Source organism: Bombina bombina, chromosome 7, assembly GCF_027579735.1.
Source record: "Bombina bombina isolate aBomBom1 chromosome 7, aBomBom1.pri, whole genome shotgun sequence".
NCBI classification, from domain to species: domain Eukaryota; kingdom Metazoa; phylum Chordata; class Amphibia; order Anura; family Bombinatoridae; genus Bombina; species Bombina bombina.
Window position 1 is genome coordinate 321,452,686 of NC_069505.1, and position 144,179 is coordinate 321,596,864.

Consider the following 144,179-nt stretch of genomic DNA (forward strand, 5'->3'; position numbering starts at 1 on the left):
ACATCAGCCAATCACAGACTAGTATAGGTATACCCTGGGAGCTTGTGCACATGCTTGTTCCCCAGAAAATGTGTATATAAAAATTTGATAATGGAATTAAATTGTACTGCATGTAAAAGTGTATTTTGATTTAAATGTCCCTTTAATTATGAAAAAGACTTCCAACAGAGGTGCAAAGAACAAATGGTATTTGAAGAATGCCTGGGATATGCATAAGCCTGTCTAAGCTTACACTACAAAAGGAAATATGGTAGACATGACGGCCTTTTGATTCTTATCTGCTGTCAAAATCTATGTTTTTATGTCACGGAAGAGGAAGTGACAGTGTCTGTTTGGGGGTGGAGAAGAGAGAAGTTAAGGTCAGAGGATGTGGCTGCTTCTTTAAACCTTGTATATATGTACTAATTGCATTATGTTTTTTTTTAATGTTGTATAAGTTATGTGCACATATTTTTTAATTAACCCTTTGGGGCCTATCTATCAAGCCTCGAAAGGAGCTTGACGGCCCGTGTTTCTGGCGAGTCTGAAGACTCGCCAGAAACAGCAGTTATGATGCAGCGGTCACAAAGACCGCTGCTCCATAACCTTGTCTGCCTGCTCTGAGCATCACCGGAATTCAACCTGATCGAGTACGATCGGGTTGACTGACACCCCCCTGCTGGCCGCGAGTCTGCAGGGGGCGGCGTTGCACCAGCAGCTCTTGTGAGCTGCTGGTGCAATAGTGAATACGGAGAGCGTATTGCTCTCCGTATTCAGCGAGGTCTGGGAGACCTGATACGCACTGTCGGATCAGGTCCGCCAGACTTTGTTAAATAGAGGCCATAGAGTGTTAAGCACTTTCCCACCTGGGTGCTAAGCTGATTAGAGTTTTTTTTTTTTTTTTATTTTTCAGATCCCCAAGACTTATACTGTTGGAAAGGTTAGGCAATTACCTTTCCAACGGTGGGTTTAGGGGGTCTGTAGCTGCTTAGATGCCTGAGATACAGACCTGTTGTGCCTGTCTGAGTAGCTTTGTATACAGTCATATGACAAAGGTTTTATAGTCTTCTGTCACCAGAAATAATCTGTCCAGTGTGCACTAAGTAGAATACATTTTCCATCAAACCAATCCATCACATTAACACATTTTTGAACAGTGACGTAATTTCTAAGGGCTAGATTACAAGTGGAGTGCTAATTTATTGCGCGGCCGCAAACTCGCCAGTTAAATAACCAACTGGTTATTGCTACCACGAGCTCGTGGTAGCAATTAGCGCTCAGAAAATTAACCAGAGATCAGATCTCTAGTTAGATTTCTAACTATCCCCCAATAGCCCCCAAAATAAAGTGCAGTTATAAGGGGTTAAAAGTGGATTTACATTGCGGTCATATTAACACCTAAATATATATGTATATAAGCATATACATATATATTTATATCTGCTGCCCATCGCTGCATGACTTACCTCCTTCGATGCGCTAGTTCTCATGCTATGTCTCACGACATGAGAACAAGGCTCCCATTGAAGCCTATGGAAGCGCACTCTCGTGAGTGCAATGCTTCCGTGCAATGCGAATGCGAGGTTGGGTTTGCATTGCACCTCACTTGTAATACCAGTGCATATTTGCGTGTGCTGGTATTACTCAGTACAGCGCATATATCGCTTTTGCAGAAGTGATATTTTGTGCTCAATTTCTAATCTTGCCCTAAATGTGATATATAAGATTCTTGCATAGCTACTATCAACTTTAAAAAGTGCTTATTAGTATATCCAGATAATACCATTTTAATTAATTAAACTTGTATAAATGTTTAATATTTTTATGGGTAAGCTAGGGGGGCACTGATGGGGAGTTTATGGAACCAATGAGGCAATGGCTGGAAAGAATTTGGTAACCACTACTTTATCAGAATCACAAAATCATCATTTTTTTAAAGGGAAACTAAACACCTTGTAATTACAAGACTTTTCTGTTGAGTTGCTGTAGAATAACATATCAGCCAAGTCTCAAACAACTTTAAAATTTACTTCTACTATGAATTTTGCTTAGTTCTCTTGATATCCTTTATTAAAGAGTAAATCTACATGAGCTCAGGAGCGTGCACGTGTCTTAAGCCATCTAGTAGCAGTGCAACATTATTTCTAACAATCGTATGCCTAGTTACAAACACTGCTGCCATAGACTGCTATAAACATGTACACACTCCTAAGTTCCAATCAGCCTACATAGGTTTAGTATTCAACAAAGGATACCAAGAGAACAAATCAAATTTGATAAAAGAAGTAAATTAGAAAGTTGTTTAAAATCATATGCTTTATCTGAATCATGAAAGTTTAATTTTGACTTTATTGTGAAAAAGTTAATTGTTTTTCAGTTGTTATCTGTTTACTTTAGTTGGGTAAATATATATAGCACGGCTAGCCTCAAAGTCAGCAGGGTGCATTTTCTGCTCTCAGAATTTGAAAGCCAAAACCATGATAAGGAAGCAAAATAAATCATTGAAGTAGATTGCAAAAGTTTTTTGTTTTTTTTTACTCACAACTAAATATTTTATATTAAAAGTGTTTAGTGTCTCTTTGTTAAAGGGCCATAATAGTAAAAAAAAACTATGTGCTCTGATTTGTTAGAGCATATCATTTTAAAAGGACATGGAACCTAACATTTTTTATTTCATGAGACAGATAGAGCATGCTTACTTCTATTATCAAATGGTCCTTGTTCTGTTTGTATCTTTTGTTGAAGAGCAGGATTTAAAGCTCAGGAGTGTGCACATATTTGGAGCACTATATGACAGCAGTTTTGCAAGAAAGTTATTCATTTTCAAGAGCAGGGGTGGAACTACCACAGGTGCAGTGGCACCAGGGCACAAGGGCTGGGGGCTTTAGCAACCAATCTATACATAGAATGTGTACAATACTAATGCATGAGAGTCTTTTATTAGTGCAGGTTGCAGATCTATTTATCTATCTATCTATCCATCTATCCACTCAAAATCATTATACAGAACAGCATGTTTATTATTAGTACTGCTTACTACTGAGTTACCTTTGGAGGCCCTAAATATTGTACCAGGGCCCTTTGTTAAGTAGGTCCAATGCAGCAAAAATCCAATGGTCACGGCACCCTGTCTTTGATAGATGCTGCTTAAATAAAAAATAAATGAAAGGATGAGAAACATCAGCAACATATCGGGATCTCACCCTTAGTCATGCTCATTAAGGGAGATTAAGGGACAGATCCCAAAACATTGCTGCTGTTTCTCATTTTGTCTTTGATATATGCTGCTTAAATAAAAAATAAATGAAAGGATGAGAAACATCAGCAACATATCGGGATCTCACCCTTAGTCATGCTCATTAAGGGAGATTAAGGGACAGATCCCAAAACATTGCTGCTGTTTCTCATTCTGTCTTTGATATATGCTGCTTAAATAAAAAATAAATGAAAGGATGAGAAACATCAGCAACGTATCGGGATCTAACCCTTAGTCATGCTCATTAAGGGAGATTAAGGGACAGATCCCAAAACATTGCTGCTGTTTCTCATTTTGTCTTTGATATATGCTGCTTAAATAAAAAATAAATGAAAGGATGAGAAACAGCAGCAACGTATCGGGATCTCACCCTTAGTCATGCTCATTAAGGGAGATTAAGGGACAGATCCCAAAACATTGCTGCTGTTTCTCATTCTGTCTTTGATATATGCTGCTTGGATAATTGCAAAATTTAACAGAGTTTTGTCACCAGTCGATTTTTTTCTATGGATTGTGGGAATAATGGCAGTTTTTCCTGCACTGGAGCTGGACTGCGAGTTTTTTTTACACAGTAGTGTAGGGTCGATAGTCTTTAAATGACATGCTCTAACAAATTAGGGTAATTAAGGTTAGTGAGCAAATCAAGGGAGCCAAGGAAAACACTGTTTATTTTAAAGAAAGATCTATTCAGTATTTTAGGATGTTCACATTGTGCCCTCTATGCCTAATGTCTTCTGTGTGTGTGTGTGTTTTTTTTTTGTAGTAGTAGGTTAAGGCTATCATAACAGTCTGTTATTCAAAGGGACAGAAAACCACACATTTTTCTCATGATTCATATAAAGAATAACATTTTAGACAACTTTCCAATTTATTTTAATTATCTAATTTGCTTCATTATCATTAAAGAAACAGCAATGCACATAAGTGAGGTGATAGCATGAGACATATATGTGCAGCCACCAATCAGAAGCTGCTGAGTTTACCTAGGTATGCTTTTCAACAAAGCATACCAAGAGGACAAAACTAATTAGATAATAGAAGTAAATTGGAAAGTTGTTCAAAATTGCATGCTCTCTATGAATCATGAAATAAATTTGTTTGGGTTGCATATCCCTTTAAGGATGGCCAAAGGGAATGCCTCACAGATCTACTTGTTTTGAGGTTTATGCAAGAAAATGTTATGAGACGATTTCTGCCTGGACCCATGAGTCATTTTTAATAATAGTCACTGGGAAAGACCAGATTCTAGATTCTTGAATATTAAAGAGGGTGGAAGTCTGCAATATGCTAATTAGGTTTGTCAGATGTGTTTACTGGAATCATAACCAGCCTGTACCTGTCAACATGTCACTCTCTAACTTTTCCGCTTTAATAAAAGTAAAACAACGGATATGTTCCCTAAATCGCATATACTTTTTGTAATGTGTATAGAGGTCTTCTAAGGCCCAAGTCTTATCAAACACGTGGAACCTACTAGAGATATACGCAGAGTAAAAATCGCCTAGATTACGATTTTTAATCCCTAATCTGCTGACCGGACATCGCCACCACTGTAATAAATATATTAACCCCTAAACCGCCGCACTCCCACATCGCAAACACTAGTTAAATTTTATTAACCCCTAATCTGCCGTCCCTAACATCGCCACCACCTACCTACATTTATTAACCCCTAATCTGCCAACCCCAACGTCGTCACCACTATATTAAATGTATTAACCCCTAAACCTAAGTCTAACCCTAAACCCCCCTAACTTAAGTATAATTTAAAATAATAAAAAAAAAATTACTACAATTAAATAAGTTATTCATATTTAAAACTAAATACTTACCTATAAAATAAACCCTAAGCTAGCTACAATATAACTAATAATTACATTGTAGCTATCTCAGGGTTTATTTTTATTTTACCGGCAATTTTGTATTTATTTTAACTAGGTACAATAGTTATTAAATAGTTATTAACTATTTAATAACTTCCTAGTTAAAATAAGTACAAATTTACCTGTAAAATAAACCCTAACCTAAGTTACAATTACACCTAACACTACACTATAATTAAATAAATTACCTAAATTAACTACAATTAATTAGAATTAAATTAAATAAACTAAAGTGCAAAAACAACCAAACATTACAGAAAATAATAAAATAATTACAAGAATTTTAAACTAATTACACCTAATCTAATCCCCCTAATAAAATAAAAAAGCCCCCCAAAATAATAAAAATCCCTACCCTATACTAAATTACATATAGCCCCCAACATTAAAACCCACCACCCACACACCCAACCCTACTCTAAAACCCACTCAACCCCCCCTTAATAAAACCTAACACTACCCCCTTGAAGATCACCCTACCTTGAGACGTCTTCACCCAACTGGGCAGAAGTGGTCCTCCAGACGGCCAGAAGTCTTCATCCGATCCGGGCAGAAGAGGACCTCCAGACAGGCAGAAGTCTTCATCCAGACGGCATCTTCTATCTTCATCCATACGGAGCGGAGCGGGTCCATCTTCAAGCCATCCGACGTGGAGCACTTAGGGTGTTAGGTGTAGACATGAATGTGTTTCCCCATAGGAATCAATGGGGCTGCGTTAGGAGCTGAACGCTGCTTTTTTGCATGTGTTAGGTTTTTTTTTCAGCCGGCTCTGCCCCATTGATTCCTATGGGGAAATCGTGCACAAGCACGTTTTACCAGCTCACCGCTACCGTAAGCAGCGCTGGTATTGAGGTGAGATGTGGAGCTAAATTCAGCTCTACGCTCACCTTTTTGCGGCTAACGCTGGGTTTAAAAAAAACGTAATACCAGTGTTACTTTAGGTGAGCGGTGAGGGAAAACTGTGCGTTAGCCACGCACACCATTACCGACAAAAACTCGTAATCTAGCCGAATGTGTTTAATCTGAAAGATTAGTTTCAGATTTTTTTCAGTATTTAGTTTGGTAAAATTTTGTTCACATGGGCATGCATTCGTTTTGGCTGAATATTGGATTTGGATTCATTATCATTATTTTCAAAGGGAACAGCAAATATATACAACTAATCTTACATTATAGAATATGAACAATTAAAATAACCTATTGTTTGATGCTTAAAGAACATACAACTGGCTGACTGAATTTGAGTTGATGACTAGCTCACAGAGGCACAGGAGTCACACAACTGCACATTTCAATTGCTCTAGTCAAAGTGATTGAAAATGGCTGAGCTTCCTCTAGTCACCCACTTCCCTGTTCTAGGTTAAGGCTTGATTGGACAAGCTTGTATGACTCAACACCAAACATTTAGTGCCTGCTGTACCTAACATCAATCAATAGTAATGCCATAGCAGTAATAGACAGGGGACGATCGGCACTTGAATGGTCAGACCCCCTGAATATCATTACAAACAAGCACCTGATTAGCCAAATGATATAGCTCCTTGTCCATTTTCTGCCCCTTCCTTCATAACAGATCGATTTGGTCAAGCATTCATTTGTTCTTTGTCTGTTTCGTCCAACAATGTATTTAGCTGTTCATGTATTGGACGACTTGTTGAAATGGTATTTGTCTAAAGCAGGATGCACATCTCTAGTGTTTAGGGTTGGATGGTACTCTAAGGTGGAGCCTAAGATAGGGTTTTGGCAAGGGGCCATTGTTTGACCCCACCTTTCCCAGTCATCTACTGGTTGTCTGGTATTTAAGTAGGCAACTGGCAACCTTAGGACACATACCTATAGACCAGTATGAAGTTAAACAGACATTAAACTCAAAACATTTTATTTACACACAAGAATGGTCAGTATTTAAACATATTAAAATAGTTTTTTGCATAAAAGAAGGATAAGGTATAAGAAATAGTGCTCATTGGTTCATAAAGACAACTCCCACAGCTGTGTGGGTGGACATCAACAAAACTTTACTTGAAAAACTTTCTGGTGAAATGCTTGTGCAATGCCACCCCCTGCTCAATGTCAGCCAAATCGTCCGCTAGCAGGGGCTGTCAATCATCCTGATTGTATTAGCTAGGGATGATTTCAATGACCACTGCTTCTTAAAGGGACACTAAACACATTTTTTTTCTTTCATGATTCAGATAGAGCCTGCATTTTTAAGCAACTTTCTAATTTACTCCTATTATCAAATTTTCTTCGTACTCTTGCTATTTTTTTTTTTTTTAAAGCAGGAATGTAAAGCTTAGGATCCGGCACATTTTTGGTTCAGAACCTGGGTTATGCTTGCTTATTTGTGGGAAAATGTAGCCACTAATAAGCAAGTGGTATCCAGGGTGCTGAACCTCAAATGGGTCGGCTTCTAAACTTTACATTCCTGCTTTTTAAATAAAGATAGCAAGAGAATGAAGAAAAAATGATAATAAGTGTAAAAAAAATGTGGGTTTAATCCCAGCCATATTTCTCTCAACTGACGCAGAGAAGGCTTTTGACAGACTAGACTGGACTTACCTCGACTTGACGCTCCGACGGTTTTACTTTCCCATCTCATTCATACAAAAGGTTTTAGCTCTCTACACCAACCCAACAGCCCAGGTAAGGGTAAATGGATCACTATCAGATTCCTTTGAGATTAGAAACGGGTCTAGACAGGGGTGCCCACTCTCCCCACTACTTTTTATCCTCTCCCTAGAGCCCCTCGCGATCAAGATCAGGATAAACTCTCAAATTCAAGGAATAGACATAGGAGGTAGATCTCACAAGCTAGCTATATTTGCAGATGACCTTTTATTGACGATAACTGATCCCCTAAAATCTATAATACATACCATGCAAGAGATAACCAAATTTGGGGAGGTATCTAATTTCTCGGTCAACATGTTAAAGTCTGAATTTCTCCCTGTTAATGTCTCGCAGCAGACTCTAGAGGCCATTAAGAATCAATGCCCCCTCAAAGTCCAATCAAAACACTTAAAATATCTGGGTATTTATTTGACTCCCGATGCGCAAAACACACGTAAACTTAATTATGGGGAATTGATCAACAAATTCCATTCCTTGACCTCCTCCTGGTTACTTAGGAATAGCTCTTGGTTGGGATGCATTCAAGCTGCTAAAATGGTTTTATTACCTAAAGCTCTATATGTTTTGCGGACTGTGCCCATCCAAAACATCTCCAAGGAAATATATATACTTCAAAAGATCATGAATGATTACATTTGGCGTCGAAGGCCACCGCAAATTAACAGGAGTACGCTTTATAAAGTCCCAGCTAAGAGAGGCTTAGGAGTCCCCCATCTTAGCTCGTACAAACTAGCTATTTCACTACAAAGGGTTATAGACTGGTGTGAATTTAAAGGAGATAACTCCAAGGGGTGGGTCCAGATAGAAAGCTCCATAGAAGGCGCTAAGAATCTAGGCAGTTGGTGCTGGAATATCTCGGCTCTCAAAAAACCGACCATCTCCCGGGCCCCAATAACTAATGGGACCTGGAAAGATTGGTTGCTCATTCAAAAAAATCTTGACAAAATACTCTCCACTCACAAATATATTACTAAACCATGAGTTCCCCCCCGGCCTTAGTGAAGAACCACAAACTTGTCCTTCATTCATATCCCTGATCCCAATTTCTACTGTTTTAGAGAATGGTAACCTTAAAACAAAGCAGCAGATAGATGCCCTAATACTTCCTTTTTTCTCTTCTTGGTTTAGATATCATCAAGTTAGGCATTTCATTATTTCGCACAGACGTAAACTGGACTTTTTACGACCACTCACCCAGTTTGAGCAGGCATGCTTACAAAGCACAAAACCTCAGAAGTCAATCTCAACTCAATATAAAATGGTTCTTCATAGCAAATTTCCAGGTCTTCCATCTTTCACAAAGAGTTGGGATCGGGAGATGAACACAAATACAACACTTAAAGGGGCAGGCTAGTCAAAATTAAACTTTCATGATTCAGATAGGGCATGTAATTTTAAACAACTTTCCAATTTACTTCTATTATCTAATGTGCTCAATTCGTTAGATATCCTTTGTTGAAGAAATAGCAATGCATATGTGTGAGCCAATCACACAAGGCCTCTATGTGCAGCAACCAAACAGCAGCTACTGAGCATATCTAGATATGCTTTTCAGCAAGTGATATCAAGAGAATGAAGCAAATGAGATAATAGAAGTAAATTAGAAAGTTGTTGAAAATTACATGCTCTTTGTAAATCGCGAAAGAAAACATTTGGGTTTCATGTCCATTTAAGGAGTGGAATGGCAGGTTTAAAAAATTAACGAAATCTGCACATTGTTCAGGTGCAAAAGAAACAAACATTAAAATATGCATGAGGTGGTATATGACCCCGTCTAAAATTAAGTACATATATAAAAAAAGCTCTAGCGCCTGTTGGAGATGTCATGACCAGGTAGGCCATATGAGACACATTTGGTGGGACTGTACACCTATTAAGAATTTTTGGGAGAGGGTTTTCATAGAAACCTACTTAGTTCTACACACTCAACTAACACCAAACCCAGAGGTCATTCTACTCCAAAATTCGCCCCAGATCCCAATGCAAGATTAGGAGGCACCTATTCCAAATTATGTTAAATGTGGCGAAACAAATGATACCCAGGTTCTGGAAATCCACAAGGATTCCATCCATCAGTGAGTGAGTGGAGAAGATTAGTGGACTCTGACTTAATGCTAGAGAGATTTTACTACCTTAAAGTTGGAGATTTGGATTTCTTTGAGGATATGCTGTTTCTATGGGAGTCATATAAGTTTAGTGATAATCAATAAGAGATGAGCACATCAGGGTCATCCCAAAATAAACTCTCAAATTCCTTCACAATACCAGACACACCTATTTAGCACTCTCCCCTTCCCTTCAGTGGTCCTAAGGAAATACACATTCTAACTTAGAGTACACATGGTTATTTTTAATTAAGTTAACATTGTTGTTACTGTTATTTGTTTGATATATATGTATTGTTTTTCTCCAGATAGAGATGTTTATGTGCCTTGTAATAGGCTACCCCAGCAATGGCTTAACTATATCAAAAGCTTGGGTTTAAGCAGCAATGTATTAACCAGGCAGTATAATATTTGAAGCATAGGCAATAAGGCCTGCATGAACTCTCCAAACTCGTCAAGGGGAAGGTATGCCTAGGACTCTTGCTCAAATGTGGTGAACTGTCTTACATGGACTGCCTCTTTTTGTAACAAGAGATCTGTCAATCTCTGTCTAACATGGTAACCATTAGTAGCTTTCAATGTATTGTATTATGCCTTTGCTTGATTCTCTCATAAGTTTTTGAAATAAATAAAAAACAATATATATATATATATATATATATATATATATATATATATATATATATATATATATAAAAAAAAATTGGCTTTAGTTTTCCTTTAACTTCCATCTGCTGCTTCATAAATGGAGCTCCAAAACTTTACTCTTAATTCTTCAATATATAAACAAGTCATATATATATATATATTTTTTAAAAAGGAACTATATCTTATTTTAATAGTATTCTTTGGTTTGAATAAATGATTATGTGTAGCATTTATTTATTGTGTAGTCTCTCTTTAAATAGCGATAATGACCAATCAGTCCTTTACCATCTGTTTGTATTACCATAATGTTTTATTGCAGAGTATAATTACTGTCATACTAACATATCTCTTGTTCTCCAATAATTGAGCACCTGAGGGATTTAAATAAGAAAGGATATGTGCAGAGTATATATTTTTTTTTCAAGTGACGTTGAATGACCTTTCTTATAAATATCACTAGAACTTGCAATAGGTTAATTGTTTTAGAACACATTGCTCTAGTGTTTCTTCCAAAGCAAATACAAACTTTCTCCCTCTTTATTTTCATTGCACATGTGCCAGCACACATTTCCCAGTACAATTTAATGTCATCTGAACAGAGTTGGAATACTCTGTTGCATACGTTCCAACATTTTAGTATCACGGAACAGGAGGCTGGGGGCTTAGTAAAGGAGACCAATGGGTAGAGCTGCAGAAATCTGGGATCAGGGTAAAATTGCTACTGTACTCAAATAAATTATATCATCCATATGAAATGGCGGAATTTAAACAAGAAATGTTTTTGCCTACAAAAAATGAAATATTTTTTACATTTGCATTGAAACTAGTGCAGCAGCTGTACCAACTAGGCAATGAGGAGGTACCTATCAGCCAGTTAGCATTGGTAGAACCTACATAACTGATATAGCATTAGTTTAAATCTAAACAGCTTTATTTTTTATATATATAATCAACAGTTTATTGCTGCTCTTTATATGGATGATAGAACAGAAATGTTGGCCTTTGTGTATAGAAAGCAGGAGACAAGATAATGAGATCTGCTGTTTCTGTAAGTTCAGCCTATTCGAATAGGCATATTCTTGAGCACAAAGCTCCCTCGCTAGAAAAGCTCACTCTAACATTTTATAATTGCTTGTACATTCAATTTTTGTACATATGCTGGACTTGGTGAGTTTCTGTTCAAGTTGTTTGTATTAGTCAATGATAAATTGATACTTGAGTATCAGATGTGCCAAAATAAATATACATTTTGTACAACATTTTATATTTGTATCATGTTTAATGTTGCTCTTTTATATGTAACAAAAAGTTTTGTATTTGAAGGAATAGTCTAGTCAAAGTTACACTTTCATGATTCAGAGCATGCAATTTTAAGCAACTTTCTAATTTACTCCTATTATCAATTTGTCTTCGTTCTCTTGGTATCCTTTTTGAATGTAAGCTTGCTTGGTGACTACATTCAGACACCAATCAGCAAGCGCTACCCAGATGCAGAACCAAAAATGGGTTGGATCTTAAGCTTACTTTCCAGCTTTTTTAAATAAAGATACCAAGAGAATGAATTAAAATTGATAATATGAGAAAATTAAAAAGTTGCTTAAAATTGCCTGTTCTATCTGAATCATTAAAGTTTAATTTTGACTAGTCTATTGCTTTAATCTTCCTTTTTATTTTGCATTTTGAATATTTTTAACATAGTAAACCATTCTCTGCATTGTATTGTAAAATTATATAGAACATTTGGTGCTAACAACTGGTCCAACAGATTCCACAATCTTTTTTTAAAAGTTGTACTTCACAGTCTCTGATATTAGAGTTTTAGAATTGTGCACCACATTATAGAAAGGATCATTGCCTATAATTATTCTTCGGAACTTGTTTACTATTACTAAGAAATGATTGTATACCAATCCAAATAAACCATAGCTATAAACGCCTATTCATTGCTTGGGTATTTCACCTATAAACAGTATCATTTAATTGTAGACATTTATAAATTTAATTTGCTTGTCACACCCTATATATCTCAAGGTGTGTTCGGTGTTTGGGGTTCGTCTTTTAAAAAAAAAAGCACACACAAATTTTAAAGGGTTAGAAAAGTTAAATTTGAAATCTACTGCAGACTATTTAAAATGTGCTTGAAAGCATTTTAAAAAATAATTTTGCTTCCAAAAATGCTTCCTTTAAATAATATAAGTGATTGCTAGTGACTGCTTAAACCAGGGGTGGCCAACTATTCGCTTTCCAGATGTTATGGACTACATCTCCCATGATGCTTTGCTAGCATTATGGCTGAAAGAGCATTATGGGAGATGTAGTACATAACATCTGGAGGGCTGATAATTGCCCACCCCTGGCTTAAACAAAGCTTAAAGTTTATTCATTCTACAAACTACAAATAGGATACATCTAATTGAAATCTTAGTAATTCACCAGGGGTAGAGCATCTTTCTTTAACACATTTCGATGTATAGCCATCATCAGAGACACAACATAATAGTGCTCTAAGGTCATTACCGTGCATCCTAGTACTAGGGATGGGCGAAAGTCTTGCAACATTTGAAATATGAAACAAATTTGAACACATTTGTTCATTTAGAATGTTTGTTTAACATTCTAACATTTATTTAATGTAATAGTAGTTCTAATGCTTTCTTTAAAGGGAGAGGAAACCCAAAAATTTTCTTTTGTGATTCAGACAGAGCATCCAATTTTAAACAACTTTCCAATTTACTTATAATATTTAATTTGCTTCCTTCTCTTGTTATGCTTTGCTGAAAGTTTGATCTAGGTAAGCAGCAAAGAAACTAGGTTGTAGCTGCTGATTGGTAGCTGCATATATATACTGATTGTCATTGGCTCACCCATGTGTTCAGTTAGAAACCAGTAGTGCATTGCTGCTCCTTCAACAAAGGATACAAAGTGAACAAAATAAATTAGATAATAGAAGTAAATTGTAAAGTTGTTTAAAATCACATGTTTTATCTGAATCATGAAAGAAAATATTTGGGTTTCATGTCCCTTTAAATGTAATATTCAATTCAAAATTTTCTAATAATTTGATTCGAATTATGCTATTTGAATTAATATATTTGTAATAGTATTTCTTATGCTCTCTTTAAATGTAATATTAGAATTATGCAATATTCAAAATCGAAAAATTCACATTGATATATTTGTATCTATTATGTATAAATTACTAAATTCCTTACCACATGAACTACTGAACCTCTGAACTGTAGTATTTGTAGTATTTGTTAAATTAAATGTTACATTTGAAATTTTGAATGTAGATATTCAATCTAATTATGAAAGTAACATTCGAAACTGGAAATAACATTCAATTACCAAATTTTAATGGATTTTCATTCTTATCAACATTCAATTGCCCAAAATGAATGTTCACAGGACTATTTATTCTACCAAAGAAATTACACTTTCAGCACACTCGCCCATCCCTACCTAGTACCAGAGGACCCCACATAATTACTGTACGCTCACACTTGAAGGTTAACCCCCCATATCCGTTATATAGTGGCGGGAAGGGGCTTATCTTAGTAGACCATTCCTTTAAAAATTACTACAGTGCCTGTGACCTGCTGCTGATATGGCAGAAATCTGCATGCATGTGCATTCTTCACTCACACATGCATCATGGTGCCCGGGGCACTACAAGTCATCACCAGTGCTCAAAGAATGTATTAACATTAGCTGACACGCATTTCGCTTACTGTCATACCCACAACAGGTCACTTTCACATACACATCACTGTAAACATTTAAAGGAGCATTTTTTTGCAAGCAAAAATGCATTGCAAAAAATGCTTCTAGCTAAATTTGAAATGCAAAGCAGTACACCTCAACAGTAACTTTTAAGTCCCTTTAATGTGATGTTTCTTGTCCTAGACCATCCTTATATAAGAATCTTGTAAGCCCAGCAATATAAAGTTAGTATTGTTATATTGTTATTATTAAGAGCAGCAGTTGACAAATTTGTTTAATTTTAAGAAACCAGCCATGCACTTTTTAGGAGCCAGAGGTGGCTATATATTTACATATATATATATATATATATATATATATATATATATATATATATATATATATATACATACATATACATATATATATATACATATACAGGTATACCTCACTTTACAGCGCTTCATTTTACAGCACTTCGCTAATACAGCGCTTTGTGGAGCTAAAGTTCAACCTCCAAGAATTTTGAAACAGTGCCGTAATTATTGTGAGATTGTAAAAAAAAGTGACTGGCACCATTTTGTTACGCTTAGTTCACTCTGTTTACATCATAAGAGTGCAATCTGTGTCTCTGTGTTGTAGTCTGGCAAATTGTACTACAGTAATTGTCACTATTTTACAGGTACAGTATTTATTGAATGCTAATTGAATACTGTGCTGTCCTAAACATAGCACTATTGCACCCCTAATATAAGTTAGTTCAAACATGTTTTCAAGTGTTTAAACACACTGGCAAGTGAAAAGAAAGCTAAACTGCCTTGTTTCACTTTAAGGCGGTTTTCACTTTACACCTGTATATATATATAAAATGGAATAAACAGATTTATTTTTGGAGCGAGGGGATTTAGAATCCGTATTCTAGGATCTATTTAAAATCTGGCACACAATGAATTGAAAGGCTGGCTTCTACAAACTAATGACTAAATATTATGCCGGTCATCACTATGATAAAGCCTCTATAAAAAAAAATCTAGCAATACTAGATTTACATAGTAGCAACCTGATTATACTCACACTGCCATACTGCTCAACAGGGAGTCTGACGTTTCAGGATTTTAAGGTGGAGTTGGGTGATCCAAGGATAGAGCTGAACATCCCAGGGTGGGGTTTGGTGATTATGAATGTAGCCCTGGATATAGTTTAAATACACCTTTAACATGGCAACCTTTTTTACTTTATGTCTCTTGGAGAAGCAATTTAGGAAAAAACTGACTGTGTGTATGTATTATACATACAGACACACACACACACAAACAGACACACACAGTCAGGTTTAGAATGTTGTGTACAGATCTCCTAAATTGGCTAATTATAGGCAGGTAAGCAGTGCATTATGGTTAATTATAGGCAGGTAAGCAGTGCATTATGGTTAATTATAGGCAGGTAAGCAGTACATTAATAAGGTATAGTTAATTAATGTGAGCTTGGAGCTGTCTAACCTCCTCTGATTCCTCACCCATTTCACACCAATATTTAACCAATGTGCATTAACACTCACTCTGTGGCTAACATGTTCCTGTCTACTGTGATTTCATTTCAGTATCTATATCATTGTTGCCAACAGTCCCTGATTTTTTTTGTTTTTATCGCAGAACTGTGTGGGTAGAGCAACTGAACAGTAGTTTGTCAATACTCTGGTAACCTGTTTGCTTGTTTTGCTGCAACGTGTCCCTGGAATTTTTTTTTTAAATGTTGGCAACTATGCTATATATGTAGTTTTTTATCATAAATATTGCTGAAGAAATATTCTTTTAAGTTTAAATATACCTATAAAATTATATATATATATATATATATATATATATATATATATTTTCATTAACAGGAAAGGTGTGCACTATGTGTGTCTTTATGGCACACATGAACTAGCACTGTCTAGCTGTGAAAAACTGTTACAAATGCACTGAAATAAAAGGCAGCTTTGCAAGGGTTTGGATATTAGCATATGGGCTTACCAGGGCTTAGCTTTCAAAAAATAATACCAGAGAGAACAAAGCAAATTTAGATGATAAAAGTAAATTGGAAAGTTGTTTCAAATTGCATGCTGTATCTGAACCATGACAGTTTAATTTTGACTAGACTATCCCTTTAAGACAAATTCATTTTAAGTCCTATATTTGCATAGTATGTTTTCACAAATAAGCAGTGCACATTAGGGACAGATATAAATGAGTCCCTGCACTGATCAAGCCGGATTCAGAATCCTACAGGATGTTGCAATCCAGTGACAGTGGGGGCGGTGGAAAAACCGCAATATTTTGAAGCAAATTATATGAAAAGTGGATAACATACACACACACACACATATATATATATATATTTATTTATACACTGTATATAAACATTGCAAGTTGTTTAATATTCCTTTAACTTATTTTTTCTATTGTTACACCCAGGTAGTAAATAGACATGTGCACACCGAAAACAATTGTTTTGTTTAGTTTTCATTAGTTAAATAAATATTTTTGTTTCGGCATATTCGTTAAGTTAAATAGTTTTTCAGATCCATTTGTTATTTTGGATTAATTCTTTATTCATATTCTATCTAAACCGCAGTCCCCCCACATCGCCAACACTAAATAAAGCTATTAACCTCTAAACCGCCGTCCCCCCACATCGCCAACACTAAATAAAGCTATTAACCTCTAAACCGCCGTCCCCTCACATCGCCAACACTAAATAAACATATTAACCTCTAAACCGCCATCCCTCACATCGCCAACACTAAATAAAGATATTAACCTCTAAACCGCTGCCCCCCCACATCACCAACACTAAATAAACCTATTAACCTCTAAAGCACCGCCCCCCCCACACTAAATAAACATATTAACCTCTAAACCACCCTCCCTCCACATCGCCAACGCTAAATAAAGCTATTAACCACTAAACCGCTGTCCTTCCACATCGCCAACACTAAATAAAGCTATTAACCACTAAACCGCCGTCCTTCCACATCGCCAACACTAAATAAAGCTATTAACCACAAAACCGCCGTCCCTCCACATCGCCAACACTAAATAAAGCTATTAACCTCTAAACCGCCATCCCCCCACATCGACAAAACTAAATAAAGCTATTAACCTCTAAACCACAATCCCCCCACATCCCCAACACTAAATAAACCTATTAACCTCTAAACCGCCATCCCTCCACATAGCCAACACTAAATAAATTTATTAACCTCTAAACCACTATCACCCCACATCGCAACTACAGTTTAGAGGTTAATACGTTTATTTAGTGTTGGTGATGTGGCGGGATGGTGGTTTAGAGGTTAATAGGTTTATTTTGTGTTGGCGATGGGGGGGAGGCGGTTTAGAGGTTAATAAGTTTATGTTGTGTTGGCGATGTAGGGGGGCTGCGGTTTAGGGGTTAATAGCTTTATTTAGTGTTGGCGATGTGGGAGGATGGCAGTTTAGTGGTTAATAGGTTAATTTAGTGTTGGCGATGTGGGGGGCGACGGTTTAGAGTTTAATTAGTTTATTCAGTGTTGGCGATGTGGGGGGACAACGGTTTAGAGGTTAATAGGTTTATTTAGTTTTGCCGATGTGGGGGGACGACGGTTTAGACAGAGTATAATCGTTTTATTTAGTGTTGGAGATGTGGGGGGGATGGCAGTTCAGAGGTTAATAGCTTTATTTAGTGTTGGCGATGTGGGGGACAGCGGTTTAGATTAGCATGAATAATGGTGATGAATATGAATAGAGAATGGATCCGAAATAACAAATGAATCCGAAAATTCAGTAACTAATTTATTAGTTTTCAGTATTTTTTTGGTATTTTCGTTATGTTGCCAATTCGGAAATTTGGATTGACCTGAATCTCCAAATCAGCCGAAATTAGTCTGAAACGAATTGCACATGTCTAGTATTAAAGTTTACACGTTCAATACATTCTAAGTATTGTGTTTAGTGTGCAGGTCTGGTTGTGTTTAGTTAAAAAAATGTTAGTATAGTTTATTTTTTCTTCACTCTATTTTTTTCTGTAATAAAGGGATAGTCAAGGTTATAAAAAAAAAACTCCTCTGCAACAGATTCCTGTGTGCAAGTATATACAATATCTCTTTAAATAGTATCCAAAACCAGTTTATCTATCTATCTATTTTTTACTCCCGAAATTTCTTTCCAGCCTGTTTTTATTTGTAATGAGCAGTGAGCGGATCAGCCAACCCAAGGTGACCACTTGCCCCAGTTGATTTTCTACAGTTTGCTAACAAAGCTGCTGAGAATGCGAGTTAGCTTTACTAAAGTTGTGACAGGACAGTGCACAGGATGAAATCAATTATTACGCACCTGCTTCTGTTAGGCTGTGACACACTGCAAGCGGAGCGGCACGCAGCGTGTAGATGCGGCTGTGCGCGCTCAGTGTGTCCTGCCTTTTTATCTTTGAGCAATCTGCTGCATCAGATCACATAGCTGAGCGCTCAGAGATTAAATATTTTAACTTCAGAAGCAATGCGACGCAGTGCGAAGTAGCTGTTTCGCCTCTCGCCGCATCGCTTGCAGTGTGTCACAGCCTTTAGGCTGAACAGCAGCCATTGGGGGGGAGGGGGCACCTACTAAGAGAAATTTCGGAGTAAAATTATTTATTAATACTGTGGGTTTGCTTTCTGTGTTCTGAAATGTATATGCTAGTCTTTATTTATTTAAAACAACTATTAGCTTTCTGATTACAGTACTGTGCTGTCTTTCTGATACTACTATGTATACTACAGTATTAACAATTATATAAAACTACCTTAAGGTTACATGTATAATCTGTATTATTACACATAAATATTGCATAAGTTACATTAGATATTATTGTTGTTTACACTTGGTCCCATCCCCTCTCATAGCTTTACAGATATACAAATATTCCGAAATCCAAACCTTTCCTGATCCCGAACAGTTTGGATAAAGCGTTATTGTCACAGAGCAATCTACTGAAGAGAAACTTTCTTTCTTTTTTTTTTTTTTTTTTACCTTGTCTGTCCCTTTAAATTATTGTTGTTATTAAAGGGACAGTCTATTTGGATTTTTTTTTTTTTAAAAAGATAGATGATCCCTTTATTACCCTTTTCCCAGTTTTTCATAATCAACACTGCTTTATTAATACAATTTTTACTTCTGTAATTACCTTGTAGCTAAGTCTCTGCAAACTGCTCCCTTATTTCAGTTCTTTTGACAGACACCACTAGTTCATGTGTGTCATATAGATAGCATTTTAGCCAATCCGTGCTGACTCATAAATAACTCTCCTATGGAGTTATTATGAGTCAGCACTGATTTGCTAAAATGCTATCTATATGACACACATGAACTAGCGGTATCTAACTGAAAAACTGTCAAAATGCACTGAGCTAAGAGGCAACCTTCAAACAGAAAACAGTTTTTGAGCAGATCTAGGTTTAGCTTTCAACTAAGAATACCAAGAGAACAAAGCAAATTTGATGATAAAAGTAAATATGAAACCTATTTTAAAATTGCATGCCCTATCTGAATATTGAAAGATTAATATTGAATAGACTTTCCCTTTAAATATACAATTCAGAATAATGTTAAAGTCTTGTTTATAAATCTAACTCCATCTTTTTTGTTTGCTTTTCAGAACATCAGGAAAAGTAAGTACTCCTTTACATTTTTATTATTTTTGGCTTTGATCATTACTATTTCCTTGTTGCATGTAATTAAGATTCATATTATTATGAGGCTGACTCATTAGGTGCAGAAACATACTTGTCACATTTTTATCTCCATCCTTTGATTACTTTAAGCAGAATACACCAGCCCTGTAGTAAGCAGTCAGCATTTCAGTAATTGGTCATATATGTCAATGATCAGCCCAAAACAGGGAAATAATTTATAGGGCCTTTACAATGCACAAATTTGAAGCTCTGGTTTAACATTACTAACTGCATGTCTATGTGTTTAACCACCACAAAGGTGTTAAACACATAGTTAAAGTAGAGCCAGAGAGTCACAGAGAACTGCTGGTTCATAATGGACACAGCTGGTAAGCCTATAAGCAGTGGGAATCCCACACCTGGGTCATACCATTAGTGAGTGGCCCTCCAAATAAAAACAGTTTAGGTAGTTGCATAGTTAAAGGGGCATGAAACCCAACATTTTTCTTTCATGATTTAGACAGAGAATACAATTTTAAACAGTTTACCAATATACTTCTATTATTTAATTGTCTTCATTCTCTTGGTATCCTTTGTTTAAAAGCATATCTAGAAAGGCTCAAGTAGCTCCCAGGAGTGCATTGCTGCTTCTTCAATAATAGATACCAAGAGAATGATGCAAAATTGATAACAGAAGTAAATTGGAAAGTTGTTTAAAAATGTATAATCTATCTGAATCATGAAAGAAAATTTTTGGGTTTCATGTCCCTTTAAGTTTTTCATAGCTGAAGAACCCCTAAAAGGGATAATGTGAAAGGGCTATTGCAGTATAAACACATACTCTAAGGGGCCCATTTATCAAGCTCCGGACGGAGCTTGAGGGCCCGTGTTTCTGGCGAGCCTGCAAGCTCCCCAGAAACAGCAGTTATGAAGCAGCGGTCTAAAGACCACTGCTCCATAACCTGTCTGCCTGCTCTGAGGAGGCGGACAGACATTGCCGCAATTCAACCCGATTAAGTATGATCGGGTTGATTGACACCTCCCTCCCTGATTGGCCGCAAATCTGCAGGGGGCGGCGTTGCACTAGCTGCTCACAAGAGCTGCTGATGCAATGCTGAATACGGAGGGCGTATTGCTCTCTGCATTCAGCGAAGTCTGGTGCGGATCAGGTCCGCCAGACCTTTGATAAATATCCCCCTAATACTCTAATTCCTTAGAGCATGTATCTTTAGCACTACTGACCCTGCAAATTAAACACATAGTTAAAGTATGACCCAACTTTGCATTTATTGCTGCTGTTTGGCTTATTGGCACGCAGTTCTCTTTTGCTCCCGAGAAAAAATGCTTACAAGCATCATGTGAAGTGAGGCTGATGTTAATTTATACAACATTTTTAAGATGGCAAAGTATAATATCCATAAACTTTAGTATTAGTGGTTTATTTACTTCAAAGGAGATTGTTCTTCCTCTCTGAAATCCTTTAACATTTTTCCTTTTCTTTTTTCAGCTTCCCCTTTGTTTACAAATCCCAAAAGACACAATTTACCTACAAACCTGAGCCTGCCCTCAGATGCCCTCTCACTCTCCACTGTTTACCTCTGTGACCCTATGAAGGAACGTCAGGAATGTGACCCTTGTGTCCGAATAAAGCTCTCATTTAATGTTAAAGGTAAGTAGATTCTTCAAGAAACATATTGCTAATATAAAAGCAGGATTTAAAGAGATTGCACATTTTGGGAAGTAGTTCTGTGACATGATTCTTTACCCCACTGATGCTTTTTTAATTGGTTTATCTAATAATTTAGTTACAAATCAATGATCCCTGGTTGTCTAGAGGGAATGCATGGCTGATCCACGTGTCCCTGGACTCTGATTAAAGGGACAGTAAAGTCATAATTAGACATTCATAATTCAGACAGAGCATACAATTTTATACAACTTTCCAATTTACTTCTATTATTTAATTTGCTTCCTTCTCTGGTTATCCTTTGCTGAAAGGTTTATCTAGGAAGGCTCAGCAGCAGCAAAGAACCTAGGTTCTAGCTGCTGATGGGTGACTGCATATTTATACCGATTGTCATTGGCTCCCCCATGTGTTCAGTTAGAAACCAGTAGTGCATTGCTGTGACTTCAACCAATGATACCAAGAGAATGAAGCAAATTTGATAATAGAAGAAAACTGGAAAGTTGTTTAAAATTAAAAGTGCTACCTAAATCATGAAAGAACATTTTTGGGTTTCATGTCCCTTTAAGAGCCTACTGATAATTTGTAGGCAGGGACTGTGGGAGGGAAAAGTCATTACAGAGGGGCAGAGTCACATGTGTTTAGTAGGCGTGTCTAGGCAGGGTCACATGTGTTTAGTGGGCGTGTCTAGGCAGGTTGAGGGTGTGGCTAGGTCAGTTCATTAGAACCAGGGCACATAGGGGCTGTAGGAGGGAAGTGGGCCATATCTCCTAAATTGTGACAATTGGGATGTATATCCTAGGATATTTATTTGTATGTGGTGCCATATTCCAATACATTTCAAAAAACATTTTGCATTTTGTGCATTCTCAGATGATTTGAGGTTCTATTTTCTAATCTGTTCTAATCTATCCAAAGGACATCTGTTTGAATAAATAAAATTACCTTTGTTTAGAGTTTATCTGTGTCCAGTATTCAACTGGAATGTCCAGTATTTCAGCAGGCTGTCGAGTAAAATATGTGCAAAAAACATAATTTATACTTACCTGATAAATGTATTTCTTTCATGGTGTTGAGAGTCCACGATCCATTTCTCCTGAGAATTACTCTTCTCTACCACTACGAGGAGGCAAAGATTCCCAAAGACCAAGAGCCCTATAAAACCCCTCCCACCTCAAACATACCTCAGTCTAACATATAACCAAGCAAAGGGAGGTAAGAAAAAAGGAATTAGAGCCATAAAAGGAGAAGGGAAATATATGTGCTAAGAAAAAAATTAACCCCCAAAAAACATAAAGGTGTGGTCTTGTGGACTCTCACCACCATGAAAAAAATGAATTTATCAGGTAAGCATAAATTATGTTTTTTTCATACAGGTGGTGAGAGTCCACAATCCATTACATCTGGGAACAAATACCCAAGCTGTGGAGTCCACGAGTAATAACATAAAGGGAGGGATTTAAAAACCTCTTTTTTCACTGAGAAATTAAATACATGACCCCAATAATTTTTGTTTTGGATGCACTTAAAATAAATCAAACAGGCAAAAATCAAACGGAGACAGTGAAAGAACCTTCCTACCAAAGGCTGCTTCAGAAGAAGCAAAAACATAAGATTGGTAGGATTTAGTAAAAGTATGCTTGATGATTGACATAAACTACTGCTGTGGCATTGTCTGTCTGGAAACAGAGATGAGACTCTCTTTACAACAGGGGCCAAGCTTGAAGAGCCTTGAAAATGTCATCATCTGAAGACATAACAGTATCCCTAGATTCAGGGCACATAGAACTTGTAGAAGGTAAAATCTAAACTGACCTTTTACACTTGTTTGAAGGCAGGAGAGCAGCCAGCACCTGAAACTGCAGCCTTGATAAAAAAAAAACTTTCAGTGTAGGTGAAACAATATTAGCATTCTCCTGAAATGAACAAACAGAAGGTGCGTTAATACCCAAAGAAACAGCATTAGGTTGGTCTGATTGCATTCATAATTCTAAACATAAGTTACATAAATGGAGAAGGGCACCTCAGCTTTTTTACAATAAGCACACCTAATAATGATAGAAAGATGTTCAGGGGACTCAGTTTCTTGGTTAGATTTAGGTACAAAATCAGACTGCTCCATTATAGCATATGACATGGCAAAGCAATAAATACTATAACCCCCTTAAAAACCTCTTGAGAAATAGAAATCACTTACCCCCTCCTAAGTAGCTTTTAAAATATACTCACGGGTACAATGCCGAACTGCAAAACAGGGCAGGAGACATTAACATTACAACCAAAGACAAATAACGCCCATCAGGAAGAAATAAATTGCTCGAAAAAAACAGCTAAAAGGAATTTAGTGTGCATAAAAAACCCCGATGTGCTCATAGCCAAGGACGAATGGGAGCTAACTTGACGTGCAAAAACCAACTGATGTGTGAAAGAACTAAAGGGAAGTGCGCTAACTGAACAAGCATTCACCCGTGTGCAACTGCAATGCATGTAAACCTAAAGGTGAAATTCAAACTAAGAAAGCCAAAAAGCTGACACTCGCAAAACAGCAACAGAATAGTATAAAGGATTCTGTCCCAGGGCCATATATATTAGCATATATAGTATATATACAAACTTAAAAAGTACTCATAACATAGTTATAAAGTGCCTAAAATGATTAATAAATTATACTTACCAAAAAACAAACCAGTACTGAAACTTATCAGAAGAGGTTTTAGGGTTAGGGGTATATTGTAAAACTATAAAGAGAGGTAAAAGATTAGTCCCTGCAACCGATTATGAAAGGTTTCAGAAAAACTTACCATGAGGTGAAAAAAGAATCACAAAACCATACCACATATACATCCCTCTGACAAGCACTGTACTCTGAGGGGAAACCAAGCCTCAATATAGACTAAAAAACCCTTTCTCTGAAGAATCAAATGCTCATCTTCATTCTTCAACCACCTCCAGCAGAGGCCAAGTAAAGATTGAGGTATATGTGATGTGGGAGGGGTTTTATAGGGCTCTAGGGGTTTGGGAATCTTTGCCTCATCCTAGTGGTAGGCAAGAGTAATTCCCAGGAGTAATGTACTGTGCATTCTCACCTCTTGTATGAAAGAAATACTGAAAACTTAAAGTGAAGGTCAACTTTGATAAATGAAAGCCCGTTTTTTGAAAACACTATTAAAAGCAGGGGAACTTTTATTCATCAAAGTTTACAAAGCAGTCGTTTTGTTTAAAAACTTACCTCTCACAGCCGGAACAGCTTCCCCGCCCGCAAAACCTCTCTTGATACGCCATCTATGAAGAATCTGGCTTCCTCCAATCATGGTATGGCCTCAGGCAATGTTTGCTCTGGGGGAAGCCGTTATTGGAGGAAGCCGGATTCGTCATTGCTGACGTATGAAGAGAGGATCTGCGTGCGGGGGAAGCTGCTCCGGCTGTGAAGAGGAGAGAGGTAATTTTTTTTTAAAAAAACGGCTGCTTTATCAAATTTGATGAATGAAAGTGCCCCTGTTTTTAATAGTATTTTTAAAAACTGGGCTTTCATTCATCGAAGTTGACCTTCACTTTAATGTCGATTTTAAAAAAAAAGAAAGCACTAAGTTGCAGCTAAATTTTAATTGACTCATACGCCACTATGCATTACAAGTAACCTGTGTATGTTTTACTTTTTGTGTTACTGTTAACCGTGGAAGGTAAATAAATCAATGCTGTCTTTTGTGTTACTGGTAACATGGGAGTTAAAGCACTGTTATGTGTGTGTTACTTGAATCTATTTGTAAACATCTCTGGTCTGTGTTTTTACTGCCAACCATGGTGGTGTAAAAGCATTCCTCTATGTGTGCTACAGTCAGTCAAGGAGGTGAAATCACTGCTGACTGTGTGTTACTAGCAGACAAAAATGTAAAATTATTGGTGTCCTAGGTAATAAACTCATTGCTCAGTTATGGAAAATATATATGACAGCTCAAGTACGGAGCATAAGGTAGATATTTGGGGTAGGAATATTGTGTTACGGGACCTACTACCAGTCCAGTCACCTACCAGTTATCCAGCATTGAGGTAGAGAAAAACTGGCAACCCTACGTGTTTTGTATATGATTTCTAAAGAAAAAGCTGGCAAACACATAAGATGTTACTATAAGATACAACCTGTAACAATATGTAATCCAATAAAATGCAATATCAAAGTGCTAAATATAGCCTATACTTTAAATGTCCCAGATATAATAGCATATTTTGAGGAGGAGCAGATATAAAGTAAAGTTACTTGTGTAAAGTGCAGGATTTTGTTAAGTAAGTACTGTTTAAATAAAAAGAGAGAAGCGCTCAAGCTGGGAACGAACAATAGCATAATAGCTTGTTCTATGGCTAGTTACCACCCTAAAAGCAGCCTCTTTTTGCTCAATATGTGCCTTTCACAGAGAAGAACTTTCCTGTAGCATATCAGTCTGATCCTGACTTAACAGTGCAATCCACCCCGAAATACCAGGCAATCCCTCTCTGAACAAGAGAAACAGCAAAACCCCAGACGTACGTTTCGGCCTATTGTGGTCCTCGTCAGTGAGGTGCAGCCATATCCCTCTAGGCACACTGAGCAACAGGTCCACGTCTGAATTCCCGCATCACACTGAGGGAGACTTCCCCAAGTGTCATAATTTGCATAAATAAAAAGAGAGAAGCGCTCAACCTGGGAACGAACAATAGCATAATAGCTTGTTCTATGGCTAGTTACCACCCTAGAAGCAGCCTCTTTTTGCTCAATATGTGCCTTTCACAGAGAAGAACTTTCCTGTAGCATATCAGTCTGATCCTGACTTAACAGTGCAGTCCAGCCCCGAAATACCAGGCAATCCCTCTCTGAACAAGAGAAACAGCAAAACCCCAGACGTACGTTTCGGCCTATTGTGGGCCTCGTCAGTGAGGTGCAGCCATATCCCTCTAGGCACACTGAACAACAGGTCCACGTCGGAATTCCCGCATCACACTGAGGGAGACTTCCCCAAGTGTCATAATTTGCATAAATAAAAAGAGAGAAGCGCTCAACCTGGGAACGAACAATAGCATAATAGCTTGTTCTATGGCTAGTTACCACCCTAGAAGCAGCCTCTTTTTGCTCAATATGTGCCTTTCACAGAGAAGAACTTTCCTGTAGCATATCAGTCTGATCCTGACTTCACAGTACAGTCCAGCCCCAAAATACCAGGCAATCCCTCTCTGAACAAGAGAAACAGCAAAACCCCAGACGTACGTTTCGGCCTATTGTGGGCCTCGTCAGTGGGGTGCAGCCATATCCCTCTAGGCCCACTGAGCAACGGGTCCACGTCTGAATTCCCTCATCACACTTAGGGAGACTTCCCCAAGTGTCATAATTTGCATAAATAAAAAGAGAGAAGCGCTCAAGCTGGGAACGAACAATAGCATAATAGCTTGTTCTATGGCTAGTTACCACCCTAAAAGCAGCCTCTTTTTGCTCAATATGTGCCTTTCACAGAGAAGAACTTTCCTGTAGCATATCAGTCTGATCCTGACTTAACAGTGCAGTCCAGCCCCGAAATACCAGGCAATCCCTCTCTGAACAAGAGAAACAGCAAAACCCCAGAAGTACGTTTCGGCCTATTGTGGGCCTCGTCAGTGAGGTGCAGCCATATCCCTCTAGGCACACTGAGCAACGGGTCCACGTCTGAATTCCCGCATCACACTTAGGGAGACTTCCCCAAGTGTCATAATTTGCATAAATAAAAAGAGAGAAGCGCTCAACCTGGGAACGAACAATAGCATAATAGCTTGTTCTATGGCTAGTTACCACCCTAGAAGCAGCCTCTTTTTGCTCAATATGTGCCTTTCACAGAGAAGAACTTTCCTGTAGCATATCAGTCTGATCCTGACTTAACAGTGCAGTCCAGCCCCGAAATACCAGGCAATCCCTCTCTGAACAAGAGAAACAGCAAAACCCCAGACGTACGTTTTGGCCTATTGTGGGCCTCGTCAGTGAGGTGCAGCCATATCCCTCTAGGCCCACTGAGCAACGGGTCCACGTCTGAATTCCCGCATCACACTTAGGGAGACTTCACCAAGTGTCATAATTTGCATAAATAAAAAGAGAGAAGCGCTCAAGCTGGGAACGAACAATAGCATAATAGCTTGTTCTATGGCTAGTTACCACCCTAGAAGCAGCCTCTTTTTGCTCAATATGTGTCTTTCACAGATAAGAACTTTCCTGTAGCATATCAGTCTGATCCTGACTTAACAGTGCAGTCCAGCCCCGAAATACCAGGCAATCCCTCTCTGAACAAGAGAAACAGCAAAACCCCAGACGTACGTTTCGGCCTATTGTGGGCCTCGTCAGTGAGGTGCAGCCATATCCCTCTAGGCACACTGAGCAACGGGTCCACGTCTGAATTCCCGCATCACACTTAGGGAAACTTCCCCAAGTGTCATAATTTGCATAAATAAAAAGAGAGAAGCGCTCAACCTGGGAACGAACAATAGCATAATAGCTTGTTCTATGGCTAGTTACCACCCTAGAAGCAGCCTCTTTTTGCTCAATATGTGCCTTTCACAGAGAAGAACTTTCCTGTAGCATATTAGTCTGATCCTGACTTAACAGTCCTGTTTAGCATTCACATAGCATCAGGGCGAACCTTAGCATTTGCGGGACCCTGGGCAAGACTGATGTGCCAACATTCAGTGATACCTATATAACAAATAACACAAAATAATAGACCTCCTAATACCATAAACACTTTTTATAAACTGAATCAAAACCTATACATTGCACTATCTCATATTTTTACTGCTGAAATTGCGGGGCCCCCCAAAGAGCGGGGCCATGGATGGGTTTCCCTCTTCCCCTACCCAAAGGGCAGGCCTCCATAACGTATATGTCCTTTCCAACCCAACCGTTGTGTCATACTGCACTCCCTATGTGTTGGAGGTATGAGTTTCACAAAGTGTAGATGGTGTCTGGTCTGATTTTCTTGTTAAGTTATCTTGCGTTTCACTCAGCATGTTTAAGTGGGAGTGACCTACTTGTACACAATGTGCTAACGGTCAAGATTGGTGTGTGACAAAAACATGCTGTTATACAGCCTTCCGTAGCTCCCAAACAATAATAGCAGCAATTAAACGGATTGCAACGGCATGAAACGCGTAGGATAATTTTTGGTTGCTAAGTTCTACTGCTTTATTTTTTCCCCCGTTGGAATTTATGCTAGTTCATAAGGACTATGATTTTTTGATACTTCAACAAGTGTATGTGCTGTAAGAATCAGTTTAGTTGTTACAGTCTGTAATAGGCATTTCAAATAGAGTTTCTCAAGGATTTTACAATCATTTATTCAGCATTGACATTTGGGTATCTAATATGTTTGAACTTAACCAATAATCCATGATGTCATACTTACTGAATTAATATTTTTTAAAGGTCCAAACATTTAACTAGAATAATAAATTAATATTCTGATTATCATATTTACATTATATTTAATTGTTTAAAAGTTTGATTTGAACTATATTTGAACTTTTTATTAGCATGTGTATAAACATATAGTGAGACATAAGCTACTCAAAACAGGCAAAGATGTGTGGTCATGGCTGTAGGAAGAATGTTTTGTCATGGATTGAAATACCATTGTTGGCAAAACATTTTTGTGATGGATTGAAATGTCACTGTTGGCAAAAAATGGCTTGTGATGGGCTGAAATACCACTGATGAACTGCTTTAATGGAAAGTATTGGTTGAGTTTAAATGGTGCAAAATCACAAGATAACTAGGTGTATGTATGAGTCTCTAATGGATTGGAATGGCTTTTACTTTGAAAACCTTATAAGCAATGCACAAGTCTAATAGATTACAACAGATCCCTGTGTTAGTACAGAAGTAAGTGATTTATCTAACAGCTATAATGCCCCTCATCAATGATATTAAATCATCATCTCTCCTGGAGGCGTTCTAGGTTAGGATAGGGAGGTTATGGGGGACTTTTGGGCAGGGACCCAATGTGTTTAGTGGGTAGAGCCATGAGGAGGGTGGGTCATGGGTGTGTAACAGACAGGCATGTCATGGAGGGGGCTGGGCAGAATCAGTGTGTTGTGGGCAGAGCCAGGGCAGTCCCTAGAAACAGGTATGTTTGCTACATGCATAACTAGATCATACAGTCAAACTACACCACTCATCTCATCTCCCTAAGAAAATTACAAATATTCTCTACATTAATGAGAATACACAGAACACCATAGCACAGGTTAAATAAAGGTTTAGATTTTCAAACAAAAATTAGATTAGATGGACTGATGGACCAAACAATGTATATATGATGCAAATCTATTTTCTCCTGAGGAGCCAATTAGGGGTAGATTACAAGTGGCGTTATTAACACTCCAGCCCACACGCTAACCATGCTCGACTTTGGTTTTTAGTGCAAGTTGGATACTGCACACATTACAATTTTAAAGTAAAACGTTTTCTCTCGTGCACTAACCTGACGTGCAAAAAGCCGAAGTTAGAATATTGTGACAGTGTTAAAGTATTCCCCATAGAAGTCAATAAGATATATATATATATATATATATATATATATATATATATATATATATATATATATATATATATATATATATATAAAAGTAAAATGTATATCTATACATAGAAAGAGAGAGAGATAAAGATAGAGATAGATATATAGATCGGAATATCTATTTATAAATACATAAAAGATATTCCCCTATGTGCAGAACATTGGAATGTGAAATATTTACAGTAAATACATAGTTAAACACTTTATTAAATATGAATATTGCATAAATATGATTTTTCAGCTAATTGACTGCAAAGGGCTCAAATGCACATATATTTATGTCTATATATATATATAAATATATATATATATATATATATATATATATATATATATATATATATGTGTGTGTGTATGTCTGTAAATACATTTTTATATATATATATATATATATATATATATATATATTTATATATATATATATATATATATATATATATACATACACACATACATGTACATATTGAGACATGTGTATGTATGTATCTATATGTTAACCCTTTAATACCTGAGACCTCATATCTTTGAGCCCTTATAACTTTTTAATTCAATATTTTTTTAAAATCATTTTTTATAAGATTGTGTTATTATGAGTGTAACTGTATGTTTAAATGTATTTTGATGTGTTTTGTGCAACTTTTTCTTCGAGCGTAAGTCGTAACAGTTAACCATAGCTCTGAGGTCGCTCTATCCTGATGCGCGTTAAAATCAATTGCACTCGAGCGAATGAGTGTGGAGAACACTGCAAATTATATGTTTGTATAAAACAGAGGGAGGCACATATTGTAAGTGATATACATAAGGTTCCCTAGAGATATTTGCAGACCTTTGTTTCTTAATTTTTTTTTTTTTAATCTGTTTGGCATTCTCAAAATATAGATGAAACGTATAGAATGCTTGGCCAAAGTATAGTGTTGGTGAATTTATTTTGTTGTAATATTATAATATTTGCCCAGGTTATTTTGAGCCTCTTGGAACAAATTCAACAACACTCAGAAGAGAGCAGCAGTTATGAATAACCAATTTCTTAATTTCTATGTTACTTGGCCTTGCACCTTCCTTTTTGGCAGCTAAATAATATACCAAATGACGTCTTTTAGCTGGCATACTTAGGTAATACATTTAAGGAACTGCAGATAAAGTTTATCGCTGGAAATATTATTTGACAACTGGAAGGACACACATACATACACGCATACACACACACACATATATATATATATATATATATATATATATATTGTATATATATATATATATATATATATATATCACACACACATACACACTTCCATCCATGCAGGGCTCAAAATTTCAAGTCCTATGCTAGAAGCCAGGTTAGTCCAGGTAAGATCAGGATGATTGCAGTCCGCCACCTCAGAGGTGGCGGAGAAGTTAAGGAGCAGCGGTTTTATGACCGCTGCTTTTTAACTTCTGTTTTCGGCGAGACGGAAACTTCAGGGGTAGATTGCAGCATCAGCTGCTTAATAAATCTACCCCTTAGTCTGAACTTTAAATGAGTAGTAGATTTTTTTCGGACAAATTTCAAATGATGTCCATTTCCACTCCTCCTGTATCATGTGACAGCCATCAGCCAATCCCAAATGCATAGACGTATATTCTGTGAATTTCTGCAAATGTTCCGTAAGATGGGGATTTAAAAATATAAAAAGACTGTGCACGTTTTGTTAATGGAAGTAAATTGGAAAGTTGATTAAAATTGCTACTCTATCTGAATCATGAAAGTTTAATTTTGACTTGAGTGTCTCTTTAAAGATGGCATTTTAAAAAGTTTTACTATCTTTTGTTTTTCTAAAAACATAATTTATGCTTACCTGATAAATTAATTTTGTTCTTGGTGGTGAGAGTCCACAATCCATTACTCCTGGGAATTACTCTTCCTTACCACTAGGAGGAGGCAAAATTTCCCAAACCCCAAGAGCTGTATAAAACCCCTCCCACCTGACATGAATCTCAGTCTAATGTATAGCCGAGCAAAATGAGGTAAGTAAAAGGAATAAGAGTCATAAAAGAAGCAGGGAAATAGATGTGCTAAAGAAAATATGAAACCCAAAAACAAAGGGTGGGGTCTCTTGGACTCTCACCATCATGAAATAAATTAATTTATCAGGTACACATACATTATGTTTTCTTTCATTCTGGTGGTGAGAGTCCACAATCGATTACTCCTGGGACCTAATACCCAAGCTGTGGAGTCCACGAGTAATAACAAAAGGAGGGATTTTCATTGAGAAAATAAATACACAACCCCCACAAAAACCCAACAAGGGCAAAATATATATTTTTAAATGCACTTAAAAAATAATTCAATCAGGCAAGAAAAAAATTAAACTGAGACAACTGCCTGAAGGGCCTTCCTACCAAAATCTGCCTCAGAAGAAGCAAAAAACATCAAAATGGTAGCATTTAGTAAAAGTATGCAAAGAAGACCAAGTAGCTGCTTTGCAAATTTGATCAGCTGAAGCCTCATTCTTGAAAGCCCAAGAAGTGGCGACTGACCTTGTAGAATAAGCAGTAATCCATTGTGATGGAGGCTGACCTGCCTCTAAAGTAAGCCTTGAGATAGCTAAAAGGTATACAACCTTCCAAGAGAGCAGTTTATTATCCACCTTATGCATACGTTCAAAAGGAGGAGCATGCAACAGGCTTAACACTAGGTTAAGATTCCATGGAGGAGAAATTGGCTTAATCACAGGCATACTACAAGCAATCTTCCTATGAAATAAAACTGAAAGAGCATAAATCTATCCCGTTCGAGAACTGGCAGATAGGCCCTTATCCAGACCATCTTGTAACGGCAAAATCCTTGAAATTCTAAAAGAATGCCAGGAAAAAACTTTGATGTATACACCAAGAAATAAAGTCCTTCCAGATCTTATGATTGATCTTTGTAGTTATAGGCTTAAGAAACTGGTAATGTTCCCTGTGTATTGGGACATGAAGGTAAGCATCCTTTAAATCTATTATGGACATAAACTGACCTTCCTGAACTAAAGGCAAAATAGTTTCCATTTTGAAAGAAGGAATTCTTACAAACTTGTTCAGCTTTCCACATTGAGGACTAGTCTGAAAGTACCTTCCTTTTTTGGAATAATAAAGAGATTTGAATAAAATCCTATGCCCTGTTCCTGTAAAGGAACTGGTACAATCACTCCCATAGTTTTCAGATCTGAAATGGACAGGAAAAAAGCTAGCGCCTTTAATGGATTCTTTGGAACATTGGACTGAAAAAAACTTCCTCTTGGAGGTCTTGTTCTGAAATCTATCCGTTAACCCTGGGAAACTATATTCAGAACACAGATATCTAGAACAGACTGAAACCAAGCCTCCTGAAAAAGGCATAACCTGCCCCAGAAGCTCTAGATCGGGGGCGCACATTCATGCAGATTTAGTAGTAGGGATAGAATTCTTAGCCTGCTTTGACTTGTTCCAGTTAGCACTAGGCCTCCAGACTGGGCAAGCGGTACCTTGCTTCTGAGCAGAGAAGTCAACTTTTTGTTCCATATTCAGACAAAAGGAACAAAAATTATTGGAAGCTTTAGATTTCCCCTTAGACTTCTTGTCTTGAGGAAGAAAAGCCTGTTTAACTCCAGTAACAGTAGATATTAAAGAATCTAAATCAGAACCATACATTCTATTTCACTGAAAGGAAAGAGAAAATAGTCTGGATTTTGACACATCTCAGCAGACCAGGATTTAAGCCATAAGGCTCCCCTAGCAAGGACTGCCAAAAACATAATTTTAACATTTATCTTCGTAATATCAAACACTGCATCACAAATAAAGGAATTGGCATTTTTGAGTAAACCTAAAATCTTTTCACAAGCAGAGTTATCAGAACTATATTCTGAAAGAGAAGACAACCAATAAGTTAAAGTAGCAGCGATATCAGTAATATAAATTGCTGGCAAGAGCAAATACCCTGGTTGTAAAAAGACTCTTCTAAGATAAGATTCTAATTTTCTATCCAAAGGGTCTTTAAAACAAGTACTGTCTTTCAAAGGGATATTAGTATGCTTAGTTAGAGTGGAAATAGCCCCATCAACTTTAGCAACAGTTTCCCATAATTCAACATTAGCAGCAGGAAAGTTAACTGTTTAAACCTTGCAGAAGGATTAAATGAATAACCTGGCTTAGGCCATCCCCTAGAAATCATGTCAGAGACAGCATTAGGGATAGAAAAAAATTATAAGCAGAGGTTATGGAATGGTTTCTGAGGGGAAACCAGGCCTTAATATAGACTGAGAACCCCTCTCACTGAAGAATAAAATCTTAATTCTTCTACCACCTCCAGCGGAGGCAAAGTAAAGACTGAGGTAAATGTGAGGTGGGAGGGGTTTTATACAGCTCTTGGTGTTTGGAAATCGTTGCCTCTTCCTAGTGGTAAGAAAGAGTAATTCCAAGGAGTAATGGATCATGGACACCACCTTTATGAAAGAAATAGATATTTTTGTACTGACAAAAAAAAATATTTTCTGTTCTTGAAGTTCTCTGTTCTCTTGCAGTGTGTTGGTGCTTACCAATAAAGCAGTGTGAGTTATTTTCAGCCAATGACCAATCATTCCTTAAGGCCCAGTTATACAGCTTTAATTTAAAGAGATATAATAATAAAAAATAAAATTTAATGATTCAGATAGAGCATACAATTAAACAAAACAAGTTAAATGTATTTCAATTATTATCACATTTACTTTGTTCTCTCTGTGTCCTTTGTTGCGAAGCATACCTAGACAGGCTCATGAGTGTGCACATGTCTTGAGCACTATATGTCAGCAGTGTTTGTTTAATACTGCTGCAAATACTGTGCTATATGTTGTTCAACAAAGGATACCAAGAAAATAAAGTAAATAACATTTAATTTATTGGTCAGCCAGTTGAAATACTTGACTGGTTAAATAAGGGACACCTGGCAACTGTTTACCAGTGCCCTTGTGCCAAATATCTCTCTGGCATCACAGATACGGAAACTCACCTCCTGGAGCAATAACAAAACTAACTCTCACTTAATGGGATAAGAATAACACAAAACCCTATTTTTAATTCTGTTAAAGGAACAGTGAACTTTTTAGATTGTTATACTTTATGTGTAATAAAACAAGTTTTCTATATATTTTCATGAAATTTAGCTCTGAAAATTGTGGTTTTTGCAATTCTCAGAACTTGAAATGCACCCTGCTGATTTATCTAGGTTAACTGTGCTACATATATTTCCCTAATTGGTTTTAACTGATCACACACATTGCATTTGTTACAGCTGCTTAGTTAAGATATTGAAAAATAATTGCAGTTTGTTAATGTTAATTTATAAAAAAAACATTTAGACTTGGCCTGTATATTGTTCTATAGCAACACAACAGAAATGTCTTGTAATTACAAAGGTATATACTATCCCTTTAAATCAGTGGCGTCTCCAGAAATCACAATGAAATGGGGGGGGGTCACTTTCAGGAAGACCACTGGGGCTGTGATATGATGGCGGGATTAGGCGTGTCATGGTCAATTCAGGAAGTGTCATTAGCAGGCCTGGGCAGAGTGGTTGTGGGAAAAAGAGCGATAACTAGGGTTGCCACTGCCAGGTGTTCAGTATTCAACCGAACAGTACAGTATTTTAGCAGTTCAATCTATAAAAACACAGAATGGAGTACATTTCCGATTTAAACATATTTATTAACAAAATAAACATATTGCACTTACTTAGTTTCAGTAGTTAAAAGCATCACAATTGCCAAATAGTCCCCACACACGACTACAGCTGTTCTCACGCAAGCCACAGTTAGGCTGGTGTCTATGCTCCTATATGCATCCAATATCCCTGTGCAGCTGGTCGTTCTGTTCTTGCTTGGAGCAGAAAACTTCCTTCAGGAAGTACGGTGAGGGTCTAATACGGTGAGGGTATATACCCAATTCATATGCAAAACCTTCTTGCATTAGCAGCTGTCAAGCATCAGGTTGAGAGATGTTATGGGTTGAAAGATTCATCTCATCTGCTGGAAAACCAACACCAGTATTTTAGCAGGCTGTCCAGTAAAATCATCACAAAAATACTGAACACTTAAAGATCCACATTTTTTTAAAGTGGCTTTATGTTAGCCTCCTATGCCTGAACACATTACAAATTTGGAGCAGAAAGAAATGAGGGGCAATCAATGGGGTTAAATAACTTCTGGAAGCCAATGGGTAAAATGACTGCTAAGTTTTAAAAGTATACATGGTGGGTTCAAGAGTTGGAGCTAAGGTAGAGCTTTTGGAAAAGGCATTGTGCAATCCCATCTTCCCATCTACAATCATGCCCCGTCACCAATAGATCATCCAATATTTTTGTGGAGAACAGCAGGCAACCCTAATGCCTACCATTTTAGGGGGGCACATGAAGGCACCAGGCATTATGCCCTCTGGCGACGCAACTGATTTAAATTGCAGGCATAAAGATCTTCAATTCAGAAAGATTTTTACCTCCCGGGACTTCAAACGAAAATCACACTAATGCCACCTCATTAAATATCTCCCTCATTGCATATTTTGTAACATTTTTATAGCCAAATTTCATTTTGTTGAGAAACAATTTCCCAGAAATAGCAGGTGTCAGAAGAGCCAATGACATTCTGCACATTCTGTGATCTGGCCTAACTTCAGGCATATTTATGTAGCACCCAAATACATATACAGGATTCCTTAAATGTTTATCATCTCTTGGCTTCAGGTCACGAGAGTCCAGAGTCCAAAGCTGTGTTTTCATTTCAGTTGATCAAACAAAACTAATCTGATTGGATTATCACACAAGACCCATCTTCTTATAACCAGATTAACTGGTTTGTAAGATTATAGCTGCAGAGTTGTCAGTAATATTGTAACGTATATTCTATTTTTTTTTGTCTTTGCAACAAAATTAAACTTTATTGTTCAACACTAAATTCATGTCAGCTGCAGACTTCAGTGACCGATACTTCTTCACCCTAAAAGAAATAACACAAAAAATGGTCGCAATGCAATGGTTTAATTTTTGTTTAACATGTTTGGTCCAAGTGCTTAAGGGACAAAATTAAATAAATATAAATGGATGTAAAATCTAAATATTTCTGTCATGAATTTGAAAGAGCAACAAATGTATTAAATATTTAATATTAAATATTGCTTGAAAAAAGTAAAATTATAGGTGCGTAAAATAATATTTAAAGTAACAGGAAATGATTGTGCAAAAGGATGAATTACTCTGGATCAGTGGTGCATTGTGGGGGTTGAACACATAGTTATGTTCAAACAATAGTGCAATAAGAAAATACCCTTCTGCAATAGAGCATTTTTACCTCTGGTAACCTTACTCACATTCCTCTTGCATCTAAATCCACTACCCCTTTTCACTTGTGCGAGAACTCTCGCAATGTTTGCAACAAGCTTACTTCTATACATGACCTCTTTATCTCCCATTCCCTCAACCTTCTGGCTCTAACAGAACCCTGGTTCTCTCTACTAGACACAGCATCCACTGCTGCTCTGTCACATGGGGGTCTCCACTTCAGCCACACTCCTAGGTCTGGTAATAGACAAGGAGGTTGTGTAGGTATTTTACTTTCTTCTCGCTGCACCTTTCATCCCATCTCTTCCTTCATCATGTGGGTTTCCTCATTTGAAACCCACATGATTTGCTTGTTCTCTCCCATCTCTATATGAGTTGCAGTCATATACCGACCCCCTGGCTCCTAAACTCAATTTCTAGATCACTTGGCTGCCTGGCTACCTTATTACCTTTCCTCAGACACCCCTTCCCTCATTCTTGGCGACTTCAACATCCCTCTTGACAATCCGCCGCAATAGTGCAATATCAGTAATGTTAATACTTCACGCACAAAATCAATTGTACTTACTAGAAGCAGGGCGCTTGAGAAGTGCCACAAGAGCACTCTGGACTATTAATAGCTGTCCAGATAGCTATCCTCTCGATGTACTCTGTCTCAATGCAACATATGGAGCATATGGAAGCCCAATATCAGGATGATGTGATACGCAAATGGCAGTGCGTTCCCAACAGAATGCTCGTGTGCCATCCAGCTTTTGGAAGAAGTTTTGCAGCCAAACATCACCCTTCACTTTGGGACATATTTACTTGTCATCACACAAGCTTTTTTCTTGGGACATACTCAGGACTTTATCACCTTCGCATATAGGGATCACGTATGTCATTATACATACACTTATATATAACCTTTGTATTTATTTGATTTTGTCTTTATTTAGACATTTATGTTATTTGTTTTCATTAGCTATATAGTCCTATTATATTAGTTATTAGTTATATATATAACACAGTCCTAAAGCACAGGCACTCAATGGTCTTGAATAAAAAATCCAGTTTATTAAAGGGACAGTCTAGGCTAAAATAAACTTTCATGATTCAGACAGAGAATGTAATTTTAAACAATTTTCCAATTTACTTTTATCACCAATTTTGCTTTGTTCTCTTGGTATTCTTAGTTGAAAGCTTAACCTAGGAGGTTCATATGCTAATTTCTTAGACCTTGAAGCCCACCTCTTTCAGGTTGCATTTTAACAGTTTTTCACCACTAGAGGGTGTTAGTTCACATATTTCATATAGATAACACTGTGCTCGTGCACGTGAAGTTATCTGGGAGCAGGCACTGATTGGCTAGACTGCAAGTCTGTCAAAAGAACTGAAAAAAGGGGCAGTTTGCAGAGGCTTGGATACAAGATAATCACAGAGGTTAAAAGTATATTATTATAACTGTGTTGGTTATGCAAAACTGGGAAATGGGTAATAAAGGGATTATCTATCTTTTAAAACAATAAAAATTCTGGTGTAGACTGTCCCTTTAAGTCAAAGTTAAAATGACATAACGTTTCAGCACATTGCTGTGCCTTTGTCAAATGTCAACATACAACAATCTAACAAGCAAACCTAAAAACAAATAATTATTTGATCGCATTTGGCGGTGAAATGGTGGCATGAAATATACCAAAATGGGCCTAGATCAATACTTTGGGTTGTCTACTTAAAAAAAAATATAGTTTTGATAGGTAAATATAAAAAATGGCTCTATTTCTGTCTATGTACAGTATGTATACATATGTGATTATGTGTTTATATGAGTATATATGTCTGTAAATACATATAAAATGTGCCCCCTCATAAGCCAACATATATATGTGCTGGTGGGAACAGTCCCAGATCTTTAAAGACTTGAACAAATTCAGGTCTACGATTTTAATATAATGTACAGACGGTACACTGACGATCTGATTTTCATCTGGGGAGGAACAGAGAATGAATTGGGAAGTTTTGTACAGTATATTAATAACAATGAACGTTGTCTAAGATTCACATCTGAATCACATCAAGAGGAAATACCTTATTTGGACATTTTATTGAGATCTAATATTGAGAAGAATATAGTGGAAAGTACATTATATAGGAAACCCATCTCCAGAAATGCTTTATTGCATGCTACAAGCAAACATTCTCAACACGTTTCTAAGGCAATTGCCAAGGGGCAATTTATTAGAATCAAGAGAAATTGTTCTTTAGAGCAGGATTTTAAAGCAAAATTAGTGAGAATGGAGAAGCATTTAAAACAAACGGGTTGTTGAAAAATTTAATAAAAACAGCAAAAGATGGAAAGACAAGCACTAAAAAATGATATTGATAAATCTAAAACAGATCAGAGACATAGATCTGGCAACTTTTGTAACTACTTACACTGCAGAATACCATCACATCTGTGATATAACTAAAGGGACAGTCTACTCCAAAATTTGTACTGTTAAAAAGATAGATAATCCCTTTATTACCCATTCCCCAGTTTTGCATAACCAACACTGTTATAGTAATACACTTTTTACTGTGATGATTACCTTGTTTCTAAGCCCCTGCAGACTGCACCCTTATTTTAGATCTTTTGACAGCCAATCAGATCTGACTCATAAATAACTCCACAGGAGTAAGCACAATGTTATCTATTCGACATACATGAATTAGTAGTGACTAACTGTCAAAAACTGTCAAAAGGTAAGATAAGAGGCAGCTCAAATGCTTAGACATTAGCATAGCCTGCCTAGGTTTTGCTTTCCACAAAGAATACCAAGAGAGCAAAGCAAATTTGATGATAAAAGTAAATTGGAAAGTTGTTTAAAACTGCATGCACTATTAGAATCATGAAAGGGAATGACAATAGGAAATAGAGTTTCACCTACAGTCTTTAAAGGGGCATGAAAACTAAAATTTTTCTTTCATGATTCAGATAGAGAATATAATTTTAAACAATTTTCTAAGGTACTTCTATTATATAATTTGCTTCCTTCTCTTGTTATCCTTTGCTGAAAGGTTTATCTTGGCAAGCTCAGGAGCAGCAGAGAACCTAGGCTCTAGCTGTTGATTGGTTGCTGAATATATATATTGATTGTGATTGGCTCACCCATGAGTTCAGTTAGAAACCATTAGTACATTGCTGCTTCTTCAACAAATGATACCAACAAAATGAAACAAATTAGATAGAATAGAAGTAAATTAGAAAGTTGTTTAAAATTCATGAGAGAAAAAATGTGGGTTTCATGTCCCTTTAAGAAGGAGAGAACCACAGGTTCATGGTTACCTAGTAATGGAACGCATAAATGTTCTTTCAGAGATCGCAAAGCCTGCAAATATGTGAAAACTGGTTAAAAAACAAATCCTGTCTAAACTGTAGAACAAAATTTGTAGTGTACTTAATTTCAAACAGTGCCACCTACAGTATGTAGGTTAAACTACAAGAGACGCTAGAATTCAAATCAGAGAACACCTCTCCAACATTACAGCAAATAAACAAAAATAAAGATAAAGATAAAAATAATAGTGCCCCTTTTACTAAACATTTTATTCTACATCATGATAAAAGAGTTGATACATTCACATGGAATGTAATTGAAAAAACTTCTGGAGACCAAAGAGGTGGTGAAGTAAAAAAGATATTTTGGATGTTCAAGTTAAAAACTAGGATACTAAATGGTCTGAACTCTAGGGGCCCGATCCGATAAAAATCGTCGCCCGCAAAAGCCGGCGACGCCAATATTTGCGCTGGTTTGGTATCCTATATACGGCGTAACTTAGAAGTTATGCGCGTATATTTCTGCCGTCGCCCGTAGTTTTTTGGGCCATAGGCAGGTATACCAAACCAGCGCAGTTTGGTATCCAATATACAGCGTAAGGACTTACGTGGCGAAAATGGAGAAATCTTACTCCATTTTCACCTCGCCACAAAAAGCAGCCGTAAGAAGCCTTACGCTGACTATTGGAGACCCGTAACTCCCTAAACTACCTTCTAAATAAACCTAACACCTAACGCATGCGCAATGTCTATCTAGCTGTCAACCGCGATCTGCTAAATAAAACCTAACACCTAACGCATGCGCAATGTCTATCTACCTGTCAACCGCGATCCCCCGCCGCAATCCCTAATAAATAGGCTGACCATATATGTCAGGGCTGTTTTCAGGGCTGTTTAAAGAAATGATTTGTATAAGAACCCTGACATATGTATTTTTCATATGTGTTCCTTCTTAAAGCGGCAATATGGTCAGCCTACTAATAAAGTTATTAACCCCTAAACCGCCGCTCCCGGACCCCGCCGCCATCTACATAAACTAACCCTCTACTGTGAGCCCCTAAAACCGCCACCATCTAACTGATCTATCCCCTAATGTGAACCCCTTACACCGCCGCCATCTACCTTATCTATCCCCTAATCTGACCCCTTACACCGCCGCCACCTATATAAAAATGATTAACCCCTAATCTAATCCCCCTATACCGCCGCCAGCTATATTAATATTATTAACCCCTAATCTAATCCCCCTAAAGTAATAAACTCTATTACCAGCCCTTAAAAGGGCCTTTTGCGGGGCTTTGCCCCAAAGTAAACAGCTCTTTTGCCCTATAACCTGCCCTCCCTACACCGCCGCCACCTATATTAATAGTATTAACCCCTAATGTAAGCCCCTTACACCGCCGCCATCTATATTAAAATTATTAACCCCTAATTTAATCTACCTACCCCGCCGCCAGCTATATTATCTATATTAACCCTAAGTATATTATAGTTAATATAGTTATTACATTATATATATTAACTATATTAACCCTAATAATATTAGGGTTAATATAGTTAATATAGTTACTATAGTATTTATATTAACTATATTAACTCTATCTAACCCTAACACCCCTAACTAAATTCTTATTAAATAAATCTAATTCATATTATAAACTAAAATATTCCTATTTAAATCTAAATACTTACCTATAAAATAAACCCTAAGATAGCTACAATATAATTAATAATTACATTTTAGCTATGTTAGGGTTTATATTTATTTTACAGGTAAATTGTTAATTATTTTAACTAGGTATAATAGCTATTAAATAGTTATTAACTATTTAATAGCTTCCAAGTTAAAATAATTACCCAATTACCTGTAAAATAAATCCTAACCTAAGTTACAAATACACCTACACTATCAATAAATTAAATAAACTACAAATATCTAAACTAAAATACAATTAAATACACTAAACTAAATTACAAAAACAAACAAACACTAAATTACAAAAAATAAAAAAAAAGATTACAAGATTTTTAAGCTAATTACACCTATTCTAAGCCCCCTAATAAAATAATAAACCCCCAAAATAAAAAAATGCCCTACCCTATTCTAAATTAAACAAGTTCAAAGCTCTTTTACCTTACCAGCCCTTAAAAGGGCCTTTTGCGGGGCATGCCCCAAAGAAAACTGCTCTTTTGCCTGAAAAAAAAAACACAATACCACCCCCCAACATTACAACCCACCACCCATATACCCCTAATCTAAACCCACCCAAACCCCCCTTAAATAAACCTAACACTACCCCCCTGAAGATCTCCCTACCTTGTCTTGCCAGCCGGGTCGAACTCCTCATCCGATCCGGGCGATGTCTATCCAAGCGGCAAAGAAGAATTCTTCATCCCGGCGATGTCTTTCTCCAAGCGGCAAAGAAGAAGTCTTCATCCCGGCGATGTCTTTCTCCAAGCGGCAAAGAAGAAGTCTTCATCCCGGCGATGTCTTTCTCCAAGCGGCAGCAAAGTCTTCTTCCATCCGGCAGCATCTTCCATCAAGCGGCATCTTCTTGGTTCAGCCAATCGAATTGAACTTGAATCTGATTGGCTGATTCAATCAGCCAATCAGATTTTTCTACCTTAATTCCGATTGGCTGATAGAATCCTATCAGCCAATCGGAATTCGATGGACGCCATCTTGGATGACGTCATTTAAAGGTACCTCATTCGTCTTTCAGTCGTCGGCCGGGATGGATGCTCCGCGTCGGCGGAGCGAAGAAAGAAGATTGAAGATACCGCTTGATGGAAGATGCTGCCGGATGGAAGAAGACTTTGCTGCCGCTTGGAGAAAGACATCACCGGGAAGAAGACTTCTTCTTTGCCGCTTGGAGAAAGACATCGTCGGGATGAAGAATTCTTCTTTTATTTTTTGTAATTTAGTGTTTGTTTTTTTTTGTAATTTAGTTTAGTTTATTTAATTGTATTTTTAGATAGATATTTGTAGTTTATTTAATTTATTGATAGTGTAGGTGTATTTGTAACTTAGGTTAGGATTTATTTTACAGGTAATTGGGTAATTATTTTAACTAGGTAGCTATTAAATAGTTAATAACTATTTAATAGCTATTATACCTAGTTAAAATAATTAATTTACCTGTAAAATAAATATAAACCCTAACATAGCTACAATGTAATTATTAATTATATTGTAGCTATCTTAGGCCTAGATTTGGAGTTTGGCGTTAGCCGTGAAAACCAGCGTTAGAGGCTCCTAACGCTGGTTTTAGGCTAACTCCGGTATTTGGAGTCACTCAAAATAGGGTCTAACGCTCACTTTTCAGCCGCGACTTTTCCATACCGCAGATCCCCTTACGTCAATTGCGTATCCTATCTTTTCAATGGGATCTTTCTAACTCCGGTATTTAGAGTCGTTTCTGGAGTGAGCGTTAGACATCTAACGACAAAACTCCAGCCACAGGAAAAAAGTCAGTAGTTAAGAGCTTTTTGGGCTAACGCCGGTTCATAAAGCTCTTAACTACTGTACTCTAAAGTACACTAACACCCATAAACTACCTATGTACCCCTAAACTGAGGCCCCCCCACATCGCCGCCACTCGATTAAATTTTTTTAACCCCTAATCTGCCGACCGCCACCTACGTTATACTTATGTACCCCTAATCTGCTGCCCCTAACACCGCCGACCCCTGTATTATATTTATTAACCCCTAATCTGCCCCCCACAACGTCGCCGCCAACTACCTACAATAATTAACCCCTAATCTGCCGACCCCAAAGCGCCGCCACCTACATTATAGCTATGTACCCCTAATCTGCTGCCCCTAACACCGCCGACCCCTATATTATATTTATTAACCCCTAATCTGCCCCCCACAACGTCGCCTCCACCTGCCTACACTTATTAACCCCTAATCTGCCGAGCGGACCGCACCGCTACTATTATAAAGTTATTAACCCCTAATCCGCCTCACTAACCCTATAATAAATATATTAACCCCTAATCTGCCCTCCCTAACATCGCCAACACCTAACTTCAATTATTAACCCCTAATCTGCCGACCGGAGCTCACCGCTATTCTAATAAATGTATTAACCCCTAAAGCTAAGTCTAACCCTAACACTAACACCCCCCTAAATTAAATATAATTTTAATCTAACGAAATTAATTAACTCTTATTAAATAACTTATTCCTATTTAAAGCTAAATACTTACCTGTAAAATAAACCCTAATATAGCTACAATATAACGAATAATTACATTGTAGCTATTTTAGGATTAATATTTATTTTACAGGCAACTTTGTAATTATTTTAACCAGGTACAATAGCTATTTAATAGTTAAGAACTATTTAATAGCTAAAATAGTTAAAATAATTACAAATTTACCTGTAAAATAAATCCTAACCTAAGTTACAATTAAACCTAACACTATACTATCATTAAATTAATTAAATAAAATACCTACAATTACCTACAATTAAACCTAACACTACAATATCAATAAATAAATTAAATACAATTCCTACAAATAAGTACAATGAAATAAACTATCTAAAGTACAAAAAATAAAAAAGAACTGTTACAAAAAATAAAAAAATATTTACAAACATAAGAAAAATATTACAACAATTTTAAACTAATTACACCTACTCTAAGCCCCCTAATAAAATAACAAAGACCCCCAAAATAACAAAATGCCCTACCCTATTCTAAATGATCGGAACAGCCAATAGAATGCAAGCTCAATCTGATTGGCTGATCGAATCAGCCAATCGGATTGAACTTGATTCTGATTGGCTGATTCCATCAGCCAATCAGAATATTCCTACCTTAATTCCGATTGGCTGATAGAATCCTATCAGCCAATCGGAATTCGAGGGACGCCATCTTGGATGACGTCCCTTAAAGGAACCGTCATTCGGCTAGTAGGCGTCGGGAGAAGAGGATGTTCCGCGTCGGAGGTCTGCAAGATGGATCCGGAAGAAAGAAGATTGAAGATGCCGTTGATAGAAGACTTCATCCGGATCATGGACCTCTTCAGCTCCCGCTTGGATGAAGACTTCATCCGGATCATGGACCTCTTCAGCCCCCCGCTTGGGCTTGGATCAGGACATCGGAGGAGCTCTTCAGGACGGATCGGTGAACCTGGTAGGGTGAAGACAAGGTAGGAAGATCTTCAGAGGCTTAGTGTTAGGTTTATTTAAGGGGGGTTTGGGTTAGATTAGGGGTATGTGGGTGGTGGGTTGTAATGTTGTGGGGGGGTATTGTATGTTTTTTTTTACAGGCAAAAGAGCTGAACTTCTTGGGGCATGCCCCGCAAAGGGCCCTGTTCAGGGCCGGTAAGGTAAAAGAGCTTTGAAATGTAGTAATTTAGAATAGGGTAGGGCATTTTGTTATTTTGGGGGTCTTTGTTATTTTATTAGGGGGCTTAGAGTAGGTGTAATTAGTTTAAAATTGTTGTAATATTTTTCTTATGTTTGTAAATATTTTTTTATTTTTTGTAACTTAGTTCTTTTTTATTTTTTGTACTTTAGATAGTTTATTTCATTGTAGTTATTTGTAGGAATTGTATTTATTGATAGTGTAGTGTTAGGTTTAATTGTAGGTAATTGTAGGTATTTTATTTAATTAATTTAATGATAGTATAGTGTTAGGTTTAATTGTAACTTAGGTTACGATCTATTTTACAGGTAATTTTGTTATTATTTTAACTAGGTAACTATTAAATAGTTATTAACTATTTAATAGCTATTGTACCTGGTTAAAATAATTACAAAGTTGCCTGTAAAATAAATATTAATCCTAAAATAGCTACAATGTAATTATAATTTATATTGTAGCTATATTAGGATTTATTTTACAGGTAAGTATTTATCTTTAAATAGGAATAATTTATTTAATAAGAGTTAATTAATTTCGTTAGATTAAAATTATATTTAATGTAGGGGGGTGTTAGTGTTAGGGTTAGACTTAGCTTTAGGGGTTAATACATTTATTATAGTAGCGGTGAGCTCCGGTCGGCAGATTAGGGGTTAATGTTTGAAGTTAGGTGTCGGCGATGTTAGGGAGGGCAGATTAGGGGTTAATACTATTTATTATAGGGTTAGTGATGCGGATTAGGGGTTAATAACTTTATTATAGTAGCGCTCAGGTCCGCTCGGCAGATTAGGGGTTAATAAGTGTAAGCAGGTGGAGGCGACGTTGAGGGGGGCAGATTAGGGGTTAATAAATATAATATAGGGGTCGGCGGTGTTAGGGGCAGCAGATTAGGGGTACATAAGGATAATGTAAGTAGCGGCGGTTTACGGAGCGGCAGATTAGGGGTTAAAAATAATATGCAGGGGTCAGCGATAGCGGGGGAGGCAGATTAGGGGTTAATAAGTGTAAGGCTAGGGGTGTTTAGACTCGGGGTACATGTTAGGGTGTTAGGTGCAGACGTAGGAAGTGTTTCCCCATAGCAAACAATGGGGCTGCGTTAGGAGCTGAACGCGGCTTATTTGCAGGTGTTAGGTTTTTTTTTCAGCTCAAACAGCCCCATTGTTTTCTATGGGGGAATCGTGCATGAGCACGTTTTTGAGGCTGGCCGCTTGTGTAAGCAACTCTGGTATCGAGAGTTGAAGCTGCGTTAAAAATGCTCTACGCTCCTTTTTTGGAGCCTAACGCAGCCTTTTTGTGGACTCTCAATACCAGAGTTATTTTTATGGTGCGGCCAGAAAAAAGCCGGCGTTAGCTACGCGGGTCCTTACCGACAAAACTCCAAATCTAGGCCTTAGGGTTTATTTTATAGGTAAGTATTTAGATTTAAATAGGAATATTTTAATTAATAATATTAATATTAGATTTATTTTAATAAGAGTTTAGTTAGGGATGTTAGAGTTAGATAGGGTTATTATACTTAATATATATATAATATAATAACGATATTAACTATATTAACCCTAATATAATTAGGGTTAATATAGTTAATATATCTGGCGGCGGTGTAGGGGGATTAGATTAGGGGTTAATGTATTTAATATAGCTGGCGGCGGTGTAGGGGGATTAGATTAGGGGTTAATACATTTATTATAGCTGGCGGCGGTGTAGGGGGATTAGATTAGGGGTTAATGTATTTAATATAGCTGGCGGCGGTGTAGGGGGATTAGATTAGGGGTTAATACATTTATTATAGCTGGCGGCGGTGTAGGGGGATTTAGATTAGATGCAAAAGAGCTGATTACTTTGTGACAAAGCCCCGCCAAAAGCCCTTTTAAGGGCTGGTAAAAGAGCAGTTTTCTTTGGGGCATGCCCTGCAAAAATCCCTTTTAAGGGCTGGCAAAAGCGCTGTTTACTTTGGGGTAATGCCACGCAAAAAGCCCTTTTCAGGGCTATTTGTAGGGTTAGACTTAGGTTTAGTGGTAGGGATAGTTTAGTATTTTAGGGGTTAAATAATTTAATATACATGGCGGCGGGGTAGGGGGATTAGATTAGGGGTTAATAATTTTAAAATAGATGGCGGCGGGGTAGGGGCTCACTTTAGGGGGTAGGTAAGATAGATGGCGGCGGGGTAGACCAGTCTAACGCGTTTCACCTTTCTATGCCGTAGACTGATATACTTCCCTTCACAGGTTTATATACACATAGTTTGCAATCAACATAAATTAACCCTTCAGAAGCTAATCTAAGTCTACATTTTAGACCCTCACTAAATACGGATGTCACTACTCACTTTTTTTATTAAAGGACCACTCAATGCAGTAGAATTGCATAATCAAAAAGTACATAATAAAAAGAGAATGATTTAGCACCTACTCTGAATTTTAAATAAGTATATTTTTTTTCTGACAAATCTATTTTTCTCCCATTTTCCAGTCCCCGTATCATGCGACAGACATTAGCCAATCACAGACTAATATACGTATACCATGTGAGCTTGTGCACATGGTCAGTAGGATCTTGTTCCCCCAGAAAGTGTGTATATAACAAGATTGTGCAACTTTTGATAACTGAAATAAATTGGAAAGTGTCTTAAAACTGCCTGCTCTTTCTGAATCATAACATTTAATTTGACTTGAGTGTCCCTTTAATCTTCTTATAATTATATAAATTGGAAACATGTTTGTAACAAAATATGAACCCCAATAACTGATATTTTGGTTTATTTTGATTCATTCTAAATATACTAATGTGTCTTAAAGTTCCAATGGACACATTTGAAATAATTAAAGATCTCCAACTCGTTCTGAGAAAAATTGCACTAAAAAGACTCTACAGAGATAAACCAGACCCCAATGATAAAGAAATTTGGCCAGAGGAAAGCGAAACCTTGAAAACTCTAGAATAACTGTTCAAAGAAAATTAACCTCCTAAAGAGACACATTGGAGAGATAGAATTAAAAACAAATCCAAATTCATGCAAAAGATAAATAATTGCTAATATTGTGTCCATAATACTGAGGTACCTTTAATTAATTTTGAGTTAAGGTTAATTTATAGAAGTATTTCATCCATTCATGGGATAATAGACAATATCTATTGAATAGTAATTAATCTAAATATCTCCATTACCTGCTTAATATTTCAAAGTTGTGTTGATCAATTGATAGATATAACTGGTCATAGGTGATATTCAGTTACTACATACATATAATCAATGTGTATATAGAGATTAACTGATCAGAATTTAGGAATATTTTATATTGAGATTAAATATTAATTTTTAATAATAATATTGTTGTCAAATTTATAGATATCGCAATAGTGTTTATTTTGGGGTACACTACAGAGATTTAACATCTTACTGGAGTGTATTGACCAAATCCTTCTATTTTAATTGTAGATATCTCTGACAATAGTTTTATACTGCTATTAATTATTAATAGCAGTATAAAACTATATTAATATTAATAATTAATAATATGTAACACGTTGGTGGCAATTGCTGCTGATAAATACACCAATGTTACTGGAGGACATTCCTGAGACATATCAACAGACTATTGATCAGTATTACCTATAAATGCACGCAATATTTTCTAGACACACTCTGTCAAGTGACTCTTGAGTGCTATACGTGTATTCTGTAGCACGGGGTTCTTCACCCTCTAATTTTTTTAAAATTTTAATTAAATACACAGCACCAATTTTCTCAATGTCGCAATCTTCAGTACATAGAAAAAAGTTATAAATTAGAGTTATAAAGAGTCTCTACACACCACAGTTAGTGACATTGGTTCTCTCTTTTTTGCAATGTGTTCTTTATAAGACTTAAAAATACCTAGTTACTTATATTTCTAGCCTGTGCTTTGCTAAATCGGTCTGATAAAAGACACTGTTTATTTATATATAATTAGTACTGTGTTAACCAATTAAAGGGACACTATACATCACTATCTATTTCTCATGATCACCTTAATTGTATTGGTTAAGAAAAATATTTAAGAAAGGGGTTTGCAAAGAAAATATTTACTACATTTCCATTTTCCTATTTTGTTTTCATTTTAAGTTAGCTTTTTATTCTAACTTAACTGACCTATTTTCTTTTATTGTAGCACTAGACTTAGAACAAATGTACACACAGTGATTAATTAGATCATACCTAGGGGCGCGATCCGATATACGGCGTAGTTTGCGGCGCAAGCGAGGGAACCCGCGTCGCCCGCAGTTTCAGCTCGCAACTCGAGCTATCCAATATGCGGCGCCATCAGTTGCTAAAGTGGCGTAAGTCTGACAAAGTAGCGATGTCCAGAAATCTGCGTAAGTACAAATTTCTGGCGTCGCCAGTGACTTGCGCCACGTTAGAAACTGCCGGCACCTACAAAACCTTACTAAAGTATGAAATCACCCGCACTGTCTAACCCTTTATCCGCTATCCCCCCTCACTAGCCTAACAATAAAAAAAGTTATTAACCCCTAAACCGCCGCTCCCGTACCCCGCCGCCAGCTATGTTAAATCTATAACCCCCTAATGTGAGCCCCTACCCCGCCGCCATCTACCTTACCTACCCCCTTCTAAGGTAGCTGGGGGGGGCATTGTGTGACCCCACAGACCATTGTTCCCTGTAACCTACAGATTGTCCATTATTTTTATTGAGAACAGCTGGTAAACTAAAGATAAGATGGGTGTTTGATACCCAGGGTTAACCAACCCTGCACCAATCAACAGTTCGGCACAGAAAGGGTTAACATTTTTCACCTTAACCCTTTTATCATAGTCTAACCACTCCAGGCAAGCCTGTGACTTAGTTCACTGGGTGCAAGGGTTAACAAACACTATCCAGTCTGTTCTAGATCTAGAAAAAAAATGCCCAAAACTCCCCTTTAATGCCATGAACACTAAACTCTCTCTATGCCGCCATCACCTTATTATTAATAAATTGGAAATCCTAAGGAACAAAACAGACTACAGATTAGAAAACCCAAAACACAATTTGGTAAAAATCAATCTGAAAACACAATACTTGTTATTGTCAGTCTCTCTGGGAACGTGATTCAAATATTAGACAAGGCAAAACTTAAAGGAACACTGAACCCAAACTCTTTTCTTTCATGATTCAAAAAGAGCATGTAATTTTAAGTAACTTTCTAATTTACTCCTAATTATCACATTTTCTTCATTCTCTTGGTATCTTTATTTAAAAAGTAAGAATGTAAGTTAAGAAGCCGGCCCATTTATGGTTCACAACCTGGGTTGTGCTTGTCGATTGGTGGCTAAATGCACCCACCAATAAACAAGTGCTGTCCAGGGTCTGAACCAAAAATTAGCTGGCTCCTTAGCTTAGATGCCTTATTTTTCAAATAAAGATAGCAAGAGAACAAAGAAAAAAAAAAAAGAGAGAAAGAGAGAGAAAGAGAGAGAAAGAGAGAGAAAGAGAGAGAAAGAGAGAGAAAGAGAGAGAAAGAAAGAGAGAGAAAGAGAGAGAAAGAAAGAGAGAGAAAGAGAGAGAAAGAGAGAGAAAGAGAGAGAAAGAGAGAGAAAGAGAGAGAAAGAGAAAGAGAGAGAAAGAGAGAGAAAGAGAGAGAAAGAGAGAGAAAGAGAGAGAGAGAGAAAGAGAGAAAGAGAGAGAAAGAGAGAGAAAGAGAGAAAGAGAGAAAGAGAGAGAAAGAGAGAAAGAGAGAAAGAGAGAGAAAGAGAGAAAGAGAGAGAAAGAGAGAGAGAGAGAGAAAGAGAGAGAAAGAGAGAAAGAGAGAAAGAGAGAAAGAGAGAGAGAGAGAGAAAGAGAGAGAAAGAGAGAAAGAGAGAAAGAGAGAAAGAGAGAAAGAGAGAGAAAGAGAGAAAGAGAGAAAGAGAGAGAAAGAGAGAGAAAGAGAGAGAAAGAGAGAAAGAGAGAAAGAGAGAAAGAGAGAGAAAGAGAGAGAAAGAGAGAAAGAGAGAGAAAGAGAGAAAGAGAGAGAAAGAGAGAGAAAGAGAGAAAGAGAGAGAAAGAGAGAGAAAGAGAGAAAGAAAGAGAAAGAGAGAAAGAGAGAAAGAGAGAGAAAGAGAGAAAGAGAGAAAGAGAGAGAGAGAGAGAGAGAGAGAGAGAGAGAGTTAAAAAAACAATTGCACACAGCAAAATGTTTTAAAATAAAATTGAGAAACCTATAACTTTACCAGAACAGCCTCTGCTCCAGGGAGATGGAATGAAGAATGGTCAAATACGCTGTTGCAGACAGGTCAAGTTTCTAACCAGGCCCCTATCAGAGTGGTCAAGGAAAGTAACCACTTATGACAGGTCATAAAAACTCTGAGACCCTGGCTGAAAATTATAGAACAACTCATAACTTTCTGCTATGTATATCCAGTACATATACCCAGATAATCAATCCCCCTGTGACACAATAAGGATTATTTTGACACTAAACATGACATGTTCGTCATATTTTGTCAACCAGGGTCATATATGAGATTACAACATGATACTGTCACTTCTGATTGACCTAAGGTCTGTGCCTTGATGGAGACACTGTTTTCTGTCACTCGGTCATTGCAATCTTTGACTCGCTGTAGTACAAAGACTTAATTAACACCCTGTATCCTGTTGAACCTGGTGCAGATTGTAAAAATCACTGGTTCCATAAGTTTGACTTTTTAGATGGTTCTGGTACAGGGTTGTAAATAGCAGAGAAGGAAAAGCAAAGAAAGGAAGACCCCCCCCCTCCCCCAATATACTACAATCATGAGGTCTTCATGACAGGGTGTATCCCTGGATTACAAAACAATGCAAATTTTGAGAACAAAATGAGTTTTACAAGCTTTTAAAATGTTTCTTTTGTGTGTAGATTTTCTGTAATACAAAGATTAATTTCTGATGGATAAATACAAATTGACATTAATGTCTCTTTTATGTTTCTCTTTGCACAAAGTTTTTTCTATCCTTGTATTAGGAAGCTAAGTAGCAAAAATAATAATCTACTGCCACCTAGTGTTCATTATTGAAAAAAGTGTCAAAAAATATTTAGATGGTATATATAGCTATGTTTGGTCTATTTTAGAAAATAAGATCACATTTAAAAAAAAACTGAGTTAAAATGCAAGTATTTCTTTTATCTTTTTCATTGCAGATTTTCCCAAGTTAAAAGGTTTTTCTGTGTCAAGTTTGGAGGAAAGCATCAACAAATATAAGTCATTTTACATATCAAGGAGAGGAAAAGGGATTCCAGGGACAAGTGTAAGTTGTTTCCGGGCTTGCCAAAATTCTGATTATACTTTTTTATATTATGCACCTCTTAGCATTTGAACTACTTCATATTTTAAAATGATTTAAAAGAATAAGATAGAAATGGGTTTAAAATAGAACAACCTCAAAGAATGGTACAGTTGCCCACTTACATTTATTAATTAATATTTTACTTAAAGGGATTTGAAACCCAAATATTTTCTTTCATGATTTACATAGAACATACAATTTTAAACAACTTTCCAGTTTACTTCTATTATCAAATTTGCTTCATTCTCTTGGTATCATTTGTTGAAGGAGCAGCAATGCACTACTGGTTTCTAACTGAACACATGGAGTGAGCCAATGACAATAGGTGTATATATGCAGCCACCAATCAGCAGCTAGAACCTAGGTTATTTGCTGCTCCTCTGCTTACCTAGATAAACCTTTCAGCAAAGGATAACAAGAGAAGGAAGCAAATTAAATAATATAAATAAATTGAAAAGTTGTTTAAAATTGTATGCTCTATCTGAATCGTGAAATAATTATTTTGCCCTGCATGTCCCTTTAAAATGACATCTTGGCATAAATAAACATAAATTCTGAAATAACGCCTAGATGATAACTCATATACCTCAAAATACCGGTGTGCTTATACTAGCAATAAGTTCTAAACACTCCCATCAATGGAGCTAGGCATATTGTGCCTTTTAAAACCTTCTTACTACACAGTCCAAGCCTTAAAAAGTCTGAAATATGTTCACCAAATACGTATATATTCCAATTGTTATATTGCCAAATGCCCTAACTAGAGGTCAGTATCCAAAATGCAACTCCAAAGGGTGTTAGTCTCACACATAGAAGACTCTGCCTTGTACATTATATCACCTTACAAGCACAGTGGGAGTGATTATACATAGTTTAAAGAGAATTACAGGTAGGATCTGAAGACTCCCCAGGCCACCCAAGTGGGAGTGGTGAAACGCATTAACCAGGCTTTTCAGGGTTAGCGTGTAGCTGATCACTTACCCCTGTAATTCTCCTTTTTAACGTGAGTATAATCACTCCCACTGTGCTTGTGGGGCGATATAGGGAACAAAGCAGAGTCTTCTGTGTGTGAGACAAACACCCTTCAGAGATGCTCTTTGGATACTGACCTAGGGGCCGAATTATCAAGGTCCAAATGGCTCCTAATCCCCCTGTTTCCGCGCAAGCCTTCAGGCTCGCCGGAAACAGCAGTTAAGAAGCAGCAGTCTCAAGACCGCTGCTCCTTAACTGGTCTGCCGCCTCTGAGCAGCGGACAACAATCAACCCTATCAGATACGATCGGGTTGATTGACACCCCCTGCTAGCGGAATCTGCAAGGGGTGGCATTGCACAAGCAGTTCACAAGCGATGTCTGTCGGACATGATCTGCTGAGCGGTTCATGTCGGACAGACATTTAATAAATCGCCCCCCTAGAGTCAAGGCATTTGGCAATATAACAGTTCTAATACATATATGTATTTGGTGAACATATTACTGAACTTTTAAAACTGGAACTTTGTACCAAGGAAGTTTACAAAGGTGCAATTTATCTAGCACCATACATGGGACTGTTTAAAACTTATTGCTAGTTCATACACACTGATATTTTCATGCAGATAGGTTATCCTATGTAGGTTGAGTATTTATGTCTTTGTATGCCAAGGTGTCATTCTGAGCTCAATATAAATTACTAAATATCGGCTAGATTACGAGTTTTGCGTTATGGAGAAAAAGCAGCGTTATCAGGTTAAAATGCTGCTTTTTCACTACCGCTGCTAAAGTCTTGCAGGTTTAGGGGCACCGCACACTTTTTTGGCCATAACGCAAATCAACTTACACAAATTGCGTAAAGTTTTTTTTCAATGGGACTTCCATAGCGCCGATATTACAAGCATTTCCTGGGAGGCCAAAAAGTGAGCGGTGCACCCTATACCGCCAAGATCCATAACGCATTCTAAAATCAGTAGTTATGAGTTTTACACTACAAAGCTGTAGCATAAAACTCTTAACTAAAGTGCTAAAAAGTACACTAACACCCATAAGCTACCTATTAACCCCTAAACCGAGGGCCTCCCGCATCATAAACACTAAAATAAAATTATTAACCCCTAATCTGCCACTCCCGACATCGCCGCCACTATAATAAACATATTAACCCCTAAACCGCCGTACCCCCGCATCGCAAACACTAGTTAAATATTATTAACCCCTAATCTGCCATCCCTAACATCGCAGCCACCTACCTACATTTATTAACCACTAATCTGCTGCCCCCAATGTCGCCGCCACTATACTAAATTTATTAACCCCTAAACCTAAATCTAACCCTAACACCCACTAACTTAAATAGAATTAAAATAAATCTAAAGAAAACCTACTATTAATAACTAAATTATTCCTATTTAAAACTAAATACTTACCTGTAAAATAAACCCTAAGCTAGCTACAATATAACTAATAGTTACATTGTAGCTAGCTTAGGTTTTATTTTTATTTCACAGGCAAGTTTGTATTTATTTTAACTAGGTAGAATAGTTACTAAATAGTTATTAACTATTTACTAACTACCTAGCTAAAATAAATACAAATTTACCTGTAAAATAAAACCTAACCTGCCTTACACTAACACTTAACCTTACCCTACAATTAAATACAATTACCTAAATTAAATACAATTACCTAAATTACAAAAACAAACAAACACTAAATTACACAAAATAAAAAACAAATTACAAGATATTTAAACTAATTACACCTAATCTAATAGCCCTATCAAAATAAAAAAAGCCCCCCCCCAAATAAAAAAACACACTAGCCTAAACTAAACTACCAATAGCCCTTACAAGGGCCTTTTGCGGGGCATTGCCCCAAAGAAATCAGCTCTTTTACCTGTAAAAAAAAAATACAAACAACCCCCAACAGTAAAACCCACAACTCAGACAACCCCCCCCCCAATAAAGCCCTAACTAAAGAAACCTAAGCTCCCCATTACCCTGAAAAGGGCATTTGGATGGGCATTTAACTCTTTTGCAACCCAAACCCTAAGCTAAAAATAAAACCCACCGAATAAACCCTTAAAAAACCTAACACTATCCCCCGAAGATCCACTTACAGTTTTGAAGACCCGACATCCATCCTCAACGAAGCCGGGAGAAGTCCTCAATGAATCGGCAAGAAGTCCTCAACAAAGCTGGGAGAAGTCTTCATCCAAGCCGGCAGAAGTGGTCCTCCAGACGGGCAGAAGTCTTCATCCAGACGGCATCTTCTATCTTCATCCATCTTCAAGCGGGTCCATCTTCAAGACATCCGGCACGGAGCATCCTCTTCTTCTGATGACTCATGACGAATGAAGGTTCCTTTAAGTGACGTCATCCAAGATGGCGTCCCTTGAATTCTGATTGGCTGATAGAATTCTATCAGCCAATCTGAATTAAAGGTGAAAAAATCCTATTGGCTGATGCAATCAGCCAATAGGATTGAGCTTCAATCTTATTGGCTGATCCAATTAGTCAATAGGATTGAGCTTGCATTCTATTGGCTGATCCAATCAGCCAATAGGATTGAGCTTGCATTCTATTGGCTGTTCCAATCAGCCAATAGAATGCAAGCTAAATCAGCCAATAGAATGCAAGCTCAATCCTATTGGCTGATTGGATCAGCCAATAGGATTGAAGCTCAATCCTACTGGCTGATTGCATCAGCCAATAGGATTTTTTCACCTTTAATTCCGATTGGCTGATAGAATTCTATCAGCCAATCAGAATTCAAGGGACGCCATCTAGGATAACGTCACTTAAAGGAACCTTCATTCGTCAGGACTGGAGTCGTCGGAAGAAGAGGATGCTCCGCGCCGGATGTCTTGAAGATGGACCCGCTCCGCACCGGATGGTTGAAGATAGAAGATGCCGTCTGGATGAAGACTTCTGCCTGTCTGGAGGACCACTTCTGCCGGCTTGGATGAAGACTTCTCCTGGCTTTGTTAAGGACTTCTTGCAGCTTCATTGAGGACTTCTCCCGGCTTCGTTGAGGATGGATGTCCGGTCTTCAAAACTGTAAGTGGATCTTCGGGGGTTAGTGTTAGGTTTTTTTAAGGGTTTATTGGGTGGGTTTTATTTTTAGCTTAGGGTTTGGGCTGCAAAAGAGCTAAATGCCCTTTTAAGGGCAATGCCTATCCAAATGCCTTTTTCAGGGCAATGGGTAGCTTAGGTTTTTTTAGTTAGGGTTTTATTTGGGGGGGTTGGTTGGGTGGGTGGTGGGTTGTACTGTTGGGGGTTGTTTGCATTTTTTTTACAGCTAAAAGAGCTGATTTCTTTGGGGCAATGCCCTGCAAAAGGCCCTTTTTAAGGGCTATTGGTAGTTTAGATTAGGTTTTTTTTATTTGGGGGGGGGGGCTTTTTTATTTTGATATGGCTATTAGATTAGGTGTAATTAGTTTAAATATCTTGTAATTTGTTTTTTATTTTGTGTAATTTAGTGTTTGTTTGTTTTTGTAATTTAGGTAATTGTATTTAATTTAGGTAATTGTATTTAATTGTAGGGTAAGGTTAGGTATTAGTGTAAGACAGGTTAGGTTTTATTTTAGAGGTATTTGTATTTAATTTAGGTAGGTAGTTAGTAAATAGTTAATAACTATTTAGTAACTATTCTACCTAGTTAAAATAAATACAAACTTGCCTGTGAAATAAAAATAAAACCTAAGCTAGATACAATGTAACTATTAGTTATATTTTGTCTAACTTAGGGTTTATTTTACAGGTAAGTATTTAGTTTTTAATAGGAATTATTTAGTTATTAATAGTAGGTTTTCTTTAGATTTATTTTAATTATATTTAAGTTAGTGGCTGTTAGGGTTAGACTTAGGTTTAGGGGTTAATACATTTAGTATAGTGGTGGCGACGTTGGGGGCGGCAGATTAGTGGTTAATAAATGTAGGTAGGTGGTGGCGATGTTAGGGGTGGCAGATTAGGGGTTAATAATATTTAACTAGTGTTTGTGAGGCGGGAGTGCGGTGGTTTAGGGGTTAATATGTTTATTATAGGGGCGGCGATGTCCGGAGCGGCAGATTAGGGGTTAATAAGTATAATGTAGGTGTCTGCGATGTCGGGGGCGGCAGATTAGGGGTTAATAAATGTAAGATTAGGGGTGTTTAGACTTGGGGTTCATGTTAGGGTGTTAGGTGTAAACATACATTTTCTTTCCCCATAGGAATCAATGGGGCTGCGTCACAGAGCTTTACGCTGCTTTTTTGCAGGTGTTAGACTTTTTCTCAGCCGGCTCTCCCCATTGATGTCTATAGGGAAATCGTGCACGAGCACGTAAAAACAGCTCACCGCTGCTTTCAGCAGCGCTGGTATTGGAGTGCGGTATGGAGCACAATTTTGCTCTATGCTCACTTCTTGTCTTTTAACGCCGGGTTTATAAAAACCTGTAATACCAGCGCTGTAAGGAAGTGAGCGGTGACAATAACGTGCAAGTTAGCATCGCACCCCTCATAACGCAAAACTCGTAATCTAGCCGTAAGTGTGCAACTGTACCATTATTTCATATGGTTATATTTTAAACCCATTTCCTTTTTAATTTTTTTGAACTTTTTATTTAAATGGTTGTTGGCACCTGAAAACATTAGGATTTACTGTTTTTATTTATATCCACAATATCCCCACTAGAACTAGATTTTTGTACTTTTTAAATTAGTTCCACTTACTCAGGCAGTGAGTGTACAATTTGTCATATTGACTTTTATAATAAAGTTAATCTCCTATCCTTTGTTGAAATTTGTCTCCTTTCATAAGAGTATACCTAGGTAGGCTCAGAAGCGTGCATTTGTTTTTAACAAAATATATCAAGAGAAATGGGTAAATGTAATAATATAAGTAAATATGATTTTCTTTTTCAATTGTACACTCTGCCTGAATGATGAATTGTGAGTTCCACATAACTTTAAATCACTATCCTTCCACAAGGGACATAGATCCTATTTCTGGCTAGGTGGCATGAGTAAGGGCTCATTGCCTATATATTTTATGGTCACTGTATAACTAACAGCTTTTTACAGGTCTCCTATTTAACCTACAATAAATATAACCCTTCCTTTCTTATATCTGCCAGAGAGGAGACATTTCTCTAACTTTCTAAACTTGGAATAAGGAATGCAAGAAATGATCAATTAAAGGGACAGCCTACACTAGAATTTTTATTGTTTTAAAAGATAGATAATCCCTTTATTACCCATTCCCCAGTTTTGTATAACCAACACAGTTATATTAATATACTTTTTACCTCTGTGACTACCTTGTATCTAAGCATCTTATAAGAGACTCTTGATCACATGACATTTTATTTATTATCTACTGACTTGATTTTTAGCCAATTAGTGCTGTGTTGTGATAAATCTTAAGTAACTCTCTGAACATGAGCGCAATGTTATCTATATGGCTCACATGAATTAGCACTCCCCTGTTGTGAAAAGCAAATTATAAAGCATGTGATAAGAGGCAGCCTTCAAGGGCTTAGAAATTAGCATATGAGCCTAACTAGGTTTCGCTATCAACTAAGAATAACAAGAGAACAAAGCACATTTGATGATAAAAGTAAATTGGAAAGTTGTTTAAAATGACATGCCCTATCTGAATACTAAAAGTTTAATTTTGACTAGACTGTCCCTTTTAGGGTTATACTTATGGCAGATAGGTGGCTTATGGTTTGCCCTTGGGTGTATGCACCTTGAGTTTCCTGTTCTCTTTCTTTAGATCTGCATAGCTGGTCACTGAAACAAACCATCATTTATTTATTTAAAGTGTAATCAGTTGAATTGCTTGTGTATTTGTGATATCCATTAATTTACATTGTTTTCCTTTCCAGTGGGAATTCCAGTACGACTGCTTACTTGTTACACCTGGACAAAATGTCAATGTTACAGTTAGAACAGATCCTGAGTTCATGGAGATTAGCAAAACTCACTTTGTTCTAGACCCCAATACAAGTAAGATAAATACTATTTTATTGATATTGTATACAGGCCTAATAAGTGGCTACCTTGCGCTGCACACTCATTTTAGCTTGTTATCTATAAGTACACCTAAATTCTTTTCCTCCTCTGTTTTGTTAAGTCTCGTTCCATTTAAATAATCAGTAGCCTGCGTATTTTTAATTCCAAAATGTAGGACCTTAAATTTGCGAATATTAAAGGGACAGTAACCTCAAAAAATGTTTCATCACTAATGCAAAGAGCTAAATATGACGAATAGGAAATTAACATACTTCGGTTATTTTTTATAAAAAAGCGCAAACGAAATATGTATCAGATATATTCCTTGGAACCCTGCAACAAGCACTGTGAAGGGACGTTGGGTATTGAGGAGGTGATCTTGACCCTTAAAGGGACAGTAAACCTTAAAAATAATGTTATATAATTCTGCACATAGTGCAGAATTATATAACATTATTTAAGTGCTATAGTTCTAAACGGCTTTTTTCTCTTCAAATAAGTAAAAATTACGGCGCTTTTACAGACCCGCTCTCTGCTGAGCGGGTCTGTAATATTCAGTCAGCGCATCGGGCCAGCTGTATAGTCACAGCCCGGCCCGATCGCGCCATAAGACTACGTGCAGCTCGCTCCTGTCACAGGAGCGAGCTGCACTTAGTGCTATGGCGCGGTCGGGCCGGGCTGTGACTATACAGCTGGCCCGATGCGCTGACTGAATATTACAGAGCCGCTCAGCAAAGAGCGGGTCTGTAAAAGCACCGTAATTTTTACTTATTTGAAGAGAAAAAAGCCGTTTAGAACTATAGCACTTAAATAATGTTATATAATTCTGCACTATGTGCAGAATTATATAACATTATTTTTAAGGTTTACTGTCCCTTTAAGTTGAGGTTTACTAGACACCATTGTACCCTATTTGTATCCACTTATGTGCCTCTGTCTTTAAATTGTATGTATTTATTCTAAGCTCTAAATCATGTGAGTAACATCTTGAAAAAGTTTTTAAATAACAATATCCCTTTTGAGGTGAAGCTGTGGACTAAGAAAGAGAGACTGCAATTGGTTTAATGTTATTGGACACTGTAACCTCCTTTTTAACCTTTATTATTTTGTTCTTTATGTCACAATATTATACTGGTATATTTGATTGATTTGTGATTTAAATGGTTACCCAGTTATTATTACATAGAGATGAAATGTCAGATCTTTTGGAACTTCCCCTCTCTCTATATTTCTTTTAATGATTATTTAAAGGGATACTAAACACAAATTTGTTCTTTCATGATTCAGATAGAGCATGCATTTTTAAGCAACTTATTTACTCCTATTATCAATTTTTATTCGTTCTCTTGCTATCTTTATTTGAAAATGCAAGAATGTAAGCACAGTAGCCAGCCCATTTTTGGTTCAGCACCTGGGTAGAGCTTGCTGATTGGTTTGCTACATTTAGTCACCAATCAGCAAGCTCTACCCAAGTACTGAAACAAAAATGGGCTGGCTCTTAAGCTTACATTACTTCTTTTTTAAATAAAGATAGCATGAGAATGAAGAAAAACTGATAATAGGAGTAAATTAGAAAGTTGCTTTAAAGTGACAGTCAAGCCCAAAAAAAAAAACTTTCAGGATTCAAATAAGGCATGCAATTTTAAACAACTTTCCTATTTACTTTTATCACCAAATTTGCTTTGTTCTCTTGATATTCTTAGTTAGAAGTTAAACCTAGATGTTCATATGTTAATTTATTAGACCTTGAAGGCCGCCTCTAATCTAAATGCATTTTGACAGTTTTTCACCACTAGAGGGCTTTAGTTCATGTGTTTCATATAGATAACATTGAGCTCATACACGTGAATTTACCGAGGAGTGAGCACTGATTGGCTAAAATGCAAGTCTGTCAAAAGAGCTGGGGCAGTCTGCAGAGGTGTAGATACTAGGTAAAAGGTGTATTATTATAACAGTGTTGGTTATGCAAAACTGGGGAATGGGTAATTAAGGGATTATCTATTTTTTTTAAAAACAAAAATTCTGGTGTTGACTGTCCCTTTAAATGGCATGCTCTATCTGAATCATTAAAGAAAAATGTGGGTTTTTGTATCCCTTTAATATTATCTGGAACTTTTAAATGTTAAAATAATTCTCAGAGTGCAGCTGTACTACTTTTGTATGGAGATTCTGTCCAATCTGGTCATTATGACTATTTTAATGTTTTTTTTTTTTGTTTGTTTCCTATCCAGAACCCGAGTTTAATTTTGAACATTTTCCAGAGAAACAAGAGATCACAGTGTCTTTATCTCAGGGACCAGATGCCACTGCTCGCTTGTGTTACAAAGATTTTCTTTGTAACCCGTTGTCTTACGAAATTCAGAAAGAGGTAAGGGGCACTTTTCTTGAATAGTCTCTGAACCTTATCTGAGCTTCCCATTTCTTTTTTAATTAAATCATTTTAAAATTTTGAACATTTAAATGTACACCATCACCCAAGGACACACATGTGCTACAGCATAAAAAAGTACCATTTATAAACGTCGCATATATTTGCAGGGCTGCCACTAGAACTTTTGGGACCCCTTACTTTACTATTGATCAGGGTCCCCCCTTGACATGTGCAATTTTTGACCAAGTGACTAAAACGTATATGCACTTTATTATTAAGTGTAGTCAAACTTGGAAATGTTGTAAAGGTAGTAACACACAAACACAGAAACACACAGACACTCATACACTGAAACACACACTCACACATAAGGATTCACATATAGACACTCTAGCAGACACGCAAAGAAACACACAAACAATCAATCAATCTCAGGCATAGACACTCACACAGACACTCAGCACTCGTTTAAATTGACCTTACAAGTAATGAGGTAGATTACAGTTTTGTCATAAAAGGAGATTTACAAGACAAAATATGGAATTCTGATTATCTTTTTGTCAAGGAAGATGCCAACTAAATGATGACAACAGCATGCAGTGGCTGAAAGGAAGGGCCCTGAACTGCCTAAACAATAATTTAAAGGTTAAGTGGTGGATTGGTGACATCCAGAAAGGTCTCATTAGTCTCAAAGTCTGTAAAAGATGTGAATAATCAGTAGTAAGGTCAAAATGTCCTAAAAAGGAACAGACAATGGACACGCACACACACACAAACTCAAACACAAACGTACACATACACCCAAGGAAACACCCACAGAGACTGCATCAGAAAACACACAAAGACACACACACTCACAGACACCCACAGAAAACACACAAAGACATACATACTCACAGACACCCACATAAAACACACAAACACATACATACACACACACCCTCACAGAGACATCCACATAAAATGCACAAAGACAGACACACAAACCCTCACAGAGAGATCCACATAAAAAAAAATACATACACACTCAAAGAGACACCAACAAAAGCACAAAGACATAAACACAGTCACCTACAGAAACACTCACAGGTGGTAACATTTCTGCACATTGCCATCCACTAAATCAACAGTAAATCAAATTAAGAGATCACTTTTTAAAGAATCATATTTGTAAATGTGCAAACAAAAATACTTTTGTGAATTCAAAATTGTACATTAATGATCTGTCAGAATAGGTAGATGAAGAAGTACTTTTGAAAGGTTGACATATGTTTGGGGGTTTTACCCTCCCCCATTTTCCCCAACCAAGAGCACCACTTCAAATCTGGTGTACAAATATTCCATCTGTCAGCTGTACTTATGGATTTTTAAAATGCTGTACTCTATATGGTCTTGGTGGAATCATAAGCTGTGGCACTAGGTCTCATACCATTAAATCTGGTTAAATGCAGGATTTAGGCTTGTTTGTATGAATTTCAAAATTAAGTCAGCTCTAGTGTAAACTAAACAGTGTTACGTTAACCTGTCTCATTTCAAACACTGAGCAATCTTAGCCTGAAAGTATAACATTTTATGCAGATGAAAAAATCTTAGATAAAATGCCTCCTGGCATCTGGAAAGTCCTTGCATAAAGGGGCAGTAAACCGGAATGTAATCAACGTATATATATATATATATATATATATAAATAAATAAAATCATATCTGCCAAAAGGGCACCTACATTTGTGTATTGAGGATGAATTTATATAGCATTGTCAAATAATCATAAATACACTGCTGCATATTGCTAAAAAAATCTGTTTTTATGGACCCCTGGCCCCACCACACAACTACCACACTGAAGTTACAATCTGAAATTGCACAAATAAATAAAAAACATTTACTAAGTAAGTCCTACCTACTCTGCAAATGAAAGTGATCTGCCGCCTGACATTCCCGGAATTCAACCCGATCTGATTGGCCGCGAGTGTGGAGGGGGCGGTGTTGCACCAGCAGCTCTTGTGAGCTGCTGGTGCAATGCTGAATACGGAGAGCGTATTGCTCTCCGCATTCAGCGAGGTATGTCTGACCTGATCCGCACTGTCGGATCAGGTCCGCCAGACTTTGGTAAATAGAGGCCATCGGGTGAGCTAATCACAAGAGGAATATTTGTGTAGCAACCAATCACCACGTTGCTCCTAGTAGTGTATTGCTGCTCATTAGCCTACCTAGGTATGCTTTCTAACAAAGGATACCAAGAGAATAAAGTCAATTTGATAAAAGTAAATTTAAAAAATCTCTTAAAATCACATGCTCGGTCTGAGTAATAAAAGTTTAATTAGGGGGGGGCGGAGCCAACAGCCAGGATGATCAGACGTGTGTACCCTGAGCTCCTAGGCCATATCAAATTAAAGTTACTATCTATAGAAACGGAATGAGCTAAACTTATATGTAGACTTGTGTTAGCTGATCTACAAGGGAAAGACACTATGCATGAGTCAATCTGAGGTGTTAACTCTGTGCTTTGCGCCCATATTGTGGAGAGCTGGTATACTGTGAGTGTTGAGATGCTTGGGCCTACCTCTGCTATCATTTGCCTGCAGATCTAAGCCTGAATTTGTCTTTAATATGGAAAAGACTCCGGAACTGCTCTATATTTTACTACAAGATCTGGATCAACAGATTGTAAACCGCTTTGCTGATCTTTCAGACACACTCAGTTCGGCAATGAGAGGCGAGATCAGAAACGCCCCTGGAGGCACATGGAAAGATTTCCTGCTGACAGATCCCTCAACAACATGTCGCCAATTATCACTATGTAGTACTGGAGATGAAGACATACCTTATCCATCGCAAGGCCAATACAGTGTGCTGCAAGTGGATAATACAACGGCTACCGTGAGTACTGCAGAAACTCCGGAACGGCCATTACAGAAAGAAGTGCTGTCGCAGCCATTAGACCATACGTCGCATCGCCTACACCATGAGCAGAGACTTGCTACTACTATTAAGCAGAAAAAGCCACCTCCAACATGTCACAGCATTCCTGAGAGACCGGAGGCTAAATTGGCAGAAGCGGTGACCCTGCATTTCAGCTTTCAGCCTTTATATTCCACTACAGAGGAACTTACTGCAGACCCAGCTGGAATTGGGTGAGATACCATTAGCAGCGCTGGGAGTACAGGATTGTATGAGAGAGTTTTGGCTGATTCATAGTTAAATGACTGTTTCCTATGGGATATACGATGCAGATCTATCAGCAATAACTTTTGGTTCTCATCATAGCCTGCTCCTATATTTACACAATCCTTGGTTCCCTGTAAGAGACTTGCATATCACAGATGTTACTTTTAGTAGACTTTAATAGTCACCTTGTACTATACACTTAATTTCAGCCCAAAGTTATCCTATTGTTATGTCTATGCATCAGATACTGTCATTTTGCAATGCTCAAATATGTTTTAAGGTTTTTCTCTGTCAAAGTCCATAGGTTCAGTTCAATGTGTTTATATTTTTTTATGTTAGGTCCTTTTGTCTATATATTATTTGTATCTTACTAGAAGTATTCCCCTATAGTGCACCTTATCCCCTGTTACTTATGGTATTGATGTGTCGCCGGCGGCCGAGGTGACACGCTTACTCTCCTTTAGTATACCTCGAGGTGGCGCGTAGACAAGCTTCTGGGACCTAGCACTATTTTATTTAACCGACTAAATGTATGTTAACACTTTATGATTAAGATTATTTATAGATAATCCTTGCAGCCACGGTTAAATTAGGTGGACAAATTCATACTTGTCCCCTTCTATATTCAGACTTTGATGTCATGAAGAGAGACGTTGACACTAGATCTCTTATCCTACCTTATCTTATATATTGATAATTTTAGCTAGACTCTTAACTTTAGTTGTAGGTGTCACGCCTCCACTTGAGTATTGCATCATACAGGTATGTTATTGTAACTGACAGCTAAAGCTCTGGAAGGGGCCCATTTCTAGATTACCTTCAACACTCTCTACTTGAGATCACCTATATACCCCTATTACAAAGGTCATAGGATATAATTGATTGTATGATATATATATAAAATATCTATATCTGTTGTCATTTTAGAGAAATATTGGTAATTGTCCTGCACAGTATATACCTGTACTACCTCCCCCCCCCCCCTCCAGGTTAATAAGAGCTCCTGAGGGGTAATATTATTTTATCTCACATATTCACCCAGTCTGGTGTATTCTTCAGCGGTATTAATCCGCTCTATAATAGTTTAGAAGGTTTCTGGTTATCAATGACAGGTCCTCTCCGACCACTCATTAAGCAATTAATATGTGTAAGCTAAATCTTATAACCCTCTCATATCATTAACGTAATATTTTATTATTCATTACTTACAACTTGATCTTAGATATCATGTTATCAGGCAAATTAAATTACTGAAGAGGATTCTTCACCTATCTAACTAAATAATACTTAAAAAAAAAAAGGCACATCCCATAGCAAAAGAGTATGTTATAGCCTAACAGGTTTTTATAAAGTATCATCCTATTAGGTAGCTATTTATGTTTTGGAGGTGCCAGGGTTGAGTTATTTTACAAATTAGCATAGAAAAATTAAAAATAGGTATCATTACCCAGCAGAAATTCTAGACATATATGCATTAAGATTGTTTTGCTGGGTTTCAACATTGAGTGCGGATATTTCTATATGTGTATGATATGCCATCCATGATGACATTTGTATTTGATAAAAGTGTTTTACTTATAAGTCGTTTATGTACAGGCTTTGGCATATCGAACATGTTATGTGTATCATTATATTATCAATATTGTTTGCTAAATACCTAAATAAAAAACTTTGATTTAAAAAAAAAAAAAAGTTTAATTAGACTTTCATGTCACTTAAATGACAGAGGGCAAACCTAGTCAAGACTGATGATTATTGTTACTTTGTGATCATGTTCAGACTGTTTTTACTATGTTTTTCAGATTACTACGTCTCAGAATGTCACCCTTAAATATGAATACTTTCTACCGTGTTTGTGTATTGAGGTAGTTATAAAAATTTTTTACTTTATGTGATTGAGAAAACAGTGCTTGGCATATTGATTGTAGTGTAATATCCCCAAGACTATAATATCAAAATTAAAGGGATATAATAGTGCAAAAATGACATACTCTAAATTAGAAAATTGTTTAAAATTGGATGTTCTATCCAAATCATGAAAGAAGATGTTATGGTTTCCTGTCCCTTTAACTGAGAAAGGTGCAGTTCAAGGATCTAATCATTAGCTCAGTGATCTTCCATCTATTGTCTGTTTTTATTTTTTCTTCCAATAAGCCTATTTTACTTTCATTAAATGTGTAAATATGTGTTGCAACAACTACTAAAGTAATGTCTATTTATTTTAAATTGCTTTTTAAGATTTCTTTGGATACATAGTGTAAGCATACAGCGTTTTGTTATATTATGCTAGTCCATTTTGCATTTATATATACCATTATACAATATATATTTAAACTGTAAATTTTGGATTTATAAATTATTGTTGATCTTGTATTTTGGAACACAAATAGGTAACCTTCTTTAATATTTAAAGAGACATACACCCCCCAAATGTCTCTTTAATTATTCAGATAGAGCATACATTTTTAAATAACTTTCCAATATACTTTTTATAATCAATGTTGATCCAGTGTCTTGGTAACCTTTGTACTAGAAGGACCAATACACTACTGGGTTCTAGCTGAACACATTGGTAAGCCAATGACAAGAGTCATATATTTGCAGTCACCAATCAGCACAGCTAGCTCCATGCACCTGAACCTAAATAGGTATGCTATTCAACAAAGGATGTAAAGAGAACTAATCAAATTAGAAAACAAAATTTAAATGGAAAGTTGTTTCTAATTACATCCTCTATCTGAATCATGAAGAAATGTTTTGGGTTTTCTGTCCCTTTAATTGGAAGAGAAGGGTGTGTAGCCATCCTAGACAAAGTGCTAATCAGGGGTAATATGCATAGGATTGCTCCTGCTGTTTACCCCTTATGCTGTTATTAAATGTATTTAATAAAAGTGAAGTTTAAATCAGACTTTCATATCTCCTATATTGCTGGATCCATTGTTCTTTAGTTTTTTTTTTCCAATTTGTTTCTATATTTAAATATTACAATATTATAAATCAATGCAAATACTATGACTGTAGTTTATTTACCCAGACTGAGGTCTATAAGTGTATTTTGTTTTTCTTCTTCTGTTAGGTTTTTTACTCTTATAGAGACAGCAGACGGAATAGTGTATGCCCCTTTGAAAAAAACCCAGAGGCCAGTAAGTAACAGATCTCTCTTTAACACAATGTTTTCTCCTTCTCCATCATGTCTCCAGACCTGGTCTGCTCAGTTTCTCGCCAGCAGATTCCCTGGTTAGGGCAAATGCTTTGGTTTCTAGGAACAGTGCCAGCTCCACCCACAAAATGTTCCGACTCCATCTGACTCCTCCCACAACACATCTAACCCCACCCACTCGGGAACTGCCCACAGAACCCCAAAGGGCCACAGCCACAAGTCACCTCACCTTCCTGTCCTATAAAGCCTCTGGGAAAAGTTGAAAGATATGGCAATGACATGCTTTTTTTAATTAATCAAAAACTGATCCTCTAAACACTGACTATAATTGTAAAAGTAAAGCATCAATTGGAAACGGTTCTAATGCATTATATCATTTTCTTATTGCACTATGTCTTGTCTGTATATATCTTCTAGAATTCAGCATTCACAGCAATGTTCACAATCACTATGCAAATTAATTAAAGACAACATTCATGGGATCCTCCATCCCATTCTTCAGAACCATATTATATATAATATTATGGAATAATCATTCTACACTACAGATGTAAAATTTATAGTTAGTGGAAAATAATAGCTCATATTGTATGTTTTATCATTCTTCTTTAGATGGGTTAGACTTGTGGGAAATTGAAGACCTAAGCTTTCCCTTTGAAAATGAGATGGCAATGCAGTTTGATTATCCATGCTCCAAGATGCTCTCTGTATTTCTCTGTGAGAAGCGCAAAGACACCTGCATTACAATACCAGATGCCAAAGTCAGCGTGGACGACTTATTGGTAATGACAGTCTTGTATAATTTAAAAGCCATATATTTGCTGTAGAGGTGATTCTATATACTAATCATCAGGGCACAATATATAGCCTCTGGATGTTAAAATTGTCTCTTACTTCGTCTTTTTTATGGGGGAAATAATATGTTTACAGTTTAAAGTGATGGAGGGATTCTTTTAATAATATGTTTTATGTTTAAATTGGATGAAATTATGCATTTCTATAGGTTTACCAAATATATGGTTCAAATAGGCATTGATTTAGATACAGTTGTAAGGTTTTTTTGAAAGTGCTTTTCCAGATATGGGTTAAATTCCATGGAATCCTCTAAAAGGTAGCTGGTACACAAAAAAAAGCAATACAATTTTTCTGTCTAGCAACTCCATTTTAGTGACCATGTCATAAATAATCTTTATATACATTTCTATTTTTAACATTTAGCAGACCAGTAACTTTTTTTTTCTCCATTAAAAAGAGCCTCCACTTAAATATATAATCCACTGTAGGTATTCTTCCCCCCTGTATAAAACTTCCCATGTGAACACCCCATTGAGAACCTCCTTAGCAGGTATATTCTTGCTAATTCTAATTGGCTGATAAGTACAGAGGCTCATGATCAGCCAAATAAACCATAGCAGGAAGTACCTATCAGCCAGTGAGAATAGGGCAGATGTGCTGCCCCTCCCAAATCTGCTGCTCTAGGCACCGGCCTTGTTGGCCTAGGCCATAATACGCCCCTGCTATAAGCTAATTAAACTTAGCAGGAAGTACCTATCAGCCAGTGAGTCATAGCAGGAAATACCTATAACTAATGAACCTTAGCAGGAAGTACCCATCAGCCAGTGAGCCATAACAGGAAGTACCTATAAGCTAATGAACCTTAGAAGGAAGAACCTATCAGCCAGTAAGCCATAGCAGGAAGTACCTATAAGCTAATGAACCTTAACAGGAAGTACCTATCAGCCAGTGAGCCATAGCAGGAAGTACCTATAAGCTAATGAACTTTAGCAGGAAGTACCTATCAGCCAGTGAGCCATAGCAGGAAGTACCTATAAGCTAATGAACCTTAGCAGGAAGTACCTATCAGCCAGTGAGCCATAGCAGGAAATACCTATAAGCTAATGAACATTAGCAGGAAGTACCTATCAGCCAGTGAGCCATATCAGGAAGTACATATCAGCCAATGAGCCTTAGCAGGAAGTACCTATAAGCTAATGAGCCATAGCAGGCAGTACCTATCAGCCAATGAGCCTTAGCAGGAAGTACACTGCTAAACTTTATTAATTCTCTGTTAAAGTTAAACACTTTTACCTCACATTTTTCAGGCATAAAATAAATAAAAATGTCCATGTTGAAATTCTGCTCTTTCATATGATTGGTGGTGATAGCGGGGGGGGGGGGGGGGGGTTGGGGGCGGAGGGGCCGTATTCCTTTATACTTGTTTTACAGATTTAGTATATATGAAATCTGAATGGAGTCTTATTTCTTTCCTTAGAGAATTCAGAGTGTGGACATCAATCCACATTTGTGTCTTAAGGTAAGATTATGGTTATACATAATTTATATTTGGGGGCGGGGTTATATGTGATCTGTTCCTTTTACTCACGTACCCCCTTAGATGTCAGACACCATTTCAAGTGTTTTATTTAGCACAACATTGCAGCTGTCTCTGGCAGCCATAAGGTTAATAAAGTAAATAACTGGGCTCTAACGAAGTCACTATTCTAGAAGAACCCACTAATTGTTGCAACACAGGTTTATGCTCCCGTATTGATAGCTCTGTTGCACTTTCCATCTTTCCCTTCCGTATAAATGCCCAGTTTCTCAAAATAAATTTCCTGACCCCAATCACATTTATACACTAGTCCCAATCCACATTATGCAAGATCACATCTATACCTATTAGTGACTCTGCCGCTAGTTGTTGTGACTCCGCTCTTGGGCCGTACTGATCTCATGCTCAGTCACCTAGTCCCAGAGAGGACATGTTGGGAGTTATGTTGTAATGTATTTTGTACGTAGATGGAAACTACACTGCTTTCAGTTATTTCATGTTGTTTTTGCAGGTCACTCTCAAGAACAAAACTCGTATCAAGTGTCCTGGAAGAAGCGGTAAGACCTTAGCAAATTATTCCCTATATATCACATCTACTTCAGCAGTCATGGTCTAAAATTGAAAGTATAAACCATAATTTGTAATATTAAAATAACTATCTACTATATTCACTAAAGCTGGAGGCATTTCACCAGTTCTTGTTACACTAGGCAGCCATTAAACAAACATCACTCATCTACAACCCTTTATTGAGTGACCTCACAAAAAGGGACATTCTGTTTGAAATTAAGATGTACATCAGCACATTTCTGTTTTTTATTAGATTCTTTTTTACAATAGAGCTCATTAAGCAAAAACACCTAGTGAAAGCTTTTACAGTTTTAGATATAGCTTATACTATGCACCCAGACTGTATATGGAACGCGTGGACATGGGTTTAGTCTGTTTAGCATGATGGCAATGACACATTTTGTCCATGATGATTAGCCAAAGAATTTCTAAGGAAAAATCCATTTTAAACTTGAATGTTCCTTAAAGTAACAGCATTGGTGAGACTAGAGAGGCTGTTCCAGCCTTAGTGAATCTAAGGGACTAATAAGACTGCTATTAAGATGCACAGCATTGTTTCTAAGGCCCCAACTTCGCTCTGGGTAGCAAAACATGGCCAATTTCATCTCAACAGTCCTACACTGCCTAGCAAGGCCAAAAAGCTAATTATGTAACCTTGGGTTTTGTTTAAAATGCTGCATTGGTAAAACATTTATAAATTTGCCGCACTTTGATAAAAACATAGGTTACAGAATTTGCTTTTCAACCTCTCTAGCACAGTTTTTACTCAAAAGCAAGGCGTTTTTAATGTCACTTTATGGTTATTGTTAAACAAGCTTGCAAACTCAGAGGTGTATATTGTCTATTTACATACGTTTTTTAGTATTCCACAATAAGTCAAGTTTGTATTTTTTTTTTCATGCCACTTTTAATTTGTTTTTGTTGTTTATTTGTTTTCCCAGACTGGAATGTCACTATGGACGTACAGCATTCTAAAACCGAACTCAACATTGTCTCTGAAGTCCTCGGTTCATTCAGTGCAGTAATGTGCCGGCTAAACCTGGAAACTGGCAAATGTGACCCCCAAACCCAGGAATACACAGTTAAAAGAGTAAGTTTGAGACAGGAGTATTTAAAATATAAATATAGCATAAATGTAACTAGTAGATGTTATGTATTTCTTAGGCACTCTCTGAAGCCTTAGACGTTATGCTTATTTCACGTAAGCCTTCTACTCTTAGTAAAACATATCAGAACCAGGAGAAGTTTCTGATTAAAGACATAATTAACACCTTGTAATTACAAGCTATGTCTGTTGTGTTGCTATAGAATAACATATCAGCCAACTCTTAACATTTTTAAAACAAACATAATTTTTATTGCAATTAGTTTTAAATAGCCAAACTTAACCTAAAATTGGATTTATTTGGAAGGAGCTAATCTGGGCTTTAATCTGCAGACAACAAGGCTAGTCATAAAGTTACTATAAATTGAATGGTTTTGCATTTCCTATCTGATAAAGCCAAATATTGACATATATGTAGCAGAGTTAGCCTTGATAAGTCAGCTGCTGCATTTCAAGTTCTGAAAATTAGAAATTGCTCAATTTGCATAGCTAAATTACAGGAAAAGGGGGCAAAATAAATAATGAAAATAAATTACAAAGTTGGTTTCATTATACATAACTAAACATTTTAAATAAAAAAATCTCATGGTGCTTACTGTCCCTTTAAGAATCCTTGCATATACAGCCCTACTTGGCACAGGTTTTGCCAGCAGTGCTAACCTCCAAGCCTGTTTTTGACTTAATCCCATGGGAATGGCTACTATTTGTCAAGCACCTGTTTGTAACACACTTTTTTCACCTGATACGTTAAGGAGACATTAAAATCAAAATTAAACTTTTGTGGTTTAGACAGAGCATGCAACTTTATGAGACTTCTCAATGTACTTCTATTATCAAATCCATCTTGTAACTCTTGATACCTTTGTTGAAAAACATAACTAGGCAAACTCATCAGCAATACACTACTAGGAGCTAGCTGGTGATTGGTGGCTAAACCCACAGCCTCTTATCATTGGCTCATCACATGTTCAGCTATTTCCCAACAGTGCACTGCTGCTCTGGAACCTTTTTTATGGGTTAAACACATAGTTAAAAGAAGAGCATTTTCTTTTTTGCACTTTTATGTCCCAATAGCATTATTATATTTTTTATTAACCTACATTAAAAAAGGGTATATGAAAATCTAATATCTGTACTTACTGATACAGAAAGTAAAAACTAGCTGCCATTTAATTAACAGTTTAGATTTGAAGTATATGTGCAGGGACTGGCTTGCACGAAAAGTGACACATTTTGCATATTACAAAATCAGATGTATAAAAAAAAGTAATATACAATGTATATGGTATACTTTATTGAAAGCTAAACCTAGGTAGGCTCATATGCTAATTTCTAAGCCCTTGAAGGCCACCTCTTATCTCAGTGCATTTTGATAGTTTGTCACAGCTAGGCAGTGCTAATTCATGTGTTCCATATATAACTGTGCTCACTCCTATGGAGTTATTTATGAGTCAGCACTGATTGGCTGAAATGCATGTCTGTCAAAAGAATTGAAATGAGGGGCAGTCTACAGAGGCTTAGATATAAGGTATTTACAGAGCTAAAAAGTATATTAATAGAACTGTGTTATTTATGCACAACTGGGGAATGGGTAATAAAGAAAAAAAAAATGAAATTCTGGAGTAGACTGTCCCTTTAAGAATTGTTGGATTTATCTAGGAAAGCCTATATTTTTTTTTGCTTAAATAGTGTGTCGCTTTATAGAACTGAGACATTGGGGTAGATTTATCATAGTGTGAGTGGACATGATATAATGTAACGTATCATATCCGCTGCACATCAATAAATGCTGACAGCATACGCTGTCAGCACTTATCATTGCACCAGCAGTTCTTGTGAATAGCTGGTGCAATGCCGCCCCCTGCAGATTCGCGGTAAATCAGCCGCTTGCAGGGGGTGTCAATCAACCCGATCGTATTCGATCAGGTTGATTTCTGTCCGCGGCCTCAGAGCAGGTGGACCTGTTATAGAGTAGCGGTCTTTAGACCGCTGCATCATAGCTTCTGTTTCCGGCAAGTCGGAAGAGCTTGATAAATCGGCCCCATTATGTATAAACAGATATAAATATTTAGCATATTCAAATATTTGCTGTATTTTTCTTGTAGCAACATCATAACAGTTCAAACGAGGTGCATCTCTCTTTACCCACTTCCTCAAAAGGCATCTGCGTGCAGGTAAGTGTGTCCTGTTTGCCAAATAGCTGAATATTATCTTACGTTGTGTGCTTTTGTTCCACCTACATTATCTGAGAACAAAACAGGATTTTAAGATATAAACAAAGAAGCAATGAATCTTCAGCATCTTTAAACTCAGAATTTTCTAATAATTTTTATATGGATGCAAAAATAACAGTATATCACTAGTAATACATATTTTATTGGACTCTATTTTAAAAGGCAAGTTTAGAAACAAAACAAAACGTTTTTTAACTTTTAATGATTGGCAGAGGGACATAGTAAAGACATTGGGGCCGATTTACCAAATGGCGGACGGACATTATTCGCTTTAGCAAAATATGTCCGCCCGATATCGCAGAATGCCGACAGCATACGCTGTCGGCATTTAACATTGCACAAGCAGTTCTGGTGAACTGCGTGTACAATGCCTCCCCCTGCAGATTTGCGGCCAATCAGCTGCTAGCAGGGGGTGTCAATCAACCCGATCGTATCTGATCAGGTTGATTGCTGTCTGCCGCCTCAAAGGTGGTGGACGAGTTAAGGAGCAGCGGTCTTAAGCTGCTTCTTAACTGCTGATTCCGGCTAGCCTGAAGGCTCGCGCAGAAACAGGGTCATCAGGGGACATTCCGCCCTTGATAAATCGGCACCATTGTTCCAGAACATTCATAAATATAAACTTTATAAGGAAATAAGTGATACATACTTTATGTGCCCACCTCCTTAAGACATGGCAAGTAACGTCCAATCTACATTCATTCATTTATTGGCAAAAAACTAATTATAATAGCGTCTCTTCTGACTTTTGTTTTAAAAGACATTATGGATAAAAACATAAAAAGAAAAAAAACTCACAAACATACAAAAAACAAACACTATGCGACACATAAATGCCAATATAAAGTACAAGTCATCACAGATAGTGTAAAAGACTGCTTATAAGGCAGTGTGTCTAGTCTGTTCCTTATCCAGTCCACCCCCAAGTGTCCCAAATGAGCCACTGCCACCAAAGGTTGGTCTCGAGCATGTATATTGTATTTAAAAATGGTGAAAGCAATTGCCATTTTGTGGGAATATCTGAAAAATCTTAAATCCCAATTTTTATTACTGTGGGATCTATCTGTAGACTGTGTGCAGACCAAATATTGCTATACTAAAATTTTTGAAAGATTAATAGTAGGAGTCAAGTTATCTGCCCAACTATTAAAATTCCATTCTAGCCAACAATATCACTATAGTATCACATTTACAGTCTTCTTTATTTCGAAGTATTTGATCAAAAATGAGTATGGAGTTGGATAAAATAATGTGAATACTGGGAAAAAAAGTGATATTTCTTTATTAATAAGGTGTTGAACCACCTTTTGCTTTTAATACAGATTCCAACCTTCTTGGAATAGATTCATAAAACTTTTGAATATTCTTCAGTGGAATATTGTACTATTCAGAATATCTCATAATTGCTTCAAGGATGTAGGAGAAGACAATCTGTTTCTTACCATATGAAGCAACCGATCGCTTAGAATGTCCAAGTACTTGCTGGCAGTAACTCAACCATTTAGCGTAATGATGGGGACAGCTGAATACCAAGATATGGCACCTAAATTATCACAGATCCACCCCAATCTTTGACAGATGGAAGCAAACAGTCTGAGTGGTACACTTGCTTAGGGGTTCTCCATACATAAAACCGACCTGCTGTTGAGAATATTGAAAATGTTGATTAATTGGACCATATTACTTATTTCCAGTCTTCAGCTGTCCAGGTTTTTTGATCATGGCACAATCTTTTTCACATTTTAGCTCCGTTGTCTGTGATTAAAGGTTTCACAGTGACAGCTATTCCATGGATGTTGGCTTTGTGAAGGGCTCTGCAGACTGTTTTTCAATAAACAGAGTCTTCAAGGTGGATATGGAGTTCTGCTGTCATTTTTGCTGCAGTCGTTCTGTGTTGCTTGGACACAGTATCAAAGACAATCCTCTATATAATTAAAGCCAGTATAAAAAGCATGTGTCTACTCACTTGTTACTTGTGTTGCAAAACATCAGTGATTGCAAACAGTGTATAGGAGCAATATAGAAGGGATCCAAAGTATAGACCGCTAAATAAGAGTACTTTTTATAAGCCTAGTATTGAGGTTTTTCCCTACCTTCCTCTAGTCATGGGTGCTGCCATATTGAAATCTAGCTTTCACTGCATTCCAGTGCTGATGAGTTTGCACAAATACGGCAACTCTTAATTAGATACCTGCAGTGAAACCTAGGTTCCAAAATTGTGCCACCCATAATGAGGAGGTGCATGAAATGTATTTAATGTTTAGGGTGCCTTGTTTTTGTTATTAAGGGCTAATGTTGCTCTTTGACCTTTTCTTCCTTTTTTAAAAAATTTAAAAGGATATGTAACTTCCATGTCTCCTTAAACCCTTTAGATCTGTCCATATAACAACATTGTACCCCCTTACAGCGTGTACTTTTTAGCAATCACAAATATATTTAATATTGTTTTATATGTAATATTGTTATATATGTAATATTGTTATATATTTAATATTGTTATATATGTAATATTGTTATATATTTAATATTGTTATATATGTAATATTGTTATATATGTAATATTGTTATATTTTATTCTTAAATTTGTACATATTGTTTATATTTATTGAACTCTAGTTAGTAATACTAGTTATGTTTGTTTTTTGCTGCAGGTTTGGCGTACTGATGTCCAGTTTTCATACAAGCGTATACTCTGTCCCGACTGTAAGTGAACCTTTTCTTTTGCCGCTTTCTACGCCAAAAGTTTCTGGCTTGCTGGAAACGAAAGTTAAGAAGCAGCAGTCATAAGACCGCTGCTCCATAACTTGTCCCCCACATTTTAGGTGGCGGAGTGAAATCATCAAGATTTGATCCGATCAGGATGATTGACACCCCCTGCTAATGAACGATTGGCCGCGAATGTGCAGGGGGCTGCATTGCACAAGCATTTCACAAGAAATGCATGTGCAATGTTAAATGCCAACATTGTATGCTGTCGGCTTTTAGTGATATCGGGGGGAACATGATTAATTTCAGCGAATCATGTCCGCCCAGCTTTTAATAAATTGAACCCTTTGGTGCCTATTTACTAAGGTGCGAGCGGACATGATCCGACATAGCAGACATGATCCGATATAGCGGATTATGTCCGATGCATATCGATAAATGCCGACAGCATACGCTCTCAGCATTTATCGTTGCACCAGCAATTCTTGTGAACTTCTGGTGCAATGCCGCCCCCTGTAGATTTGCGGCCAATCGGCTGCTAGCAGGGGGTGTCACCATGTCAATCAACCCAATCAGATTTGATCAGGTTGATTTCTGTCCGCCACCTCAGAGCAGGTGGACTTCTTCTGTTTCCGGCGAGCTTGATAAATATGCCCCTTTGTATAAATCAGTTTTCTTACATTTGATGGAACTTAACAGAACATGTTTAACAAAGTATAGTAGTTTTTTGTTTTTTTTTGCAAACCTAAAAAGTCCACATTTTACAAGATATTCAGTTTAGTTGTGTATTTTGGCTATGTACACCAATTATTTCGGTGATGCCCAAGAAAATAAAGTAAATTGGAACTTTTTTTGTGTGCTTATGGCAGTTGTTATGCCAGTTATAGCACTAGTCATGCAACCAGAGCAGACACAGGCTAATATTACGTGCCTCACTCCAGAAGACATTCAGCTATAGCACGGTCTTGCCTTTAAAAATCACAGCTGGCATACAGGGTACATCAGCCGTCAATAAGGGGTTAAATAATTGTATAAAACTATTTTTTAAGGGACAGTAAAGTCAAAATTAAACTTTCATGCTTTAGATAGAAGTATATAATTTGCTTTGTTCTCTTCATTTCCTTTGTTGAAAAGTATAACTAGGTAGTTTTCCGGAGAAGCAATGCGCCACTGGGTTCTAGCTGCTGATTGGTGGCTGCACATAAATGCCTTGTGTCACTGATTCAATCAAAAACTCTTCAGCTAGTTCTCAGTAGTGCATTGCTGTTCCTACAACAAAGGATAACAAGAGAATGAAGCAAATTAGATCACAGAAATAAATTAAATGTTTTATTTTAAAAGTTTTGGGTTAATGTCCCTTTATAGTCAGTCTTAACACAAGAATTTTTTTTAGTGCATTAAAAATAAATGTATAAAAGAATTATCAATAATTAACTGCTTTTATTTAAAAAAATGTTCTTTAGCATACCTTTTTACAGTGCTTATGCACATGTTTAATTATCGTGCCAGCTACCCCCTTTGGCTGTACTACCCATCTATCCTGAAAAAAAAAAAGCCTCAGAATAGAAGTTGGCCAGTACTTTAAGTAAACACATGAGGGAGTGCAAATAATTTCAGCCAATCATTGATAACATTAGTAAAACTCACTGTAAACAAAAATAGCTGATGATAATTCAATTCTTGTTGGTCTTTGCAGATTCCCACAAACACCTGGGTTTGTTTTTCCTTGCCTCTATCTTGGCGGTTTTCACACTTGTCCTGGTTATGTATCTAATCTATGGAAGAATTGTGAAGTGGATTACAGGTGAGAAACGCTTCCTTAGTATGTTCCGTACCAGTATCAAAGCTTCCAGTGCCAAGCTGGTGAAATAGGGGTGCACTGGGGATTCCAAGCATATAATTAGCACCAGGAGTTCTGTGTATTCCTATCTAAACTCACATAGCACAAATAGGCGAATAATTCACTGTTGTATGCTAAGCTGGAGGGGCGGGGGGTATTTACCAATCCTGGTATGTTATGGGCCATATTAACTGGGTTAGTAACTACTGGTGCAATCTGTATGAATTATGTCCAGGAATAAGAGTCCTTTATTAAAGGGACACAAAAACCATTTCCTTTCATACTTTAGATAGGGCGTATTATCTTTAATACAATGTTAACCACTTTTGAACATTAGATGGCAGCACTTTTTACATAAACTATAACACAACTGCTGCACACCCTTGTGTGTGCTCTTTAACAAAGGGTACCAAGAGAATGAAGTAAATATGTTAAGTAGAAATAAACTAGTAAGTTTCAGTTTATTTTGTTTAATGTATACAATATTTTTGACTCATAAAAGAACATTTTGATGTCCCTTTCGGTTTGTTATCTTTGACTCAGAAACCACATCAAATACATCAGTGTATATAGTCATGTGATCTTGTGTAGGCAGGAGCTGTCTTTAGGCAAATTAGGTAGCAATGTACCATTGAAGGGATGAATAATGTAGGTTGTATAAATGTATAATGTATGGTGCTTTATTGTACAGGGGTGCATTGTACAGGTGGATATTGTATGGATTTATATTATCAGAGTGAAAAGATGTCTAGATATAGGTTTGCCACCAGATCCTAATGTGTTGCAGTTTCTCAAGAATAAATTTGGCTCTAAAAATAACTCAATAACCCAATAACATTCTGAGGTATCCGAACCCTCCAAATCCAGATATCTAATAGATAATGTCTTAATGTAATACAGTATATGTCCATGTACTCCACAAATACATATATTAGTGCTATCAGTATTTATTGCTTTTGACTTGAACATTATCTTTAGCTAATGTAACCTTTGCTAATACTGCTTTCTCCACAGCCCCTATCTGGAGGCGGACCGTACTACTGGTGTATTCCCCAGACTGTGCAGAGTACAAACATGTTATCTGCACCTTTGCTTCCTTCCTTCAACGTTTTCTGGGTTGTGATGTTATCTTGGACCTCTGGGATATGAACACAGTTAGCAAGACAGGAGTCCTCCCTTGGTTTTCCAGAAACAGGGATATGGTGGCACAAAGGAAAGGGAAGGTAATTATCGTATGGACTAAGACAAGCACATTGATGTATAAACAATGGAAAGAAGGTCAGCTGAACACTCTGGCATGGGGAGACCCAGTAAACCTATTTGGTGCTGCTATGTCTTGCTTAATGAATGACCTTGAGTTGGAAAAGAATGGAAATCTTGAAGACTACACCATGGTCTTTTTTGAAGGCCTTTGTGATAAGCAGGATATCCCCAGTAAACTGAGGAAAATCACCAGATACCACTTGTTTAAAGAACTTGGCCGACTGGTTGTTAAATTACAGGAAACTAATGGTTTGTCTACTTCCTGCCTGATAAAGTCAGGGGCTAAGTATCTTATGAGAAATCTAATAAGCTCAGAGAAGAGCAGAAGTCTGAAGGATGTTGTAAATTTGTATAGGAAAAAAGTCACTTGTGGAGAAATTGCTGGTGCATGGACTAAGGACTATCAAAGTGTAAAATGTTGTTCAAAAGCTCCTGAGAATTAATATATATAGTACTTTAAAACTCAAGTTCTGTTTTTTTGTTGTTAAATTTACAATTTAATAACAAGTTTACCACTTATCTGATCCTACTTTTGTCCTCTGATTGAAATTCTGCCATGTAATTCATTAGAGCATTTAATTTTTGCATCATCGGCCCTCTTTTACTATGTGTTTAACCCCAGCAAATATGTTAAACACACAAGTAAAATCCCACTAGGGAGCCACAAACTCTTCAACTTATGAACAAGAAGCTACTGGTGACTGGCGGATAATGCAGTGGCTGCTCCTGGTTGGCAAACCAGCAGGTACCTGCTTGGAAGATGCAATGTTTGCTGCTCCAGAAAAATATTTAACTATGCATTTAACCTCCCATAAACTTGTTAAACACATAGGTAATCTAGGGTTACTAAGGCAAACATGACATGCTGTAATGAATTATAATGTCAATTTTGCTCTAGAATTTGCTCTAGAATTTGGAATAGAACTGGTGATCATTATTAAATGGGGCAAACAATGGCAACAGAATAAGAAACTTTAAAGGGATGTTAAACTCAAAATAATTCTATCATGCACATGAAAAAGTACTGTTTAAATCCTTAATGACACAGATGTACATGTGCTTAAGGGGATTTGGCCCTGTAATAGCTCAGGTCTTGCTATAAAAGCAGTTGAGTTTTTGTAAAGCTCTATTGGTGGCAGTGAGTGTGGGCAGTAGGTTAATAGACCCAGAAATTCCCCAGTAAATCTGGATTTTTTAATATGTTTTATGAATTCCAGTCCCAGCAAATGAAGAACTTGATGCATTAAACTAAGCAAAGTCTCAGTATATAAATGGGGACAATTCCACTTCCAAATTGTGCAACACTATTAAAATGCCTCGTTTCCTCACTCCTTGCCTCCTACCCACCCTGGTGTTGTATATCACATCTTATGGCTTCCCCCTACCTAACACTTGACTACACACTGCTAAATGTCAGTATAACAGGAGAACACAGATAAAGAAGACTATAGAAAAAAAATACCTACAGACTACAGACTACTAAAGACAACAGTGTAAAATCATAAGCCACAGCGCCCTCTGTGTTGGGAGTACTGCACTGCACACAATATTATTAAACTAAATACATACTAAATAGAACAAGGGACATACTTAAAGGGACATTTCAGCACTTTTCTATCAACTATCTAATGTGCAGATTATTTAAAAACATTTAACTTTGCAATATATACTATTTTACTTAAATGCTTCATTTTCTATATATAGCGTTTTTAAAATTATAATTTTTCCTCTGCCCCTTGTTTTTTATCCATACCATAGCAAATGCACTAAGTCGTATTAATATACGACCATGGATGCGCTTCATGAACGAGTTCTGGTAACGTGCATCATGTGCGCATGTGCGGTGCATTTGTGACGTTGCACACTACCACTTCACTCCGTAATGCTGACAATTCTCAGCTGCATTGTTACCAGCAAACAACCTTAGTAAGTATTGTTTTTTAAGCACTTCAGTTAGAGAATTTTCTCAATACAGATTTGTTTATTAGTATAACTATAGTTAGGTAAATATTTCTACCTAAATTAATAATTAACGTCAAAATGTTATATTTTTTTCTGTCACATCTTTTTTTTAAATTAAACGCTATACTTTACAAACATTAATGAGCCCCAAGCTATATATAATACAGTATATAGACAATATTTTTAAAAATATACACATATGCATCTGCCTACCACCTCCTGGTATATAACTTGTGAGGTGAAAACAATAGCTAATGTGCATGAATATGCGCACACTCTGGTTATTAGTGACTAATTTACATACTGAAAATTATTGGACAGCCTCAGCAGCCTACAAAAGACTGACAATAAGGTTTTTCCTGAGGCATTTTGTGTGAAAGGCATTTTGTGTGAATGTAAACAATATTTTATGTTTCACTAATTTGTTTTTTATATATCTGATGTGTGACTTCTATGCATAATTAAATAAAAACATTTAAGTTGGAATGTCCCTTTAAAAGGCAGGGACAGGAAGCCAAAAAACGTGACTGTCCCGGGAAAAACTGGACAATGGGTAACTATACAGGATGGCCTGGGGTATCACAGCCCTCATTTGAGGGTTTCACATATAATTAAAGGTGGAAACAGCCCAAATCACTCTTAAAAAAATAAATATATATATTCACCTCCCATATACAGTACATGCCCCTCCATAGTTATGACCCATGACCCCTATAGCTTTCACCTGCTGCTGATTAACCTGAACATTTAATGTCTGACAAATAGATTTAGTGTTCTCTACTCAGCAGGTATAGGGTAGATAGCAGAAGAAAAAGCAAAAAAAAAAAAAGTTAGAAAATAGATAAATACCATAAATTTGCAATGCAACAGTATACTTAAATGGACAGTGTACCCTATTTTCTTCTCCCTTTTGATTCATTTTATGTGCTGGTGTGTATTACATTGTGTACAAATATCTCCTTTTACTTTATTTCAGCATTTGAAATAGCTAATTTCCATCTTAATGGGGGGAGAGTCCACTGCTTCATTCATTACTTGTGGGAATTAAGAACCTGGCCACCAAGAGGAGGCAAAGACACCCTAAAATACCCTTAAATACCTCCCCCACTCCCCTCATCCCCCAGTCATTCTTTGCCTTTCGTCACAGAAAGTTGGAAGAGAAGTGTCGGAAGATTCTGAGTAGTCTCTTATGGAGGTAGCTCAGTTGGTAAATGCCATGACTACAAAAAAGCCTGTTTAAATGATCCAAGGTAACAGGTTCAAATCCCGGCAGGTCCAACTCAGTCCTTCATCTTTCCGAGGTTGATAAAATGAGTACCATTAAATTGGGTAATAATAATTACTATTCAGCTGCCGATTTGGTTAATTCGAAAAAGCGCTTTGAGTCCCACTGGGAGAAAGGCACTATATAAATACTAGTTGTTGTTGTTGCTATCCATCTCAGGGTTCCTCGACTCTGCTGGATGTCTCAGATAGATTATTCACTGAGGAGGATAACTCTGAGTTATCGGAGGATGTTGCTTCTGGGTCAGAATCATCTCCTTCTAAGCCTCCATCCGTGGGTGAACCAGATTTTAAATTTAAAATGGAGCATTTGCATTTTCTGCTGAAAGAGGTGCTTGCTACGTTGGAGGTTCCAGAACCGAAACTATCGGAGGAACCTTCGATCCCTAAACTTGTAAGGTTTACGAGGACAGGGTAGTGCCCCAGGCCTTCCCAGTTCCCGTCCAGATGGCTAACATTATTAAGAATGAATGGGAGAAACTTGGTTCATCCTTTTCCCCCTCTACTTCTTTTAAAAAGCTATTCCCCATTCCGGAAGCACAGCTTGAACTGTGGGGAACCATTCCTAAGGTGGATGGTGCTATCTCCACGCTCGCTAAGAGAACAACTATTCCGCTAGAGGATAGCTCCTCTTTCAAGGAAACCATGGATAAAAAGATGGAGTCCATGTTGCAGAAGATGTTCCAACTCATGGGGTTTGTTTTTCAACCAGCGACGGTCGTAGCTGCAGTGGCTGGTGTGGCTACCTACTGGTGTGACGCTCTATCAGCAATGTTTGAGGTGGAGACTCCCCTCAATGAGATTCTAGAATGAATTAAGGCCTTAAGGGTAGCATATTCATTCATTTGTGATGCTAACATGCAGATTATTTGCCTGAATGTTAAGATATCAGGTTTTTCTGTTGTAGCCCGCAGGGCTCTGTGGCTAAAGTCGTGGTCTGCTGACATGACTTCCAAGTCTCGATTGCTTTCCCTCCCGTTCAAGGGAAAAGTTTTGTTTAGCCCGGAACTGGATTCCATCATAGCTACGTTTACGGGTGGCAAGGATGCCTTCTTGTTCAGGATAAGAAGGCTAAATCTAAGGGATCTACTTTTTGTCCCTTTTGTTTGGACAAGTCTCAGCGCCAGCAGCCTGCCGCAAAGTCTGAGCAGTCCAAGGGATCTTGGAAGCAAGCTAACTCTTGGAACAAGTCCAAGCAGAACAAGAAGCTTGCAAAGTCAAAGTCGGCATGAAGGGGTCTCCTCTTTTTGTGGAGGCCTGTAGAAGAGACATTATAGACCCTTGGGTTCTGGGGTCATAGCTCAGGGCTACAGGATAAGTTTCAAGTCATATCCGCCCAGAGGCAGGTTCCTCCTGTCAAACATATCTTCAAGGCCAGAAAAGAGAGACGCCTTCCTAGGGTGTGTGAGGGATCTCTCGTCTCTCGGGGTAATCATCTCAGTCCCTGCGGCAGAAAGAGGTCTGGGGTATTATTCAAACCTTTTTGTGGTCCTAAAGAAGAATGGCACATTTTGTCCAATTCTGGACCTAAAGGCCCTAATTAAGTTTTTGTCAGTTCCATCATTCAAAATGGAGACGATAAGGTCAATTTCGCCCCTGGTTCAAGAGGGGCAATTCATGACAACTATAGACCTGAAGGATCCTTACCTTCATGTCCATAGAGATCACTTCAGGTTTCTAAGATTTGCCTTACTGGACCAGCACTTCCAGTTTGTGGCCCTTTTCGTTTGGTTTGGCGATTGCCCCAAGAGTCTTTACAAAGGTTCTGGGAGCTCTACTCGCGGTAGCGTAAGCCAGAGGGATTGCGGTGGCTCCTTATCTGGACGATATCCTGGTCCAGGCTCTGTCCTACAGTCTTGCGGAGGATCACTCAAGAGCTCTTCTCCTTCTCCTTCAGTCCCACGGGTGGAAGATAAATGAAGGAAAGAGTTCATTGGTCCCCAGTAACAGGGTGGAATTCCTGGGTACGATAATAAATTCTTCAGTCATGAAGATATTCTTGACAGATCAGAGACATTGCATACTTGTGTCCAACTGTCTAACTCTTCAGACATCCTCCAGGACATCTGTGGCCAGGTGTATAGATGTCATTCAATTCACCAGGTTCCATCTCAGACCTCTTCAGCTGTGCATGTTGAGACAATGGAATGCCGATCATTCAGATCTGGCCCAACAGATATCTCTGGACAGACCAGTGAGGGAGTCCCTATCTTGGTGGACCAGACTGGGGCAGCTTTCACAGGGTACATCCTTCTTGAGACCATCCTGGGAAATTGTGACCTTCGATGCAAGTCTATCAGAACAGGATGGGGAGCTGTTTGGGGTACCAGTAAGGCACAGATCAGATGGACTCGAGAGGAGTTGAGTCTACCTATAAATATTCTGGAACTTCAAGCGATATTTACTGCACTGAGGGCTTGGCCCCTCCTGGGGTCGTCCCAATTCATCAGATTCCAGTCGGACAACATTACCTTGATGGCTTACATAAACCATCGGGGGGAACAAGAAGTTCCCTAGCCATGAGGGAAGTATCTCTGATTCTGGAATGGGCAGACACAATTGTTCACTCTCAGTAATCCACATTCTGGGTGTGGACAACTGGGAAACAAATTTTCTGAGCAGACAGACATTTCATCCATGGGAATGGTCTTTCCATCCCAAGGTGTTCGCAGAGATCTGCAACAGATGGGGGACACCGGAGATAGATCTCATGGCGTCCAGATTCAATTGCAAGCTACCCAGATATGGGTCGGAATCCAGGTATCCCCAGGCGGAACTGATAGATGCCTTGGCGATGCCCTGGGACTTCAACCTAATTTACATATTTCCACCGTTGCCACTTTTACCTTGTGTGGTAGCCCGCATCAAGCAGGAGCAAGCTTTGGCTATTCTGATTACTCCGTCATGGCCGTGGAGGATGTGGTTTGCAGTTCTGGTGGGGATGTCATCTCCGTCCGTTGAGGTTACCTTGTCGCAGGGATCTGTTGGTTCAAGGTCCTTTTCAACTTTAAAATCTCGATTCTCTGAGGCTGACTGCGTGGAGATTGAACGTCTAGTCTTAGCCAAGAGAGGATTTTTGGAAAGAGTTATTGACACTCTAGTTCAGGCCAGGAATCCGGTCACTCGACGCATCTACCACAGGGTGTGCAGGACCTACTTGTCCTGGTGTGAGGATTGAGGATACCCCTGGCACAAGGTCAGGGTATCCAGGATTTTGGCCTTTCTCCAGGACGGTCTGGATAAGGGTCTTGCTGCCAGTTACCTAAGGGGACAGGTTTCGGCTTTATCTGTACTGTTGCATAAAAGGCTTGCAGAGCTTCCTGACATTCAGTCATTTGTTCAGGCTCTGGTTAGGATCAGGTCTGTCTTTAGGAATTCGGCTCCTCCTTGGAGCTTAAACTTGGTTCTTAAAGTTTTACCGAGGGCTATGTTTGAGCCTATGCATGCGCTTGACATTAAGATTCTTTCATGGAAAGTCCTATTCCTACTGGCTATTGCATCGGCATGCAGAGTCTCTGAGTTGGCGGCCTTGCAATGTGAGCCTCCCTACTTCATTTTTCACGATGATAAGGCTGTTCTTTGCACTGAATTGGGATTCCTACCCAAGGTGGTGTCAAGTCGTAACATCAATCAGGAAATAGTAGTTCCTTCTCTGCGTCCTAACCCTTCTTCTTCAAAGGAAAGGTTACTTCATAATCTGGATGTGGTTTTGGGCTTTGAAGTTTTATCTTCAGGCCACGAAGTAGTTCAGACAGACTTCATCCTTATTTGTTGTGTATTCAGGGAAACGCATGGGACAAAGGGCCTCTGCTACTTTCTCTATCCTTTTGGTTGAGGAGTATGATCCTTCTGGCATATGAGACAGCAGGACACAAACCTCCTCAGAGGATTACGACTCACTCAACTAGAGCTGTGGCCTGTTCTTGGGCCTTTAAGAATGAGGCCTCTATGAAGCAGATTTGTAAGGCGGCCACTTGGTCTTCCTTACATACTTTTGCAAATTTTTATAAATTTGACGTTTTTGCTTCGGCGGAAGCAGCTTTTGGGAAAAAGGTTCTGCAGGCTGTGGTGCCCTCAGTTTAGGGTCCGCCTCTTTTTGCCCTCACGGTTTTTTCATTCAGTGTCCTCTAGAGCTTGAGTATTTGTTCCCACAAGTAATTAATGGAGCAGTGGACTCTCCAATTAAGATGGAAAACATAAATTAGGCTTGCCTGATGATTTAATTTCCATCTGTGGGATGAGAGTCCACTGCCCCCGCCCGTTTCTCTGGTGAGCGGACCTAAATTTAATTTTATTCTTCTGGCACCATTTATATATGATATTTCTCCTACTGTTCCTTGTTCCCTTGGCAGAATGAATGGGGGATGAGGGGAGTGCGGGAGGTATTTAAGCCTTTAGCTGGGGTGTCTTTGCCTCCTCCTGCTGGCCAGGTTCTTAATTCCAACAAGTAATGGATAAAGCAGTGGACTCTCCTCCCACAGATGGAAATGAAATTATCCGGTAAGCATAATTTGTTTTTGTCTGTGGTATCCCTACCTATACTAAAAGTTTCTATATTTAAGTATAGGCTGAAGAAAAGCTGTGTAGACAGCCAACAGAATAAATTACACACTCAGTAGAAGAGATAAGCAATACAATGTTAATTTTCAATTGTTCTCTCTAAGTATTGGGCTTTTGTTTACAGAGATAATATAAAAAAGCATGGGTGTGAACAGAAAGTGATAAAATAAGGAAATCTGATTTCCATGCAAGCTCAACCCTTTTGATGGGTTGTGGTTTCAAAGTACAAAAACAACCATTTCAAATACAAAAATAAACATACATGAGCAATTTATCATACATTTTATACTCTGCCACTGGTATAAAAAGTCATTGGAAACATATTAAGATAAAAACAATGTTATAGTACAATGATCATTTAAATAGGGACAATTACTCCGCTTGGTAGTGAAAAAACACCTCAGGGGGAAATAAGAAAAAAAAGGACTAATATAGCAAAGATGTGTGACCCCCCCTAGTGTCCACTCGCTCAATTAAATAAAAGACTGACAATCAGTATTGGGGTGAAAAGGCCGCATCCCAACTTTATTAAAACTTTATAAATATAATAAATAGCAAATTAACCATAACCAGAGTGCTTGCCCACATAACACATGGGTTGACATTGACAAGCTCAGCCAACACACCCCACAGTTGTGCCACTCTCCCCTGCTACCCAACAGGATGTACCACTATCCACTCATTGACCTAAAATAGGTAAACATCTGCAACCCACTCAATGCAAAAACCAACAACATAAACATTGGAGAGGGATTGATCAAACACAAACTGCTGCCCACTTTCTGCCTAACCCCTTACTTAAAGGGATATTCCAGCCAAAATTGGAAACTCAATTTGTTAATTGATGAGGATACAAGTCCCACTGATGATCTGAGCAGCTGTATTATTTTAAATGTGGGTGCAGTGCGAATATCTAGCTATGCTTCACATGCACGTGCAGAGAAAAATGTTAACACTAAAACAGTGATAACTTTTACTAGAAGCATTTTTGCCAATACATTTATATTGCAAATATGTTTCTATTCAAAGATGTAATAAATCTATGTGCATTTAAATTTTGACTGGAATGTCCCTTTAACAGCTCTCTCACTGCACCCACCTCACCTACAGTTGACCCTACCCTTTTGCGGGCCACAGGGGGAGGGGGGTCCTTCCATGCTCTCATGCAGGTAGCATTAGTAGCAAAAAAGTTTTAAATAAAATATATCGCTCAAAACTGAAATTTCTGGTGATCTACTGATAGTAACCCTTGTGTTCCTCTTAAAACAACTTATGTGAAATAAGGAAAGCTGTTATCTCTTTGAATTACTTGTATGCTGTCTGTTTTGTGTCAACAAGAAGAATCATAACTATGTATATGCTAATTTATGTAATTAAAAACTAAATTCTAGAACATTCATCCAAGGGTGTCCCAAAGTACAAAGTTTTGAGAGTCAGAGCCATAGACAAGCTGAAATAAATTGCTTTTTCATAAAACTCACCCAAGCAGTTCCAGAGTTAAAGGGATAGTAAACCCCAAACAATCTTCTATGATTCAAATAGAACATACAATTTTAAACAACTTTCCAATTTACTTCTATTATCAAATTTGCTTCATTCTTTTGTTATCCATTGCTGAAGGAACAGCATTACACTACTGACAGGAAGCTGAACACATCTAATTAGCCAATCACAAGAGACAAATGTGTGCAGGCACCAATCAGCAGCAGCTCCCACTGATGTATGATATGTGTGTATTTTTTTTCAACAAGGGAAAACAAGAGAACTAAGCACATTTGAAAACAGAAGTATCTTAAAATTACATGCTCTATATGAATCAAGCAAGTTTATTTTTGACTTTCTTATCCCTTTAAATGTATTCCACCTTTTTATATATGAAGTAAGTCATTTGGATTTTACAAATGTATAAAATTAAAATATAATATATGTGTGTGTGTATCACTTTAAATATATGCTTATAAATATGCCTGTGTATATGTATATATATTGTAAATGTTCTAACCTCCTTTTAAAGAAAATATAAAAAATAATATTTTCTACCTTATATAAGGATCATTCAGAATCTTCATGGAAATTATTTATCTATTCAAGACAAGTTTTCTATTTTACCTCATTTCATGACATTTTCTGTAAAAAAATCAACTGACATGAATTCCAATCTTTTTGAAAAATACACAGAGCTGTGTTTAAATACGTTTGGTTTGTCTAAGTAGTTTTTTTTTTTTTTTTTTTTTTTTACAGCCAAGTAGATTTATTTTTTTATTTTATAAAAAAAAAAGAAAAAGTGTTGTCTTTAAGGTGTGGACTGAGCATGCACAAAACTTTAACAAAAAAGTTGGTGACAGCCAAGATATACCACTTGAAACAGTCAAAGACAAAACTTTATTAAGTCCAATGTGTAAGAGTTGGAATGTGCAAAAAATTAATAATAAAAACTGCAAAAAGTAAAGAGTCTGACGGACTGGAATAGTGTGTCAAATTTTCTTCCTGCAAATTGTTTGCGTGGCACAGACGTGGACATGAATTTAAAAAAAAAAAAAAACACTGTATGACTTGGTAGGTTTATATTATATTCCTTTAGGAAAAAACAGGACAGTCTAGTCAAAAGCACAATTTATGCTTACCTGATAAATGTCTTTCTTTCATAGTGCTTTTTAAATAAAGATAGGAAGAGAACGTAGAACAATTGATAATAGGAGTGAAATAGAAAGTCACTTAAAATTGCATGGTCTATCTGAATCATGAAAGAAAAAAAAATGGGTTTAGTTTCCTTTTACCTGCAAAGATCTTAAATGCACGTCTATACAGTATGTGTGTATAGGGTTGCCAGCTGTCCTTCAAAAAAATACTGGGCAGCCTGCAGATAACAGGGTGACAATGAAGAGTAGTATGTCTTGTGGCAGAAAAAAAGCACACACATTTATTTGATATTTATTTTTATTATATATACATACATATATAACTATATATATATAAATAACTATACAGGTGGCCCTCGGTTTACGACGGTTCAATTTGTGCCGTTTCAGAATAACAACCTTTTTTTTCAGTCATGTGACTGCTATTGAAAAGCATTGAGAAGCAGTGCATTGATTAAAATAGCCAGTGGGTGGAGCTGTCTGCTTGTGTTGCAGCAATGATATGCAAGCAGGCTGAAATTAATCAGTTTATCTAGACCTGAGCTATCGAGCAGCTTTCAAATGAACAAGATCTTCCTGTCTATAAAACAGTCCAGATTGGAATGCATAGAAAGAACTGTTTGCAAAAAAATGCAAGTAAAGTCTGTGTTGTGTGATTTTTTATTAGGTTTATAAAGCTATTTTAGCAAATGTTTTTGTTCATTTAACTTAGTTTAATGATATGTTCTGTTTGTGTGATTATTTAATTAGGTTTATAATGCTGTTTAGCATTTAAAGTCTTCATTTCAAAGCTTTAAAAATAATGTATTAGGTGTTACTTAATACAATTTTGAGAGGGGCCTGGAACCTAACTCCCTCACTTCCCATTGACTTATGTTATAAACTGGGTTTCAATTTACAACGGTTTCGATTTACAACCATTGCTTCTGGAACCTAACCCTTCAATTGGCAAAGTAGCCATCTTTGTTACATTATACTGCCCTCTAGTGGCCATAATGATTACCATATTACAGATTACAAATTTTTGATATACCTGTTAGATTACAATTTATATTAAAAATAATGATACAACATATTAAGCAAGAGATGACATCTTATTATATAATATAAAAATATTAAAATAACAATATAGAAAAACATAAATTATGCTTACCTGATAATTTTATTTTCTTCTGATGGAAAGAGTCCACAGCTGCATTCATTATTGTTGGGAAATAAGAACCTGGCCACCAAAAGGAGGCAAAGACACCCCAGCCAAAGGCTTAAATACTCCTCCCACTCCCCTCATCCCCCAGTCATTCAACCGAGGAACAAGGACCAGTAGAAGAAATATCAGGGTGAAAGGTGCCAGAAGATAACAGAATGATGCCCCACAAAAAAAATACGGGTGGGGAGCTGTGGACTCTTTCCATCAGAAGAAAATTATCAGGTAACCATAATTTACGTTTTTCTTCTTAAATAGAAAGAGTCCACAGCTCCATTCATTACTTTTGGGAAAACAATACCCAAGCTATAGAGGACACTGAATGCCAAGACAGGAGGGTACAATAGGCGGCCCATACTGAGGGCACCAGGCCTGAACTTCTACCCAACAAAAACTCTGCTTCGCCTGAAGCCGAGAAACTTTGAAAAGGAAAGGCCCCAAGGACACTGACCCGCAGATAGTCCAGAAGCCTAGCTAGAGACCGCAAAATCGGATTCAACTGAGCCAACAGTCCTCCAGGAGACACCGTCGCCCAATATTCGGTCCCACACCACTCACCCCTCACTTATGAAGGGAACACCAGCCTAAACTCCCAGAGAGATAGGGCAAGGAAGAACTGAAGGGAAACCAAAAGGTGACCACAGAATCCATAAGGAAGGGCACGCTATAGGCAATTGAAGCCGCCAGACCTACACACAGGTCTCTAAAAGGGGAACACATAACCTCAATCGAGGCCCCCCGAAAGGAGAGGATACATCCAGAGCCCGAAGGAGGTGTAAACCTGGACCCTCTGCCTGTAAGCCTAGGGAGCTAGCAACTACGCCCACCTAGTTCCTGAAAATGACAACGTCTATCCGAACCCACGCCCAGCCGGACCAGCCCAGCATCAGCGGATCCAAAACAAGGATAATGGAAGAACCCCAAACCCACTCACGAACTAGCGTAAGAATGGCCACAGCCATCCTCACAGAGTGCAGGTACAACTCTACCCCTAGAACAGACGACAAGGCCGTAGACCCAAAGGATCAAGCAAAAGGCCCAACAAAGTGTCGACACTAAGCCAGCAAAACTACAGATGGAACGTAACACCCCAGAGAGACATCCCTCTCTGATAAGTTACACCGTTCCAACCTCCTGATCCAGGAGAAGCCCCAAAAAAGGGACCACATCACCATTAAAGAGAGAATAAACCCCTTAAGAAAAGGAAGGAGCCAGAAGGCAACACCTGTCTTTGAGGCACAAAGCTACAGGCGAAGGAGAAACCCCCAACACAGATGCCCTTGGAAAGGACTCCCCTAAAAAGCAGCTCGCCAGCACACATCCCCTGTGTGATAGATGCAGCAGAGACACTGCAAATCCATTCACCTGCAGAGCAGTGAATCCAAGCAAGCTGACCCAGGGAAGTCAACTCCAAGGCGCATCAAACCTAATAAGCAACAGACACTCAGAAAACCTGGCCAACCATAACCAGGTCAAGTAGACCGAGTAAGAGACATAGCTCAAGTTCCCAGAAACTGAGGAACCCCAAACCAGCCCCTAGGCTTAAGACTCCGGTAACAACCCACAACTGGGTCCACAAGGGAAAACGGGAGTGAAGCCTCAACAACCAGAAGCCTCAGGGAGAAAACAGGTCCGTGTACCCAATTGTTCGATCAAACATATCCGAGAACTTAACACCCCATCTGATAAAAAAACAGACAAAAGGGATATTAATGCAATATCCAGAGCACTCCGGATAATGAGAAGAACTTGCAAGTCCTGACCGAAGGAAGGAACCACCCCTTGCTAAAGTACTACGCTCCAAGGAGCAAGGCGATAAAAGTAAAAAAAACTACTCTAGAACAACAAGCAAGGAAAACCTTGAGGTCAAAACACCTCGAGCAGGGTTAGTCTCCACATCACCTCCCTAGCAACAGAGGGATACAGGGAAAAAAGGGCACGAAGCCCCAGCTCCAGGGAACCCCGAGCAAAGCCCAATGTCCCCACAGGGATCAACTATCTCCCTCCAGCCCTCCACTACGTGGGGGAGGAAACTCTATTGTCCGATAATACCAGACGTAAGAGAGAGTGACACAGCGGAAACTTCCGCTAACCCAGGCATCCAGATGAAGGCTATAAGAACTGAAACAATCCTTCCCACCTTACGGCCTACAGGCTTCTTGATGCGTAGTTGAAACATGTAAAACAAATGATAACATGGGCACTCGGCACCTCAAACAGCGCCACGTGTCTGAACAGCCACAAGACAGAACCAAACCCAACAGGACCAGCCTGCACCTAGGGTCCTAACCGGTAGGCTGCATAAATCCTCCCTCAGAGTGGAAGAAGGGAAGACAGGCATTTTAACATAGGACTAACCTGTCCAAAACAACTTCCGAAGAAGTAACAAAGAGTATCGATCCTAGAGATTTCCCGAAGGAAACAATAAACAAAACAAAAAACATCTAATCGGATAAAATAAAATATAAGGCAACCCGGAGGTTAACGCCCAAGAAGAAACAGGCCTACCCGCAGGACCAGCCAAATGGAGCCCAGATCTTCCATAATTTGGGAATGATCTCCATAAATGAACAATCAGGAGATTACATCATCCCCACATGTCTAATGAGGTGCACCATTCGAATTAGCAGACTGAAAATTCCTGTATCCAATAAGTATAGGGTAATTTAATAACTGAAAAACATGTCTGAGCAATACGTGAAGGCACGCAATTCTGTAACGAAAGGCGCAACACTCAGGGACAGTTACACCCGCAGGGAACTGTTGAGGCCCTCCCCAAGGCGGGAGACCCGGGACAATAGGGCACGAGCACAATCGCAAATAAACGTCTGGACTCTGCAGACGAATAATCGCCAAAAAGTAATGGAAGCGAAAATGTGCTGCAACCTCTGAGGGGAACACGCCACCCTGCATGGAGGAATAATCATAAACTGAGTTACCTGCATGTGTAGAAGTATGTAGTAGTAGGGAACTCACCTCTCGGAGTACGGGACCCCCAGAGGCAGAGGGCTCAGCTGTCCCTTGATTCCCCGAGTCCGAGGAACAAGGCGCTCTCAAATGGCATACAGAACAGAACTGCTTGACATGTGTCAACGAGGCCAATTCGGATTCTTCACCGGACGCAGAATCTGAAATTAAAATTGTCTCAGTATCAGAATCCTCTATAACTAAATCTGAAATTTGAACAGTCTCAGCATCAGAATCCTCCATAAATGGATAAAGGATATGCAAATATGGACTAAAATAGTAAAACAAAAACGGCACCTGACACCCACAATGGCTGGGGCACTCACCACCTCCTATGACCAGGCCCATGCGGAATAGAATTTTTCCTCTGCCACACAGTCGGGAATGCAGAAATGGAAGATGGAACGTAACCACGCCCGCCCACAAGGTAAACCGTACATTCCAAAAAAGTGCACTCAACCATAAGGTCGCGTCACTTCCAAAGGCCTCAATGTTCCAAACAACGAGCCCAGTAAACACCACACATAAGCAGGTTGAATCACGTAACAAACATGATTATAAACCCCCCTGTTCAATAACCCCCCTCAGGAGATATTAACCCTTGATTTCAAGATACTAAAGGAGACTCACTGAGACCCTTATGTTAAGTTAGACCCGCAAGGTGGTATCCCCTCGGGAAAACATTTGTATTACAGTACATTCATGAAGACAGTAAAATGAAATGATCTTACCGGAATCTATGCCGTGGAACAGGAACACGGGCCTTCAAGTGTGTCGGATAGTAGCATCGCCTCTGCCATGAAGAAAGCAGGCACCGGAGCGAAGTTCGACAACGCTGATTGCTTGCGGAGCTATTAACATGAGTCGGGATGGTTTCGCAAAAAGACTCTCCTGTCCCATGCCGAAGAGTACTACCCTCCATAAGAGACAAAATAAATTCTGACACTTCTCTGCCAACCTCCTGGGACGAAAGGGAAAGAATGACTGGGGGATGAAGGGAGTTGGAGGAGTATTTAAGCCTTTGGCTGGGGTGTCTTTGCCTCCTCCTGGTGGTCAAGTTCTTATTTCCCAAAAGTAATGAATGCAGCTGTGGACGCTTTCCATTTAAGAAGAAAAAGAACATTTAAAGAAATAAATGTAAATCATAATCTTTATTTAAACCTGCTGGATGTAGAGTCCCTAATGTTTGAATCCACCAAACTTCTCTCTTTTTTAACATCAGCTCCCTGTCTCCACCTCTCCTTAGTTTTAGTATATGATCAATGATCTGAAAGCACAATTGACTAACCGTATGCCCTGCGGTGGTAAAGTGTGTTGAAACTGGAAGGGTCATATCTTTATTTCTAATACTTGATTTATGTGCACTGATCCTGTCCTTGAGGGGGTGTATAGTCTCCCCTACATGGCCCTGCCCACATGGGCATTTAAGTAAATAAACAACGTACTCTGTATCACATGTATAATAACCATTGATTTCCCTTTTCTTATTATCATTAATCTGGGTTATGTGTCTACCCTTAATCATAGAATTGCATTGAGCACAATTTAGACATGTCTACTAGATGTTTTTTCCTACTCGGATGTGGATGCCTCTAGAATCACGGCATTGGCTGAGGGCTCTGGAGGGGACTACGTATTAAACTCAGGCCTACCATCATGAGCAATAACAAGAAATACAAAAAAATGTTTTGAATGTATACTCAACAAATGCTCCTTCGACATAATAGTCTGGACTGTTAAATGCCTGCAAGAGGAGATTGAGAAACAAAAAATCGTAGTCTCACTACTCGCTAGAAGAACTGCAGAAAATGAAGTCCGATATGAATAAGCTGATCAATGAATATCAGATGGAGTTAAAAGAAACAAAACAGCAGAAATTTGCCCGAGATCAGGAAAACTATCAACAGAATAGAGTCTATTGCTAGTCATGTGATGATCGACCGCATGACGTCACACGCTGGAGACAGGAGAGGGGAGATGGAGCACGAAAGGGAATTGTAATTTACTAGGTATATCAAAAGTTTGTAATCTGTAATATGTTAATCATTATGGCCACTTTAGTGCAGTATAATGTAACAAAGATGGCTACTTTGCCAATTGAAGGGTTAATTTACCTATGCACAGGTGCTATAAATAAGAGGATGATACCTGTATACCACAGCATGAGTAAGGGCTATGTAGGCATGAAACGTCACTGTCTGCTGTCTTCCTTTTAACCTCAATAAAGGATCTACCTTGATGAAACAGTGCTGGGACTTCCATTTGTTTTATTGCATTATTGTGGGGTTTGCAGGACCCTGTCAGTCACCGTGCACTAGCAAAAGAACTTTGCACTACTCCATAACAGTGCTGTACCTTCCTTGTTTTGTATATATATATATATATATATATATATATATATATATATATATATATATATATATATATATATATATATATATATATATATATATATATATATATATATGTTCAACAAAGGGGTGGGAAAGCGCTGTGTTAAGCTGTTTCTAATGCAAGCAAATATATATATATATACAGTTGCAAGAAAAAGTATGTGAACCCTTTGGAATGATATGGATTTCTGCACAAATTGGTCATAAAATGTGATCTGATCATCATCTAAGTCACAACAATAGACAATCACAGTCTGCTTAAACTAATAACACACAAAGAATGAAATGTTGCCATGTTTTTATTGAACACACCATGTAAACATTCACAGTGCAGGTGGAAAAAATATGTGAACCCTTGGATTTCATAACGGGTTGAACCTCCTTTGGCAGCAATAAATTCAACCAAACGTTTCCTGTAGTTGCAGATCAGACGTGCACAACGGTCAGGAGTAATTCTTGACCATTCCTCTTTACAGAACTGTTTCAGTTCAGCAATATTCTTGGGATGTCTGGTGAATCGCTTTCTTGAGGTCATACCACAGCATCTCAATCGGGTTGAGGTCAGGACTCTGACTGGGACACTTCAGAAGGCGTATTTTCTTCTATTTAAGCCATTCTGTTGTTGATTTAGTTCCATGCTTTGGGTCATTGTCCTGTTGCAACACCCATCTTCTGTTGAGCTTCAGCTGGTAGACAGATGGCCTTAAGTTCTCCTGCAAAATGTCTTGATAAACTTGGGAATTCATTTTTCCTTCAATGATAGCAATCCGTCCAGGCCCTGGTGCAGCAAAGCAGCCCCAAACCATGATGCCCCCACCACCATACTTCACAGTTGGGATGAGGTTTTGATGTTGGTGTGCTGTGCCTCTTTTTCGCCACACATAGTGTTGTGTGTTTTTTCCAGACAACTCAACTTTAGTTTCATCTGTCCACAGAATATTTTGCCAGTACTGCTGTGGAACATCCAGGTGCTCTTGTGCAAACTGTAAATGTGCAGCAATGTTTTGTTTGGACTCTGTAGTATCCTCCCATGAAATCCATTCTTGTTTAGTGTTTTACGTATTGTAGATTCGCTAACAGGGATGTTAGCATTTGCCAGTGACTTTTGTAAGTCTTTAGCTGATACTCTAGGATTCTTTTTCACCTCATTGAGCAGTCTGCGCTGTGCTCTTGCAGTCATCTTTACAGGACGGCCACTTCTAGGGAGAGTAGCAGCAGTGCTGAACTTTCTCCATTTATAGACAATTTGTCTTACCGTGGACTGATGAACAGCAAGGTTTTTGGAGATAATTTTATAACCCTTTCCAGCTTTATGCAAGTCAACAATTCTTAATCGTAGGTCTTCTGAGAGCTCTTTTGTGCGAGGCATCATTCACATCAGGCAATGCTTCTTGTGAAAAGCAAACCCAGAACTGGTGTGTGTTTTTTTATAGGGCAGGGCAGCTGTAACCAACACCTCCAATCTCATCTCATTGATTGGACTCCAGTAGGCTGACATCTCACTCCAATTAGCTCTTGGAGATGTCATTAGTCTAGGGGTTCACATACTTTTTCCACCTGCACTGTGAATGTTTACATGGTGTGTTCAATAAAAACATGGCAACATTTCATTCTTTGTGTGTTATTAGTTTAAGCTGATAGTCTATTGTTGTGACTTAGATGATGATCAGATCACATTTTATGACCAATTTGTGCAGAAATCCATATCATTCCAAAGGGTTCACATACTTTTTCTTGCAACTGTATATATATATATATATATATATACACAAACCAACTCAAAATAATCAGTCATCAAAAACAAGTGGATGTCTTCACAGAATGCTGGAATACAAGTCCCAAATCTATAGGTTGCAAAGTGTTTCACTGTCAGGCAAACGAACAATGATTACAATGGGTGTAGTGTCTACTTACAAGATTTTACTTCAGTCGATATGAGGTAAGTGTAGAGCAATCCAGGAGAGCCTTAGTGTAGCACATATGATATCCACAGCTGGATACGTTTAAATTGCTGTAAAGTGCCTTTCGTGCTTCCTGATGTGTAGTAGGAACACTAGAAACTTTCCTCCACCCAATAATGGTATAATGTAAAAAAGCAAAAACAGGATAATAGTGCAATACCTTAATTTTAATAGTGCACATAAAACAATCTCACACCATGCCCAGTAGATGTTATGCTCACATTTAGCACCCTCAATAAATATGAGGTAATAATAGGTCATAAAGTGATACAGTCCTGGTAAACGTTCCTATCCTCTGTTGTACACCAGAAGGAGTTGTTTTACTCAGGTCCGTTTTGAGATTGGCATTTAAAAGTTCATATACAGGTACAGCTTATAAAACCAAATTAATAAAAATAAATACAAAAGTTTTAAAACAAAGCTCACTTAAGCTACTGACTGTGTCACCTAACGTGTTTAGAAGGAATAGCCTTTTTGTTGTCCTTCTTCATCAGAGGTATAAACTTAGTCCTGTTTGCGGTTTATTTAAGATGGAGGTTGCGGCACCCTCCTATGTACCAATGCTTCCTATTTGCTGTTATCGGTCATGTGTGTCATGGCCTAAAAGAAGCATTCTTATTTGCTATTTGCGGTCACATGTATAATGCCTCACTTGGAGCTGTGACCTGATCGGATACTACATTTATCTATAATTTTATTTTTATATGTACAAACTTGCAAATCCTTTCCCTATCTGTCAGTAAAATAATATGCTAATCTGATATTGTATTGTCTTAACTTTGTTTGTATGTGTTTAAGATATGTTTTATTTGTTGTTGTTTAATGGTTTTCCGTTTATGATATATATATATATATATATATATATATATATATATATATATATATATATATATATATATATATATATATATATATATATATATATATATATATATATATATTTATATACACACACATAATGGCTAAATTGTTTTGAACCTAATGTAGGTGTAGTTTTTTCTTTAAGCTGCCGGAGGCTTATTAAAATAGCCCCTGGAATAAAATTTGAATAATTGTTATTCCCTCCAGTATGAATTTTTTTGGTGTTTTGATTCAGTTGATTAATGAAAAGTATATACAATATATATATATATATATATATATATATATATATATATATATATGTATATATATATATATATATATATATATATATATATATATATATATATATATACAGTATATATATTTTTTATTTATACATAAATATACATAAACTCACATCTCTTGACTCTAGACTATGTTCTAACTACACAAATAGAAGTACTAGGTTCCATGTGAGTGTTAGCCAGTTATTATTGGATAGGAAATATTTTGTTGTTAATTCAATATTATTATTTCAATTTTATTGATTTTGTGTGTGAAATAATACTAAAAAGGCTGATAGATCCAAATCCTTATTGAGTCCTCTAGGTATGAGGGTGCCTAATGTGTTGATCCAGTATAACTCCCTTTGTCTTAATCTTAGGGTTTTGGTCACCACCCCTCTTGTTTATTGGGACATGTTCTAATATGGTTCCTCCCAGACACATTGGATCCATATTATGGAACTTTTCATAATGTAATGATAAGTTGTGTGACTTGAATCCCAGATTTATATTGTTAATTTGTTCGACCAGTCATTTCTTGTATGGACGAGTGGTCCTACCTACATACTGTAAATTACAGCTGCATTAAAGTACATACACTGCATAGTCCGTTCTACAATTACATTGGCATGTTATTTCAAAAGACAAATCAAAAGTAGTGGAGGAGAAAGACTTTGTAAGTTTGGTTTTGTTATAGTGGTGAGAATATGCTTCGCAATTTAACCTATTGCATTTAAAAAAAACTTTTGACTTTGTTCCTAGCCAATTACACTTTCCGGATTGAGTGGATTTTAATTTACTTGGGGCTAGTATAGATTTTAAATTCTGGTTGCGTCTAAAAACTACTGAAGGTCCCTGGGCTGTAATGTCTTTTAGTAGGAGATCACATTTTAAGATGTGCCAGTGTTTTCTAAGGATGTTCTTGATTTCTCCTGCCCCTTCAGTATATGTTGTGATGAAAGTTGTTCTGTTGTTTGCTCCTAAATTGCCTTTCTGCTTGCTAATATCAGATTTAGATTTTCCTTTTAAAATAGACTATCTAGTTTTCTTGCCTTATTCTTGGCTTCTACTAGAAGCCCTGATGGATAATCCTTGGCCAGAAATTTGTCAGTTAATTCCTGTGCCTGAAAGCACAAAAAGAACAGAGCGCAACAGCAACTCAAGGTAAACGTTTTAATAAATTCTTATGCGCTATAAAAACAGATGCACTTACAAGATCATCATAAAAATCAAACCTTTGGTATAAAAGTTTCTCTTTCTGACAGAAATCCGACAAGCAGCACTCCAGGCTGTGTTCCGTTATTGCGTCTGCATTCCGTCCAAAGGCATAGGTGATTATAACCCCAAGTAACAAATGTGCTTGCAGCCACAACAGGTGGATTGTCTGTAATAGTATCCCTCTTTAGTCTACGCGTTTCATCCGATTCATCTGGACTTTCTCAAGACTCAGGACTTCTAATTTTCATTTCGCGGGGATCCTCCTTTTAAAAGTCTTAGTTGAATTTAATAGGCTAACCAAAGGTCCAATCCAGAGACAGACTCAGACACACCTCTCTCTCTACAATACGGAACAGCGGCGCGTCTGAGACTGAATGGAATATTGCCAGTCTCTGTTTCTAAAGCAAAAACTTTCCTATGAAAAACTAACAAGTTGAAAAGGCAAATACATATATTGATACATATATAAAAAATACATATATTGATACATATTTAAAAAAATAGAAAATTTGATTAACTTTTATTACAATATTAAAACTTAACATTAATAAATAACAATTAAAATTCCTTGTAAAATGACACTGTATTCCGTAGAATCCCATGTCTTACTATAAAATTGCAGGATGTATACTTCTATATTGTTTGTACTATTACACAATCTAAGCGACTGATTTCCCTACTTAATACAATATCTTCCAACTCAAAAATATTGATAACCCATATATAGAAAAAATTTGATATAAATACTAAAACACTTATTCACATCAATTTTCAACATTTATTTATATCATAAAGGCTTGAAGGTCCAAATCTATATTCAAGCCTTTAGGAGCTAGACATTCAAGTGTCTGAATCCATTTAGTTTCTTTTTTCCTCAGAATAGTAAGTCTTTGGTGAGGGTTATAACTGACAGGCACTGTTTCCAGGATACTAATTTTTAGGCTACTGGGATCTTGTTTGTGGTAAATCCTAAAGTGGTCTGACACACTATGTGTTTTAAGGCCTAGTTCTATATTACTAATGTGTTCATAGCATCTTCGTTTTATTTTTCTTTTAGTCCTTCCTACATAGACACTCCCACATTTACACGGTAATCTATAGACTACATAGGTAGATTGACAGGTACCCTGTGATTTGATGGGAATCAATTTTGAGTGACTTGTATTCATAATTGTGTATCTGTTCCAAATCAATGGACACATACAACATTTCTTGCGACCACATTTGAAGGTCCCTGGTCTTCCAGAGACCCATTGATCCAAAGTTCCATTGCTTCTTTGTTTGTTGAATTCTATATTAGGTAATTTAGAGGGGGCAAGTACATTTTTGAGGTTCCTATTTTTCTTAAACACTAGGGCCTAGATTTGGAGTTTTGTCGGTAAAGACCCGCGTAGCTAACGCCGGCTTTTTTCTGGCCGCACCATAAAAATAACTCTGGTATTGAGAGTCCACATAAAGGCTGCGTTAGGCTCCAAAAAAGGAGCGTAGAGCATATTTAACGCAGCTTCAACTCTCGATACCAGAGTTGCTTACGCAAGCGGCCAGCCTCAAAAACGTGCTTGTGCACGATTCTCCCATAGAAAACAATGGGACTGTTTGAGATGAAAAAAAACCTAACACCTGCAAAAAAGCCGCGTTCAGCTCCTAACGCAGCCCCATTGTTTGCTATGCGGAAACACTTCCTACGTCTGCACCTAACACTCTAACATGTACCCCGAGTCTAAACACCCCTAATATTACACTTATTAACCCCTAATCTGCCGACCCCGCTATCGCTGACCCCTGCATATTATTATTAACCCCTAATCTGCTGCTCCGTAAACCGCCGCTACTTACATTATCCCTATGTACCCCTAATCTGCTGCCCTAACATCGCCGACCCCTATATTATATTTATTAACCCCTAATCTGCCCCCCACAACGTCGCCTCCACCTGCCTACACTTATTAACCCCTAATCTGCCGAGCGGACCTGAGCGCTACTATAATAAAGTTATTAACCCCTAATCCGCCTCACTAACCCTATAATAAATAGTATTAACCCCTAATCTGCCCTCCCTAACATCGCCGACACCTAACTTCAATTATTAACCCCTAATCTGCCGACTGGAGCTCACCGCTATTCTAATAAATGTATTAACCCCTAAAGCTAAGTCTAACACTAACACCCCCCTAAGTTAAATATAATTTACATCTAACGAAATTAATTATCTCTTATTAAATAAATTATTCCTATTTAAAGCTAAATACTTACCTGTAAAATAAATCCTAATATAGCTACAATATAAATTATAATTATATTATAGCTATTTTAGGATTAATATTTATTTGACAGGCAACTTTGTAATTATTTTAACCAGGTACAATAGCTATTAAATAGTTAAGAACTATTTAATAGCTAAAATAGTTAAAATAATTACAAAATTACCTGTAAAATAAATCCTAACCTAAGTTACAATTAAACCTAACACTATACTATCATTAAATTAATTAAATAAAATACCTACAATTACCTACAATTAAACCTAACACTACACTATCAATAAATAAATTAAATACAATTCCTACAAATAACTACAATGAAATAAACTAACTAAAGTACAAAAAATAAAAAAGAACTAAGTTACAAAAAATAAAAAAATATTTACAAACATAAGAAAAATATTACAACAATTTTAAACTAATTACACCTACTCTAAGCCCCCTAATAAAATAACAAAGACCCCCAAAATAAAAAATGCCCTACCCTATTCTAAATTACTAAAGTTCAAAGCTCTTTTACCTTACCAGCCCTGAACAGGGCCCTTTGCGGGGCATGCCCCAAGAAGTTCAGCTCTTTTGCCTGTAAAAAAAAACATACAATACCCCCCCCCCAACATTACAACCCACCACCCACATACCCCTAATCTAACCCAAACCCCCCTTAAATAAACCTAACACTAAGCCCCTGAAGATCATACTACCTTGTCTTCACCTCACCGGGTATCACCGATCCGTCCTGGCTCCGATATCTTCATCCAACCCAAGCGGGGGCTAGACATCCACTGAAGAAGTCCAGAAGAGGGTCCAAAGTCTTCATCCTATCCGGGAAGAAGAGGCGATCCGGACCGGCAACCATCTTGATCCAAGCGGCATCTTCTATCTTCATCCGATGACGACCGGCTCCATCCTGAAGACCTCCACCGCGGACCCATCTTCTTCCGGCGACGTCCAACTGAAGAATGACGGTTCCTTTAAGGGACGTCATCCAAGATGGCGTCCCTCGAATTCCAATTGGCTGATAGGATTCTATCAGCCAATCGGAATTAAGGTAGGAATATTCTGATTGGCTGATGGAATCAGCCAATCGGAATCAAGTTCAATCCGATTGGCTGATCCGGCGACGTCCAACTGAAGAATGACGGTTCCTTTAAGGGACGTCATCCAAGATGGCGTCCCTCGAATTCCGATTGGCTGATAGGATTCTATCAGCCAATCGGAATTAAGGTAGGAATATTCTGATTGGCTGATGGAATCAGCCAATCAGAATCAAGTTCAATCCGATTGGCTGATCCAATCAGCCAATCAGATTGAGCTTGCATTCTATTGGCTGTTCCGATCAGCCAATGTTTTTTTTTTACAGGCAAAAGAGCTGAACTTCTTGGGGCATGCCCCGCAAAGGGCCCTGTTCAGGGCTGGTAAGGTAAAAGAGCTTTGAACTTTAGTAATTTAGAATAGGGTAGGCCATTTTTTATTTTTGGGGTCTTTGTTATTTTATTAGGGGGCTTAGAGTAGGTGTAATTAGTTTAAAATTGTTGTAATATTTTTCTTATGTTTGTAAATATTTTTTTATTTTTTGTAACTTAGTTATTTTTTATTTTTTGTACTTTAGTTAGTTTATTTCATTGTAGTTATTTGTAGGCATTGTATTTAATTTATTTATTGATAGTGTAGTGTTAGGTTTAATTGTAGGTAATTTTAGGTATTTTATTTAATTAATTTAATGATAGTATAGTGTTAGGTTTAATTGTAACTTAGGTTAGGATTTATTTTACAGGTAATGTTGTAATTATTTTAACTAGGTAGCTATTAAATAGTTCTTAATTATTTAATAGCTATTGTACCTGGTTAAAATAATTACAAAGTTGCCTGTAAAATAAATATTAATCCTAAAATAGCTACAATGTAATTATAATTTATATTGTAGCTATATTAGGATTTATTTTACAGGTAAGTATTTATCTTTAAATAGGAATAATTTATTTAATAAGAGTTAATTAATTTCGTTAGATTAAAATTATATTTAATGTAGGGGGGTGTTAGTGTTAGGGTTAGACTTAGCTTTAGGGGTTAATACATTTATTAGAATAGCGGTGAGCTCCGGTCGGCAGATAAGGGTTTAATAATTGAAGTTAGGTGTCGGCGATGTTAGGAAGGGCAGATTAGGGGTTAATACTATTTATTATAGGGTTAGTGAGGCGGATTAGGGGTTAATAACTTTATTATAGTAGCGGTGCGGTCCGCTCGGCAGATTAGGGGTTAATAAGTGTAGGCAGGTGGAGGCGACGTTGAGGGGGGCAGATTAGGGGTTAATAAATATAATATAGGGGTCGGCGGTGTTAGGGGCAGCAGATTAGGGGTACATAAGGATAACGTAGGTGGCGGCGCTTTGCGGTCGGCAGATTAGGGGTTAATTATTGTAGGTAGCTGGCTGCGACATTGTGGGGGGCAGATTAGGGGTTAATAAATATAATATAGGGGTTGGCGGTGTTAGGGGCAGCAGATTAGGGGTACATAAGTATAACGTAGGTGGCGGTCGGCAGATTAGGGGTTAAAAAAAATTAATCGAGTGGCGGCGATGTGGGGGGACCTCAGTTTAGGGGTACATAGGTAGTTTATGGGTGTTAGTGTACTTTAGAGCACAGTAGTTAAGAGCTTTATAAACCGGCGTTAGCCCAGAAAGCTCTTAACTACTGACTTTTCCTGCGGCTGGAGTTTTGTCGTTAGATGTCTAACGCTCACTTCAGACACGACTCTAAATACCGGAGTTAGAAAAATCCCATTGAAAAGATAGGATACGCAATTTACGTAAGGGGATCTGCGGTATGGAAAAGTCGCGGCTGAAAAGTGAGCGTTAGACCCTATTTTGAGTGACTCCAAATACCGGAGGTAGCCTAAAACCAGCGTTAGGAGCCTCTAACGCTGGTTTTCACGGCTACCGCCAAACTCCAAATCTAGGCCTATGTTTGGTTTATCTTCTATCACTCCTTTGAGTAAAGGGTCTGCCTTAAGTATCCCCCAATGCTTATTTAGAATTTTTTTGAAAAAACCAGCTCCTTCATTGAAGGTGGTGATAAATCTAATTGTGTTATCCTTTAACCCTTCACTATCATTTTCTTTCTTTTTTGGACATAGTAGTTGTTCCCTATCACATATTGTGTTTTTATTTCTAGCCTCCATAACTAAATCTTTATTATATTCTTTCTCTAAAAACTTCTTTTCTAACACATCAGCTTCCTTATTAAAATCCTCCATCCTGGTACTGCCCATAGGGTATGTTCTGTATCCATGATTTTTTGTGGCCACTATTAGCATTTAAGAATCCATTGCTATCTGTTGTTTTGCGGTAATTCTTTTCCATTACTGCATTAGATGTTCCTTCAATAAAGAATTCCACATCCAAAAATTAAATTTTCTCTTTTGACATTTTACTGGTAAAGGATAGATTATAGATATTGTTATTGATATAGCTAATGAACTCTTGGGCCAAATCTGCATCACCTTGCCAGATGATAATAATATTGTCAATGTATCTCAGATACTTGACGACATTACTGGAATATGGATTGTTTTTCCATATTTTCATATCTTCAAAATAAGCCATATATATATTGGCATATGAAGGTGCCATTGGGGTACCCATGGTGGTCCCTTGGATTTGCCTATAGAATGTACCATGAAAGTTAAAATAATTCTTGCATAAAATAAATTCTATTCCTTTTATTAGGAAATCCAGGTGTTTAATAGATATACCACTGTCTGAACCCATCATTTTAAAGGCATCGATCCCTTTACTGTGAGGAATGTTAGTGTACAATGACGATACATCACATGTTATCCACATATATTCCTCTTTCCATTGCATACCTTCCAAATGTGTGATAACATCCAATGTGTCCTTGATGTATGACTTAATGTTTTTGACTATTGGCTGCATGTAAAAATCAATATAAGTAGATAGATTGCTGGTAATGGATTCTACACCTGAAATGATGGGTCGACCTGGGGGGTTCTTCGGATCTTTATGTAGCTTGGGAATATGATAAAAAAATGGCGATTTTGGGGTGAGGATTGTATACAAACCCAAATTCATCATTGTTTAAGATAGCTTCATTCTTGGCTTCTATTAAAATGTTAAATAACTTTTGTTATATTCAATAGTTGGATCTTTGGCCAATTTTTCATATGTATTGATATCTCCCAATAATCGATAAGCCTCATTGAGGTAATCCCCTCTATCTTGGACTATGATCCCCCCTCCTTTGTCTGCCTGTCTGATAACCACTTGATTATCATTCTTAAGTTTATTGAGGGACAATCTTTCATGTATTTTTAAATTATCTCTAAATTTGAATTTATTTTTAAAGGTCCCTGAGTCAAAGTATTTATTTAGTTCCTCAGTCACTAAGGCATTGAATACTGGAATATACTCCCCCTGTGTGAATGTTGGATTGAATGACGATGGACGTTTAAATTTACTGTGTTTAATTTCATTTTCATTATCATATAGGCTTAAATTCAACAGCTCATCCATTTCTATATTCATATTTTCCCCAACGCTACCTGTTGCACCAGTTAGTTAATTCAATGTTCTTAATGTTTCTACATCTTTATGATCCCATATGTTATTTGTAATATCTTTCATATCCACTACCTTATACGATTTATTGTTTTTTGCATAATATCCCTTTAAATTTAATTTACGCACAGATTTTTGTATGTCTATATAGGTGTAGAATTTGTTTGGGAGTTTTTTGGGGGGCAAATTTGAGCCCTTCGTTGAGCAACAATAGGTCTGAATTGGTTAATTTGGTACTGGATAGATTATAAATGTTTTCCTTAGCTTTCTTTAGGAGTTGTTCTTTTCCCTCTGTTTCTTTGGCTCTTTTGCCATTTCGTTTTCCTCGTTTGGTTCCCATTCTATTCCCTCTCTTGGTCTTTTCCTGTTCTCCCTGTTCATCAATAATGGTTCCCCCCAACTCTCTCTGTGTGACCATGGAGGATATGGACCTGGTCCTTGCTCTAAAAAATGTGGTCCCCTCCATTCTAACTCCTGTTGTACTGGAATATTTTGATCCCTATTGTGATTATACTGATGATTGGGATTTTTATATGACCCTTGATTTTGACAACTGTTTGGGGATTCTCTATAATGAGCTTCAAAAAGAGCCAAAGAAACAGAGGGAAAAGAACAACTCCTAAAGAAAGCTAAGGAAACATTTATAATCTATCCAGTACCAAATTAACCAATTCAGACCTATTGTTGCTCAACAAAGGGCTCAAATTTGCCCCCAAAAAACTCCCAAACAAATTCGACACCTATATACAGGGAGTGCAGAATTATTAGGCAAATGAGTATTTTGACCACATCATCCTCTTTATGCATGTTGTCTTACTCCAAGCTGTATAGGCTCGAAAGCCTACTACCAATTAAGCATATTAGGTGATGTGCATCTCTGTAATGAGAAGGGGTGTGGTCTAATGACATCAACACCCTATATCAGGTGTGCATAATTATTAGGCAACTTCCTTTCCTTTGGCAAAATGGGTCAAAAGAAGAACTTGACAGGCTCAGAAAAGTCAAAAATAGTGAGATATCTTGCAGAGGGATGCAACACTCTTAAAATTGCAAAGCTTCTGAAGCGTGATCATCGAACAATCAAGCGTTTCATTCAAAATAGTCAACAGGGTCGCAAGAAGCGTGTGGAAAAACCAAGGCGCAAAATAACTGCCCATGAACTGAGAAAAGTCAAGCGTGCAGCTGCCAAGATGCCACTTGCCACCAGTTTGGCCATATTTCAGAGCTGCAACATCACTGGAGTGCCCAAAAGCACAAGGTGTGCAATACTCAGAGACATGGCCAAGGTAAGAAAGGCTGAAAGACGACCACCACTGAACAAGACACACAAGCTGAAACGTCAAGACTGGGCCAAGAAATATCTCAAGACTGATTTTTCTAAGGTTTTATGGACTGATGAAATGAGAGTGAGTCTTGATGGGCCAGATGGATGGGCCCGTGGCTAGATTGGTAAAGGGCAGAGAGCTCCAGTCTGACTCAGACGCCAGCAAGGTGGAGGTGGAGTACTGGTTTGGGCTGGTATCATCAAAGATGAGCTTGTGGGGCCTTTTCGGGTTGAGGATGGAGTCAAGCTCAACTCCCAGTCCTACTGCCAGTTTCTGAAAGACACCTTCTTCAAGCAGTGGTACAGGAAGAAGTCTGCATCCTTCAAGAAAAACATGATTTTCATGCAGGACAATGCTCCATCACACGCGTCCAAGTACTCCACAGCGTGGCTGGCAAGAAAGGGTATAAAAGAAGAAAATCTAATGACACGGCCTCCTTGTTCACCTGATCTGAACCCCATTGAGAACCTGTGGTCCATCATCAAATGTGAGATTTACAAGGAGGGAAAACAGTACACCTCTCTGAACAGTGTCTGGGAGGCTGTGGTTGCTGCTGCACGCAATGTTGATGGTGAACAGATGAAAACACTGACAGAATCCATGGATGGCAGGCTTTTGAGTGTCCTTGCAAAGAAAGGTGGCTATATTGGTCACTGATTTGTTTTTGTTTTGTTTTTGATGTCAGAAATGTATATTTGTGAATGTTGAGATGTTATATTGGTTTCACTGGTAAAAATAAATAATTGAAATGGGTATATATTTGTTTTTTGTTAAGTTGCCTAATAATTATGCACAGTAATAGTCACCTGCACACACAGATATCCCCCTAAAATAGCTATAACTAAAAACAAACTAAAAACTACTTCCAAAACTATTCAGCTTTGATATTAATGAGATTTTTGGGTTCATTGAGAACATGGTTGTTGTTCAATAATAAAATTAATCCTCAAAAATACAACTTGTCTAATAATTCTGCACTCCCTGTAGACATACAAAAATTTGTGCGTAAATTAAATTTAAAGAGATATTACGCAAAAAAACAATAAATCGTATAAGGTAGTGGATATGAAAGATAATACAAATAACATATGGGATCATAAAGATGTAGAAACATTAAGAACATTGAATAAACTAACTGGTGCAACAGTTAGCGTTGGGGACAATATGAATATAGAAATGGATGAGCTGTTGAATTTAAGCTTACATGATAATGAAAATGAAATTAAACACAGTAAATTTAAACGTCCATCGTCATTCAATCCAACATTCACACAGGGGGAGTATATTCCAGTATTCAATGCCTTAGTGACTGAGGAACTAAATAAATACTTTGACTCAGGGACCTTTAAAAATAAATTCAAATTTAGAGATAATTTAAAAATACATGAAAGATTGTCCCTCAAAAAAATTAAGAATGATAATCAAGTGGTTATTAGACAGGCGGACAAAGGAGGGGGTATCATAGTCCAAGATAGAGGGGATTACCTCAATGAGGCTTATCAATTATTGGGAGATATCAATACATATGAAAAATTGGCCAAAGATCCAACTATTGAATATAACAAAAAGTTATTTAACATTTTAATAGAAGCCAAGAATGAAGCTATCTTAAACAATGATGAATTTGGGTTTGTATACAATCCTCACCCCAAAATCCCCATTTTTAATCATATTCCCAAGCTACATAAAGATCCAAAGAACCCCCCAGGTCGACCCATCATTTCAGGTGTAGAATCCATTACCAGCAATCTACTTATATTGATTTTTACATGCAGCCAATAGTCAAAAACATTAAGTCATACATCAAGGATACATTGGATGTTATCACACATTTGGAAGGTATGCAATGGAAAGAGGAATATATGTGGATAATATGTGATGTATCGTCGTTGTACACTAACATTCCTTACAGTAAAGGGATCGATGCCTTTAAAATGATGGGTTCAGACAGTGGTATATCTATTAAACACCTGGATTTCCTAATAAAAGGAATAGAATTTATTTTATGCGAGAATTATTTTAACTTTCATGGTACATTCTATAGGTAAATCCAAGGGACCGCCATGGGTACCCCAATGGCACCTTCATATGCCAATATATATATGGCTTATTTTGAAGATATGAAAATATGGAACAACAATCCATATTCCAGTAATGTCGTCAAGTATCTGAGATACATTGATGATATTATTATCATCTGGCAAGGTGATGCAGATTTGGCCCAAGAGTTCATTAGCTATACCAATAACAATATCTATAATCTATCCTTTACCAGTAAAATGTCAAAAGAGAAAATTGTATTTTTGGATGTGGAATTCTTTATTGAAGGAACATCTAATGCAGTAATGGTAAAGAATTACCGCAAAACAACAGATGGCAACAGATTCTTAAATGCTAATAGTGGCCACAAAAAATCATGGATACAGAACATACCCTATGGGCAGTTCCGTAGAGTCCGTAGAAATTGTACCAGGATGGAGGATTGTAATAAGGAAGCTGATGTGTTAGAAAAGAAGTTTTTAGAGAAAGAATATAATAAAGATTTAGTTATGGAGGCTAGAAATAAAAACACAATATGTGATAGGGAACAACTACTATGTCCAAAAAAGAAAGAAAATGATAGTGAAGGGTTAAAGGATAACACAATTAGATTTATCACCACCTTCAATGAAGGAGCTGGTTTTTAAAAAAAAAAATCTAAATAAACATTGGGGGATACTTAAGGCAGACCTTTTACTCAAAGGAGTGATAGAAGATAAACCAAACATAGTGTTTAAGAAAAATAGGAACATCAAAAATGTACTTGCCCCCTCTAAATTACCTAATATAGAATTCAACAAACAAAGAGGCAATGGAACTTTGGATCAATGGGTCTCTGGAAGACCAGGGACCTTCAAATGTGGTCGCAAGAATTGTTGTATGTGTCCATTGATTTGGAACGGAGACACAATTATGAATACAAGTCACTCAAAATCGATTCCCATCAAATCACGGGGTACCTGTCAATCTACCTATGTAGTCTATAGTTTAACGTGTAAATGTGGGAGTGTCTATGTAGGAAGGACTAAAAGAAAAATAAAACGAAGATGCTATGAACACATTAGTAATATAGAACTAGGCCTTAAAACACATAGGCATAGATTTGGAGTTTGGCGGTAGCCGTGAAAACCAGCGTTAGAGGCTCCTAACGCTGGTTTTAGGCTACCGCCGGTATTTGGAGTCAGTCAAAAAAGGGTCTAACGCTCACTTTTCAGCCGCGACTTTTCCATACCGCAGATCCCCTTACGTCAATTGCGTATCCTATCTTTTCAATGGGATCTTCCTAACTCCGGTATTTAGAGTCGTGGCTGAAGTGAGCGTTAGAATTCTAACGACAAAACTCCAGCCGCAGAAAAAAGTCAGTAGTTAAGAGCTTTCTGGGCTAACGCCGGTTTATAAAGCTCTTATCTACTGTGCTCTAAAGTACACTAACACCCATAAACTACCTATGTACCCCTAAACCGAGGTCCCCCCACATCGCCGCCACTCGATTAAATTTTTTAACCCCTAATCTGCCGACCGCCACCTACGTTATCCTTATGTACCCCTAATCTGCTGCCCCTAACACCGCCGACCCCTATATTATATTTATTAACCCCTAATCTGCCATCCACAACGTCGCCGCCAGCTACCTACACTTATTAACCCCTAATCTGCCGTCCGCACGCCACCGCCAGCTACATTATAGCTATGTACCCCTAATCTGCTGCCCTAACATCGCCAACCCCTATATTATATTTATTAACCCCTAATCTGCCCCCCTCAACATCGCCTCCACCTGCCTACACTTATTAACCCCTAATCTGCCGACCGCAAAGAGCCGCCACCTACATTATAGCTATGTACCCCTAATCTGCTGCCCCGAACATCGCCGACCCCTATATTATATTTATTAACCCCTAATCTGCCCTCCCTAACATAGCCGACACCTAACTTCAATTATTAACCCCTAATCTGCCGACCGAATCTCGCCGCTATTCTAATAAATGTATTAACCCCTAAAGCTAAGTCTAACCCTAACACTAACACCCCCCTAAATTAAATATAATTTAAATCTAACGAAATTAATTAACTCTTATTAAATAAACTATTCCTATTTAAAACTAAATACTTACCTGTAAAATAAACCCTAATATAGCTACAATATAAATCATAATTATATTATAGCTATTTTAGGATTTATATTTATTTTACAGGTAACTTTGTATTTATTTTAACCAGGTACAATAGCTATTAAATAGTTAAGAACTATTTAATAGCTAAAATAGTTAAAATAATTACAAAATTACCTGTAAAATAAATCCTAACCTAAGTTACAATTAAACCTAACACTACACGATCAATAAATAAATTAAATAAAATACCTACAATTACCTACAATTAAACCTAACACTACACTATCAATAAATTAATTAAATACAATACCTACAAATAACTACAATTAAATAAACTAACTAAAGTACAAAAAATAAAAAAGAACTAAGTTACAAAAAATAAAAAAATATTTACAAACATAAGAAAAATATTACAACAATTTTAAACTAATTACACCTACTCTAAGCCCCCTAATAAAATAACAAAGCCCCCCAAAATAAAAAATGGCCTACCCTATTCTAAATTACTAAAGTTCAAAGCTCTTTTACCTTACCACCCCTGAACAGGGCCCTTTGCGGGGCATGCCCCAAGAAATTCAGCTCTTTTTCCTGTAAAAAAACACATACAATTCCCCCCCCCAACATTACAACCCACCACCCACATACCCCTAATCTAACCCAAACCCCCCTTAAATAAACCTAACACTAAGCCCCTGAAGATCTTCCTACCTTGTCTTCACCTCACCGGGTATCACACCGATCCATCCGGGCTCCGATATCTTCATCTAAGCCCAAGCGGGGGCTAGACATCCATCATCCGACGGCTGAAGAAGTCCAGAAGAGGCTCCAAAGTCTTCATCCTATCCGGGAAGAAGAGTAGATCCGGACCGGCAACCATCTTCTTCCAAGCGGCATCTTCTATCTTCATCCGATGAGGACCGGCTCCATCTTGAAGACCTCCACCGCGGACCCATCTTCTTCCGACGACGACTTCCCGACGAATGACGGTTCCTTTAAGGGACGTCATCCAAGATGGCGACCCTCGAATTCCGATTGGCTGATAGGATTCTATCAGCCAATCGGAATTAAGGTAGGAATATTCTGATTGGCTGATGGAATCAGCCAATCAGAATCAAGTTCAATCCGATTGGCTGATTGGATCAGCCAATCGGTTTGAACTTGATTCTGATTGGCTGATTCCATGAGCCAATCAGAATATTCCTACCTTAATTCCGATTGGCTGATAGAATCCTATCAGCCAATTGGAATTCGAGGGACGCCATCTTGGATGACGTCATTTAAAGGAACCGTCATTCGTTGTCTAGTCGTCAGTTGAAGAGGATGTTCCGCGTCGGCTTGGAAGAAGATGGTTCCGCTCCAGAAGAAAGAAGATTGAAGATGCGGCTTGATAGAAGACTTCATCCAGATGATGGACTTCCGACTTCAGCCCGAGGATGGACGTCACTCTTCAGCCCCCCGCTTGGGCTTGGATCAACACTTCCGAGGCTTGGATCAAGACTTCCGAGGACGGATCGGTGAACCTGGCAGGGTGAAGATAAGGTAGGAAGATCTTCAGGGGCTTAGTGTTAGGTTTATTTAAGGGGGTTTGGGTTAGATTAGGGGTATGTGGGTGGTGGGTTGTAATGTTGGGGGGGGGTATTGTATGTTTTTTTTTACAGGCAAAAGAGCTGAATTCTTTGGGGCATGCCCTGCAAAGGGCCCTGTTCAGGGCTGGTAATGTAAAAGAGCTTTGAACTTTTGTAATTTCGAATAGGGTGGGGCATTTTTTTATTTTGGGGGGCTTTGTTATTTTATTAGGGGGCTTAGAGTAGGTGTAATTAGTTTAAAATTGTTGTAATATTTTTCCAATGTTTGTAAATATTTTTTTATTTTTTGTAACAGTTCTTTTTTATTTTTTGTACTTTAGTTTATTTCATTGTATTTATTTGTAGATATTGTATTTAAATAATTTATTGATAGTGTAGTGTTAGGTTTAATTGTAGGTAATTGTTGGTATTTTATTTAATTAATTTATTGATAGTGTAGTGTTAGGTTTAATTGTAACTTAGGTTAGGATTTATTTTACAGGTAATTTTGTAATTATTTTAACTTATTTTAGCTATTAAATAGTTCTTAACTATTTAATAGCTATTGTACCTGGTTAAAATAAATACAAAGTTACCTGTAAAATAAATATAAATCCTAAAATAGCTATAATATAATTATAATTTATATTGTAGCTATATTAGGATTTATTTTACAGGTAAGTATTTAGCTTTAAATAAGAATAATTTATTTAATAAGAGTTAATTAATTTCGTTAGATTTAAATTATATTTAACTTAGGGGGGTGTTAGTGTTACACTTAGCTTTAGGGGTTTATACATTTATTAGAATAGCGGTGAGCTCCAGTCGGCAGATTAGGGGTTAATGTTTGAAGTTAGGTGTCGGCGATGTTAGGGAGGGCAGATTAGGGGTTAATACTATTTATTATAGGGTTAGTGAGGCGGATTAGGGGTTAATAACTTTATTATAATAGCGGTGCGGTCCGGTTGGCAGATTAGGGGTTAATAAGTGTAGGCAGGTGGAGGCGACGTTGTGGGCGGCAGATTAGGGGTTAATAAATATAATATAGGGGTTGGTGGTGTTAGGGACAGCAGATTAGGGGTACATAGGGATAATGTAAGTAGAGATTTAGAGTTTTGTCGGTCACGACCCGCGTATCTAACGCTGGCTTTTTTCTGGCCGCACCTTTAAAATAACTCTGGCATTGAGAGTCCACAGAATGGCTGCGTTAGGCTCCAAAAAAGGAGCGTAGAGCATATTTAACGCAACTTCAACTCTCGATACCAGAGTTGCTTACGGACGCTGCCAGCCTCAAAAACGTGCTCGTGCAGAAAAAAGCCAGCGTTAGATATGCGGGTCTTTACCGACAAAACTCTAAATCTAGCCGATAGTGTATCAGACCACTTTAGGATTTACCACAAACAAGATCCCAGTAGCCTAAAAATTAGTATCCTGGAAACAGTGCCTGTCAGTTCTAACCCTCACCAAAGACTTACTATTCTGAGGAAAAAAGAAACTAAATGGATTCAGACACTTGAATGTCTAGCTCCTAAAGGCTTGAATATAGATTTGGACTAAATGTTGAAAATTGATGTGAATAAGTGTTTTAGTTTTTATATCAAATTTTTTCTATATATGGGTTATCAATATTTTTGAGTTGGAAGATATTGTATTAAGTAGGGAAATCAGTCGCTTAGATTGTGTAATAGTACAAACAATATAGAGGTATACATCTTGCAATTTTATAGTAAGACATGGGATTCTACGGAATACAGTGTCATTTTACAAATAATTTTAATTGTTATTTATTAATGTTGTTTTAATATTGTAAAAAAAGTTAATCAAATTTTCTATTTTTTTAAATATGTATCAATATATGTATTTTTTATATATGTATCAATATATGTATTTGCCTTTTCAACTTGTTAGTTTTTTGTAGGAAAGTTTTTGCTTTAAAAACAGAGACTGGCAATATTCCATTCAGTCTCAGACGCGCCGCTGTTCCGTATTGTAGAGAGAGAGGTGTGTCTGAGTCTGTCTCTGGATTGGACCTTTGGTTAGCCTATTAAATTCAACTAAGACTTTTAAAAGGAGGATCCCAGCGAAATGAAAATTAGAAGTCCTGAGTCTTGAGAAAGTCGGGATGAATCGGATGAAACGCGTAGACTAAAGAGGGATACTATTAAAGACAATCCACCTGTTGTGGCTGCAAGCACGTTTGTTACTTGGGGTTATAATCACCTGTGCCTTTGGACAAAATGCAGACGCAATAACAGAACACAGCCTGGAGTGCTGCTTGTCGGATTGCTGTCAGAAAGAGAAACTTTTATACCAAAGGCTTGATTTTTATGATGATCTTGTAAGTGCAACTATTTTTATAGCGTATAAGAATTGATTAAAACTTTTACCTTGAGTTGTGGTTGCGCTCTGTTCTTTTTGTGCTTTCAGTGTTTATACGGCTGGGCGCTCTTCAGCGTCCTGTGACCAGTCAAGCAGCACCGCACTCTAATACAGAGATAGGAGGATATCGTATACAAGCAACACAAGAACGGATTACTGATAGAGATTTCTACCATACTCCTAGGGACATCGAGGTGAGAAGATCAACTTCAGTGGCATATATTTTAAAGGACAATAATTTATTTGTTAGTTGTTTTTTTAATTAACGTTATTATCATTATTATCATTGTTGGCAAATGTGTAGATTTTCTTTATTATAAATATATTGTCACTATTATTGTATTTAGCCCATAGCTCGATCTGATATTTAGAATATAATATATTTTACAAAGATTATTTCAATAACATCAGAGGTGCTGAGGACTCAGAAATATTTGTATTGATTCAGAGTCCTAGTGGTTTTGTTTCTGTTAGCGCAGTGTTAGGCAAGTAGTATAATTCCTGTGCCTCCTTGTCAAAATCTTCTAATTTTGAATAGTGGCTACGCATTCTCTGGAACTGTCTGTAGGGTATGTTTTTAATCCAACTAGGGTTATGGTTGCTCTTGGCGTGTAAGTACCCATTGCAATCAGTATCTTTTTTATACAGTTTTGTTAGTATTTGTTCTTCCTTAGAGAAGAAGACCAAATCCAGAAAATCAATATCCCTGTTATTAGTTTAACTGGTGAAACTAAAATTGTAGCTATTCTCATTTCGAGTTTTTACAAAATCCTCGAGTTGGTTATCAGTTTCTGACCATATCATTATGATATCGTCTATGAAAAGATATGGGGAATAGGGATGTCACGGATACCAGACAGCTAAGGCTACTCCCAACCCCCTCTACAACCTCACCCCTGTTCTTTCTCAGTGGTTTTGGGCTCCTTAGAGCAACCACAATCTCTGGAAGCTTTTGTTTGCTTGTCTTGTGGAGAGCTGGTGTATGACCAGGAAACCCTCCTAGGCTGGCCGGGCTCCTGGAACTCCCAGTTGGCCACAGGACAGCAGGACACCTGCTAACTTTACCCCTGGTCGCTCCAGCAGCCCTTTGCCCCAGAGCTCCGCTCTTTTGGGGATTGGTAGCCCCTAGGGAGGACAAGAGCTGTGGCAATTATAAGAGGGGAGCTCCTTTGGGAACTGGGGGTTCTGGACACCCATAACCCCATAACTTCAACGGACTGTAACTCCGGTCCCGAGTAATAAATCATGCTGATTTTTGGACTGTGGCATCTGGGGACCAAGAGCTTTAAAATGCTGCCACTCCACCGGTATCACCCTGAAACTGCCACCCCTAGGTTTTGGGATTATGTGAGACTGTGGCTACTATGGAGGTGCCGGGTTGTCTGGAGGGGCGGGAATGGCAGGAAAATAGTGGGATTGTCCTTTGTCTTATCAAGATGAGCTGTGTGTATAAAAGGAGTGTATGTTGTACAATAAAGTCAGTTCTTGTTTAACCTGAATGCTAGTCTGTCTAGTTATTTGGGTGGGCTCCAGCTAAAATCACTTTCCTTGGCTACATAGCAGCCTGTTCATCAGGCAGAGCTACCCAGTCTGGGTAGCTGGAGTCTGCCACAGGGTGGAACCCTGGGTACTGATGCTGTCGGGCATCAGGGGTGGCTACAGGCTGTGGTCACTTGCCAGCTACATAGCTGCAGTTGGCAGGGAAGAAGCAGGACCCGTTTGGCGGAGCTACCCAGTCGGGTTAGCCGGGGTATCCATCACATTGGCTGGCAGCGGTGGGATCTGCTTCTTTCACACAGTTTCTGCTGGCAGAGGAGATGTACCACAGTAGCTGGTAAATATGGAGGCAGAGTTCCTAGGGAGAGTACAAAAGATGCTGTCAGGCTCTGTCAGACTTGTCAGCAAGCTAGGATCACTGAAAAGACAAAGTTTTTACTAGTAAATTGAACACAGCTGCTGAGATGTAGAAAAGGTTGTTTTGTTACTGGCAGGTGTGAGGAGAACAGATAAATCACCTAGATGGTGATCTGAAAAACAGAAACTACCAGCATTTAATATAAAGGTTCTTAATGAAAGCTAGAAAACTAATGCTACCACCAGATAGTTTATAATCTTTGCAGCATAGTTCTAAGCAAAAAAACAGAATATGTACATACAAAGTCCTGAGCAAGTTAATATTCATTAGATATAGGACTATAGCTATAACAGGTTTATACAGAGTGTGAAGATAGGCAAGATTCTAGAACATTCTTTACCACGAACGCCGTACCGCTCCAAGCCCCAAGCCGGTTAGTGTCCAAACCGGAAGTGTGTAAGGGGAAAGTGGTAGTGGAGCACAGGGGGTGCACACCGCTGTTAGCAGCTGGTTCCGCTGCTGTAATACAGCATGAGAGACAAAGAGTGCGGCAGCAACAAGCAGAGGCAAAAAAAAGTATGTTAAAAATACAATACTTTATTATTCCATTTAAAAAAGCCAATAGGCAAAATGTTTAGATACAAAGGGTAGCAGGATAGGAACCTCCTTACATGTTTCATGCCTATGCTTGGCACTTAATCATAGGAGTAAGGTGTAATAGTACAACCCCTACTATTTAAAGGGGAAGTACCCAATGATGGCAGAGCTGAGAAAACACCTGAACAAATTAGTGTTTAAAACTGCTTGCCTTCACTTAGCACTTGCCAGAAACATAGGAAAAACAATTCTGTGAGCAATAAGTGTTAAATAGCAGAACATGAAAAACAAAAAATGAAAAAAATGTATGAACAAATAATATGAGTGATATGAAAAATAATGCAATGCATGAACACTAATATACCCATAATCATAGAAACATATACAGATTTGAATATCACACTGACAACTGTATGGTTCATATAATGAAATGGGAAATTCAAAGATAGAAAGAGAACAAAAGACATATATATATCCATACCTCTCTTTAAATAAAAATAATAATAATAATAATAATTGTAATAGTTAAGTTATCCTTAGATTTTTAAATTTTTCAATTTTTCAATTTTTAGATGAGATATTAGTAACTGTACTATATTGAATTTCTAAATATGAGTTTAATGTTTAAATAGACTTTAAGTTAATAGTGTATCAAACAGTAATTCTAGTATATATATACTAGCAGTATGTAAGCAAAGAACTAATGTCCCTGTATAACATATTAGTATGGACAAGTATGAAGGTAAAAAAAAGGGTTAAAAAATCTCTTAAAGGGAAATAACTAACTAGAAGAGAAAAATATGGGTAATTATTCTACAAAATAAGACATGTCCCATTCCCTATTTAAACCTTGAGGTACTATTGTTTTTAATTTGTAAATCCAAAATAGTTCTCTCTTGAGTAACAGTTTCTGCTTATTACCCCCTCTGATGGGAGACTGAATTTTATCTATAACTTTAACAGTGATATGTGCTATGTGGGTTATGTGTATTTGATTGAAATGTACTGCTACTTCTGAATCCTTGTTGTAGTTCTTGGTATCCCTAATGTGTTCTCTAATGCGCGATCTAAGCTCTCTGGTCGTCTGACCAATGTACTGTAGGGAACAAAGGGAGCACTCCAATAAATAAACAACAAATTCAGTCCTACAGTTAGCGTAGAACTCCATATTAAATCTCTCATTGGTTACTGTACTAGTGAATGTATCACTTCTATTAATAACTTCACACGTTAAGCAAGGTCTAGTACCACATTTATAAGTACCCTTTTTCCTTATCCAGTCACATTCCTGCTTTTTATTTGTATTTACCATACTTGGTACCAACCTAGTACCTAGAGTCGGGGGTTTCTTAGACACAAATTTACAATTTTCTTCAATATTGCCCAAAGATTCATCCTCTCTCAGTATATGTAAATGTTTTCTAAGGATGGTTCTAATATCATTAAATTGTTTAGAGTATTCAGTGGTAAATACTGTTTTGTCCTTACTGAAGTCTTGTTTTGATCTATTTTTAGAAGTAATAACTTCACTTTGGGTTTTGTTTTTGATCTGCTCAAGAGATTCATTAAGGACCTTTGTCGAATATCCTCTCTGCTTGAGTCTATTTGTAAGCTCAGTGCATTGACAATTAAATTTATCGTTTGAGTTAGTATTTCTTCTCATTCTAATGTACTGTGCCTTGGGAATTGATCTGATAAGATGTGGAGGATGACATGATTTGGCATGGAGTATAGTATTTCCAGCCGTTGGTTTTCGGTATGTGTCTGTTAGTATGGTACCTTTTTCAGGATCACCAGTAAGTTCCAAGTCTAAAAAAACATATAATGTGTTGTTGTAATTCACCCGTGAATCTCAAGTTTAAGTCATTGGTATTGATATATTCCAAAAAGTTATTGAGTTCCAATTTGTCATCCACTATAAATATGAGGTCATCTATGAAACGCATATATTTAATAATATGCTTTGCAAAAGGGTTAGACATGGTATAAAGATACAGATCCTCCCACCACGCTACATACAGTCAAACCTGACCCCCATCGCTGTTCCACAAACCTGTATATAGTATTCATTATTAAACATAAAAAAATTATGTTTTAATAAAAACTCAATGATTTCACATAGTGGATGACAAATTGGAACTCAATACCTTTTTGGAATATATCAATACCAATTACTTAAACTTGAGATTCACGGGTGAATTACAACAACACGTTATATGTTTTTTAGACTTGGAACTTACTGGTGATCCTGAAAAAGGTACCATACTAACAGACACATACCGAAAACCAACGGCTGGAAATACTATACTCCATGCCAAATCATGTCATCCTCCACATCTTATCAGATCAATTCCCAAGGCACAGTACATTAGAATGAGAAGAAATACTAACTCAAACGATAAATTTAATTGTCAATGCACTGAGCTTACAAATAGACTCAAGCAGAGAGGATATTCGACAAAGGTCATTAATGAATCTCTTGAGCAGATCAAAAACAAAACCCAAAGTGAAGTTATTACTTCTAAAAATAGATCAAAACAAGACTTCAGTAAGGACAAAACAGTATTTACCACTGAATACTCTAAACAATTTAATGATATTAGAACCATCCTTAGAAAACATTTACATATACTGAGAGAGGATGAATCTTTGGGCAATATTGAAGAAAATTGTAAATTTGTGTCTAAGAAACCCCCGACTCTAGGTACTAGGTTGGTACCAAGTATGGTAAATACAATTAAAAAGCAGGGGTGTGACTGGATAAGGAAAAAGGGTACTTATAAATGTGGTACTAGACCTTGCTTAACGTGTGAAGTTATTAATAGAAGTGATACATTCACTAGTACAGTAACCAATGAGAGATTTAATATGGAGTTCTACGCTAACTGTAGGACTGAATTTGTTGTTTATTTATTGGAGTGCTCCCTTTGTTCCCTACAGTACATTGGTCAGACGACCAGAGAGCTTAGATCGCGCATTAGAGAACACATTAGGGATACCAAAAACTACATTTCAATCAAATACACATGACCCACATAGCACATATCACTGTTAAAGTTATAGATAAAATTCAGTCTCCCATCAGAGGGGGTAATAAGCAGAAACTGTTACTCAAGAGAGAACTATTTTGGATTTACAAATTAAAAACAATAGTACCTCAAGGTTTAAATAGGGAATGGGACATGTCTTATTTTGTAGAATAATTACCCATATTTTTCTCTTCTAGTTAGTTATTTCCCTTTAAGAGATGTTTTAACCCTATTTTTACCTTCATACTTGTCCATACTAATATGTTATACAGGGACATTAGTTCTTTGCTTACATACTGCTACTATATATATATACTAGAATTACTGTTTGATACACTATTAACTTAAAGTCTATTTAAACATTAAACTCATATCTAGAAATTCAATATAGTACAGTTACTAATATCTCATCTAAAAATTTAAAAATTTAAAAATTTAAAAATCTAAGGATAACTTAACTATTACAATTATTATTATTATTATTTTTATTTAAAGAGAGGTATGGATATACATATGTCTTTTGTTCTCTTTCTATCTTTGAATTTCCCATTTCATTATATGAACCATACTGTTGTCAGTGTGATATTCAAATCTGTATATGTTTCTATGATTATGGGTATATTAGTGTTCATGCATTGCATTATTTTTCATATCACTCATATTATTTGTTCATACATTTTTTTCATTTTTTGTTTTTCATGTTCTGCTATTTAACACTTATTGCTCACAGAATTGTTTTTCCTATGTTTCTGGCAAGTGCTAAGTGAAGGCAAGCAGTTTTAAACACTAATTTGTTCAGGTGTTTTCTCAGCTCTGCCATCATTGGGCACTTCCCCTTTAAATAGTAGGGGCTGTACTATTACACCTTACTCCTATGATTAAGTGCCAAGCATAGGCACGAAACATGTAAGGAGGTTCCTATGCTGCTACCCTTTGTATCTAAACATTTTGCCTATTGGCTTTTTTAAATGGAATAATAAAGTATTGTATTTTTAACATACTTTTTTTTGCCTCTGCTTGTTGCTGCCGCACTCTTTGTCTCTCAAGATTCTAGAACAGGCCGTTTTAGTTAGAGTATATATATACTGGCAGTACCTTGTTCCTTAAGGTTGGTGTATAGAACAGGCTTCGGTAGTCAGGTAGGAAGAGGATCAGAACCGTGAGAGCAAGGGAGAGGCAGCAGCAGCTGGTAGTGTCGGCTTGATCCGTGAAGCTGGCGTGTGACGTCACCGCGGATGGATATGAGATCCGGCAGTCTCAGGGAAGAAGGAGTTCCGTGTAGGAGATACACTCAGGCAATCCGTGCAGCCAAGCAGCGAGAACAGAGAGAACTGCTGTTAGGTAGGTAGGATGATAACAATTCACTGAAGTAGAAACTGAGAACGGTCAGGTAGTTTCAAGAGAATAAGTGCAATGCACAAGGCTAAATACTCTGTAGCACAACAATACCAAGCAAAGAAAAAGGGGCTGCTGGGAATTTATAAGGAGTGAAGAGATGAACACAATTGAATTTTAAAGGTACAGCACAGTATAAAAGAAATAAGTCTGGTTTGCAGAATGACATCCTGACAAATGCTGACCTGAACAAATGATCCTTGTTCAGAACAGGACGTTCTGGCATGGAGGAACCTTGAGACTGCCTTTCCTGGGAGAACAGCCAAAGAAGGAATGGCTAGCTGTTCTACTTAGACTGATCCAGCAAGAGATGTGGGTGGAGGACGGCTATCGGGCCCTCCAATGGCTCGCTATGCAAGCGCAGCCATGGCTGGAGGATGGCTCCCCCACAGAGGGCTTTGGCTTCGGCGGTCCTGGATTGCTGTTTACAAAAAGGACAAAGGACCCACAGTTTGGGAGCGAGACAGACCAGGGTCTGGAGGATATCTCTGTGCTCCAAGAGGAACTGCTGGATCTCTTGGAGGAGACCTGGCTGCTGGACAATCTGGATTTTATAATTGACCATGAAGAGGCACTGGTCAAGGAATACAAGAGTCTGCTGGATCTCGCTAAGCAGCATGCCAGGGGCATACAGATCTGGGGTGCAGCCCTCTGGAATTCATGGAGCTCGACCATGGAGGAGTGTCAGCAAAGAAAAAGGGAACCAGGGCCGCTGGATCCTGATCAGCAGTGTGGCTCTGAGCTTATAGACTTGGACAAGGGAGCCACCCCAGCAGAAGTGCTGACAACAGGACAGAGAGCCACTGGCCTCTGCCCAGCACCTGTAGCAGCTCCAGGAAACCTGGGAGAGGAGGTAGTCATCCAGCCTCCCCTTACAGAGAACCCCTTGCAGGTAGATATGGATGTCAATAACTCTCCCCAGAGCCATCTCCTGGGAGCGGAGGTAGTCGTCCTCCCTCCCCGTAAACAGTACCCCTTCCCGGGAGAGGAGACAGTTGGTCTCTCTCCCCAGTGGCAGAGCCAGGAGCCAGGAGAGGAGACAGTCAGTCTCTCTCCCCAGTGGCAGAGCCATCCCCTGGGAGCGGAGGTAGTCATCCTCCCTCCCTGTAAACAGAACCCCTTCCTGGGACAGGAGACAGTCGGTCTCTCTCCCCAGCGGCAGAGCCAGGAGCCGGGAGAGGAGATAGTCGGTAGCAGACCTCCCTCCCCAGCGGTAGATCTCCTTCTCTGGAGAAGAGACAGATGGTCTGTCCCCTCAGTAGCTTGGCAGGGTCTCTACCCTTTTCTTGTCCTGGACTATTTCTCACCGGGGGCAGGCGTTGCATTAGGCAAGGAGGAGAAAAGCTTATACAGTTGGTGCCACATGTTTGGGCACCCGAGCCTTGTCCAAAACCCCCAGTTCCCAAAGGAGCTCCCCTCTGATAATTGCCACAGCTCTTGTCCTCACTAGGGGCTACCAATCCCCCAAAAAACGGAGCTCTGGGGCAAAGGGCTACTGGAGCGACCAGGGGTAAATTTAGTGGGTGTCCTGCTGTCCTGTGGCCGACCAGGAGTTCCAGGAGCCCGGCCAGCCTGAGAGGAGTTATGCTGGTGTCCGTTGTGAGGCGGCCGACCGGGAGTTCCAGGAGCCCGGCCAGCCTAGGAGGGTTTTCCTGGTCATACACCAGCTCTCCACAAAACAAGCAAACAAAAGCTTCCAGAGATTGTGGTTGCTCTGAGGAGCCCAAAACCACTGAGAAACAAAAGAGGTGAGGTTGTAGGGGGGGTTGGGGGTAGCCTTAGCTGTCTGGTATCCATGACAAGGGGTTATTATTCCAGATTTTCTCATCCTCCCATGTCCCCATATAAAGGTTGGCATAGTTAGGGGAGAATTTCGTCCCCATACCAGTGCCACTCGTCTGCAAATAGATTTCTCTCAGAATAAATTGTATAGCATTGATTATGAAATGTTTCCATTCCTCATTCAAGTTAGTTCCATTATTGAGCCAGATTTTCATAGATTCAATACCTTTTCTATGAGGAATGTTAGTGTATAATGCACTGACATCCAATGTTGCCCATCTGCAGGTATCTTTCCATCTAATGTTACTTACTTTGTTGTTTGTATCTGTGGAATCTCGTAAATATGATTTTAAGTGAGGTACAAGTGGTTGTAAATAAATGTCCACATACTCTGAGAGTTTTAATGTCAGAGAATTTACACTCGACACTATGGGACGTCCTGGGGATTTTTCTTGGCTCTTATACACTTTGGGAGAATGCTAAAAAACAGCTATTAAAGGGTTTTCGTTATTCAAATACTTGAATTCATTCTCATGTAGAACATTAACTGATTTTGCAGCATCTAGAAGGCTCAGGTATTCTTGTGGGGTCTCCTTTGAGTTTTGTATATGTTTTCTCATTGTTTAGTAAATTGTTTGCCTCTTACAAATATTCTTTTCTATTCTGAATAACTATCCCACTGCCTTTATCTGCTTCTCTTTTTACCGTTGTCTTATCTTCCTTCAGACATGATAAGATTCCCTTTTCTTTCTTTGTTAGGTTATGCTTTTTTATTTTGTAATTTTTGCAAAAGGTGTCAATTTCCTCATATACTAAATTTTTTTTAAATACTGGTATATGATTCCCCTTAGATTGTGATGGGAAGAATGTTAAATGTGGTCTGAGTAGCGTATGTTTCGCATATGAGATAGCATTCCCCCCATTAGTTACTGTGTCTTGCGTTTCTTGTGTGTTAGAGCATTGGATTTCTAATTCTTGAAGAGCTGCCAGTGCTTCAAGATCCTCATTACTCATAATATGAGCGCAATTTAATCTGTGCGCAAACAATCAAGTAGTTTTCTTAGCCTGCTTAAACTTATTCCAGTTAGCACTGGGTCTCCAAACTGAACCAGAAGTACTCTGAGGAATCTTCACTCATTTGTTCCTTATTCTGGCGAAAGGAACAGTTAAAGGCTTTAGATTTTCCCCTAGATTTTTTATCCTGAGGTAGAAAGGCCCCTTTACCTCCAGTAACAGTAGAAATAATAGAATCTAAATCTGAACCAAACAATTACAGTTGCAAGAAAAAGTATGTGAACCCTTTGGAATGATATGGATCTCTGCACAAATTGGTCATAAAATGTGATGTGATCATCATCTAAGTCACAACAATAGACAATCACAGTCTGCTTAAACTAATAACACACAAATAATGAAATGTTGCCATGTTTTTATTGAACACACCATGTGCAGGTGGAAAAAGTATGTGAACCCTTGGATTTAATAAATGGTTGAATCTCCTTTGGCAGCAATAACTTCAACCAAACGTTTTCTGTAGTTGCGGATCAGACGTGCACAACAGTCAGGAGTAATTCTTGACCATTCCTCTTTACAGAACTGTTTCAGTTCAGCAATATTCTTGGGATGTCTGGTGTGAATCGCTTTCTTGAGGTCATGCCACAGCATCTCAATCGGGTTGAGGTCAGGACTCTGACTGGGCCACTTCAGAAGGCGTATTTTCTTCTGTTTAAGCCATTCTGTTGTTGATTTAGTTCTATGCTTTGGGTCATTGTCCTGTTGCAACACCCATCTTCTGTTGAGCTTCAGCTGGTAGACAGATGGCCTTACGTTCTCCTGCAAAATGTCTTGATAAACTTGGGAATTCATTTTTCCTTCGATGATAGCAATCCGCCCAGGCCCTGATGCAGCAAAGCAGCCCCAAACCATGATGCCCCCACCACCATACTTCACAGTTGGGATGAGGTTTTGATGTTGGTGTGCTGTGCCTCTTTTTCGCCACACATAGTGTTGCGTGTTTCTTCCAAACAACTCAACTTTGGTTTCATCTGTCCTCAGAATATTTTGCCAGTACTGCTGTGGAACATCCAGGTGCTCTTGTGCAAACTGTAAACGTGCAGCAATGTTTTGTTTGGACAGCAGTGGCTTCCTCTGTGGTATCCTCCCATGAAATCCATTCTTGTTTAGTGTTTTACGTATTGTAGATTCGCTAACAGGGATGTTAGCATTTGCCAGTGACTTTTGTAAGTCTTTAGCTGACACTCTAGGATTCTTCTTCACCTCATTGAGCAGTCTGCGCTGTGCTCTTGCAGTCATCTTTACAGGACGGCCACTTCTAGGGAGAGTAGCAGCAGTGCTGAACTTTCTCCATTTATAGACAATTTGTCTTACTGTGGACTGATGAACAGCAAGGCTTTTGGAGATACTTTTATAACCCTTTCCAGCTTTATGCAAGTCAACAATTCTTAATCGTAGGTTTTCTGAGAGCTCTTTTGTGCAAGGCATCATTCACATCAGGCAATGCTTCTTGTGAAAAGCAAACCCAGAACTGGTGTGTGTTTTTTATAGGGCAGGGCAGCTGTAACCAACACCTCCAATCGCATCTCATTGATTGGACTCCAGTAGGCTGACATCTCACTCCAATTAGCTCTTGGAGATGTCATTAGTCTAGGGGTTCACATACTTTTTCCACCTGCACTGTAAATGTTTACATGGTGTGTTCAATAAAAACATGGCAACATTTCATTCTTTGTGTGTTATTAGTTTAAGCAGACTGTGATTGTCTATTGTTGTGACTTAGCTGATGATCAGATCACATTTTATGACCAATTTGTGCAGAGATCCATATCATTCCAATGGGTTCACATACTTTTTCTTGCAACTGTACTTACCCTGAAAGGAAAGAGAACAATCTAGGTTTAGACACCATGGGCGCGATCAAATATACGGCGCAGGTTTCGGGGCAATCGTGGGAACCTGTGCCATCCGTAATTTCCCCTTGCACATTGGGGTATTACATAAACCCCGCCGGCAGTTCATAAAGTGCCGTAAGTCTGATAAACTAGCGATGTCCAGAAATGAGCGTAAATACAAATTTCTGGAGTCGTCAGTGACTTACGGCACTTTAGAAACTGCCGGCGCCTAAGAAAAGTAAAGAAACTAACAAATCTCCCGTAAAAGTCTAACACGCCTCCCAAAAATAAGCCCGACATGTAAAACCCCTATATCCGCAATCCCCCCTCTCATTACTAATATTAAATGTATTAACCCCAAGACCGACAACCCGCCACAACGCAATATGCCTATTTAAACTATTAACCCCTATATCCGCCATCAAACCCACACCGCAAGTAATAACTCAATTATTAACCCCTAAATCCGCCAACCCCAACATCACAAACTACCTATTAAAACTATTAACCCCTAATCCGCCATTAACCCACAACGCAATAAACCTAACCCCCCCTAACCTACCCCCCCCTAAATAAACTAAAATTACCTAATTTACAAAATACTAAAGTTACCATTAAATATAAAAAAATTTACACTACTTCTAAAATACAAAGAAACTAAGTATAAATTAAAGAGGCAGTCTAATCAAAATTCAGGAGTAGACTGTCCCTTTAAGCAAGAATTACAGAAAATAAAAAAATCTAAGATTACAGAAAATAAAAAATAAAATTACAAAATTTAAAATAAATTACACCTAATCCCTATGAAAATAACCCCCCCCCCCCCAAAATAAAAACGCCCCCTAATCTAATCAACTACCAGTAGCCCTTAAAAGGACTTTTTGCAGGGCATTGCCCCAAGATAATCAGCTCTTTTGCTAAAAAAATACACACAGCCCCCCCACCAGTAAAAGACCCCACCCACAAAACCCCCCCAAAAAAATACTAACACTAAAAAGGGCATTCAGCTCTTTTGCTGCCCACCCTATCTAAATAAAATAAATCCCCCCAAAAAACCCTTAAAAACCCTAAGTCTAACCCCTAAGTGGTCCTCACCTGTCCTGAAGTTCAGTGGAGAAGGTTCTGTTCCAGGTGGTGAAGTCTTCTTCCAAGAGGCGACCTCTTCTATCTTCCAGGAACCAGCCGGCGCAGAGTGGAGGGCGGAGTTGAAGACCGGCGACACTGGAACTGAAGACCAGCGACTCTGGAACTGAAGACCGGCAACCGCGGAGCCATGGAGCGTGGAGGATCCTCTTCATACGATCTCTGCCGTACACTGAATAGGAATTCAAGGTACGCGATTAAAAATGGCGTCCCTTGAATTCAGTAGCTCTTAGGTTAGGTTAGGGGGGGTTAGGTTAGGGGTTAGGTTTATTGCGTTGTGGGCTATGGCAGTTTAGGGGTTTATACTTGATTAGGTTTATTGCTTTGTGGGCTATTGCGGTTTAGGGGTTAATACTTGATTAGGTTTATTGCGTTGTTGGCTATGGCGTTTTAGGGGTTAATACTTGATTAGGTTTATTGCGTTGTTGGCTATGGCGGTTTAGGGGTTAATAGACTTTATTAGTTATTGCGGTGGGGGATTGCGGTTGACAGGTAGATAGACATTGCGCATGCGTTAGGTGTTAGTTTATTTTTGCAGGCATTTTCGGGAGTTACGGTGCTCCCATACTCAGCCCAAGGCCTGCTACGGCTGCCTTTTATGGCGAGGTAAAAATGGAGTAAGATTTCTCAATTTTTGCCACGTAAGTCCTTGCGCTGGATATTGGATACCGCTTTATGACGCGGTCCAATGTTAGCCTATGGGTAATAATAATTGCGAGCGACGGGTGAAAAGAACTGCCAAAGACATACTTTTTACATTAATTTTCATAATATCAAAAACAGCATCACAGATAAAAGAATTTGCATTTTTAAGGATACATAAAAGATTGTCACAAACAGGATCTTCAAAACACTGTTCAGAATGACTGGATAACCAATAAGTTGAAGCAGCCAGAAATGGCTGGCCTATGTAAGAAATTTGCTTGTAAGAAAGCCCTTCAGTGAAAAGACTTACTTCTTGTCTAGAGGATCTTTAAAAATAGTACTATCTTCCAAAGGAATAGTAGTACACTTAGCCAAAGTGGAAATAGCCCTATCAACCTCAGGAACTGTTTTCCATAACTCAATATTAGGAGCTGGGAAAGGATATAATTTCTTAAACATTGCAGAGGGTTAAATTAATTTCCTGGCTTAGACCATTCCTTAGAAATCATGTCAGAGATAGCATCGGGAATAGGAAAAACTTTATGAAGTTTAACAACATTCTTAAAACATTCTTAAAAACTGAATTTAAATGATTACAAAGTTTGTCATCCGAAGCTTTGATATTTTTAACCCCTAAAGTAATCAGGACATGATTTAAAAGAGAACGAATACGTTCAACTTTAAACAAACAAGAGGAAATTTCAGGCTCAACGTCAGATGAAAATTCCTCATCAGCAGAAGAAATGTCACCCTTTGAAGACATAACAGTATCCTTGGCCCCAGGACACATAGTACTGGTAGAAGGAGAAAGCTGTACTAATCTTAAATGCTTGTTTCAAGGTGAGAGAGCAGCCATAGCTTCAGAAACTGCTGCTCTAATTAACTTTCTCAATTTAGGTGAAAGTTCCTCGGTATTGTCCTGTAATGAAGAAACACAAAACTAGGTGCCAAAATAAACTGCTGTGCACAAACTAACTATAAGGGGAATAGCTAAGAACGATTCTGTCCCAGAGCCTTATATAAAGGATAATATATATCTAACAATAAAACATAGTGCCCATAAAGTGTCATAGAGTGGCTTATATGACAATAAAAAATAATACTTGCCAGTAGATACTCGTCCACCATCTAAGTAGCAGATAGCCAAACCAGTACTGAAACATATCAGTAGAGGTTAGGGAATAGAAGTATAGAGTATATCCATAAAGAGAGGCAACAGACAAGTCCTGTGACTGATTATGGAAAGTTTATGAAGAAATTCCCATGAGGTGAATAAAATAATCATAAACAATACCCCAAATACCTCCCTCTGACAAGCATTGCACACTGAGGAGGAACTGAGAAAGTGAGTGAGATCTATATTATCCTCCCTTAGTTAAAGGGACAGTCTACTCCAGATTTTTTTTTTTTTTTTTTTAAGTTTTTTTTATTGAGGATTAATATAGGCATACAGAAATGCTGGCATGTAATATCACAAGCTTGCAGATAATATATTCCATAACAGTGGAATAGCATATGAATAGATAAATGTATACCTGAACAATAAAATAGAATACCATTGACACTGGGCTGTCACAGAAGCAGGTAGATGCATACATAGACAATAAATATAGAATACAATAGCTCAGCCAATATGTCTAAATAATTGTATTATGGTCAAATAAAGTAAAAAACTAACTAATACCAATCCTCAGGTTTTCTACCTCCTGTGACACAAGTAGGCTGACCATATTTCCTTGAGACAAAAACGGGACATTGAGATGTCAAAAATGGGACGGGGTTAATATTCTTTATTCATAGGAAAAAAAGTAAGATTTTAACAAAAGATAACGTTTATGACATGAATATAAACTATTGAGCCATCAATGATCCTTCAGTGACAGAAGAAATCATACAATAAATTTTAGGTAGAAGTAGAGCTATAACATCTAAGTACCAATCCACAATGTTTTCACAATGTTCTCATGATCTAAACTGGGAATGTGACATGTGTATATTTTTTAATCACATGCCCTTAACTCAGTGTTTCCAAAATTTAAATTATCCTCTATGTTGTCAAGGCAAATTCCCCCATATTAACTGATTTTAAATGGTAAAAGTGTGGCCTCTGAACAGGTGTTTGGTTTGAAGATCTGGATTAGTAGTTGTAGATTTTTTTTAGCCGAGTTGCCCAAAATCGTTGTTACATGGTGGAAGAACTGAGAAAAATGTGGAAATAGTTTATAATGATAACCATTATTTATAACATCTGTACAACCAGCACTGCAGCATAATAATAATATAATAATAATAATAATAATAATAATAATAAGCATAATTAATGACAATTAAATTGATTGACAGGCACAGACACTGGTCTTACCTTGGCCGTGCACAATTCTTGCAGAACTTAGACAGTTGATCTACTTGATCACTATGTTTGTATGTTCACACTGTGACACAAGAAGATGGCAAGAATTATCTCTCTGGTGATGGTCAGCCGCTAGTTCGGATGATGGCAGAGGCAGATGATCATCACATCAGATGATGACAAATCTAGTCCGACTCCTGTCCTTACTAGGCACTAGCTAGTAGTTCTAACTTCCCTCTCGTGGCCAGTCTCTCTCCTTAGCTCAGTCTGACAGCTCACGACTGAGTACTGACCTGCTGTCACTTGCTTTCTTAATTTTGAGTGCGGGCAGCATAGAAGCGTTGCTGTGGATCATGTGGACACGGCCACCCAACCCTGCAGTTAAAAAAAAAACTGCCCTCCCCACCCCGGGAAGTTTAAAAGTTTTTAATAAGTGATGTGTGTGCTAAAGAATTACACTTGCGCTGGCCGCACGGTCTGATAACCCTCAAAACGGGACAAAATGAATATTTTTAAAGAAACAACGGGACGGGGGAAGAAACATAAAATAACGGTACTGTCCCTTTCAAAACGGGACGTATGGTCAGCCTAGACACAAGTGAAGCCACTTTTGGGCTTCCAAAACATCTAGTAAACAAGAAAAGAAAATTACAGGAGGGTGATAGTGATATCAGATCCCTTATAGACCTGTTAAAGACTATTGAAGCATAGTAATCAATATTACTTAATTTTTGACAAATAGGACCTCTTCTTAGGTCCTCACAACTATAGCTTCCAATAAAGTTTAAAAGATAGTTTAACATTGGTTACTATGGTTAAGCACATAAAAATGGACTATAAGAATTGAAAGATAGGATCTGCGTCCCTAGGCTTGCTAGAAAAACCAAGTGGGGGGGGTAACTGAGCCAGTAATATCTTAAAAAAAGGCCTATATCTGAACTAAAATTGCTCACCTTACCGGGAATGCAGCAGAAATTATATAATCAACATGTATATACAGATTAAGTAGTACCAGTCTTATCAAAATAAATAAAATAAAATAAAAAATAAATAAATAGAATAGGGGATCCTGAATGAATATGTGTCAGGGGCTATGCTATCCTAAGTATTGTACCTCCTGAGTTAGCCTATAGAATAAGATTCAGTCCTAGGGGCACGGGCCCTATGCCCCAGGACAGCATTTGTGCAGATAAGTACTATTGGTTAGTAACTATATTATTAGATATATCAGTTAGAACTAGCCGGTTATCACAGAGTCTATAAAATATAAATTGTCCCCATGGAGGATTGTATATTTTAAATGTGGGTAATTATATCTCTATCCTAGCCTTATTTTAATTATTAGTATATACCCCAAACCTAAGAAAAAGGTAAGCATAAATATTTATCTCTCACAGACATCAAAATGCACAAAAAATACATAGTATTGATCTATCACAAGCCTCATAGCATACAAGACCTATATAGAAAGCAAACGGTGCATACATAAACATAATAGAATTAGTGAGCTATAAAGGAGAATCTGTCAGCATGTATATCCTAATCTAAATTGATAAATAGATCAACAGGGGTTATTTCACACTCTAATATGGGGAACTCACCTCAACTTTAAGACTATCCCTTTGTTGAATAGTGCTATGAAATGCTTTTTTGATCGTCAAGAGCATTTTTGGAGTTCTACTCCCCTCTAGTGGGGATTACCGGTATCGAAAAAAGACCATGTATAAAGGTATTTGTTGGTCCGTCTAATGACTGTAGGTTTAGCTTAATCTAGATGGAACACTGAGTAAGAAAAAAGCTTATTCGGGCTATTGTAGGCTATACTGGTTAAGAATTGTAAAGAACAAAGGAGTACTGTATAATGGAACAGCAAATAGCTAGCTTCTGCAAATTAAACTAGACATTTACTCCAAAATACAAGCATTCCCTATAGAAACTAGGAGAGGACTATTACATTGAAACAGATTATATATGACCACATTTACTACTGTTATAGACAACTATACAATAAACATAAAGTAAAGGTATATTATTACTAACTGTATAACAACTGGCCAGCCAACTCACATTAATAACACCCCAATGTGAAACAGTTATTTAGCAAAGTAAAAAGTTTACCGGATCCCCAGTTTTGCCTATTAACAAATTATACATGACAGTATTAACTACACCTATAAATAGCTTAACAGTAGGTATACAATAGATGCACAAATTTAACTAACTGTATAGCAACCAATTCTAAAACTCTCATTAACAACACTCTAAGAGTAAATAGTTATTAAACCTAATATGCATTTTGACGGAATCCACAGCTGCTAACATAGACCTGTGGAGTAGATGAACGGATGACGCTAGCACTTATCCAACACCCTTCCTGCAGATAATACAAACTCTGATAAATACATTATGGGTGACTGGTTTCTGAGGCAACATCTTACACATAGACCGTAGTATGCAATTTACTCGCACGGTAAATACTCCACCAGATATATGAAGTTGTGGGGCTGACTCCATTTTAAGCATCTTAAATTGAATTGTCCTCTGATACCGTTTATCTGAAATGTTGCTAAGAGCACTCAGTTCCAATGTTAGTAGTTCAGACCGCTGAGATGTGGTATCATAGTAACTAAGTAGATGCAGGGCTTCTGGCCATACCATGCTCTCTATACAGTCCTCTTGCTCTCCAACCACATAGAACATGTCAGTTTCCAGGGGATCGGCCGCCTTCCCTGGACCCAAGACAGCTGTATAATCATACAAGGACATCGCCCCAGTGGTCTCTCTCCTGGAAGATGCAGAGAGATTGTTTTGGTGTAGCTCTCTCCTCACATACTTTAGTACTTGCGGTGCTCAGATACATAAACTGAGAGCTAGTCGACCACGAGGTTGTTCTCCAAGTATCACTGTGAGACCGTGTTGCCACTCCACTAATCACATCATCCATTGAGAGGTTATCAGTAAATATAGCTCCAGAGCATATAGAGTCAAACAGCATATTCAGCTGGTCACAAAACTTCCGCTCAAAATCATCCAGCAGCGCCTGGATAGCGCAACAAAGTTCCCCCATGGTCAATAAGTGTAGAAGGGACAATAGATCTGCGCCACTTTGTAGTAATGATATTTAGCTCCAAACGCTGGTATCTGCGTACCTTTTACCCCAGGAACCTGGGGGGGGGGGGGGGGTTATGCGGCAGCCTTCGCCACACAGTTCTCTATCCACACAACGGAAATGGCCTAGCAAACAGCAATCATGTATGGCGCACTTAGATAACATAGGCCATGGTGTCAATCCTCTGCTTCTGTATCAGTCACTTAACATGTAGGTAGGTATAGGTTCTCAATAGAAAAGCCAAAGTGGGTAGAATTTACAATCTTTAAAGCCAAAAAACCCCCAAATAAACAACAATAGACAGGAGCTTCATGTAGACACGTCTGACCGCTCAAAGCATAGGCTCCGCCCCCCTACTCCAGAATTTTTATTGTTTAAAAATCAACCGTTCAATTTCCAGGCAGTCAGCCTCAAAGTCTCTAGATTTTGGTAAAGGAACGGTTCTTGAGTCAGCAGATCCTGATGAAGAGGCAACCGCCAAGGAGAAGCAGATGATAATCTTACAAGATCTGCGTACCAGGTTCTGCATGGCAATGCAGGAGCTATCAGAATAGTTGTAATTCTGCCCTGTTTGATCTGGCAACCACCCGGGACAGAAGAACAATCGGAGGGAGCAGATAAACCAGGTTGAATTTCTATGGCACCGCTAGAGCATCTACCAGTTCCGCCTGGGTAACTCTGGAGTTTGGCATTGAAATGAGAAGCCATCAGATCTATATCCGGAACACCCCAATTGCGGGATATCTCCAAGAAAACCTTTTGATTCAGAGACCTCTCCCCTGAGTGGAGAGTCTGCCTGCTCAGGAAATCCGCTTCCCAATTCTCCACACATAGGGGCTGATTTAACATGCTGCAGATGCAGCTGTTTCCACGCAAGCCTTTAGGCTTGTCGGAAACATAAGTTAAGAAGCAGCGGTCGTAAGACCGTAAGCGGTACTCCTTAACTCGCCTGCCACCTCTAATACGATCAGGATGATTGACATCCTCTGTTAGCTGCCGATTGGCCCGGGGCAGCATTGTGTATGCTGTCGGCATTTAGCGATGTCGGGCAGACATGATCCGCTACAGCGGATCATGTCTGTCTGACAGTTAATAAATCTACCCGCTGGAATATGGATAGCTGAGACTTGACATTTATTTCTCTCTGCCCACTGAAGAATTCGGGACATCTCCTGCATCGCCAGATAACTTTGAGTGCCACCTTGATGGTTGATGTAGGCTACAGTCGTGATATTGTCCGAATGATATCGGATATACCGGGCGGAACCCAAATGAGGCCACGCTAGAAGCGAGTTCTATATCGCGGTCAACTCAAGAATGTTGATTGGGAGAGATACTTAAAGGAACTTAAACCCCCCAAAATTTATTTCATTATTCAGATAGAGAATGCAATTTTAAAAAAGTTTCCAATTTACTTCTAATATCAAATCAGCTTTGTTCTCATGTTATTCTTTGTTGAAGGGATACCTAGGTAGGTAGCGTGCACATGCCTGAAGCACTACATGACAGGAAATAGTGCCGCCATCTAGTGCTCCTGCTAATATATAACATTGTTGCAAAACTGCTGCCATATAGTGCTTTAGACACATGCACACTTATGAGCTTGCATCCCCGCTTTTCAGCAAAGTATAACAAGAAAATGAATAAAATTTAATAACAGAAGTAAATTGGAAAGTGGTTTAAAATTGTATGCTCTATCTGAATCATGACAGGAAAAATGTGGGTTTTATGTCCCTTTAATCTGGACACCAGGTTCCCTGAGCTCTCAGAAAACCACATACCAACCCCAGCCAGATAGACGACTGTGGGGATTATTACCCAGGAAGGGCAACGAAAACTCATTCCTAGGAGAACTGGAAACTCATTCCTAGGAGAACTGAATGACCTGAGACAGATCTGAATGATCTCCGTTCCACTGTCTGAGCATACACAACTGAAGTGGTCTTAGATGAAAATGAGCAAACAGTATAGCATCCGATGCCACCACCATGAGACCTAACAACTCCATGCATTGTGCCACCGAAGGATGGACCTTGGGCTGAAGCAGACGACAAGCTCCCTGAAGTTTCTCCCTGCGCTGGCCTGTAAGGTAGATGCCCATACTGACGGATCTATGATTGTTCCCAGAAAGTTTACTCTCATAGCCGAGATGAGAGAGCTCTTTTCTATGTTGACTTTCCAACCATGCACCTGAATACACAAGATTAACCTCTGCGTGTGATCCTGAGCTAAAGGAAAAGATGGAGCCTAGAACAGAAGGCAAATAGAAGGAAACGGTAATGATCCCTGTGGATCAGGATGTGAAGGTATGTATCCTTTAAATCTTTAGTGGACATAAACTGACCCTCTTGAACAAGGGGGAGAATGGTATCATTTCCATTCCTATGGTGGGAACCCTTATGAATTTGTTGAGTCCCTTCAAATCCAAAATAGGGCGGAATGTGCCCTCCTTTTTGGGAACCACAAAGAGGTTGGAGTAGAACAATCTCCCTCTTTCTGCTAGGACTACTGGGACCACTAATCCCATGGCATGAAGGTTGTCCACACAATGGAGCAGAGCCACTCTTTTTACAGGGTTTCTTGAAACTCTTGGCAGCAAGAGATGGTCCCTTGGAGGATGGGACCGAACATGAGACCATTACTTCTGAAAGGAGAATCTGTCCCCTACATTACCTGCTCCCAGGTCGGGGGTGTTCCAGTCATGTTGACTTGTTGTCTTGAGCAGACTTTTAGGGCTGCCTAGTCTTATTACACCCTTGATTCGGCTTCCAAGTGACGGTAGGTGACTCCATCTTAGGAAGTCCTTCTCTGATACCTGTCAAGCACTCAGGGCAGCAGACACAGTCGCCTCAATGCGGGCCAAAAGATAATTGGTTAGACGGTTCACCCCAGCTGGAACTGAGCCACCTTCTGAGTTTATTGGCTGTTGAATAGAGATGTCCGCATCACCTGAGACATGAGAAGCCATAGTAGGCCCCTCCAGGGACTGACCCTGAGGAGGTTCCCCCCCACATTCTGACCGATTGGGCCACCTGCATGAGACGTCAGGACCTATGATAAGCAATTATTATTACAAAGCTGTGCCGGAGGGTGCACAGTTGATAATTTGCAAAGCATACACTTACTAGATATGTTATTATCTAGAGAAGTCACCGAGGGAGATTCCTCCAGACTTTCATAATGAATGAAAAATTATTTGTGAACAAATGTCCCCTTGTAAGCCCTGTTTAGGGTGTCTTACCCATTCCAGATCGGCCTAGCTGCGTTGCTACCGCTCTCCCTCAGGACAACTGCGCAGTGAATATGAGGCAGAAATGGCACGAAAAATGCCCAAAGGTGGGAACGGGTTGCCACCCACTGCTGTGGCCCGTAGTAACACAAGTCTAGCATTCTATTACACCCCGTGACAGGGAATAAGTAATGCCAGTCACTGTCCTGTATATAATGCGCCAATACGCAACCTTCACAGTCGCTATGGCTTGATTTCATAAAAGGATACAAATATGTACAGGGCACAAATCCTAGCGTAGGAACCAAACCTATCCTGCCACTTTATTAGACAAAATGCCATGACAGAGGGGCGAACCTACCTATCATGAGTCTGTAATTTAGTGTGAAACATCAGACAGGAAATTTATGATAAACTGGAAAGAGGCATGGGAAACCCAGTGTCGACTAGTATAATATATACCAATACTCCATCAAGATTTACATGGATATATTATCCCCGGCTCACTAAGTCAATCTATTTGAAACTTAATTTCAGTACCATGATACGAGGCAAAGAACTACTGGAGGGCAGGGGAAGAGGGAGGGGTATTTATAGCCTTTGTTCGGGGTGTCTTTGCCCCCTCCTGGTGGCCAGGAATAGTATTGCAACAGGTAATGAATGTTGTCATGGACTCGCGCAGCAAATTGAAGGAAATATATGTGTGTGTGGGTGTGTATATATGAAGCTAACATTATCTAATATTAAAAATATTACATTTTTATTGAACAAATTATCATTAAAGGGACAGTCTAGGCCAAAATAAACTTTCATGATTCAGATAGAGCATGCAATTTTAAACAATTTTCCAGTTTACTTTTATCACCAATTTTGCTTTGTTCTCTTGGTATTCTTAGTTGAAAGCTTAATCTAGGAGGTTCATATGCTAATTTCTTAGACCTTGAAGGCCACCTCTTTTCAGAATGCTTTTGAACAGTTTTTCACCACTAGAGGGTGTTAGTTCATGTATTTCATATAGATAACACTGTGCTCGTGCACGTGAAGTTATCTGGGAGCAGGCAGTGATTGGCTAAACTGCAAGTCTGTCAAAAGAACTGAAATAAAGGGGCAGTTTGCAGAGGCTTAGATACAAGATAATCACAGAGGTTAAAAGTATATTATTATAACTGTGTTGGTTATGCAAAACTGGGGAATGGGTAATAAAGGGATTATCTATCTTTTAAAACAATAAAAATTCTGATGTAGACTGTCCCTTTAAATACATTTATGTTAAATTATGCAATTCATTTGTGTTTTTGGTAGCAGAAAATTATATAATATTAGAAAATATTACACTGCCCCCACCAGCTGGATATTTCACAATGCCACTCAGCTGGCAAAATTTTCTGTGGAGAACACTGAAGTCTATACATATGTATACATGTGTCTATATGTGCATATATAAATATATAAATATACATGTATATACATATATATATATATATATATATATATATATATATATATATATATATATATATATATATATATACACATACACACACACACACATATATATATATATATATATATATATATATATACAGTGGGGCAAAAAAGTATTTAGTTAGCCACCAATTGTGCAAGTTCTCTCACTTAAGAAGATGAGAGAGGCCTGTAATTTTCATCATAGGTATACCTCAACTATGAGAGACAAAATGTGGAAACAAATCCAGACAATCACATTGTCTGATTTGGAAAGAATTTATTTGCATATTATGGTGGAAGATAAGTATTTGGTCACCTACAAACAAGCAAGATTTTTCTGGCTCTCACAGACCTGTATCTTCTTCTTTAAGAGGCTCCTCTGTCCTCCACTCATTACCTGTATTAATGGCACCTGTTTGAACTTGTTATCAGTAAAAAAGACACCTGTCCACAACCTCAAACAGTCACACTCCAAACTCCACTATGGTGAAGACCAAAGAGCTGTCGAAGGACACCAGAAACAAAATTGTAGACCTGCATCAGGCTGGGAAGACTGAATCTGCAATAGGCAAGCAGCTTGGTGTGAAGAAATCAACTGGGGGACCAATAATTAGAAAATGGAAGACATACAAGACCACTGATAATCTCCCTCGATCTGGGGCTCTCACCCCGTGGGGTCAAAATGATCACAAGAACGGTGAGCAAACATCCCAGAACCACACGGGGGGACCTAGTGAATGATCTGCAGAGAGATGGGACCAACGTAACAAAGGCTACCATCAGTAACACACTACGTCGCCAGGGACTCGGATCCTGCAGTGCCAGACGTGTGCCCCAGCTTAAGCCAGTACATGTCTGGGCCCATCTGAAGTATGCTAGAGAGCATTTGGATGATCCAGAAGCGGATTAGGAGAATGTCATATGGTCAGATGAAACCAAAGTAGAACTGTTTGGTAGAAACACAACTCGTCGTGTTTGGAGGAGAGAGAATGCTGAGCTGCAACCAAAGAACACCATTCCTACTGTGAAGCATGGGGGTGGCAACATCATGCTTTGGGGCTGTTTCTCTGCAGAGGGAACAGGACGACTGATTCGTGTACATGAAAGAATGAATGGGGCCATGTATCATGAGATTTTGAGTGCAAACCTCCTTCTATCAGCAAGGGCATTGAAGATGAAACATGGCTGGATCTTTCAGCATGACAATGATCCCAAACACACTGCCCTGGCAACGAAGGAGTGGCTTTGTAAGAAGCATTTCAAGGTCCTGGAGTGGCCTAGCCAGTCTCCAGATCTCTACCCCATAGAAAACCTTTGGAGGGAGTTGAAAGTCCGTGTTGCCCAGCGACAGCCCCAAAACATCACTGCTCTAGAGGAGATCTGCATGGAGGAATGGGCCAACATACCAGCAACAGTGTCTGACAACCTTGTGAAGACTTACAGAAAACGTTTGACTTCTGTCATTGCTAACAAAGGATATATAACAAAGTATTGAGATGAACTTTTGATATTGACCAAATACTTATTTTCCACCATAATATGCAAATAAATTCTTTCCAAATCAGACAATGTGATTGTCTGGATTTGTTTCCACATTTTGTCTCTCATAGTTGAGGTATACCTATGATTAAAATTACAGGACTCTCTCATCTTCTTAAGTGGGAGAACTTGCACAATTGGTAGCTGACTAAATACTTTTTTGCCACACTGTAGATACACATACACGCACATGGTCCCCACTCGCGTTAACCTGGTGCAAAAAATATTATTAGATAGTGTTTTTATGAGTGCAACTGTATATTTCAAAGTATTTATGTTGTGTTTGGTAAAATTATTTTTAATACCTAACCCTTTACACAAGGTCTTCAGTCTCGCTAACCTGACATGCGTTAAATTTGATTGTGCTTGAGCGAAAGCGGTTACTTTCAATTTGTAATGGTTATCGTAAACCCACACTAACAATAATGCCCCACTT

At 38.0% G+C, this 144,179-nt stretch overlaps 1 protein-coding gene across 1 annotated transcript; it reads left to right on the forward strand.

The window, feature by feature from the left end:
* Positions 1 to 19,867: 19,867 nt before the first annotated feature.
* IL17RE (interleukin 17 receptor E) lies at positions 19,868 to 91,374 on the forward strand. The gene is made up of 15 exons (XM_053720986.1): positions 19,868 to 19,872; positions 21,383 to 21,544; positions 53,261 to 53,367; positions 60,248 to 60,368; positions 62,606 to 62,742; positions 67,715 to 67,777; positions 68,989 to 69,055; positions 69,685 to 69,854; positions 71,345 to 71,386; positions 71,916 to 71,961; positions 72,916 to 73,064; positions 75,185 to 75,253; positions 77,962 to 78,013; positions 79,713 to 79,820; positions 80,871 to 91,374. Exons 2-15 carry the CDS (start codon positions 21,484 to 21,486, stop codon positions 81,560 to 81,562), a joined length of 1,884 nt encoding a protein of 627 aa, XP_053576961.1. The 5' UTR covers positions 19,868 to 19,872; positions 21,383 to 21,483; the 3' UTR covers positions 81,563 to 91,374.
* The last annotated feature ends 52,805 nt before the right edge of the window (positions 91,375 to 144,179 follow it).

Coding starts and splice junctions, on each gene's coding strand:
- IL17RE (XM_053720986.1), top strand. CDS start 21,484: ATGAAGGAACGTCAGGAATGTGACCCTTGTGTCCGAATAAAGCTCTCA. Junction 60,369..62,605: donor TGTTCTAGACCCCAATACAA/GTAAGATAAATA, acceptor TTTCCTATCCAG/AACCCGAGTTTAATTTTGAA. Junction 71,387..71,915: donor ATCCACATTTGTGTCTTAAG/GTAAGATTATGG, acceptor TTGTTTTTGCAG/GTCACTCTCAAGAACAAAAC.